Source organism: Agelaius tricolor, unplaced genomic scaffold (assembly GCF_023055355.1).
Source record: "Agelaius tricolor isolate 1412-34295 unplaced genomic scaffold, bAgeTri1.0.p SCAF_6, whole genome shotgun sequence".
Classification (NCBI taxonomy): domain Eukaryota; kingdom Metazoa; phylum Chordata; class Aves; order Passeriformes; family Icteridae; genus Agelaius; species Agelaius tricolor.
In genome coordinates, this window is record NW_027269266.1 from 2,039,996 (window position 1) to 2,143,737 (window position 103,742).

At 47.2% G+C, this 103,742-nt stretch overlaps 2 protein-coding genes across 3 annotated transcripts; one reads left to right on the forward strand and one right to left on the reverse strand.

Annotated features, from left to right (window-relative positions):
* Window positions 1–1,900: 1,900 nt before the first annotated feature.
* VILL (villin like) lies at window positions 1,901–39,393 on the forward strand. Its single transcript, XM_071428506.1, has 20 exons — window positions 1,901–2,085; window positions 13,332–13,413; window positions 15,002–15,076; window positions 17,584–17,780; window positions 20,225–20,333; window positions 21,036–21,146; window positions 22,575–22,774; window positions 22,857–22,935; window positions 24,291–24,389; window positions 25,931–26,084; window positions 27,103–27,203; window positions 27,467–27,604; window positions 28,712–28,870; window positions 31,443–31,622; window positions 32,507–32,652; window positions 33,350–33,494; window positions 33,828–34,016; window positions 35,688–35,756; window positions 36,641–36,922; window positions 38,181–39,393. The coding sequence occupies exons 2-20, from the start codon at window positions 13,345–13,347 to the stop codon at window positions 38,292–38,294; spliced, it is 2,616 nt and encodes an 871-aa protein (XP_071284607.1). The 5' UTR covers window positions 1,901–2,085; window positions 13,332–13,344; the 3' UTR covers window positions 38,295–39,393.
* A 2,440-nt stretch (window positions 39,394–41,833) lies between these two features.
* Window positions 41,834–97,777, reverse strand: PLCD1 (phospholipase C delta 1). 2 transcript variants are annotated; one of them, XM_071428508.1, is made up of 15 exons: window positions 97,483–97,777; window positions 85,221–85,385; window positions 71,777–72,005; window positions 66,881–67,010; window positions 62,911–63,139; window positions 61,528–61,729; window positions 59,552–59,696; window positions 58,375–58,524; window positions 49,973–50,134; window positions 48,499–48,655; window positions 48,081–48,197; window positions 46,207–46,385; window positions 45,182–45,314; window positions 43,311–43,460; window positions 41,834–42,996 (listed from the first exon to the last, which is right to left on the reverse strand). In XM_071428508.1, the coding sequence occupies exons 1-15, from the start codon at window positions 97,514–97,516 to the stop codon at window positions 42,905–42,907; spliced, it is 2,274 nt and encodes a 757-aa protein (XP_071284609.1). In that variant the 5' UTR covers window positions 97,517–97,777; the 3' UTR covers window positions 41,834–42,904. The 2 variants fall into 2 exon arrangements, with proteins under 2 accessions (XP_071284609.1, XP_071284608.1); XM_071428507.1 differs by lacking the exon at window positions 97,483–97,777 and adding an exon at window positions 89,503–90,062.
* Window positions 97,778–103,742: the final 5,965 nt, after the last annotated feature.

Here is a 103,742-nt window from a genome sequence, read left to right on the forward strand (position 1 = left end):
GCTGGAGTGTGACCCTCACTGCTGGGACAGCATTGGGTGGACTCCAAGGATAAAAGCAGACCTTGATGCAGGTCCCCATCCTCTGTTCTCCCAAATGTAATTTTGGAAAACATGCTGCTGTACATCCCTCTGCAAAACTCCAGCCAGAGCTCACAGGGACAGACCAAGGGACAGGATACAGCCATTCCACCAGATCTGCTGGAGTGTGACCCTCACTGCTGGGACATCATTGGGTGGACTCCAAAGATAAAAGCAGACCCTGCTTCAGGTCCCCATCCTCTGTGGACTGGAGGAAACACAAAGCATTGTTCCTCTGTCCCCTGCAACAGATGAACGCTCTCAGCATGGTGGAATGAAAAGAATGACATGAAAACAATGAAAAATGAAAGGTGAAGGCTGTTACAGGTTTATGAGCTATAGCCTGCAGACATAAAGGGAGAAATCACTTGCTAGGAGGTGGTTTTGCATCTTAAACCGTGAAACTGAGACCTCTGCAGTGATCCTCTCAGAAATGGGCACACCCAGGCTGAATAAGCAGGTCCAGCCACACCCTGGTTTGCAGCTCTCTGTGGTCAGTGGCACACCAGGCTGCAGGCAGTGGCACTGGTATTTTGGGCACTCCTCCCAATACAGCTCCCTGAGGTCTAACAGTGGCCAGTGGATGGGACCTGTGGGAACTGTGGTTTAAACCTCTTCAGCCACCTGGTTTAGCTGGTGAGCTGATTCATATTTATTTTCAGATTGTGGGGGCTAATCTAGAAAATTCAGGAAGTGACAAGGGAAAAATGTATCTGAAGGGAAGGCCTTGGACAGCTGCCAGTCCTGAGAGGTTGTGTGTAGTTTCCATGCTCAGAGATGTGCAGAGCACAGCTGGACACAGCCCTGGATCCCCCAAAGGTCTCCATCCTCAGAGATGTGCAGAGCACAGCTGGACACAGCCCTGGGTCCCCCAAAGGTCTCCATGCTCAGAGATGTGCAGAGCACAGCTGGACACAGCCCTGGGTCCCCCAAAGGTCTCCATGCTCAGAGATGTGCAGAGCACAGCTGGACACAGCCCTGGGTCCCCCAAAATCTCCATCCTCAGAGATGTGCAGAGCACAGCTGGACACAGCCCTGGATACCCAAAATCAGTGCTGGTGGCTGCTGACAAGGTACCACATGGTTCCTTCTCCAGACAGGGATGTTCCTCTATCAGCAGCACCAAGCACATGGCAGGCAGGAGCAGCTGGGAATGCCAGGAGATGATTTTTCCTCAGGTCATCCCCAGCCAGTGACTCAGCCAGCCTTCAGTGGCTGTGATTTTACATCCACCCTTCACAGGTAATTTTTTTCTCAGCAATGAGCTGTAAGTGTCCTCACACAGAGCTTTGTGCTGCTGAAGGTGGCTCAGCAAACCCTGCTGGGGCTGCCTGGTTTATCATTACTGCTCTCCCGGGAGGGCAGCCCAGTTAAACACTCCAGTGCTCTGTTACATCCCTAAACCTGGGGGCAATCCTCACCCGGGGCTCCTTGGGGGCACAGGGACTCCCAGCTCGGCCTTGCAGGGAGAAGAAGAGCAGGGATCTTCCCCGAGCCCTTTTGGAACAGCTTTGCCAAAATTCGGGACGGAATTTTGGGGACAGTCAGAGCCAGCGAGCGGAGCTGGAATTCCTTGTCCCCAAGGGTTAACGCTGAGCAGCACCGCACCTTGCTTTGTCCCGCAGAGACCGAGAAAAGGGGGGGAAAAATCCCTCCTGTGCCCTCCTAACCTGGACAGAACAGGTTTTTAATGAAAGCAGCACTTAATCACCATTCAGGGAATTCAGAGCGGGGGACACTGGATGCAAACAGAGTTGGCTGAAACTCTCCCGGACCGGCTCCCTCTTTGTCCCTCTCAGAGCCTGGGAATGGGTGTGATCTCCGGGTAGGAGTGTCTCTGCGGTTAAGTAGAGGATTGAATTTCCGAACAGGGCTGTTCCCCGGCTGACAAGGTAGCAGAACAGGGAACAAAAGTGCCCTGAAGCTCGGCGGGGAGGAGAAGGAGGCGCTGGGCTCGGTGCAGAAGGAAGGGGACACCTGCGAGGACAGCGCGCACTTTGCAGCAAGGTAAGCGAGGTCCTGCACCCCGCCGGCTTTAAATACGGCCAGAACTGTTTGATTACTTTTTAATGTGAGATGGTAACAACGACAACAACAAAAAAAAATTAATATGCTTCATACTTTAAAAAAAAAAAAAAAAGAAAGATCCTGCCCTGTTACAAAGCAGGATGTGTCTGCTGGAAGGAGCCCACCCTGATTTACATCGTTTGGGGCTGGAACGAGCAGCTCCGAGCTTGCCAAGAACCCGTCCGGGCTCCCTGTCAGCTCCGAGGACACAACTTTTCCTTCAGCTCTCTGCACAGCCTGGCTTTGATTTCGTGCGTAACCTTTGTCTGGGCCTGGATTGTTTTGTGTTTTGCTGCCGTGGGGATTTCCAAAAGCTCTCCCGCCTTTGGGGCGCAGTTATGGGTCCAGGCAGCCACGGAAAGTCTTTGGAAGTTCCCATCCATGGGTTTTATTGTCATCCGATCGACAGATTGCTAATGGCCAGGCTGCTGTGCTCTGCAAATAGAATGTTTTCTCATCCTGCTCGTTCCAGATGCGAGCTGCGCTGAGATAAAATTGAGTTGTAATGGAGTTAAGCTGCAGGCTCGCCTGCCAGTATTTTTCTTAGGCGTGCCTATTAGGAACATAAATATTTAACACAAAGGAGAGCTGATATGAATTAGCATCTGTGGGAGGTTCACGGTTATTCAAGGCTGCCCTAACGCAGATGTAAACAAGTGTTAGAGCAGCTGAAGCAAACTGGCCCCGCCAGAGCAGCGCTTGGTGCTGAATCATCCAGGTGCGTTTTACTCACCGCAGCGAAAGGGGCTGATAAGAGCCTGCAAAGTGCAGATTAGACAATCAGAGGGGTTTCACCGCTCTCCCGGGATGCCAGGTGGAAGGCAATGCAAGGACAGGCAGATCAGAAAAAAGCCATAACCATCCCGCCTCACCTTCCTCCTGGCACAGCCAGGTGAGCCTCCCCTCCTCCTCCTCCTCCCTGCACAAACAGGATGCCTTTATCCTCCTCCAGCTCCCTTCTCACCAGCAGACACAGAGGTCTCATGATGGTTTTTTCCCAGGCACGACTTTGAGGCAGCGCTTGCCAAAGGCTCCCAGCTGGGAGCAAAGGTTTTGTGCCGTGGCTGTGAGCAGTGCCACCCTGATCTCCTGCCTCCTCTTGATCTTCTGCTTAGGCTGGCTCAATAAATCCCTGCTCTTGCAGGGCCAGGGATGCTGAGGATGTTCACAGTGTCTTCCTGGCCTTTTCCACAGAGCGTGCAAGGAAATTCAGCATGGAAATTGTTCTCTTTTCTGTTATGGAGCCCCCATCCTAATTATTGCTGGTGATCCATCCCCAGCTGAGAGGAGGCTGGCTTGGACACCTGCCCCATGCTTGGGGCTCAGCTGTGTGCTGGGCCCATCCTGCTGGACCAAAAGCCTTCCCTCACTTTCCACAGAGTTAAATATGTGGTGACCTTCACTGAGCTCAGGGCACAGCCAAAACTTTGGTGTTACCTGCCCCAGCTGTGCTTTTGTCACCCCTGGGGAACACTTGTGCCACCACTGAGCCTGCTCAAGGTTCCTCCTTCAGGACATTTTTGTGTCAGCCTTGTGAGGTTGTCACTGGGCTGACACAAGGCACAGGTTGGGCTTTCCATGGGTGAAATGTCCATCTGCCCAAGGAAGGACCCCAGGGTAGCCACACTACACCCAAAATATCTCTTTGTTTCTTCACATATATTCTTCATCCTCTGCTGTCCCCTCAGAGGAGCAGATCCTTCAGTCACAAAGGGAGACACTCTCCCACAACTCAGTAAAACCTCTCCTCTCATGAGCTCTCTCTCCATACAAGACAGCCCTGGAAAGGGGCCTAATTATGGTTTATCCTGAATGACTAAACATTTCTACTGTATTTCCACCCATTCTGGGTGCGAAAGGGATGCAGAAAAGGGAGAATATTATCATTTAAATTCTTTGGCATCTTTCACCCTGAAAAGTCCAGGCATCAGGGGATGTGCATCCAATTCAGTTGCCTTGATTTCCAAGGATCTCTGCTTGTAACAGAAACTCTCTCATTTGTTATCTGCCTTTATCTGAGCCTCCTCAGGCTTATCTGAGGCAGAGCTGGGTACAGTGACAGTGGAGCTTGTTATTACCTTATATCCACGTCAGGGATGTGACACTGACCTTAAATTGCATGGTTGGGCCCCATCCTGGGCAGCTCCTGTGGAAGGAGCTATTCACAGCACTTGACCTCTTCTACCTAAAAATGTCCTCTTGCCATGCCCTGGGATGAAAGGAGAGGTTTGTGCCTGGCCCTTTATTTAAAACTGCTCTTACAGAAACAGCTGCACGGCGTAGGAAACAGGCAGGGCTGGAAACTGTGTTCTTTTTTGGGGTTGGAGAGAGTGTCTGGGTACCCATCTTTCCTTTGGGAGTGTGCAGAGCCTGAATTACAGTCCTTTGTTGCCATCCCACCCATCCCAGTCTGTCAGATGCCTGCTTCCCTTCCTGGTGCTCACACCAAACTGCCCTTGGCAGCTCCAGGTGAGAAAGATTGTCCAGGCTGAGTGACTCTGCCTGAAGCTGTTTCTGCAGCATTTTCAGGGCTGTTTTACTCACCTGCTGCTCTCTCTGCTTTCATCTCTGCCCAGAGGAGCTGAGTGGCCCCTCCAGGGTCCCAGGAGAGCCGGGAGCAGCCTCAGAGCCCCGCTGGGGCTGGAAGGGCTGGGTGACACCGTGACAAACACACCTCAGGGGCGGGGTGAGCACCAGCCTGGAGGTGACACTGCTGCCACAAAGGTGTGTGGAGCTGGAGTTGCACTGAGAGCAGATCCTGGGAGGGCTGGCTCTGCTTCTGAGGCCTTAAAGCTCAGCAAGGGCAGCTCACAGCCTGGCTCAGCAGCCGTCCCAGTGCAATTTTGGGCTGGGTTACTTGGTCCTCTTTTGTTCTGACACAGATCAGCTGTCCTTAGTTAGAGTTGTGTGTGCCAACACTCACAAGGGATGAGCTTCCCTTTGCTGCTTGAGAAACAAAACTTCCCCCTGAATAAACCTTTTATACCTCACTGGGCCAGAGATGGAAGTGCAGAGTCACCCACAGAGCACCTGCTGAGGTCCAGGGCTTTTCACTTGCAATCCAAAATGGAAACCTGCTTGGGGTTTTTTCAGGGTTGTTTTTTTTGTTTGTTTGTGGGGTTTTTTTTTTGGGGGGGGGTTTTTTTGTGGTTTGGTTTGGGTTTTTTGGGGGTTTTTTTGGGGCGGGGGGCTTTTCTGTTTTGTTTTGTTTTTGTTTTTTTTTTGTTTTGCTTTGTTTTGTTTTTTGGGGTTTTCTGTTTGTTTGTTTGTTTTTTTAATGGAAGTCCTGGGTTTCTCTTCCCAAGCTTGATGTCATGCTTGCAGGTCTGAACTGGGACAACACTGAAACAGTCCCTGCTTTTTGGCAGTTAATATTAATGTTGCCTCTTCCCACTGGGAAGCCAATGCTCTGGAACCAGTTCTCCAGCTGGTCTGAGTGGAGGCAGAGCATCTCCCCTGCTCCATCACCACCAAAAGCAGGTCCTGTGGGCAAGGGCTTATCCGACTGCACTCATTAAACTGTGCACCAGGGAAAAGCTGCTCCTTGTCTTGCTCCCATAGGCATGTGAATTCTTACAGTAATTACAAAACTGTTACGTGCAGCAACAAAAATCCTGACTCAGCCTTGTTTTTTGAGAAGGAGGGGCCTGTTGGGCACTGGCAGCTGGGTTTAAAGGAGGTTTTATTTATGGCATTTGTCTCAGTTCATGCTGGCAGAATGTTGGGGCACAGTGGATGGGCCTGAGCCCCAAACTCTGGAGGAGCAGGAGGGCAGTGTGGCAAGCTGGGCTCTCCACCCAGGGGTTTTCCTCTTAGGCCAAGGGAACAGCAAGTCCCTCCTGTCCAGGATTCACTGGATCTGCCCCAGAACAAACACCAGGATGAGGGGAAGCACCCAGGGGAAGCCTGGCTTGTGCAGCTGACACCCAGGAGAAGGTGGATAAATCCCAGCCTCCAACCCCCTCTCCTCCCCTTCCCCCAGGCTCTGCATGGAAGCTGTGGCCTTTTCCTCAGTTTCAGCTGGGAAAAATGTAAATTTTTTTGAGGTTTTCTTCTTCCTGTGAGCTTTTGAAGAGCAGGTGCTCCTCTGTGAGCAAACGCACTTTCTCTCCTCCCTGATGTCTCAGCTCTGGTTTTATTTAACCTGCAGCTATGGGGTTAAATAATGCTCTGTTAAAATGCTGATGTGGGAGAGGGTGGTAACTGTTTTTGTGGAGGTGGTGAGTAATTAGGAGTTAGTTGGAACCTGAACCCCTTCCCTGGAAACCAGGAAGAGGAGTTAAAATGGCTTTGCTTTCCATCTGTGTGCACCTCCTGCATGAAGCCCTGCCTTTGGATGCAGGGCTGGTCCTGAGCCAGCAATCTCTCCCTTTCAGGAGGAGAAAGAGCTAAAAGAAAGGGGAGGTTTGTTCTGATGAATTGGCAAGCTGCCTGCTCACCTTTCCCTTGGGATGGCTCCGTGCTGCTGCTGACTCACAAACCCACGGAGAGGGGAATGCTGGAGGTGCAATGGATACCTCTGAAGGAGGTGTGCACCAAGCTGAAATTTATTATTTGGCAAAAATGCACCTGGCACCACACCAGCACAATGCAGGAAGTTTTTAACAGCTTCTTGTGCCTGTTTTTTTTTTTTTTTTTGGGTTTTTTTTGTTTTTTTTTCTCATGGATCTTCAGAGAGGTGGGTTTGCACAGCAGTGACTTTGTTATCAGTCACAGGGGCTGGTCTCAGGGAGAGCTTCCTGCAGCTCAGCCTCTGCTGCTGCTGCCTGGGGAAGCTTTGAGTCTTTTAGGGCTGCCCTCAGCCTGCAGAGATCCTGCCTGGAGGAGCCTCCTGCTTTCCAGGGCATCCTGGGGAAGAAGGATTGGCTGGGAAAGAACTGAGCCAGGAGCTGCGTGGGTGCTCTGACCTTCTGTAGGACACCAAGGGGACCCTGCCAGCCCCACCTTGGCCAGAGCTGAGCTCTGGGCTCCACATCCAGCCTGATGAATGTGGAAACTCAGACCACATGACTTGGGAGCTGGGGCTGAAGGCAAAGTTCTGGTTTAATTGTCAGTGCATTGTTCCCTCATTGTGAGAAGTTTGCTGGGACAATGCAGCTCCCTCGTTCCCAGGACAAGCACTCAGCTGGTAAAATTTTAGAGGGAAGACTCAGAAATAGCAGCAGTTTGAGGGAAAAAAACCAATCTGCTCTTACCAATCAGTTTCTCCAGACCATCTGCTTAAAGATCAGTTCCTCCTGGAACTGTACCAGCAGCGAGATAAACAGAGGGGGACAAGGGGGATCATGAAGAGAAGTGTGGAGAGATGAGCAACATTCCCTGGATGGAGTAAGGTGTTGAGCTAGAATTTATGGCAGGTGCAAACACAGCTGCAGTCAAAGTCAGAGGAGATAAATCATGAGATGCCTTCCCTTCTAAATCACCAGGAATTTGAAGAGGGAGATGAGATACAAACTGAGGGCTAGTGCAGCTGGGAAGGTGGCTGTTTCCCAGCAGTCTGGGATTTCCTTGTGCTCTTTGCTTTTATGTTAGGAACAATGGAGGGACTGGAGGATTAGTGCAAAGTCCATCCTCAGAGGAGCTGAAAGGTGAAGCTCACAGCCTCAGTGGTTTTCTGGGAATGACCAAGGGTCAGCTGCTAAGTCTGAGATGCCAGAAGTGGCCAGGAGGTGAAGGCACAGGTTGTAAGAAGTCACACTAAACCAGAGGTTTGTTTCTTGTAGGGCCTGGGTTGGAGATGGGGTAAATTTCCAGGGTTCAAGGGCCAGAGCAGCTGGGTCCCAGAAACACTGGTCAGCTTTATTTCAGACAGGCCAAAATGGTTATTGCTCCTTCACAGCCTGAGGGATTCCTGGGCTAGATGAATCCAGGTTTCTGCATCCTTTGAATTCACTGAATAGGGAATTGAAACCTCTCCTGGGCTGTAGAGCACTTACAGCTTGAGAGGCCATCATTAACATGAAACCATCTCTTCATCCCATGCTCTTATATCCTCACTCACATTCACCTCAGCATCCCAGCCCACGAGCAGAGAACAGAAAACACCAGTCTGCTGTGCTGTGGGGATCCCTGGCAGCCATTCATGGAAAAAGGGGAAATCCTGCCCCACATCTCCAGCCCTGAGGAGAGGAGCCCAATCTCAGCTCACCCCATCCAATGCCCCATCTCAGGTTTTGATCCAGCACTACTGAAGTCTAAAATAAACCCTCCAAACCATTTCAGGATCCATCCTGACGATCCTGTAGCATGGACAGGGGATCTTTTCTGACCAGTGGAGGTGGCTGAAGCACAAGGGCCAGTCCAAGTGTTTGTTTTATTGCCAAAGCCATGGGAAGGAGCAGCTTTCTGGAAATGCAGCACCTGAGCAGCAGCTCCTGGCCACAGCCACTCACCCATCTCATTTCAAAGACATTAAGTAGAGCCCAGCCTGCCAGCTTCCCTAATAAGCTGTTCCAATGTTTAATTGCCCACCATGATCAGAAATAGCATCTTATTTCAAGGCCTGCTTTACGTAATTTTAGCTGCCAGGCAACAGCTCTTTCCAAGAAGGCTGAAGTGCTTTCTGTGGTCACCCAGGCGTGTCTGGGCAGAGCCCTGGCCTTGGCTTGGGGGCCACACTGAGCTCCTGAGCCTGGACCTCACAGCACTTGGAGCAGGAGGAGGAGCTGAGCTGTGCTTTTTCCTCTTTTCCCATCCCCACCATGCATATCCCGTTCCTTGCCCTCCCCACCAGGCTCCAGCACATCCAGTATGGCTTGGAGGAAGGTCTTAGAGCTCTAAGTGTGACAACATGAGAGAGCAGACAAGCCCCATAGCTGGCCCTCCCTAGCCATGATTTTCCTGGGGTATAAAAGCTGCCTTTTCTCCTTTTGGAACAGAGAAACAAAAGACAGCTTACCCAGGCTGAGTGTGAGCCTCTGGACAGTCAGTGTTCCTCAGCTGCAGCTGATGAGCCTCAGGAGGGAACTCCAGTGTTGAGTTTCACTCCTCTGGGCAAAACAGGAGTTCAGCACTGTCCTCTCTGCAAACGAAAAATGGCACCTACTGGGCCCAGATGCCCAACTCTAGTGGAGACAATGAGGGCAATTCAACAGCCCCTGCTTTACCTCATCTAATGCCAGTCCAAGCATTCCCAGTAATTAGGCCTTTCAGCCTGGAAAGGCTGGAGCCACAGCTGCTTCCTATTTTCCCAAAGCTGTACAGAGCATTAGTCATTTCACTGGGGCTGTTTTATTGCTGTGACTACAGCCAGGGCCCAGGCCAGCCAAAGCAGCCTGAATTCACAATGTGCTTCAGGAGCTGGAAATGCTCCCCTGTCCCCTTGCTGAGTCCTGCTCTTTCCTCCCCACCCAAACAGCCCAAGGCTGCCTGGAGCAATGTCCTGCAGGGTCTGGGTTCCATCGTGGACCGAGCTGACCCAGGGCTGGCTGGCACTGCCACCCCAGCCATTAATCATTAACCAGCCCTGGCAGTGACCTTGACACTCAATTAGTCATGTAGTCCTTCCTGAAGGTGAAGCTTTTCCTGGTGCTGTGCTGGTTGGAGAGGGGATGAGGGGTGGATTTAGCAAGCAGGAGTGCTGCTGTGGCTTTGTGTCTCCCTGATTTCTTAAGATTTTCTGAGCCTTCTGATGTTTCCATTCTTGTAGCAAACTTTCTCACACACTTTATATAAATAACTTACTGTTTTACATTCTTTTATAGAGGAAGAAAAGTTTGAGGGACTGTTGGTTTGTCCAGTGTCATTGGAGAGGTGGCACTGTCACCCTCCAATCCTCTGTCACTTTTGGAAAACTATAAATGTTGGAGTAAAACAATAAACTTCCCTTTTTCTTCACCTTGAGAGCAGCGGTGTGTGCACTTGTGTAGTAACAATTTTGGCAGTGCACAAAGGGCAGTGGGTGTGAGGGGGACCCATCTGCCTTCACCCACCAGCTTTGCTGCCTGGGTTGTGCCAGGAAAAGCTTTGATTTTAGCTCTGGAGGCTCCAGGTGCCCCTGGCTGTAACATCCAGTCAAGGGCCAGGCACTGATGTTCGGTTTCCAGGTTCTCTGCCCTCAGTCAAGAGCAGCATTTGATCTTTGCAATTTCATTTATAGCACCTTAACAAGTGGGGATGACCCAGAGAGCAGCCCCAAGCCAGAAGCTGCCTTGGCTGTTCAGTGGCCACCTCCCAGCCCACGTTCAAGGGATGAACTTTTCTCCTCTTCCCTTGCAGAGAGGAAGATCTCCCTGGAAATGGTGGCAATGGGAGAGGCTGGCCCTGGAGGTGGAAATTGAGTGGTTCTATGTTATTAATGTGGGGGCAGAGAAATGAGCTACAGCTGCTTCTCCTCTCCTCCCCTCACAGGTAAAGCTGGGTCTGCCCAAGGAGGCAAATCCACCTCCTAACCAGTGACTTTCCCTGTTGAATTCCTGCCCCTGAGGTGGTTGACTCACACCTTGCCAATTTGCATTTCACCTAATGCTGAGCAAAACTGGTTTGACTGAGATAAGGGCTGCCCCAGACACTGCTGTTGAAACCCCACAGTGAATGCCCCAAGACCCTCAACATCCCTTTTTTCCTTTTTAAATTCTAAAAGTTTCTGCCCTTCATAGTTTCAGCACAGATGGGAAGATTTCACTCCATAAATACCAGATTTCATGTCTGGACAGGAGTTGAATTATGGGATCATCTGATTAAAACCTCACATTTAATCATTAATGAAATGAGCTGCTTCATTATGTAAGTCATATTCCTATTATTTCTAACTTGGCCACTGGCTGAAAGGAGCTGGAAAGTCCAAAGAAACAGCCAGCCTTGTCTGTGATTCACACTCCCCCAGCTAAAGGAGGAAGGGAGGGGCACCATTTCTCAGAGCAGTGGGGAGCCAGCACTGATTGTGAGCTTTCAGATGGAGAAAGGATCCCCAGGAGTGAAGGAGATCCAAGCTCCTCATTTCCAGTCAGACAGGTTTGGTTGGGGATCTGTGGGGCACTGCTGGCTCTCAGAGGAACCTCAGCATCCTTTGGGTTAATTTTTCCAGGAGAGGTTGGGATGCTAAGAGGAGCAGGGATCCAGCTGTGTCTCACAGCTGGCCAGCTGCTGTCTTCCACAGGGAGACAGGAAGGTGCCTGCTGCCTTCCACAGGGAGAAGGGTCAGCATTGCTAAAAAACTCCACTGCCCTCAAATATAAGTGTCTTTACTGGCTTTCTTTTCAGGTTCTTCCTGTTTTGATGCTGGAAGGAAAAACCCCTAAATAAATTAAAAAGATAGCTGAGGGAAGGAGGCTTCACTTGGGTTTTTCTTTGATAAGGAACTTTTAAATGTGATATTAAAAGAAAGGAGAGTTCTTTGGCTAAAGATCTGAGCTAAGACCATGTTTTTTATTTAGTTCCTGATAGCCCTCCCCTCCAGGGCTGTAGGTGAGTCAGGACACCATTTAGAACAGTGTCTGCCTCCTCTGTGGACACTGAAATATCCTCCTGGATCTGGCTTTTAACCTGCGTGGGTGTCAATCACCTTTCTGGGAATTGAAGTGAAAAATGTCTTATTTTGTGCTTGCTGTTTGTTTTCCTGCCTGGAAGCTCTCTGGAGGACCAGAGAGGGAGCTGAAAGTTGCTGAATGTGTTCCTGAGGCCTCATGGGCTCAGTCTCCAGCAGTCCTTCTGTGTTCAGGAAGGAGTGAGCCCTTCTGACTCCTCCTGCTGAGCCCTGCCCAGCTGTGCCTGCTCAGGGAGCAGAGAGGTGCTGGGGCTGTGCTCAAAACACCCCAGGAAACACCTGAGCAAGGAGCCAGGGAGGTCTGGATGGACCAATGTTGGCAGCATTTTTTGTGCTCTTACTTGGTGTTCACCTCTTCAGGGTGACCGGCACTTGTTGCTCGTAACGCGAGCAATAAAAACCTTCAGGCAGGGATCACAGCTCTGCTCTCCCCCTCCCTCAGAAGAACACTGAGCTGTGTTTTCTCTGAGCCTGGATTTGTGAGCAGGACTGGCTCACAGGAAGGCTGGTGTGGGTTGTGTCCCTGCACAAGCACAGCCTGTCCCGTGGCTGCTGCAGTGGAGCCAGCTCCAATAGGATCCAACTCCACGTTTTTATGGACATTGCTTTGGGATTCCATTTGTTTCTGGGAGTTGCCCTGTAAACAAGCTGGGTTCTGAAGTTGTTTCTTGGGCAAAAACCTCAGCAGTAGGAACAGGGAGCATAGCTCAGAATTTTTCCCCCACGACTGGTGGGTGTGGTAGAGGATGGATGGGAGACCTCCACCCATCAGAGGGGCAGCTGAAGACACAACAACCACCTCAGATATTCTCAGACACCTTTGTGTGGGCAACCTGAAACCTGCTTGTTCCCCAAGGAGGCTGCAGAGCTTGGAGAGATGCTGGGATTTGTGTAAAATAGACATTCTGGGTATTGGTTGGCTCCCTCTGTGTGCTGCTGTGCCTGCATGGAGCTGGGAGCCTGGTGCCCTGCCCTGAGATACCCGGTTGAATTTACACCTGAATGTTGGCCTGAAGTTGAAGAGCTTCATTCCTTGGGCTCCCCCAAGGCCAGGAGACCTGACCTGACCTGCAGTGACTGCCCCAGGGGGGCACAGGACTCCTGGAGGCCCTCTTGTGTCTCCTCCACCCCTCGTGCCATGGTGGGAACAAACCAGTACTGGTGTCAGGTCCAACAGCCCAGTGAGGATCCTTCCCACCTCTTCAAATCCAGGGAAAATGATCCCAATGGATCCTTTCCACCTCTTCAAATCCAGGGAAAATGATCCCCAATGGATCCTTTCCACCTCTTCAAATCCAGGGAAAATGATCCCAATGGATCCTTTCCACCTCTTCAAATCCAGGGAAAATAATCCCCAATGGATCCTTTCCACTTCTTCAAATCCAGGGAAAATGATCCCCAATGGATCCTTTCCACCTCTTCAAATCCAGGGAAACTGATCCCCCACCCAAACAGCAGTGTCCTATCCAGTGTTTGCTGGGCTGGGATCCTGCACTTTGCTTGGCCCTTCTTGAGCATGGATGGCCTGGGAATGGGGGTTCATCCCACCTAACTGTTAACAGCAGAGACAGAGACTCTTCAAAATGTGGATTTTCTGTGTTAAACCTGCTCTGATGGCAAGAGGAACCCAGCTGACCAGCACACTCACTGTTACATCTTATTATATCATTATTTTGAGTTTTGCTCTTCCTTTGCCTTCTAGCTCAGCCTGCAGGATGACAGAAGGTGACACAAACCTCCCAAGCATCGAGAGGAAGCTGGGACTGCAGATATGGGGCATAGAGGTAGGACAAGAGGGATGGCACATGTCCTCTGTCACAGTCATGGCACGTGTCCCCTGCACATCTGTGTGTTTGTGTTTCAGGGAAGATTAATTCTTGCAGCAATCTGTGTGGGAAAAGAGGGTCCTAAAGATAAGATAGAGTGGGAAACAGACTGAGTATTTCCCCATGAAATGTTCAACATGTTATTGTTTTGGTTTCCTGCTCTGTAAAATGGAGATGATAATGTTTACAAAGGAAACAGGAATGTGGTGGGACTGAAGTAATTCTTCCAGCACTGGAAGCTTTTCTCACTCCTTTTTGGAATCAATGCAAGGCTGTTTTAACACACCAGAAATCCCCTGTTTCACCAAGATGGGTTATTCATAGGTAGTCTTAGTCTACACCAGCAGCTGGCATGGGGAAAACACCAATTTTTGCAGCAAAGGCATTCCATGGAGTCTATTTGTACTTCTTCCTTGCCTTTCCTACTCTGTGTCACTGCAAGGAGAGATCCTGCAGCTTGTGTGGTTGCCTTTTTGCTGCTGGTGGTATCTGGTTTTGGATTGCACCCGAGCTGTGCTCAACTCTGCTTTTTCTGCCCCAATTCACCAAGAACATTCCCCTGCAACGAGAGTGGGTTTAGACTGAGGTGCAGAATCCCTCAGGGCAGCAGAAGGAAGAGGCTCCAACATCTCCAGGTGATATTCAGCAGGTCACAACCATGTTCCAGATATCCCAGGGCCTTCCCCTTTCCATTTCTCTGCAAAGCACTGAGCGGAGCTGCTTCCAGAGGATCTGTAATTAGAGCTGTGTGGGTTCACAGGGGTCATGCTGGTATGCTGGGAGACAAGTCAGGCCAGCAGAAGAATGCAAGGCTCTAATTTCAGGGAACCTCAGAGCCAGCTCCAGCCCAGGAGCTGCGTGAGGACTGGTGGGTGGCACAGCCAGGCACCTGTGCTGGGCAGGCATGGCTAATTATGCATGGTTAATTATGCACTCGTGCCAGAGGAAATCTGCAATTAGGGTCTGGAGGGGTGAGGGACCATCAGTGTTCTCAGCTCTGTTTTTTCTCAGCTGGTTGCCCTGAGCCCCTAGCAGAGGGGTTATCCTCACAAAGTGCTGAAAATTATCCTCGAACTCATGGGTACAAAGAACTGTGCCCAAAACTAAACCTAGGATGAGATGTCCTCACTCTCCTGAGATCATTTATTTTAATTTCCCTACAAATAAAAAATTTGTAGGGAAATCAAAGCAAATAAAATTTGTAAATTAAAAAAAAGTAGGGAAATTCCCTACAAATGCAAGCTCTGGAGCACTTCAGCCTGGGTCCCAGGTGTAGATCTACAGGATTGCACAAGGGCAAGGACACTAAAACATACTTGTCAGTCTGGCCAAGCAAAATCTTCATTTTCCATGCTCACTTCTTAGTACTTTGAATATTTCCTCCAGAAGTGCCTTTTCCCAGCTCACAAACTCAGCCCTGATTCTTCCTTCTCCAGCCCCTGATTGTCACCTCAGTGCTTTGTGCAGCCCAGCCTGTCCTGTTTCATACACACCAACTCCTGGCTCTTCACTTTTAGCAATGACCCCAACTCTGATTTCCTTTCAGAACATGAAGATGGTTCCTGTGCCTGAAAAAGCTTATGGGACTTTTTTTGAAGGAGACTGTTACATCATTTTGCACGTAAGTAAGACAGCAAACACTGCTCTCTGTTGGGCAACTGGTTCAACCCTTTTAATTTAGATTTGCCTTGGCTCCTAGCTACCTGTCCTGTGGAAAAAGCACCGCTGCAGTGGTTTTGCATGTGTGCTCACCATCTAATCATGGATCTGAATTTCACGTGGCTGTTGTGACAACACTGCCTGTTTAGTAAATCAGAAGTTCAGAGGAGCCATTAACTTAGTAATTCATTAAAAGTGTTTATCTTCCAATCAGCAAAGATTCTATCTTTCTTTCCTCCTGCAAACATCTCTGAGTCATACCCAGGCATGGCAAAATGACCAGTACATTCCTGGAAAACTCAATCAAGGACCACATTTAAATGAATAATGGGAGTCCGTGGGGGATGTGGGATGTGACCAGCTGGAGGGTCTCATTTTTGGCAGGTGATGTGTGCCATGAAGATGCTCCATGCCGTGTGTCACGTAAGCAGCAGAGGCCCTGCAGCCCATCCCATGTCCCCATAAGGACACTTCAGCCCCACCCAAATTTGGTCCAGACCTATCTGAGCTGGCTGTGAAGGGCTGCTGAGAGCCAGCTCTGCTCTGTGCAAACTGCCTCGTGGTCTCAGATTTTGGCAGGAGGATGATGTGTTACACTCACCTCCTAAAATCCCTTCCAGATCTCTTCATCTGCATAGAGCAGCCCAGGTCCCACTGAACCCAAACCCATCACAGGGTGGAGACCAGAAGCATTTCCCACTTCCTGGGCCTGAGTGTGCCTCCTGCACACATCTCTGTCAGTGGAGAGGCAGCAACACCTCCAGTGCCCCACAATACCCAACTGCACATCATCCCCCCGGTGCCAGGATGGGAAGGCAGGCTAGGACAGCAGCACAGGATGTGTCTCCTGCTCAAATGCCCACACAGATGCCTCTAGGGTACTTTCTGAGTGCTGGAAGCCTGAGTTACAGGCCCACAAACACATGCTTAGAGCAGAATGCTGGAGTTCTTGCAGGGAGCTGGCAGTGTAAATATGGATTTTGATGCTCACAGGCTCAGCTTCTGTTGCAACAACTTCCCCAGGCAGAAGAGCCCTTCATCAGCCCACTATTCTCCTTTTCCCTGGAAGACAGGAGGGTAAAAACACTCATCTCTGCATTCTGCTTCTTTACTGGAGCCTTTCCAAATAATGATTGTCCGTGGGACAATGGGACTTTGATCATCTTCAATAGCAATGTATTAAATTGAGTGATTTTTCCACAAATTAATTATCTGTGCCTCAGGAGCAGAGCTGGATTTTATTCAACTCCTTCTGCTGTGTTTCGCTGTGGTATCACTGCACAAAGCAAATAAACAGAATTTAGTGTCAAATCCAGCTTATAAAATGAGCTTTTATTACCTTTCCCAGGTGTCCACAATGGGATTTAACACAGTGGGTGCAGAAAAATAACTGGCACAACTCAAATAACACTGAGCACACCTTCTTCTCAGCCTGCTTGCCTCCTTTTTCTAGGCTGCTGGGGTTTTCTGTAATAAGATGAATCCCAGCATGCACACACTGGCTCAGCTTCATTTGGAGTTATGTCTGTTTTGCAAGTCAGCAGGAATTCCAAGGCAGTTTGTGCTGCTCTGTCATGTGCTGTGAGAACGACAACAAGAAAGAAGGGGTAGCATCTCCAGGCAAATAAATAGCAATGTGCATTGCATTTCAAAAGGTATCCTATGAGAAGAACCTGCTATAAGTCATAATATCAAAATGTACAATAGTAGAACAAGCTGAACACATTAATTGCACGGGCGCTCAGTTTTCCTTGATAATGGGAGTTATAAAAGAATATAAAACAGAAACATCCTTCAGTTCAGTCTATAAAACCCAGAAACTGCTCTGCTGAATGAGGAGAGCTCCAGGCTGAGCTCCCAGGGAGCACCTGAAGCTCTGTCCTCTCTCCCCTTGCCCAGGAGAAAGGCAGAACTGGGAAAGGTCTCCATGGTCACTTGGTTTTCCGACATAAAAATGTTTTCAGACACGGACACTCACTTGATAATAGGAGTTATAAAAGAGTATAAAACAGAAACATCCTTCAGTTCAGTTTATAAAACCCATAAACTGCTCTGCTGAATGAGGAGAGCTCCAGGTTGAGCCTCCAGGGAGTACCTGAGGCTCTGTCCTCTCTCCCCTTCCCCAGGAGAAAGGCAGAACTGGGAAAGGGCTCTGTGGTCACTTGGTTTTCCGAAACAAAAATGTTTTCAGACACAAAAATGTTTTCAGACATGGGTGTTCCGTTTTCCTTGATAATGGGAGTTAGAATATTAAACAGAAACATCCTTCAGTTCAGTTTATAAAACCCATAAATTGCTCTGCTGAATGAGGAGAGCTCCAGGCTGAGCTCCCAGGGAGTACCTGAGGCTCTGCCCTCTCTCCCCTTGCCCAGGAGAAAGGCAGAACGGGGGAACTCCGTGGTCACTCTGTTTTCTGACACAAAAACGGGCTGTGCCTTCACCTGGATTTGTCCTTCCCGCCTCTTCCAGACCAAAAGGAGCTCCCGTGGCTCGGCTGTGGATCTGCACTACTGGATTGGCAAGGACTCCTCCCAGGACGAGCAGGGCGCCGCGGCCGTGTACGTGACACAGCTGGACACGGCGCTCGGGGGCAGCCCCGTGCAGCACCGCGAGGTGCAGGGACACGAGTCCGAGACCTTCCAGAGCTACTTCCGACACGGCATCATGTGAGTGGCACCAAATGACCCTCACCGAGGGGGGCTGTGGCCCCTGAGGTTCCCTCTGCTTCTCTCTAAGTCTCAAAAATGTGAAAAATACAGAAATCACAGAATGACCGGGTTGGAAGAGACCTTCAAGATCATGGAGTCCAACCCAGCCCCAACAGCTCAACCAAACCCTGGCCCCCAGTGCCACATCCAGGCTTTGTTAAACACACCCAGGCATGGGGACTCCACCGCCTCCCTGGGCAGCCATTCCAGAACTTTCTCACCCTTTCTGTGAAAAACTTTTTCCTGCTATCCAACCTGTATTTCCCCTGGTGCAGCTTGAGGCTGTGTGCTCTGGTTGTGTCAGTGCTGCTGGAGAAAGAGCCCAGGGCCAGCTGAGCACAGGCCCCTTTCAGGAGCTGCAGAGAGTGATGGGGGCAGCCCTGAGTCTCCTTTGCTCCAGGCTGAGCACCCCCAGCTCCCTCAGGGCTTCCTCACAGGGTTTGTGTTCCCAGCCCCTCTCCAGCCTCCTTGTCCCCTCTGGACACTCCCCAGGTCCTCAAGGTCCTTCCCAAGCTGAGGGGCCAGAGCTGGGCACAGCACTCCAGGTGTGACCCCAGCAGTGCCAAGTAGAGGGACAGAATGACCTCCCTGGTCAGCACTGATGCTGGTTAAAATTCAGAGCAAAGAATTCCTATATTGAAGGAATTATTTATTCAGTCTGGAGCCATGGCATTCTGTTCCACTGGTCATTTTCCCAGATTTTTGCAGTAAATGAATCTTAACCTCCCTTTTGTTCACCTCAGGGTCTTTGTTCCTCTCCTCCACAGACTTTGAAGTGTCCATTCCGAGCACTTCAGACTAATATCCACCTTGCAGTGAAGTGCTAATTTGGCTCATACTGGGTGTAATACTCCTGAAGTGGAAGGAAAAAGTGACTGAACCTTTGTCATCTAAAAGATACTGTTGAATATATGATATGTTGATATATTGAATCCAATCCCAGGGATATTTTTTTTTTTTTGCTCACTCTTGGGTTTTTGGAAGCACTCCAGTTACTGTCCTCCAAGGAAGATCTTCATTGGCAATAAACAGCCTGAGTGCTTTGGTTTCAAACATCTGAAGGAAACTCAGATAATCCTGGGTCAATATCCTCCATCCCAGTCTGTCTGGATATCTCTGTCTTGTGCATCTCAACAACCTCTCATGAATCTCCTCAGAACTTTTCTGAGAGAGAAAAGCGCTTTTAGCCTCATCTTGAAGATGAGTAGGGGACAATGAAGGACTGAAAATGAAAATCAGACCCTCAAAACCAGTCTGTCTGGAAAGCTGCCTCTGAAATCAACATTAGAATTCATCTGGGTCTAAACCACATCCCTGTGGTCAGTGAAGAAGTCTGAGGCAGAATGAGAAATTAAAGGAAGCTCTTTCCACATCTTGGCAGGTGGACTAATCACCACAGCATCCTCCTGTGGATATCTTAAGCTGGGCCAAACAAGTCTAGGGTGCTGTGAGTCACATTTCTGACCACATTAGCCAGTACTTTTCCACCTACAATAAAATACATCTAGTACCCACATGGCAAAAATTAAAATAAACAATTGTCCCTTTTTTCACCTAAATGGCAATTGCATTGTGTCAGTTATTACTGTAGTGTGAACAATGGATCTGTTTCTAAAATGCTCTAGGATATGTAAGAGTGGATTAGAATCACCCCAAAAAACCCACTAGAAGGGCTGTGGGACTTCTGTGGGGGGTTGTGCCCTCTCATGATTGTGAAAAGTTGCCACAAGAGAGGGGATGGCATTGTGGCATGAGGTGATAACAGTGCTGAGAGTGGCTGCTGCAAAGTGTGTGTTCAAGGATGGAAGAAAAAAAATTGGGAGGTAAAATCTGAGAGAAACACAGTGTCCTGTAAGTGTTTACAGTTTTGTTCTGCTTCTGGCCACAGTTTCCTGTCTAGGCTGCTTTTAATAAAATAGCTATTTTGAAAAAAACAAAATTTTAGCAGGAAGTTTGTTTTCTGCCAAGTCTGTTTCATATTTTAATTGAATGCTTATGGAATATTTCAATTTTGGGATGCCACTGCCATGGTCAATGGGATTTTCAGTTTGGTTGGGATACAATTCCATTTCCATCCCTGACCTGCCTGTTCATCTTCTCCCAGGATGTTTAATGCTTGGAATCAATGATCTTGAAAGTCTTGTCCAACCTAAATGATTTTATGATTCTATAATTGTGTGCACAGCAGAAACACAACACCCATAAGAGGCAGACAGACACCTTGAACAGGACCATGAACAGCAGTGAGGAACACAGCATTTGCCGCTGCAATTTTAGGACTTTGAGATTATTTTTCCTCTAGGTTTTTTTAGTTGCCACCAAAATCTTGGGATGTTCTCAGAGGGTAGAGGGGAAGGTATTTTCTAACCAGCTCTCACTCTTTATTCTCTGCTGCACAACAGCTACAAGAAGGGAGGAGTGGCTTCAGGATTTAAGCACGTGGAGACCAACATGTACAACATCAAGCGTCTCCTTCACGTCAAGGGCAAGAAGCACGTGTCAGCCACAGAGGTAAGAAGAAGACCTTGCTCTTCTTATAGATCATTTCTCCTTCCCTCTCCTCCTACACTCATTTTTGAGCAGATTTACAGGTGGGTATCTCATTTCTGCTCAATAACTTCTGTGACTGTGGTCACAAGGGTTTTCAGGATGAAGAAGAGACGAGAATGTTGACTCTATGATCAGAAGGCTTGATTTATTATTTTATGATATTTGTTACATTAAGACTATACTAAAAAGAAATAGAAAGGAAAAGGTTTCTTCAGAAGCTAGCTAAGCTAAGAATAGACAAGAATGAATAACAAAGATCTGTGTCTCAGACAGAGAGCAAGAGCCAGCTCTGCCATGAGTGGTCAGTAAATCCCAACATCCACAGGAGACCAATCACGGGTCTACCTGTTGCATTCCACAGCAGCAGATAACCATTGTTTACTTTTAGTTTCTGAAACTGCAGCTTCTCACAAGGAAAAATCCTAAGAAAGGATTTTTCATGAAAGATGTCTGTGACAAACTTCTATTTCAGTGTTCAAGTCCTCACTCGAGGGTTTGGTGTTAGCACTGTGCTCAGTGAGGAGCTGAGTGCCAGCAGAATGAGCAGTCACTGCAAACCTGCTCTTGCATCCCCAGGGACAGGTTTGCCATGGCTGGGACTTGTCACCTGCAGCTCTCCTCGTCCTCCCCGCTTTGCCAAACTCTCTAATTTCCCTGTGACAGGTAGCGCTCTCCTGGGACAGTTTCAACAAGGGAGATGTGTTCTTGCTGGACCTTGGTAAAGTGCTGATCCAGTGGAATGGACCCAGCTGCAGCATTGCTGAGAAATCCAGGGTGAGTACAGGCAAAAAACACTTGGCTTAAGGTGGCATTTTTTGATGCCTAGGGAAAAAAAATAAAGGAAAAAACTCACAATGTTTTCACAGTGAAAATCTTATGACCAACAACATAGATATGACCAAATAATCATAAATTTTCTACTTGCCCGTCTGCTGGTTTTAGAGGCCCATGGAATTGCTTTGCTCCAGTTCAGACATGGCCTCAGGTTGCATTCCACAGGCAGCCAAGGGCACATCACTAGTTCCAGCCCTAGAAAGTCATCCAGCTCCCTCTGGAGCTCATCTCCATCCCTCTGTGCCCTGTTGTTTGCATGGCAAGGATTAGAAAGTCAGCAGCTCCAGTAGGTTTAGCTGCTATAACCACCCCAGGGTAGATTAATTTTAATTTTTTGTTTACAGCATCAACAGGGAGTTCTGGCTTGGTCAGTATGAGACAAGCAGGAATACATAACCCAGGTGCTGATAGGTCAGATCTATAGCTCCTAAAGCACTTTGCAAAGGGATCATTACCCTTATTTTACTGATACAGGAGCCAAGATACAGAGATCTAATAAAGCAAGATACAGCAACAGGTCATCAGCAAAGCTGGTGGCCAAGCTTGTGGTCATTATAATATTAAAAGGCAGATGGGTCTGCTCTGTGTGTGGTGTCCCCTGATGAACTGGGAGAGGGGGCATCTTCCCAGGGAATCTGCCCATTTTTGGGGCACAGTGGAGATCCTGTGGGTGCTGAAGAAGACACAAAGCAATCCTCAACACAGGAAGGGGAGCAGGTTTGTGGCTGCTGGGTTCCCCTCAAGCAGGTCATCCCCTATGTCTGATAAAGAGACAAATAGGAGATAAAGAAAGGAGTCTTTCAAAGCTATTGCAGTAAGAGTCATGGGAACAAAAAAAAAAAAATCAATTGAAGATGGAGATTTCAGCCTAATTAGCTGCTTGACATTTCATGCTGCTTTTTTCACAAAGACATCCACGTTTTTTGAACACTTGAAACATTTAAATGTAAAATGTCACCGTGGGGCGGCCGGGGTCCTGCAGCTCTGCAGCATCCTGCCTCGTTGGCCTCAGCATGTGTTCATCTGTCCCCCAGACCATCCCAGGGGACCACTGGAGCTGCTGGTGCACAGTCACACACAGGGAGTGCCTATTGTGGCTCCCACATGCCTGTGGCTCCCACATGCCTCCTCCCGTGTGCCCTGCGGGAGCAGCATCAACAGCGACACAATTAGCAGTATTTCCCTTTGAGTTAGTTAATAATCAGGCATTACAGACATATCTGCTTCTTTAACAGCTAAATTTGGAAGGCACTAGGAGCTTCAGGGAGCTGTGGTAACCTGGCTGGGGCTGTTGGTTCTCAGTCACTGCTTGGGGCTGGCTGGCTTTGGGGTGTGTGTCAGGACTTACCCCTGTGGCTCCTTGTGCAGGGTCTTGCTCTGGCTCGGAGCATCAGGGACAGCGAGAGGGGCGGCCGTGCTCAGATTGGCATCATTGACAACGAGAGGGACTCCCCAGACCTGATGCAGATCATGAGGATGGTGCTGGGCGAGAGGCGCGGGGAGCTCCGCGACGCCGTCCCCGACACCAAAGCAGACGAGCTGCAGAAAGCCAACGTCAGGCTCTACCAGTGAGTCCTGTGCTCCAAACCCTGTCCCTTGTCCCAGGGGGCTCTGTGGGGTCTAACTCAGCTGGGTGGCTCTGTCTTGCAGTGTCTATGAGAAGGACAATGACCTGGTGGTGCAGGAGATCGCCACCCGGCCCCTGACGCAGGATCTGCTCCAGCACGAGGTGAGACAAAGCCAGAGTGGCCTTTGCAGCCAGAAAAGGAGGCTGTGGCTCACTTTGTTTTCAGCTGAGCACCTGTTTCCTGAAAATTATCAGGCCTTCCATCACTAGGAGAGCTTAGCCCTGCTGTTAGGTTAGGACAGCTTAGCCCTGCTACAATCTCAGCAGCCGGAGGTAGGTGGTGTGCTGAAGCTGTTCCAAGAAGAGATGGCAAATTGATGCTCTCAGCCAAGGATTATATTAGCTTGGCAATCACAGTGAGGGAGAGCTGCATACCAGGAATAAATTCCAGATGGAATGAAGGCTTCTTAATACCTGATGTTCAAGGATAGCCTTCCCTCTGCTGACTCCAGAGCAAATAAATACTCTGCTCACGAAACCGGGGAGATTTGTTTTCCTGTCATAGCAAGTGGCTGGTCTCAGTGATCCACCCTGGAAGGAGATTTCCTGACAGACCCTCTGTGCAGAGTTTTTCAGAAAACAGAGGCTTTTCCTCTGACTGAAATTTGGCAGAGAATTGCTCATCCTTAATTCTCTGCAGTGCAGACCAGCCTATTCCAACGCAGCACTGTGCCGCAAGGCTCCCGCTCCCCTTTTCATCCTGATGTCAGCCTTGTTAAAATCTCAGCCTCCCTTTGCAGACACATTAAGCCCTTTTTTTTCTTTCATAGTTCAGTTTGAAAAAGGAGCAGCCTTTGGTCCCACAGTGTGTTTGGAGCACGAGCTGTCTGCAGTGGGGATGGGCTCAGCACACCCCTCATCCCTTTTGGGTTCGGGATCCTGCTGTGTTCACAGCAATGCAACACTGAGCTCCAGATCAGGGATCTCAGTGAGGACAAAATATTCATGCAGAAGATGTCTAACTTGGACCTTTCCTGCTCCTTTAGAAGCAGATTTGGGCATAAATACAGGCAGCAGTAGGGTAGAGTAGGTATTTCAGCATACACTTCTCCTGGCCCCTTTTAGAGCTGGTGATGTTTTTGCTTTGAGAACACCTCCTGTGAGGGGGTAATAGACAGTTTTGGGCAATGCCTAAGGAAAATACATACTTTAGCTAGTTAAAATTATAAATCAGCAGCCTGGGCCAGGTGTGCCCACACCTGTGAACCCCTGCCCAGTGGGGTTGGTGGTAGTTGTACTCCATTTATAAACCATAGGAAATTCATTCTCTGTCACCTCTGATAATAGCTGCACCAGGGTTAGAGCTCTGCAAGGCTCAGAAATGAGCTGAATATGCATCTAACTTAAATCTACAACAAGGATCCACCTGATTGGGCTACAAATAATGAGCTTTTCCTGCACAGAGTTTTTCACATTTGTTTTTTTCTGTTTCCTGGTTTTTTTTGGTTTAACCTCAGGACTGCTACATTTTAGACCAAGGTGGCTTCAAAATTTATGTCTGGAGAGGAAAAGCCTCCAGCCCAGAAGAGAAAAAAGCAGCATTCACTCGAGCTGTGGTGAGTTGGAATAGAGTGCAAACGATGTCGTGGGCGGTTGATACGTGCTGATCTGCATCTGACCACTAATTACAATTAAGTGTAGCTCTTGGGGAGCTGGCCTGTGTAATAACAGAGAGAGAAGTTGAGTGTCTAGGGGAAGCATGATGACATAAATACACAATTGTTAGTCATCAAATTGTGCTAGGACCAAGACCTGCCACTAAAACTAAGAAAAAAATAGTAAAAGAAAATCAAGTATAAAAGAAAATACCTTTCTACATGGTAAATAGTGACCTTCTGGGAACTGTTGGTTCAAGGGATGGTGGAGTCAGAAAGGATCAGCAGAGTCAAGAATTTGACCAGAAAAGGTGCATAAACAGATAATAAAGGGGCTCTGACATCCATGTCTCATTTTCTGTCAGAGCATTCATCAGCTCTTCCTCTCAGAAAAAATTAGCCTCAAGGGAGCCTGAGCATGTAAGGAATTTGGTATTTTTTTACAAGTTAGCATGTTGAAGTGAAGACTATGAGGGAACATGGCTTTTAATTAGACATTTACTTCTGGGAAGACCATAAATGGCTTCATCTTCCATGAGATCTAACTAGGAGATACTGAACTTCAGTGAGTCCACCTTCAGCAAGGTCCTACCTGGAGACCCCCAGCTTCAATAGGATTGCACCTATTGGCTCAGAGAAGAAAAGCTTAAAAATGCCTTAAAACTTATCTCACTGTCCTCTGTGCTCCTTTCAAGAGCTTGACTCAGACTCATTTCAGTAGGCAATCATCTCAGCAAATTCTGGCCCTGAGCTACACATGTAGAACAAAAGATGTGTCTGTCTTTCAGTGTGGCAGGTGGGAGGGACGGGAGAACCATCTGCTCTGCTTTTCCCTGAGGGCACTGTGTGGCTGCAGTTTTTACAGCAGAAGTTGGATGCTCAGAAAGCCACATTTAGGCTCCTTCCCACAGCTGCCAGCACTGCACCTCGGGTCATCCTGGAGCCTTCTGAGATAAACACAGGAGCAGTTCCCAAAACCGAACGAGGATTTTGGCATTGTGGCACAACACAGAACATTTTCTTCCCACTCATATTGTATCAAGCACCTCTGTTGAAATAGTCTTTTAGCTCAATGATAGCACTATTGCAAAGAAATAATATGGGTTTAGGGAAAAACTAGAAAAAAGAAGAAAAAAATATTTGTGAGAGTTTAGTCCCTTCAGAACAGACCTCATGCTCTGGGTGTGCTGAGCTGCCTCCACCCCTTCACTCCCATGCTCTCTACCAGGCTGCAGGCAGAACAGTTTTCCTGACTTAGAGAGGGACAAAAAGTTTGGAGAAAAGGGGTAAGGGTAGGATTAAGTCCCCTAAAGACAGAAGTAAACGTGGATACTACAGCAAGAGTCTTCAATTACTTCTGGTTAGTTTGAATGCAAATCTTGGATTGAATCCCACCCTGTGTTCAGTGAGGGACACTCTTCAAGCTGGTCCAGGTCCACACCCCTCTTCTCATGTCTGTAAAAAGCCAAAAGCTCACTAGTGACCTTTCTGAACCCCACCAGGGTTTTATCCAAGCCAAAGGCTATCCTTCATCCACCAACGTTGAGGTGATCAATGATGGAGCAGAGTCAGCCATGTTCAAACAGCTGTTCCAGAGGTGGACAGAAAAGAACGAAACACAAGGGCTGGGCAAGGTCTACACTACTGGCAAAATTGGTGAGCATGTTGGTCCTGGGTTTGTCTTTCCTACCTGTGCTAAGCAATAGCTGAGGGAGCATCATTCACATCAACTGTCTCCTGCCTTCAGGATCTCAAAAATCTAATTTACGCTCTCCTGGTGCCTTCTATTTTCCATCTTCTTCAGTAGATGGAAAGGATTCATGAACTGAATGACATTCAGCTCTGCTGAATTTTCTTATATGAATCAAATTGCCACTTCCTCTGAATATAAATGGTGGCAGAGAGTCACTTCTCTCTGAAGAATTGTATGCAAAATTTCCCACTTGCAGATCTCCCAAATTTCCTTTATGAAGGGCTAATGCTGAGCCTGATAAGGAGCTCTGCTTTCATTTACACTGGCATCCATCCAGTCCCCTCCTGACGTCAGTGGAATGATGCTGTATTTACACAGGGTGTAAATGGTGTATTTATCACACTGCTGAAGGGAATATTACAATGCATTAACCCCAAGACTGAGCAATTCCAAAGAGAGAGAACTTGTTGATGAATGATGGGAAGGTGACAGAGATGCTGAACATCTCCATCAATAACAGCCTGAGAGCCACAAATCTCTTTCCCTTGCAAGTTCTCTCTTTTCTCTCCATCTCTGTTTCTCTCTGTGCTGTCTGTAAATGCTCTCTTTCTTTGCCATGAGCTGGAGAAATGTAGGCATTTTATTTCTGAAATCAGCATTTTGAAAGAAGGGAAATATTTATAGATTTGGAAAAAAAATAAGAATTTTCAGTCAGGAGATGAGTAATATTTTTACCAGCTAGCCATCGCTGGAACATGCTGTGTGGCCAATTCCAGCCTGTCACAGGTCAACACTGAAGTGGGTTTGCTCTTGCATTTTCCAAAATCAGCATTGGTTTACTGGGGGCAGGAGTGGCTTTTTGCAAACCTGGACTGGGTTTTACTTGCTCTACAGTGGTTGTGGGAAGGGTTTGTGTCATGCATTCACTGGGTTCTTGTTTTTATTCTGTTTTTGTTCTTGTGTTTGTTTTGTTTGACGCAGCCAAGGTGGAGCAGGTGAAGTTTGACACCACCCAGCTCCACGCCAGGCCTGAGCTGGCGGCTGAGCAGAGGATGGTCGATGATGCCTCTGGGGAGGTTGAGGTGAGACAGCTCCTTTGGCTGGCAGAGGGTGCTGCAATCAGCCTCTTTCCAAGCATTACTTGGTTTGTTCAGCTTGGGGGAGGCTGAGGATGGACCTCATGGCACTTCACAGCTTCCTCACAAAGGGTAGGCACTGATCTCTTCCCTCCAGGCATGGGACCTGGGGGAACACCTGAAGCTTCAGTGGTGTGGTAGCCAAAGGGTTGTGCTCTGTCCTCACCTTGACTCCACAGCTGCTCACCAAGATGTTTTTTGTTCCCTAGGTGTGGAGGATTGAGGACTTGGAAATGCAGCCGGTGAATCCCAAGACGTATGGGCAGTTCTATGGAGGTGATTGCTACCTGGTTCTGTACACCTACCTGAGGTCAGGCAGACCCCACTACGTCCTCTACATGTGGCAGGTAGGTCAAAGCAGAGCAGAGGGCACTGTGCTGTGCCTGCTGCACAAGCCTAAAGCTGAAGGAAGCAATTGCACACAAAAATCCCAACCCAGGCACCCAGAAGAACTCAGATACACTTTGCTCATCAATTTCAAATTTCCCAAGCTGTACTTTGTAGGTACAAAGTGGCATCAGGCTGAGCACCAGCAAAATCAGACAGAAAGACTGAAGAATGGTGGGGCTTACAGTGCTGAGGTCAAAGTTTGGAGTCAGTTCCTGAATTATATGGGTATATGGATATCTCTGCTTTCCTTTTTAAAGTATATTTTTACACAGAGAGAAGCTTCAAAATGGCACTCTAAAGTCTGCAAAACCAGAATGCCAGTGAAATTTAAATATCTGGAAGTTTTAACTCTGATCTCATGGTATTGCACACTTTGGGACTGGCAGGGGTTGAATTGTGAAGAGGTTTGTAGGTTTGTACCCTTGCTCTCATCACGCTGTGTGGGTCACCCCCCTGTCCCCCAGGGCTGCCATGCCTCTGTGGATGAAATACCAGTTTCAAATACCCCAAGCTCTCCTTTGTAGGTAGCATGAACACTGATCCCAAACTGTCATTAGACTGAGCACCAGCAAAATCAGACAGAAAGACTGAAGAATGGTGGGGCTTATGGTGCTGAGGTCAAAGTTTGGAGTCGGATTGTCCCTTAAAGCCTCAGTTCCTAGAGTTCTGTGGGTATATGGACATCCCTGCTTTATTTTTTGAAGTATATTTTCATGCAGAGAGAAGCTTCAAAATGGCACCCTAAAGTCTGCAAAACCAGAATGCCAGTGAAATTTAAATATCTGGAAATTTTAACTCTGATCTCATGGTATTACACACTTTGGGACTGGCAGGTGTTGAATTGTGAAGAGGTTTGTACCCCTGCTCTCATCACGCTGTGTGTGTCACCCCCTGTAAAATTTAAATATCTGGAAGTTAAACATCTGGAAGTAAAATTTAAATATCTGGAAGTTTTAACTCTGATCTCATGGTATTACACACTTTGGGACTGGCAGGTGTTGAATTGTGAAGAGGTTTGTACCCCTGCTCTCATCACGCTGTGTGTGTCACCCCCTGTCCCCCAGGGCCGCCACGCCTCTGTGGATGAAATCACTGCCTGTGCCCTCAATGCCATCGAGCTGGACAGGAAATACGGGGACGAGGCCGTGCAGGTGCGGGTGACCATGGGCAAGGAGCCCAGGCACTTCCTGGCCATCTTCAAGGGCAAGCTGGTCATCTACGAGGTAACCTGCTCTTGGGTTTGGTGTTGCTGAAATGGCTCCCCAGGTATTAAAGAGTCTTTTTTCCCAGCCCCACGACCGAAGAAGAAGTTGGGATTCCTCAGCTCTGGTTTTCAAGGTTGTTTATTTTCTCTTATCTATGACATTCTTTCTCCAACCTGCTGAGATCTGTCTGGCAGATCGGGTTGAGGCCCTCTGACCACCCTTGGGGTGGTGTTGGCTTTTTATACTAAGAACTACATGTACTTTATTTACAATAATTTTCCAATACCTATCACCTATGTTAGACAGTCTGTCTCTACTCTAAACCAATCCAGAAGTGTCACCATCACAGCAGAAGATGGAGGACAAGAAGAAGGAGAAGAAGGACAGGACACACCCAGATTCCTCCATCTTGCCTCTTGAACCCCCATTCTAAAACCCCCAAAATTCTACTTTTTCACCCTGTGACAAATTCACTATCATTCTACTCAAACCCTTGTGGCTTGCAAATCCTCACACAAAGTTGGTAATTGTTTCCATGGGCTAAAATCAAAGGCACAGGTGTTTTTGACTCCGTGCCAAGGTCTCTGAGCCCCCTGCCAGGGTCTCAAGTCCTCCAGGGCAGTCAGAGGAATGTCCTGGGTTCCAACCAGAGGAATGTCCTGGCTTTGGGAGGTGGGAGCACCAACAGTGGCAGCTGCAGTGGAAATAGTCCAATCAAACTGGGCTGATATTCAGGAAATGTCCCCCCAGGCTGGCAGAGGGGACATTTCTGGTACTCCTCAAGCAGTCTGAGCACTGCTGGAGTAAACGCAGTCCTGGACTGGCCCAACTCACCTGAGCTCCACCCCTGAGCTCCAGCAGTGTGAGGTTCATTCCGACTCTGTCCCAAAATATTTTGCAGAGTTAGAATAAGGCAGTCATCCTGTGAATTACCAGTGCTGCTATCCAGAGAGGGTCCTTCAAAATATCCTACAAACATGATTTGCATTGTCCTTGCCTGAGTTACATCACATAGCCACCAACCCACTTCACTTGCTGCCTTGGCTGCTGACATACATGGTGGAGAAGTTCCACCTGTGGCTGTGGGAGAGGGGAATTGCCCTCAGCTCTCAGTGTTGGTCCCACTGTGTGGTTTCCATGGCAGATGTTCAGTTAAGATGAGCACAGCTGGAAATCAGGGTACAGATGCCCTGCCCAGTTTTCATGGCAAATCCTCTACAGACACCAAGATCTGGTCACATGGACCTTGAGGGTCTTGATGGGAGCTGGTCAGGACTCTGCAGTCAGGGAGAAATGTGGGAGTTGTGCCATGTAGGTTTCATTCTGACCTGGAATCAGAAGATACTTGGATTTCCTCGCCTGCTCAGTGCAGAACCATGGTTCATTATTGTTGAATTTGTAAGCAACCCCAACGAGGGGAGGAATGATGAATCTGATTCCATGTTCTTAGAAGGCTAATTTATTATGATATTATATTATATATTATATATTATATTAATGATATTATATGATATGATATGATATGATATGATATTATATTATATTATATTATGCTGTACTAAAACTATACTAAAGAATAGGGAAAAGATAGAGACAGAAGGCTTAACAAAGAATGAATAATGAAAACTCTCTCTGCCAAAGTCCCAACACAGCTGGCTGTGATTGGTCATTAAGTTAGAGCAATTCACATGAAACCAATTAAAGAACCACCTTTTCAATAAACAATCTCCAGACTACATTCCAAAGCAGCAAAACACAGGAGAAACAAATCTCCTAGTTATTGTTTTCATTTTTCTCTGAGCCTTCTCAGCTTCCCAGGAGAGGAAATCTGGTGGAGGGATTTTTCGGAAAATATGACCGTAACACATTATTGCAAGAGTGGGCAGGGCTGCAAGCCCAGAGCCTTCCTCAGATCAGTCACACCCTGGATCTGTGTGTCCTCCTCACCTCTCAGTGCTACCTATTAGAATAATACCAATATAACTGGATGGGACAGGCCTGAGCTTGCCTGGCCCTTGGTGCTGAACCAAACAGTGGCACTGTGGTGTTTCACCCCAGAGACACCTTTGGCTAGCTGGATATTGCAGCTGGGTGCTTGGAGACAAGTCCAGCCTTGCAGGAGCTCAGATTTACCTCTGGCAGAGAAGCTTCAAGGTGATGGTGAAGGAAAGGAGTCGATTCTCTTGGAGGGTTTTGATCCAGAGCTTTATTCTGGCCCACAGGCCTCTGAATCCAGCAACAGCTCCAACAGAACTCACAAACCACGTGGTTGCTGCTCCTTTTAACCCCAGGGACAGGGGGAGGGAAAGGGTAGGAAGCCACCAACCAGGTATGGGAGAGGAGATCTTAAGGGGCAAAGGACACCTGGATGGCCTCATGTCCCCCCAGGGGTAGAGGGCATCCTTTGAATCTGCCAATCTCTCGACTCCCTTCTGGAATTCCAGGACTGACAGTACTCGGCAGGGGACAAGAGAGATGGAAGGAGAGGTGACTGACACACCTGGCAGGGAATTATCAGGCAGGGATCCGAGGTTCTGGGGTGAACCCTGAAATCACAACGCAACAGCTGCCCTTGCCTCTCTCCTTGCAGGGCGGCACCAGCCGGGCTCAGCAGAGCAGCCCCGAGCCGGCGATCCGCCTCTTCCAGGTGAGGGGCACGGATGAGGTGAACACCAAGGCCACAGAGGTGCCAGCCCGAGCCTCCTCCCTCAACTCCAACGATGTCTTCCTGCTGAGCACCAGCCAGGTCTGCTACCTGTGGTGTGGGAAGGTGAGTCCGCAGTGAGACATGGGGACCAGCCAGGTCTGCTTGAGTCTGCTGCCTCTGCTAGGTCATGGAGATAAATCCTTGGGCAGGTGGCCCATTAATTCAGTGGAGAAATGGCTTCAAGTTGTGCCAGGGGAGGTTAATACTGCATGCTAAAAAAATTTTCTTCACAGAAAGCACTGGAACAGGCTGCCCAGGGCAATGGTGGAGTCAAAAGTATTCAAAAATGCGTGGATGTGACACTTGATGACATGATTTAGTGGTGCTGGGCTGATGGTTGGACTTCATGATCTTAAAGGTCTTTTTCAACCTTAATGATTCAATTTTTCTGTGAGGAAAGGGCTCTGAGTGTGGAGGCTCAGCAGTAAAAGCCTTCTCTACAAAAGTAACCCATGTTGGGGTTCACCTCACCTCATTGTAGGTGTTCATACAACTTTCATTCAGATCAATATATCATCCCAGATTTTCCACCTGTAAGAAATGAGCCAGGATGAGAGCAAATTAATTTATCTTGTTTCAGTCATGTGTCAGGATGAAATAGTAGATCAAACCAAAGCAGAGAAGTTGTCGATGTCCCATCCCTGGAAGTGTTCAGAGCCATGTTGAATATGGCTTGGAGCATCCTGTTTGAATGGAAGGTGTTCCTGATAATCTTTAAAGTCCCTCCTAACCCAAATCATTCTGTCATTCTGTGAGGTTTGCTGCAGGTGCCATTGGCTGCACTAAATGTCCCTTCAAGGACTAGAAATTATTCTGATTCTGAGTGATCAGCTCAAGAGCACTCAAGCAGGCCTGAAGCTCTCCAGAGGACCAAGCCAGCTTTTCCCCACGGATAATTTTTGCCAGTCTGTCCCTAACTGCACCTCCATCTTTTATCCTGAACACAGGGATGCAGTGGAGATGAGCGGGAGATGGCAAAAATGGTGGCTGACATCGTTTCCAGAAGGGACAAACACACCATTCTGGAAGGACAGGAGCCTGCAGAGTTCTGGGAAGCTCTGGGAGGCAAAGCACCTTATGCCAGTGAAAAGAGGTAATAGTGACCTGCTTGTTCCTCTGGCCAGGGGACATTAGGCAAGGGATCAAAACTTTGCAGGAAAGTGAATACTTTGATGCTGTGTCCCCAATAAAGGAAGCACGAGGCCAGAATATCACCAAGGCTTTGATCAGAAACCACACCAAGGTGTTTCTTCCCTGTCTTTTGGGCCAGGGGTTCTCCTGAAGTGGGTGCTACAGGTCCAAAGCCTGCAGACAAGGGTGTGCTACATCCTCCTTTCTCCCCAGTAAATGCATCCCATATCTTGTCCTGAGGGCTGCAGGAACCACAGGCTCCATTTCCAGCCATTGTCAGCAGCAGCCCCAGGAGAATCCTGAGACTAGATCTGCCTTTGGACAGCATGGATTTCCCCAGCCCTCTGGGCTGGTGATGGTTTCTTCTGTAAAATGTGATCTGGTGTGGCTTTCACCTGACATCAAGCTCATTGCCACAATGAGGGAAGGGTTCTGCTTTTGCCTTTTTGGATGAAGGAAAAAAATTACCTTTGAAAGTTATCAAAATGGTCTGAGAATCCCCTGATACCTGACATTGCTTCCAGCCCTTTAGATGAGTGCTGCCATGTTCCCCCTCTCCCCTCAAGGCCACAAAAAGCACCTTCAGGGCCCTGCAGTAAGCCAGGAGGGAAAGATTTCCCCATTTTTTGCTTTTCCCTCCCCTGCCATGCACGAGGCAGGTTCCAGGAGCAGGTCACACACTACCAGCCTCGCCTCTTCGAGTGCTCCAACCAGACAGGTCGCTTCATCATGACGGAGGTGGTCGGGTTCTGCCAGGAGGACCTGGATGAAGATGATGTCATGCTGCTGGACACGTGGGAAGAGGTCAGAAAAAGCCTCCCCCCCTTCTCCTCAGACATGTTTTCAAGCAGGTTTATGGCTTTAGTTGGTGGTTATTGAGCTGGATCTTGGCCCGTGACTGGGCTCAGCTACCTTGAAACGTACAAGAGCTGTCACCTGAAATATTTATGCTCCATGCCTGTCTCAAAAGCAAAATCTTCCTTGTTTGGGGGCAAATTTGGGCTCAGAATCACAGGGGACTATTGGGACAACACATTTCCAGCCTTGTCTCTGCTCCCACTGGCAGGGGAGAGCAAACAGCTCTGTCTGCACAGGTTCTAATGCCTCACTGACCTTCAACTCCTTCTCCCCTTGCAGATTTTCCTTTGGGTTGGCAAAGCCTCCAATGCACAGGAGAGGAACGAGGCCATTGCCTCGGCCAAGGAGTATCTCAAGACCCACCCAGCTGGGAGGGACCTGGCAACTCCCATCATCCTGGTGAAGCAGGGCTATGAACCCCTCAACTTCACAGGGTGGTTCAACGCCTGGGACCCCTACAAATGGAGTGTAAGTTGCTGGAAAAGCCCTGTGGCTACTCAGGGGTGCCTGGAGGGTGTTGTTGCCAATGAATATAGGATGCATGGAGTGAAACCTCACTAGGAAATGTCCTGAGCTTCACAGAATCATGGAATGGCTTGGGTTGGAAGGGGCCTTAAAGATCATCCAGTTTCCAGCCCCCTGCCATGTGCAGGGACATGAGTTCCTGGTGCTGTCTGAGCAGCTTCTGCTCCTTCACCAATAAAAAAGTACCTGTGTGGTGAAACAGAGGCTTTGGCAAATGGGCTTGAATTCACAATATTCATATTTTCATAAATATTAGGTTCCAAATCAAGTTTTTGATTTCAGCCAGAAAGAGGTGGGGACTATGAGTAGTAAAATCAAGTTCAGGGGGAAAACAGACACACCCACATCATAAAGGAAAAAAAAAACCAAACCAAAGCAACAGAAGTTCTTTGTTGAAAGTGCAGCCACAGAGGCAAACTTATGAGCCAGCTTTAAGGGCAAACTGTGGTGAAATGAAAGATGTGAGCAGACAGGTCTCATGTTCAGGTTTGTGGAAAGTCCATCAGAGCTCAGGAGCTCCTGGGCAAGGTCACCCTTGGTCCCTGCACACCAGCCTTCAAATCAGAGTTACAAATACCAGCTCCTCCCTGTGCAGAAATGGAAACCTGTTCCAAGAGATGAGTGGGAAGGAAAAATTCCTTTCTCCCCTCTTTCCCCAGGACTCCACACTGCAGGAAAACTCTTACAGAGATATTTTATTTCCTGTATCTGGGTTTGCATTGTCTTTCTTTCCAATTCATGTGGTGGTGGATCCAGTCTTGACAGCTGGATCTGGAGAGATAAGACAGCAACTCACAGTGACCCTTAAAATATGTTGATGCTTAGAACAAAGGTCAAAACTTGTGGGTTTGTTTTATTTTTTTTTCCTGAGGAACTGCTGAAAAACAAGGATACAGCTCATAAAATATGTGCCTCTAAAAATATCCCCTGTAGGCAGCTTCAGCAACTACAGACAAGCCATCCAAACTGTTGACATCCCAGAAACATCTGGTGTGTGTTCTTTGCTCAGTTTTGGGTCTAAATCTGTTTTCTCTGCAGTCCATGTGTTTATGTTGCTTGTTCTTGTTGGGAAACTTTGTTGGATGTTTCTGTTGAGAACTGACATCTCCTGGCTGCTTAGGAAAACACAGCCATGAGCTTTGCCAATTTATCTAGATTCTTCCATTTTTTTTTAAATAGAAAATAAGAGGTATCTGGTAATACATGGCATCTAATTACAAGAAGTAAGGACTTGAGGCTTTGAAAAAAATGTGTTGTTTTAGCTAAATGAAGTAGGAAAGTTGGAAAAAAGGAATACTTTCAGGCATTGCAAGATTCATCAAAAACGTAAAAGATTTAAATCCAGCAATGAATATTATTTCTCATTTGCCTTCTGCTCCAAAGTCTTTAAATTTCCTGTTTTCACCTGTTACTGTACAACTGCAAAGGCTGAAGTCCATTTTTTTTTTCTTTGTTTTGAAGTGAAAGCTCAGATTCTTCTGACTGCAGGGGCTGAGGTTTGCAGGAGCTGCCACATCAGTGGCCATCACTGGGCTTTAAAATTCAGGATCTCCTGACCCAGGAGTGTGGGCTAAAGGCAGCCCATGGCTCTCACAGCTCTCTCTTTCCCTTTAGGATGGCAAATCTTACGAGGAAATGAAGAACAGCTTGGGAGATGTGTCGGCCATATCTGAGATCAAAGTGGTGAGTTGTGTCTTGGCCATACAAGTAGGAAACACCTGGGTTCACTCACCTCCACATCCCCCAGCCTGTTTGCACCAAGGAGGGGACACCAGGATGAGGGCAGGGATGGGAACCTCAGGCTGCCAGCACTGGAGCTGTGCTCCTCTGTGGGAAGCAGAGGGAGATGTGATAAATTACCCATAAATACACCCAGACCTCCTGGGCCTTTTCCAGTCCTGCCCAGAAGCATCTGTAAGCAGGACATTGTCCAGCTGCTCTAATGCAGAACAAATTAAGGTGTGTGCAGCTCTAAGAGGGTGTAGTGAAGTGTTTTGTGAATAGTTTACAGTGGTGGAGCCCCTGAGACCCCAAACAAGGGTCCCCTGGTCAAGAAGGGCACGGCCCAGTGGGGGATCCTCCAAAGCAAATGATGTCCCAACATTCCCAAATGCCATTGTCACAGGGTCAGTTCTGCCCTGGGCAGGGTCAGGATGAAGGCTGGAAGGAAGTGGCAGGTTTGGATGAGGAGAGATGGCTGATCAGGGAGGGGTGTGCAGGCAATTTAGATGTTTTAGACATGGTAGACATCTAACCTCACCTTCTGTCATCCCACATGTGCCTTCCCCTGATGTTATCTTGAGAAGAATGAGACTGCTGTAAGTATCCTCAGTTCTTTATAAGAGCTCTCGCTAGTGTGTGCTTTTAGCAGTCCTAACACCAAGGTGTAGCATTTATGGAGGCACTGCACTAACACTTCAGGTGGGACTTTCCCCTCGCTGCTTTGGAGCTACAGATAGTCTGTGCCAGAAATAGTCCCCCACAACCCCAGCAGAAAGATCCTGGCATCTTCCCCACCTTGCTCTGCCAGAGCATCTCATCATGAGGTGTTTTCCTCCGTTTGGCAGGACCTGAACAACCTCAGCCTGAACAAGAGAACCCTCAGCACCACCAGCCTGGCTGGTTCAGCTGCAGCCAATGCCTCCTCGGAGTACAAATCTCACTTCAGCCACAGTGACAGCAACAGCAACAGCTACAGCAACAACAGCAACAGCAACAACTACAGCAGCAGCAACAGCCACAGCAGCCCTGCCATGGTGCCCAACGGGGAGGGGATTTACTCCCGAGAGGTGCTGATGCACAGGACCGTGGATGAGCTTCCCGAAGGCGTGGATCCCACTAAAAAAGAGGTGATGGCATTGCTGCTTTGATCCCTTTCTAACTTAACCTGCAGCTGGCTGAGTGTGCTTTAGACCACCAAGTCCTGCTCAGACTCAAGGGGACACTGGCAGGACACACAGGGGTCACCAAAAGCAGGAGCTTTGTGTGAGGAAGTTCATAGGACCATAGAATGGTTGGGTTGTAAGGGAGCTTAAAGGTTGTCTAGTTCCAACCCCCTGCTGTAGAAAGGAACACCTTGTGGTGGTTTTAGCCTAGTAGAAGTAATTATGGGGTTTCTATGGCAGAAAAAAAAAACCAAACAATTTTAAGTAGTAATTTTTAAAAAATGTTTTCTTCTGGTAGAATTGTTTTGCTCTGCCACCCAACTTCTGTCCTCAGAGGGACAGGGGGACAAGGTGACACAGCTGGGAGCTAAGACAGAATTTGCATTTTACTTGAGCTGTAGGTGAATATTTTAATTTGCAACTTCTCCCAGAAGGGATGGTTTGTTTGGTTTTTTATTAATTGCAGAAAGCTTGCATTCAGCAGTTTTCAATTTCAGAAGAAATTACACATCCCAGATTTCCAGTCAGCCCAAGGATTTCGGCAGTGTCTGCAGCTGAATCCAAGCAAGCTGATGGGGGGCACAGAAGATTGATTCCATCTATTCCCTGTAATCCTTGTTTGACCAATGTCTTACCCAACAGATCTGGCAAAGGCCAGCACCCACAGCCAGAGCCATGATCCACAGCTGGGCTCTACATGGGTTCTTCTACCCAAAATACCAGGAAAAAGCTCAACCTCCCATTCCCACAGGGCCTTTGTCAGCATCCCTGATGAGCCTGATTTCTGCAAACCCTCAGTTTCCAGCAATGGGAGTGAACATTTCCAGTGAATATTTTAGGAGAGGGGACTGAGCAGGGGGAGATGCTTTCACTGTGAATCACTGCCTAAAACTCTGGCCAGCAGAGCTTCCCTGGTGGGCCATAAATTGTCCTGGCCACAGTATGATCAGCAGGGGCTAAATTCCAGCCAGAGCATGCTAACTCCTCAGAACTGGAACATCTCTTTGGGCTGGTGGGCTTTTATTCCCCTGGGGCTTTGGGGAGTGGGATGAGGAACAGTCGGCTGGGATGTTGCATTTCCCAGCTCGAGGACAGGGAGCTGAGCAGGAGCTGTTGGTCTGGAGTCAGAGGTCAGCACTGGCACATGGGGAGGGGATGCAGCCATGGGGGTGTCCAGGCTCTGCAGAAGCCAAAGCTGACCTGTCCTCTCTCCTCACGGCAGTGCTATCTCTCCGATGCCGATTTCCATGATATCTTTGGGAAGTCCAAGGACGAGTTCTACCAGATGCCCAAATGGAAGCAGCAGAATGAGAAGAAGCAATTTGGACTCTTCTGAGACTGCAGGGGGCATCTGATGACTCTGGGACCAGCCCCTGCTCCCTTAGGAGCTGCAGAAAAGAAGTGCAGGCATTTCCTCAGTGATCCCAACCCAGCAGCCCAATCCAACGCAGTTATTCCAGCAGCCACTGTTCAGGGGATTGCTCCTTTCTCCCTGCAAACCCAGAACCCCAGGAGGAAAAACCTTTTTCAGGAACAGCTTCTTGACAAGATGTTTTTGCCTCTTCCTGACACTTTATTGCTGATAGCCATGAAGACAAGTGTGTGCCACACAACTGCATTAGCCTCATCTTTCCTCTCCCTTTTGCAAATTGCCACATGCACCAGGCCATGATCTTCCTTCATTTGTAGAAGTTTAAAGTTAGTCGAGACAAAGGCCATTTGCAGCTGCTGTGTGAATTCTGGGTGGGGAGAGGAGGGGGAAGCCCTCAGAGGATGGAGGGGGAGCCTTGAGGTCAGGGAAAAGCCAGATGCCTGATGAGGTACTCTGTGGAGTGACACCAGACACTTCTGCCCCTTCTCACCAAAAAACAGCAAGAATCAGGTCCAGATAAACATGCATAGCCCAGGGCAGGTAAAACACATGAGAACCTGGTTTGGGGTGAAAAAAACACTTATTATGAGCATATTTATTAGCTGATGTTTCCAGAGGATGATGACACTGAAGGCTAGACACAAATATTGATTTTTGACTGCCAGACAAGACTCTGTCTATTTTTTTTTCTTATTCAGACAGCATCTGCAATCTCACCTGGCCTCCCTGACCATGGCCAGGTGAATGTCAGAGTCCACCAGGCCACAGACCAGAGGCTTGAGGAAGCCAGGAAGGTGTTGGGTATGACCTGAGGCAGAGGGTGTCCTACTGAAGTTTTTATCAGGGCTCCATCCCTGTGATGTCCATGAGAGTGCTGGTTCCACACCGTGGGATCAGTCTGACTGGGGAGGGCAGTGGGAAATGTGGGCAGTCAGTGATTACAGGATAAAAATGTAAACTAAAGGAAAAAACACCGCCTTTAAAAACTCAGACAATGTGGGTTTGCAGCTTTACTCCATTTCCAACCTGATCAGTGATTCCAAATAAACATCCAGCAGCAGCACTCTAAGTGTCCTTGATCAGCATGGAGGGTAGGATGGCAGCAGATAAAAGCTCTGCAGGGCCACAGATCCTTCAAACACCTGGTCATCAATGGAATTTTGGATTTTTTTTGAAAAGAAAAGAACAAACTGAGGAGGTGGGGCCCCTTCAGTTCCCAAACTCCACGTAGCTGGGGCCATTTGTCCCCCACACCCGTGTACCCTGCTCCTGGAGCCCCCACTGGCAGTGGGCAGCAGTACCTGGCAGTTCAGCAGCTGGCCTGACTGCAGGGATGTGGGCAGGGAGCTGGGGAGCTCCAGGCTGTGGATTGAGGGGCAAAGAGCTCTCACTCAACATCCAGGACCACATCATGGTGCAGAAGTGTCACAATCCGGCTGGGCTGGAGAACTTTGTGTTTAAGAATTGGTAGTTAACTCAAATAAACCCCAGCCCCATTGTTTTGTCCCTGTTCCTACCACCACTTCATCCCATTTCTGCTTCAGGGTCCAGCCCAAAACCCACTGGAATACCCTGTGCAGAGTAAAGCATCAAGCAGAGACACAAATCAGCTGAATTACCTGTGTGATTGCTCCTGTTGTGTTCACAAGAGATGCAATCAGTGCACATTACCCACGTTTCAACCTCTGTTGGCCCTGCTGGAATCAGCAATATTTGCCTTGCCTTGCTGAGGAGTGCTGCTGCCAGCTCCCAAATTAAAGAATTGCATGTGCTCCTCAGTAAGATGCAGGAATGCCACCTACCTGTGGGCCTAACCAGCTCCACACAATCAGATGAAGATCAGCCAAAATACAGTCAGATTATAGAGATTAGGCCAGTTTGCTGCCAATTGCTTTAATTCCTGTGGCCAGCACACTCACCAACACGAGTGCAGTGCTCCTGGCAGCACTCAGGGACCAGCCTGGGATTTCACAGCTCACAGAGCCTTCTGATACCTGGGCCTGATGGAAACTGCTGCTGCACTCCTCTCCTCATGGGGGAGTTGCTTTTACTCCCCACCTCTGATTTCCAAAAGAAAAACCCTCTCCCACTTCCTCCCTTTGGTGCCTTTTGCTGTGATGTCAGTGGCCATGTCCTGTTTCTGCTGCTCTTTTCCCCAGAGCTCTTCCCTCCAGTGGGGCTGCAGCACTTCTGATCTGTTCAGAGATGAGCTCAGGTGGTAACAATGTGGACATGTCCCTTCCTTTGGGACCCTGCAGCATTGTCATCACGCTCTGCCCACCCCATCTCCATCTCAGCTCCTTTCCTACCTGGCTATAGTAGCTTTCCCCAGCTGTTTCTATTTGATAAAGGATGTTTTTTCATCCCATAGATCTTGCCTACCTTTAAGTGCAAAACAAGCAGAGGAAACCCCAGCTTCTCTGTGCAATCCATCCAAGCCCACCCTGACCCTGGCCACCTGGTCCCCCACTTCTCTGGTGCTGGCCACAGCAGGCAGGTGAGGGCTTTAGCTCAATATCCCACCTGAAATATAACCCTGCCATCCAAAAAATCCAAGTAATAAGTCCACAGCCAACCCAGCAGGCTGATCTGGCCTCACAGAGGAGCAGAATCACAGAATGGTTTGCATTGGGAGGGGCCTTAAAGATCATCCAGTTCCAATTTCCTGCCATGGACAGGGACACCCTCCACTGTCCCAGGTTTCTCGGAGCCCCAAAAGTGGCCTTGAACATTCCCAGTGATGGGGCATCCCCAGCTTCTCTGGGAAGCCTCTTCCAGTGCCTCGCTGCTCTCACAGGGGAAGAATTTCTTTCTAACTTGCCCCACAAGAGCTGGTGTTGGTACAAGTGAGGGGGCAGGAGTATTTCTTACCACCTTCACCTCTGCTTTTCATCCCATGGCTCCCTAAATCAAAGTGCCGAGAGCATGGACCAAACTCAGGCTGTCCCTGGGTGGGAGTCAAGGGTGTTCCATCCTTGGCCTTCAAATGTGTCCCCAGCAATGTGCCCCATCCCAGAGGTGACCTGGGAGAGCCTGTGTCACTGCAGGGCCCCCTGTTCTGCCTCACTGGCCACTCCTGAGCTCTTCCAGCTGGCTGGTGGTTAATGCAATATCAGCCCTTGAGGTGTGGGTTTAATTCACATTTAATCTGGCAATGGTTTACAACATCACACAGTATTGTAGTCAAGAGGAAAAATCAATGTGCCTAATGTTTACTGCAGCATAACAAACTCCAGGGAGGACTAAAAGAATCCCAGCTTTGCAGAGGGCCTAAAAATCACTAAATCCAGGCTATTTTGGACTAAAAAATAAGATGACCAGAGTATGTTTAAAAGGACATTAACATCTTTGGTATCAGCCCCTCATCTTCACCACCAGGGATCAGAATCCCCAGGAATCCTGATAATTTAAGAAATCAAGCAGGTCTAGCTCCAAATTCATGCATGTTGCATTCGAGTAGGACAAAGAGGCAAATAGTGACAAGTAATTGAACGCTTCCAGAATTTGTTTTAAACTTTTAATAGTCTAACATACTGTTAGCAACACAGTCGGCACTTCAAAATATATATTATTTTATTTCAACAATATTCCCTTAACTCTGTAGCTCTGCTTGAGGACAAATCACTCGTTGCCATAAATACTGTGTTGTTCTCAAAACATTCTCGTGCTGGGTTACCTCTACAGTGCAGCTGGGACCTGCTAGAACTTAAAACATCTACTTCCTGTCTGTTAAAAAATGACATTTTTCTGTAAAAACACCAAGTTTTACTGTATTTAAAAAAAAAAAACCAACCCCAAAAAAAAGCCCTGCTGGCAGTTGAGCCTGCTCCCTCTGTCTTTGGCACAAGACCTTCTCTGAGGTCCCTTTGAGTGGGTTTCACTTTGGGTCAGAGGGAAATCTGCTGTTCGGCAGCTTCTTTCTCCTTCACAGGATGAGAGCTGAGCTTTGAATGCAAAGTGGCCTGGCTGAGAGCCAGGCACACAGGCAGAGTAGTGCTCGTGTATTTTTTATTACAACACAAAAGGAAACTCGGGTTACATAACACGGGGCTTTGTAGTGCAGCTTTCTTTTTTAATCTGTAACAGAAAGGAGGGGAATGGTGTCCCCGTTTAGGGCTTCATATGGTGAAAGATGGATGACACCTGCAGTTGCAAGGAGCCACCTGGCACCTGGCCACTGATTGCAGTGCTGAGGGAGACTTTTCCTTGCACAGATGTTGGGTGCTTTGCCCAGATGCCCGACTGAGCCCAACCCAGGAGCTGTACTTCACTAAAAAAAGGAGTCCCCGTCCTCGCGCTAAAAGCAACATTAAAAAAAATGGAAATAAAGTGAACTAAAACCACAGCTGGATTGGTTGAACAGGTACAAAAGGATTAATCTCATCAGCAGCATTAGGATGTTTCCAGCAGCAGGGAGAAGGTCGATGGCTGTCTCACACCGGGGTCCTACAGAGCACCGAGTGCTGCTCCAGGGAAGGTGCTGGGGACTGACCCTGGCACTGGCAGGGCTCACACACACTGAATTCCTTCCAGGTCTGTAGGGAGGCTCTCTGTGGCCTGGAGGAGCCAGGCTGCTACTCACAGTCCTGGATGTTGACGTAGACAAAGAGGGTGGAGGAGGAGTAGGGGTCTCCGTTCTTGGTCAGGAGATGGATGTGGCGATAACCTGGAAGCAGAGACAGATGGAAAATGGCCTTTAGTCCATCTGGAAAAGTGTTTGCTCACGTTTGCCAAGACCCTGCACAGACATCTCCCTGTCTCAGAGCGTTCTGTCCCCATTTCCCACAGGGTGATGAACAGGCAGGTCCCAGAAGCACAGCTCTGAGCATGGGTAACACAACGTGCCCAAGGTCTCTGGTGACAACAGGTGCCAAAAAATCCACTCTGACCCCAGCTGTGATGGATCTGGACCACTCATCCAGGACACTGGAGCTTCCCAGAGGGCTCAGAGGCTGGGAGGAGCAGGCAGCAGGGCCTTACCTTGCTTCAGACTCGTGAAGGGAAGGGTGTATTGCCCGATGAAATCATTCTTGGTCGACATGTCAAAGTCCTCCACCACAAACCGGACCAGGGCAAGTGCAGGGATCTCTATGTCAAATGTAAACTCTTCATTCCAGTTCGGGTTAAAGCCTGGGCAACACAGACAAGGATGGAGGTCAGAGATGTCAGCAGTAATGGTGGTCTGAGGTGTTTGCACATGGATGGAGACTCTTCCTGCCTGTCAATCTAATCTGACCTAGACCAAGGCTCTGAGGAGGTGCCAAGAGCCTTGTTCCCAGCTTTGATACTGTGATTTGCTGCCTGGAATTAATAAATCCTTCAGCCTGGGCTGTTCACTGCAGACCTTGGTCCTACTAAGGAGTGAGGAGCAGGAACTGAAATGTTCCCTACACAACTCAGCTCTGCTCCACAGGCTCTTGCTGGGTGGTACATGGATGTCTTTGGTTGCCATTGGACCAGATGCAAACTTTTATAGCCCTAAACCAGGGGAGGGAAGAGAGGAAAGCTGTGCTTTTGTGTTGAGACAGCCTTCTGGGGCCTTAAGCCTCTCCAACTGCTTGAGATAATCCATCTAAGCACCACTCTGTGCCCCAATTTCCCTATCTGCAAGAAAAGTTAATGAGGAGTGTCTGATTACAAAAAGCATAATCAAGTCTGGGTAAGGGTCACGTGGTCCAGAATCACAAAGCAAACAAAGCTGAGACCAACACACATGAAATGCAGAGCAAGCTCAGTGCCCTCTCTCCAGGCCATGGCAGTGCAGTGTCAATAAACCACTCCCCAGGAGCAAACAGGAGAGGACATCCTGTTAAAAACCCCACTGCCTGTGCAGAGCAGAGACCAAGGGCAGCAAAATGTCACCTGGAGCCTGCTGGTCCTGCAGGGTTTGTGAGTGATTCAGCAGGACACGGGGATCTTTCATCTGGCCCTGAAGGTGCTGAGATGGGCCTGGGGTGTCTTTATTGTTTGATCTGCTTTCCACAAGGCAGCACTTAGCATTCCAGCATCATTCCAGTATTGTTCCAGCTGGAGAAGGGCTGGCCATGGGGCTGGGAGTGCTCAGCAGCTCTGAGGAACAGGCCTGGCAGGGCTGAAATGTTCCCTAAACAACTTTCACTTGACAGGCTGTAAAAATTATTGTAGGTGACGGAAATGGCCACGAGCTTTAGGAGCCAGGCCAGATTTATTCAAACAGGAAAGAGGAAAAGGAAAACATTGTTAGCAGGCAGGAAAATATGCACCAGCTTTCCAGTGCTTGGCTCTTACTCCACACAGAAAAGCAGAGTATGTGTGTTTGTGCAGAAGGCCATAATATCAAACCCTCAGTGCACAGAGGGAGGTCACAGCCATGTCTGACTGGTAAGAAATGGTCCTTCAACTTCTGAGATACTCAAAATTCATCTGGGCAATACCCTGAGCAGCTTGAGTAAACTTTGTCTGGCCCTACCTTAGGCAGAGGCTGGAACAGACACCTCTGAACTTCCTTCCATCAATCTTTTGTGAGTTTGTGACACTTCTGGGGTACACTCAGCCCCACAAGAAGCTTCCTCTGGGAAGATCCTGGTGAGAATCCCTGCACACCAGGTCAAACCCAACTGCATGGAGGCAAAGAGCACTTCCAAAGCTCTAGCTCTGCAAATCTGGCAGCCAGCCCCAAACAACCCACATGGCTGATGTTGTTTTACAGGGAATTTCTGTCTCCAAACAGAAGAAGAACAACACCTCAAGTATCTGCTTAGAGTGGGCAGGATTGGGTGCCCTGGGTGGGTCTGCCCACAGGGCAGCAGCCTTGCCAAGGAACAGAAAAGGTTTCTGCTCCTGGGAGCAGAGCTGGGAGGAAACCCCCTCACCGTTGTTCTCGATGACTTTGGTCTGCTTCTTGTTGTTGTCCTGCTGGACACCGTGGATCTCTATCGTCACCTTGGGATCCACAATGGAGTTTTTGCTTTTGTTCACCTTTGGCAGCTGCTGGCCAGAGATTATCTGTGGAGGAAACAGGGGAAGATGTCAGGACATCATTAGGAGAGGGGGCTCCCTGGAGGATTCCCTTTCCTTTGCCAGGATGCAGGATCTGCTGTGAGAGGCTGGTGCTGCCCTTTCAGAGCTGCTGCTGTGACATCCTTCAGAAGAAGCTGTCATGAGCTAAAGCCCCTAAGGAACCTTGCTCCAGCCCAGCCAGCTGGCTTTGGGACAGACAACTTTTCTGAGAGTCCCCACAGTGCTCAGCTGGTGCTTGGGAACACCACAGGTGGCTGCATGTCTGCCTGCAGTTATGGAACAACAGCAAATATTGTCATTAACCTGTTGCCCAACTGTCACAGACATGTTTTATGAAAAATCCTTTCCTTAGGATTTTTCCTCCTGAGAAGCTGAGAGGCCTCAGGAACAAAATGTAAACAATGATTGTCTGCTGCTGTGGAATGCAACAGGTGTATCTGTGATTGGTCTCATAGAGTTGTTTGTAATTAATGGCCATTCACAGTCAGCTGGCTCAGACAGATTCTGAGCGACAAGCCTTTGTTATTCATTCTTTATTTTCTATTCTTAGCCAGCCTTCTGATGAAATCCTTTTTTCTATTCTTTTAGTATAGTTTTAATATAATATATATCATAAAATAATAAATCAAGCCTTCTGAAACATGGAGTCAGATCCTCGTCTCTTCCCTCATCCTGGGACCCCTGTGAACACGGTCACACCCAACATTAAACAAGTGAGTAGATCCCTGGAGGGTCCAAGTCCATGAGAGCCTCCAGATGTGGGAAATCAGTAGGGTTAGACAACATTCAAGGTAGGACCAGAAGAAGGAGAAGGTACAACCTACACACCCCCCCAAAAGCAGATGTTACTGAGATGTTTTCCAACTTCTATTCTTACTTTAAGCAGCAGCTTCTTCTTTGTCCCCCATGTTCCTTCTGTGATGGATTTTGGATTGAATTTGGTTTGTTCGTCCCGGAGGAATTCTGGCTTTAGGACATACCCAGAAAACCCATTGTCCTGGAAGCGGCCCTGGTACACATCCATTTCTGTGCCTGCTGTCTGGAAATTCAGGGCAACTGCAACATAAATAAATAACTTCAGTCACTCAGAGAAATCAATTAGGAATCTTTTCATGCTAATTCTGTTCACATGAAACTGCACTTCATGGACATAAACATTGGCTTTTCCACGCTTCAAAGAGCAGTGGTAAACTCTGACCCTCACAGCCTGCTAGCCCTGAGGATCTCTTGCATTCAGAGATGGCAGAGACAGGAGGAGCCATTACAGCCATCCTGCTTTCCCCAGGATCAAAAATTGTCCTGCAAGGAATTTATGCTACCTAGAACAAATGCATCTTTTAGATAAACCTCTTCATTTCTATGCTGAAGGAGTTCTCTCCTGCAGTGAAGCCAGCAAATCCATCTCAGATCATTTCTGTGGCTACTTAGCCTCATTATAAAATCTCCTTTCTAGCCCAGAGCTGCCTGTTTTCATTTGCCATCCTGAGGGGCATTGATGCCTCTGCTGCTTGGACTGGAGAGCTCCTCATTGTCTGAACTCCTCAGGTGGCAGCACAGAAGCTGTGATCAAATCACCTCTTTACTGTCTACTGCCCAAAACAGATTAAGCCTCACTGCTGTCCTAACACCAGGCACATTCCTTGTATTTTTCCCAATTTGTTGATACCTTTTTTAAAGGCATTGATGTAAAACCTGGAACAGCCTCACTGATACCACACAAGGAGTGCACATGGACCCCAGCAGCTCCTCAGTGCTCCCTTCATTTCCTCAAGGATGATTTTAAACTCTTTAGCAACACCTAAGACATCTCTTAAGACACAGAAATTTATCCTGGTTGCATGTCTTTCATACTTGGTCATACTTGAAGGCTGAGAGCATTTTAAGGCCCTCCCTTATTTTTCCACCTGCAGCAAGACTGATCACTGCAGCACACTGGTTTTCCTGGGAGCTGAAAGTACTCAGGGCTTGTAAAAAATCTTATTTTGCATGCCCAAATACTGGATTCAGGTCTGGCCTTCCTGTACCCCTAGGGAACTGGTGGTGCCTCCCAAGGACTGTCCTGAGGCCAGACAGGGCAAGGGGTGCTACCTGTGCCCCCATGGGGCTGCAGGACCCAATGACCTCATGCTCCTTTGTTACATGGCAATAACTCTGCTGACAGTGAAACTGCAGGGATTTGCACATTAATGTGCAGAAAAGCCTCTCCTGATGGATTTGTGAGACAGAAGATGGTCCATGGGAAGTCACTGTGTCACCGTGATATTTTATGAATCATCCCTTCACCAGGATTTCTTCTCCTGGGAAGCTGGGAAGCTTCAGCTTCTCCCCATTTTGCTGCTTTGGAATGTGAGCTGGAGAATTGTTTACCCAGCATGTGAATTGTTTTAATTTAATGACCAATCACAGCCAGCTGTGTCAGACTCTCTGAGTCTATCACGGGTTTTCATTATCATTCTTTTCTAGCCTTCTGTCTGTATCCTTTCTCTACAGTTTAGTATAGTTTTACTATACAATTTTCTTTTAATATAATATCATAAAATAATAAATCAGCCCTCTGAGAAACGTGGAGTCAAATTCTCATCTCTCACCTCATCCTGGGGACCTCACAACACCACATCCCTGGGCATTATTTGGAAAACTGGTCTCTCCCAGTGGCTGCTGAGCCTCTGGCTGCAAAGGGCTTGAGATTCTGCCTCAGCTGCAGCCCCTCCCCAGCCAGGTGACCCCCTCCAGCCTCCCAGAGACACCCACCAATCTGGCAGCCAACATTCCACAGGTCCACGGGGCTGTAGTTGGAAGAATCCGTCCTCCAGCCTGCGGGGTAGATACGGCTCAGGTGCCTGATGTTGTGATGGATAAAACTGGTTCCTACAGAGACAGGAAAAAAAAAACAGATTTTTTTTTTTTCCCCCCATCCCTTTCAGTGGTGGGGCTACTTTCATCTCTTCTTGCTGTGCCTGTGTGTTCTCCTCTGCCTGGCAAGTCTGGCTGAATGGGAACCACCTGCAAAAACCCCCTTCTTGGTAACATCCTCAAGGCTATTTCTTCCCACTTTTCTCAGTGACATGCTTGATCAAAGAGATCATAACCCATGTCTTTGGGCTGCCTTTTCCACCAGCAGCTGTCCCTTTCTGGGGGGCAGGGACAGAGGAGGCCAGAACAGACTTACCAGACTCCTGGGCCAGTTTCAGAGCCTTGCTCTCCGAGAACGACGACATCTCGTAGAAAGCCCGAGGATGGCTGGGGTCATCAAAGCCCTCAAAGTGGACACTCTTGCAGTAGACAACTGTGTCTGACAGCTCCTTGGCCAGCTTCAAGGTGTCACTCTAAAAACAGGACAGCAAGAGGTTTGTGGGGAGGTTTTACTCTCGTGCTCGAAATGGCAATTGTGTTTTCTCTATAGGATCCGTGGGGCTTCTCTTTTCCACCACTTCCACCAGGAAAAGATGCACACTCTCAGCAGCTGCTGGTGTGCCCTCTGTGTCACCTGTGCAGGAAAGGCTGGAAAAGGACTCTCCCTTTGTTGGTGGGATACCCTTCCTTGCTGCTCCCTGCAGAATCATTTCTATTTCAGCACCCACATCTGTCTCCAGCTGCTAAACTTTACAGCAGAGCCTTAGCAATGACTTTTCCATACTGTCCTGGTCCCAGGCATGCAAACCTGGAAATAAAGGGAATAAAAGGGTGTTTTGGCCTCCACAGAGCTTGGGCTTTTTTTCCTCCTTGAATTAGGAAGTTGTCACAATGCTTTGATGACTCCAACTCCAGAGCCACATTCACTGGTGCAAGTGGGAGTCCCCAGCTGCCATCAGGGGCAAGAAAAGAAAGTCAGAAGATGTCAGAATGTCAAAATAATGTACACATTACTGACTAGAGATCAGAGAAGTAAATAAGACCTGCAAAGAGTGAGCAGCTCATCAAAGGGAAATGTAGATCAGTCCTGATACAGAGGTAACACCAAACATCTTTGCCTTCAGTGGGGCTGAATGTGTCTGTGTCACCTATGAAGCCACCCCGTGACAGATATGGTCTTCACAAGGACTTGCATGCTGGAAACATCCATTTCCTCACAAGATGGGGCAGAACACTTGTGCAAAGGCCATCCTTTTCCTTCCAGCAATCATCATACAAATTGCTTTAGTAGCTGGCCACCCCTTCCCCATAGATCTTCCCTCCCTCCTCCAGGTCAGAAACAAACAGCCAGTGAGGGTGCAGGCATATCCTAAAATGTGACTGGAAAAGCCAAAGCCATGACTGTCCCATGACAAACAGATTTCTGGAAATAAGACAGAGATTGAACATGTGCCCTTCCACTGCTTCTACAGTCTGTCCTTGCTGCAAGCTCCTCCAGTCTCATTTTAGAGAAAGAAGCCAACCTTTGTGCTTGGCTGGCTCTGCAAGATCTCTGTTTGTGCTTGGGACAGAGATCATTAAGCTGGGTAAGCACCAGGATCCTCAGCCCCAGCAATTTCAACAATTCACCCTTTCAACCCAGCTGAGTAGCTGAAACCACACTGAGACCTGTTTTGGCTGGGAACACATGAAAAATTGTATTTCAATTGCTTTCCTGTCTTTATTTCTTTAGGTGTGGTACAAAACCCACCTAAAAAAGTGATTTCTCAGTGATTTCTTCTTTCACTCACCTTTCCCTTCTGCTCTACCTTGGTCTTCACAGATTCATCTTCAATTTCAGCTGCTTCATCTTCATCAGAGACATCCTCAGCCTCCAGGTTGTTGTTCCCATTGATGGGGTCCTCCTGCCTGCTCAGCTTCTTGCCTTTCACCAGGATCTTCCCTTTCAGTTGCTGCACAAGGAAAAGTGGACAAAATACCTGGTGGTTAGAGGAGGTTCTGGCCCACCCTGAAAAAGCCCCTCAGTAACCAGTGCTTTGACAGTTGCATCAGTGACTGGTTATTACCCAGAGACACAGGTAAAAATAAGTGTGTTTTTACACTGGGGCCCTGCCCAGCCTCTGAGACCACAAGCCATGAGTCTGAAAACCCCAGAGAGCCCAGTGATTCCCCTCTGCTATAGAGCTGACCATCTCCTCAACCAGACAACTTAAACAGTTGTGCTGCTAAAGACAATTAAAATACACTTTTTTTTCCCCCCAAGACTGAAATGTTCAGCAAACAAGGCCGAGCCTGGAGATCTGGGCTGCTGGAAGAAATTTGTGGCACCATTTCTGCCCCTCTGTTTGGCCTGTTATTTAATAAATTTATCAATTATAATTTATTTAATAAATTAATTATTAATTATTAATTAATTAATACTATTATTAATAATACATTATTAATAACTTATAATAAAAATTATAATAGAATAATAGAATAAAATAATATAAGAATAATAAAAGAATAGAATAGTAAATTTATTAAATAATAAATGATAAATTTATTAATAATAAAATTTAGAAATAATAAATTTAATAATATTTAAATATATTATTATATATAATATATAATAATATATATTTTCATATATTATAAAATATATACAATATATAATATATAATATTATATATATTTTATAATAATATATATTTATTATTATAAAATTTATAAATAATGAATTTGTTAATAATAATCTTATATTTATTAATAGTATTATTATTAATAAATTATTATTAATTAATAAATGTATTAACCACCCCTCACTCTGCAGTGTGTGGTTATAAACCTGTGCACAACTCTGGAAACTGTTTGAGATCCAAGCAGGGACTGAGGCAGTGCAGCCTCTGCTCCACAGACATTTCAATGGAGAGGGACTCCAGTGAGTTCTGGACAGGTGCCCCATACAGTGCAGACATGGAATTTTATTGCATTTGGCATTTTGCAGGTGAAGCCTTAGGGTGCTGACAGCCTCAGGAGGATTTCCAGACCCTTTCCAAAGCTACCTCCTCCTCAGGGAACAGCTTCTCCTGCCACTGCTCTGCTGGTACAACACTGAGCACAACCAGCATGTGCCAGTGCACCACAGCTGGGTGCAGAGGGAGTCCAGGGATCACACTCCCTGTGCTGAATTAATTCTCTCCAGCCTCTTTCAAAGTTCACATGAAAGCCCTTGTTGGAACCCTGGCTGCTGAGAATTTCAGATTTCTGTGCTGCCAGGCACTGACCCCCAAGAGAACACTGCACTGACCCAAGGCTGTGGAGAAGCTTCCAAAATGGAATGATAGAACTGGGATTGTGGGTGTGGAGTTTGAATAGGAGTGTGTGGTATCACAGGGTGGGAAACTTAGGGTTTAAGGGTTTAGAATACAGTAATAGATATAAAGCAGGATGGAGGTTTTAGGGCAGAGGCTTGTCCTTCTTCTCCACCTTCTTCTTCACCTTCCTCTCCATGGGTTTGGGTGGTTTTGTGTAATTGGATAAAAAAGTCCCCATTGCAGCCACGGGTGGTTGGTTATTCGGTGAAAAGTAAAAATAATTGAGGTGTCATTTCCTAACTGGACATTTCCTAAGTTGATCCCTAAAAGGCCTTGTAGAGAGAGAGATGGGGCTCCATTTTTAGTTTGTTAGAGTGAAGTGCTGCAGAACTCAGGGTCTGTGAGACTGCGACATAGATAAGAACTGATAAACATCTGGGTCCCAACAAGAAATACAGTCTCATGAATTTAATCCTGACCCTGGAATAAAAGAAGCAAAGAATCCACAACCCCTCACCACTGATGCATCCTTTGCACAAGCCCTGGCTGCTGGAGCCTGGGCAGGGATGACTTAGAGCCCAAACAAGGCAGCAAGCAATGTTTGGAGCAGGGAGAATTGTTGGGAAAGGTGACTGGGGGTGATCTCCAGGTGTGTGGGTTATGCCTTAAAATCAAGAGCACCACTAGGCCTGGCAGCTTCCAGGAACAGGAGATTTGCTGCCACCTGGATGTGTTTGGTACTCCTGGCTTTGGAGGGTACAAGTTATATTCCAGAAAAATGCTGTCTTGGAATTAGGCAGTACAGCCCCTCAGTCTGTGTAGCACGTTCCCCTTTCCTCAGCAACACCCTATATTTACCTTTTCTGCAACAGTAAAAGCAACAAAACCCCACCACATTCAAATGACAGGACTGTGAAAAACCAAGAATGAAACAACACAGGCATTTTTAAAGGACACCATTCCCTCTTTGCACCCTTTGTGGGTTCAAGCAAATTGCATCCCATCTTTACAGAGACCAGCCCCACTCCTCACCACCTGGCAAAGCTGTGGATGAAGCTGGGCTTGAGCAGAAATCCAACACTGGCCCCTGAGGCAGCAGCTGAGAGCATTTTTATTCAGCTATAAATGAGCTGTTTACAGTGGGGCACTTTCCCTGTCACTCAAAAGCTGCACTCAGAGCACAGCAATATCCTCCTCCCATCCCCACCCCATCCTCCCAGGCAGGGCTGTGCTCTGCTTCTCCACATCCATGGCTGGGAGATGAGCTGGCTCAGCTTCAGAGCCTGACTTCAGCCTGCTGCTCTCATGTCCCTTCCCACCCTCCTGCCTCCACACCCAGCTCTACTCTGTTCGTCCACCACAAAATCCAGTTCTGGGTGAGCTTTTAGGCTCTGCTCAGCACTTGGGATGGACAAGCCTGGAAGGATTGCACTGGGGACAGTAAGGATTGATGCCTCAGGTTTTAGCTTTTCTATTTTTCAGATTCTGTACTGCTTCAGTGTGTGGGTCTGGGCTTCACATCAGGGGATGCTGAGCTCTGTGCACAGAGCAGGGAGACAAAACAATTCCTGCTCCAGCTGGGCACCAAGGACAAATGATCCAAATCTCAGCCCCAGAGCACAAACCCCGTGGGCTGGAGAGAGAAAAACAAGCAGGGTGGGACTGCAGGGGCTAAAGCTGGAATGGGACAATGAACTGCAAGATGCAAATGGAGCAGAACTGATCCCAGGGAGAGACCCCGGGAGCGCTGGTGCATTTTGGGGCCATTTTGGTTCATCTTGGGTGCAGCCCTGGCTGGGCTCTTGTGCTGCCCAAGGTGCATCCATGGAGGCCTTTTAATAAATCCCTGCTTTATTCTTTAGCTCTGTCCAGCCTCTGTTCTAGGGCAGCCTGCACAAGGCCTGAGGAGAGGCTGAGAGCAGCCCCTCTTGTCCCCTGCAGGCTGCAGATACCATCCTGGTATTTAATGTTTTATCTGTCTCTGCTTTCTAATGTCCCACAAGAAATGTTACTGCCTCCCCTCACAGCTCAGCAGTGGAGAACTAAGGATAAGGTATTTGGGTCAGCCCACTTGATTCTTAATTACCAGCAGGTAATTAAGTTTTTTAAATCTTGCCTAAGCCTCTGAAGGGGGGAAATGATGCCTCAAGTTTTAGCTTTCATATTTTTCAGATTCTGTGTTGCTTTAGTGTGTAGTTCTGAGCTTTGTCTTAGGGGATGGTGAGCTCTCTGCACAAAGTAGGGAGACAAAACAATTCCTTCTCTAGCTGGAGACCAAGGACAACCAATACAAGTTTCAGGCCCAAGAGCAGAAACAATGTGAACTGAAGAGAGAAAACAAGAAAGATGGGACTTATAATCTGAAGCTATAATTGGACAATTAACTCCAATATGCAAATGGACCAGAACCTATAAAAGTGTGAGACCTTGTGACCAGTCATCCATTTTGTGACCATTTTGGTTCACTTTGGTCTGGGCTCTTGTGCTGCCCAAGGTGGATCCATTGAGGCCTTTTAATAAATACCTCATTTACTCTTTAGCTCTGTGTAGCCTCTGTTCTAGGTCAGCCTTCTCATTCAGCCTGCACAGCAAATGGGAGGTGCAATTCCTGGCACAGACCAACCCTACATGGCTGAAGAGCATCACGAGGGAAGGGACAGCAACACAGCCTCCACTGTGTCTCCTCACCACAAGCCATTCCAGGGCTGCCAGCAGCAGGTCCTCAGTGCTGCTGTTTATCCTATCTAGCCTCTGGTTCCTCTGGGAAACCTTGGATAGGGTGCAGATGCTCCCCATGGGCACAGGACACTGCTCCTAAGCTTACAAGGGAGAGCAGGCCATGTGCCACCTAACTCAGAGGAGATCCATTTACTTATTTGTCAGAAGAAAGGGTGAGACTCACCCCAAAGAGAGGCATTTTCACCCCCATCTCCTGCAAAAGGTGCTATCCTGTAGTAGCATTGCAGTGACTCCCCTTGCAAGTCCTAAATCTGAGAGTTTATCTTCTTTCCTGAGGTTTTAAATAAGCTGATATAGACAGTCACAAACACACACCTGCCCTTGCTCCATCTCTCCTGGTTCCCCTTCATGTGATATTAAGTATTTCTAGCCCGAGGCAAAACACACTCAGCTCATCAGTTCAGCTCTGCTGAGCAGATCCCTTGTCTTAGGAGGAAGCAATAGCTGAAATACTCAATAAATGTTCTCCAAGTAGACCATAAAGCCATTCCAGCTGTCTGTGGGAAGCCCAAGGTGGAGTACAACCTCAGGAAGGGCTACAAGGACATTGGACTCCACTGAGAACACACAGTGGAGTGGCTGCTGGAACAGATGCAGCTCTTGCCCTATAAATGGCATTCCTCAGTCCTCCTGAAGTGGAGCTCATCTGCTCTCCCACTTCTTCCACTGCACACTGAACAAGCTCAGCTCTGCAGGTGAAATGGTTCTGACAACACTGGCATATGGAAACCATCTTAAAGGAAAGCACTGATTTTACCAGAAACAGCAGAGCTGTAATGAGCAGAGGATTTTAAAAGATCTGCATGCACAGGTTTATCCCACCTGAAATCTTCCTGCCCCTAGGAGCACCCTGAGAGCCACAGCAAGGTCTGAGCTCCAGTTTTCATCTCAGTGGGAATAGAGGATTTGTAAAGTGATCCATCTCAACAAACTTTCTGTGGCTTCAACACCTCCTTTAGAGTCAACAGAGAAAACCAAACACTCCCAGGGTGTGATTTCTCCTCTGTTTGGACAAACACTGAGGAGGAGGAGGTGGACCACACCTCCAACTCCTGGGACTGTTTCTCCAAAGGAGCCCAGAGTGAAGTGCTCAGGTACATGGATACACAGGGTCAGCACTGCCTCCTGACATCCCACCCTGAGGATGAGGATGAGAGGAATAGTGGATTTGTCTTTACAAAAAGCTGTGGGTCTGCTGGTAGATAAAACCAGCACTGGGAGTTTAAAAAAACAATGGGAAGGATTCCACTGATTGATGAATGGAAAAAGATATTTGCTTTTACAAATAAACTTTAGGTTTGCTGAAAAATGAAATTAGACATTGAAAGATGAAAGAAACAATGGAAAAGAAAAAAACCCTAAATTCCATAAGAATTAAAAATTAAAAGGGAGGGTTGTACATTAGAGGGGAATCTCTGGTATCAGGTGTATTTGGATGGACCTCTCAAGTACCTCAGCCAATGGGGAAAGAGAAGGGAAATGTGGCTGAGAAATTGGGATAAAAAGGAGGCTGCATCCTCCAAAAATTTGAGAGATCCCAGAGGAATGCCCCATGGGCTCTCCCTTTATTAAATAAAGTAAAAGGACTCCTCTGTCTCCTTTTTGGACATAAACCTCTGGTGTTTGTGGATTAATTTTCCTAACAAGGATATCCACCTCTGCAGACTTCTGGAAGCTGTGAGGAATAACATATTCCCATTCCTGAGGAGAATCAGATGCACTAACTGGTGTGACATCTCCATCTGTGCATGTCCTTCAGCTGCAAACTGAAGTGAGTGGCACCAGAGGATGAAGAGAGTCTCCAGGAAAAGGGGAAGAAACACGTTACTGAAGGAGGGTTTGGAATATTGAAGGGAACTCAGCTGAAGAACTTCAGGCAAGAAGATGCACTGCAGACAAGACTGACACAAGCTGGGCTTCAGGTCCATCTGTATATCTCTGGAGAAACAGAGATGTGCAGATGGACCTGAAGCCACACTGGCACAAAATGTGTGGGTAATGCCCAAATCCACTGTCCTCATGAACAAGGAATTCCAGGAACAAAGAACTGTAGGGGTTTCAGACCCCTGGATACACTGAATAGTTCCAACAGTGGGAGAAGTATTCAGCCTCATTTTAAGACTGTGACTGCAGCATTTCTAGCTGGGATGTAGGGACAGGGCCAAGGGGCCCTGGCACACTCCTGGCAGGGTTGGGACAGAAGGGCAAGAGCCCACCAGCATCTCCTCCCTCCAGCCCTGGTGCTGCCTGGAGCCTTTATATGTGTTTTTACACATAATTCACTATTGGGGCCTGAAGACAGCAGCTTGGGGGAGGTATTCAGCCAATCTGTGTAGCCCAACACTGGTCCTGGATGGAGCCGAATAAATCAGATTCCTGCCCCGGGCTGTGGTGTGAATCGTTAGCACCAATCCAAACCGTGTCAATCTTCCTTTAATTACTAACCTTGCCCTGCTGACACAATCGGCAGCAATCCTTCGACTGTTTGTGTTTACAGCCTCCAGCCCTCAGCCCAGTGGAAGATCCCACCCTTTTCCTGATAAAAAAAACCTTGTTGTGCCTGGTTTCCTCCTGTCAACAAGGGAGGGAAAAGCCAAGAGCTTCCTGGTTTGTTGGTTTGTTTGCTTTTCCCTCATGTTTCAGTTTCAATGTATTTTACACCAAAAAAAATCAGCATTTCAGCCCTTTGCACTGTCCTACTTCACACAGCAGGAAGGCAGAGGAAAAGTACCAGAAGGAAAAGGATAGGTGTTGCAACATTGGCAATTTTTCTGTGTTTAAACTAAATGGATCAATCCCTGCAATGGAGCAGATCAGCCCAAATCCATCCCCTAGGGTAGATCTGGGCATTGTGTCCAGCTGGGGCCAAGTGTCTTTTTGGCAATCAAAATCAGGTTAGATGAGCACAGGCACGGAAAAAGCATCTTTGGGAAGTTGGGGTCATCCCCTTCCACTCACAAATCACACATTGCTTTGCTTGGTGTTTCTCCTTTCTCTCCTCCTACCATTACCATCAGCTGAAAAGCCATCAGCACTTTTCCTGATCCTGCACCAGGATAAATAACAAGGCAGGAGGGGACACTGAGGATGTATTTTTCCAACTGCAAAGATTGATCTCTGTGCTGGGAGTGTCCTCACCCTGGGAGAGTCACTTCTCCCAGTGGAGGCACCTTGTCTGTGCCAGAGCCAAGGTCCTGCTGAAGCAGCAGCAGTAAAAATTACAATTCATCCTAATTTATTGCCCTGGTGCTTAGGGACCAGCCCAGAGCAGCTTCTCTCTGTGCCAGGAATTGTATCAAACAAGGCATGACACTCCTAAACAAAAGGGGAAAGTCAGAAAGAGAAAGGAGATAAAGGAAGAGGGAGAACTAATATAGAAGATATTCTGAGTGGATTGTTTTCCTCTCCTTTCTCCCCTGCTGACTGCCAGCTTTATCTCACCCACAAACTCCTTCCAGCTCTGACTAGGCATGTTCATCCAAGTTTTGGAGAATGAGCAAAGAAATGCAATTTAAAGGGAGCTGCAGCTAACCCTGCAGGAGTCTGTTTCTGCAAAGTGCTAAGAAAAACAGAAAGAAAGGCAGGAAGGAAGGCAGGAAGGAAGAGAAAGACAAGAAAGAAAGACAGAAAGAAAGAAAAAGAAAGAAAGAAAGAAAGAAAGAAAGAAAGAAAGAAAGAAAGAAAGAAAGAAAGAAAGAAAGAAAGCACAAACCACATGGGTGGAAATAGATTAATGTTTCCTTTTGGCTCCTGTTTTGGAGACATATTTTCCATATCAAGATTCCATTTCCATTTTTTTTCTGTCAGCCAATGATTTATAGTGGTGAACCACTGCTGAGTGCTGTGTATCTCTTTCCTCTTGCAAGGCCAGGGCTCAGCTCCCAGCCTGTCAGCTGCAGGGAATATTTTATTCCTGGGAATAAAAGGGGAATCTCTAGGCAGACTCCTGCTTCCCTTTTTCCTCCCTGGACATCTCCATCCCCACCAACCCAGGCCATTCCCAGGGGCTCCCCCAGGACACTTTGTTTTTAATACACTTCAGGCTCCTTGCAGTGGTTTTCCCCTTGAGTTTTGAGCTTTGCACTCAGCAAGAAGAAAAAACTTCCCCTCTTGTCCAACCCTGAGAAGGCAGAAAGTGCTGGAGTGGCCTTGCTTACCTCAGGGGAGGGGAACTGGGATTTGTTTCCATCGACTGGGGCGACCAGGAGCATGTCCTGCAGGATGGTGGTCATGTGCTGGGCCATGACCTTCTGCTGCTCCACGCTGCAGTGGTTCTCCAGGGAGATGATGACAGGGTATGGTGAGGTCTGGAACAGCAACACAGCAACACTCACCATCAGTGAACTCTGTGCTGTCACCAGTCTGCAGGAGTTGGTATGAACCCCAGTGCTGCTGTCTCTGGGAGGGAGTGTGTCAACAGGAGGGCCTGATATTCTCCTAAAGCAAGGATTCGTTTAAAATGGAATTTGTTAAAGTAGTTACTCAGATCTGCGCTGATGCCTTCCAGAGATGATGGTCCAATGGAGAAGGCACCAGGATGGCTCAGGATTACCTCTCACAGACTTTCTGGGACACTCCCTGTGCCTCCATTCTCCACTTGCACTGTGGGCCAGAGCACCTTCCCATCCACCTTCAGAGGAGGAACTGGGAAGGGGGTTTGAAATCACAGGGTTTGCTCAAACCCTTAAGTGATATCAATCCTTGCTTCATTCCTGCATAGGCCTGACCTGGTTCCCTGTGCCCCCCAGGTGATTTTGTGTGCTGAAGGCATTGTCATTATTGTCACTGTCCCTCCTTTATGGCCCCAAACAAAATTGGGCACCAGCTCCCCAGTGCACTGAAGGAAAACAACAGAGTCCAGTGAGTCTGGACAGACCTAAGATTTCTGAAGCCTGCTGCCATACAAGAATCCAGCCCTGTTCACCCATTTTAATGCAGAATAAAACCAGTCCTTCACATCCAAAACATGCACATGGGTTCCTCTAAACAAGAAACAGACCCTGAGACATCAAAGCCACACAAATCATGGGCTTGGTGGCATTTCCCACCAGGTATGCACAAGATTATAAGCATCATTTTCATTGTAGAGGGGTCCAGGATGCAGCTGTGCTGGCACAGGTTCAAACTCATCCTCAGATGGTGCTCTCCCTGTCCAGCAACCCCCAGGGATGGATCTCTGCAGGAAGCAGAGCATGGATGCTCAGACAGAAGGAGCAGGAATTTCTCTCGTCCCCATGAGGTGAAGCTGTCATTGCTTCTGCTCTTTGCTGGGGGGGAAGAGCTCTACTGCCAGTCCTAGGTTGTACAACAGGAGAAAAAGTCCCTCATCCTTACTTGGAATGCATAGTTCTTGATGGCCTTAATGACATCACTGAAGAGGATCTTGGAGGTGAGGGTGTAGCCGTGATAAATGACGGGCTCTGAGTTGGGGCCGTCCCAGCAATCCAGCTCCACACAGCGACAGCCTTTGGTCAGGGCTCTGGAAACAAAGAAGGGACTGGTTGGGTTCTACACCTTCTGCTCCATCTCCAAGTGAGGCTACATCAGGCACAGCCACTGCCTGGGAAGACTGGAAGGAAGTTCAGGAGGAAGGGAGAAGAAAGGAGCTTGGAAAAGCAGGAAAGCAGATAAAGGATGGGATCAGGTGGAGTCGGTGTCAGCAAGGAGAGCACAGAAGGATCTGAGAAATAAGGTAGTGAAAGCCCAAGGTAGAATTATCCAAAGAATAAGACATAGTGAGTGTCAGATGAGAAAGGACACTGATTACTGTGCCCCAAGCCTTTCCCCAAAGATGGTGAAGAGAAGAGAAAATCAAGAGAGGCTGCAGTGGAAGAATGACAGTCAGCCTTAGAAGCCAGGTCACAAAGTTTAGATGATGTGATTTCTTCATCTAGATTGGATATGACATGAGGGATGAATCCTCAGAGCTGGGAGAAAGCAGGGAGGTAGCTATGGGACCTCCACCACAGCAGAGGAGACTGCTGAGGGACAGTGTCCTAAACCAAGCCTACAGACTGAATTTCCATGTGAAATTCCTACCTCTACATATCCATACTTTCATTTCAATTTATTTTCAAATGTAGATTCCTCCCCCATCTATCTAGGAGGTGATCTCGTCTCTTTTACAGTAATTCCCTAAACATTTCAGATCACACAATTCCTCTAACTCATTGCAATAGAATCACAGAATGGTTTGGGTTGGAAGGGACCTTAAAGATCATCCAGTTCCAATCCCCTGCCATGGGAAGGGACAGAGCCCTGTCCAACCTGGCCTTGAACACTTCCAGGGATGGAGCATCCACAGCATCTCTGGGAAACCTGTTCCAGAATAATGGGATTTTTTTTTTTTTTTGACAACCCAAACATACATCTATAATTTTAAGACTGTGTAAGATGAATTCAAAGAGCTACTGAGAAGTAACCTGTGCCAGATTTCACTCTCAACACTTTTGACCTTGTGACTTTGGTCAGGTTGCTCCTGAGAATGAGATAAGTCATAAACAAAGGCAGAATTGCAGCCATTGACTGGCTCATATGGAAACACTGTCTCACCTGATAAAAACAAGCAGTGATGTCTTGTGGGTGTGCAAATTACTAAAGGTCACTGCACCCATCTGGCCATGAGACATCAGATGCTGTTAAAGGCAGACATAGGCAACACCTAAAGCTCAGTGCAGGGGTGCTGTGGGAATATCTGAGATGATAAAAAAGCACCAGGTGTAAGTTCTGCTGATCACTTCCCCTGCTCATATCCCACCTCTTTTTTTTTTTTTTTTTTTTGATTGCTCCAACGAGGACTCTCCAAAATACACCCCAGCATGGTTGTGGGGACAGTTCCTGCCATGGACCTGTCCCAAAAGGCAGCACAGAACATAAGCACCATGACACTATGCATCATTTTGGCTTCTCCCAGACCTGCAGCCCTATCCCAGGAGGAATCTTTCCATCTTGTAAGCTCCTTGCACTCTCTTGTGCCATATTTTGGGGAATGCAACACCCCCTCATCATCATGCTTAGAGAACACCAGGCCAGAGGGCTGTAATCCAGCCTCCAGTGACTGCAGATATTTTATACTGCTTCCAAATGTAGTAATTATACATCTACACCCAGGTGGACACCAGATGAGACTCAGGTCAAAGAGCTGTGACAAGGAGCTGGTTTGGAAACAGCTCACCCTGGAAACATGGGCCAGCCCCTATTACCTGGTCTGGTGGGAGACTGCTTCTTGATCCCTTGCATCCATCAGCATCATGTCTTCTGAAAGAAAGAGGGAAACCTCCCCAACACACACAAACACACACTCTCTTTACCTGATATAGGCCTCTGTGCTGCTTGGCCCTGTGATCTGGTCTTCCATGAGATAGGTGTTGTGTGAGGATGACACCAAGTAGTGGCTGAGAGGTTGGGTCATGTCCTGGTAAACTTTCCTGTGGGAGGGGTTGAATATGTTCCCCTCATCTGACAGCAGGTACATCAGGAAACCATCCTTGGTCATGGCATTGCCCCTCTTGGCTGTCAGACAAACAGACAGAAAACCCCACAGTGAAAATGAGACACCACCAGGTAACACTGCCACCTTCACCACGGTGCCTCTGCCCTCCACGAGACCCCAGAGGCAACATGTGCTCCCCAGGCATCCAGTGAAAGCAAAGACATGGATGTTCTCCAGGCAAGGATGGCACCTTCAGCTGCCTGAAAATGCCTTTAAAGCCCTTCCCAAGCACAGCTTTTTATGACACTTACGTGGCTTTTTATGACACTTTACTTGTCCTTGATAACATCTTAAAAGTGTCAAAGACAGACCTTACCTCATCTGTCTCCAGAGATTTACAGCACGAAAATCTCTGTTTGAGCATTTCAAGGTTTCTTTGCACCAACCCAGAGAAGCTGTCAGATGTCTAAACACAGCCAGATAAATCCTGTCTAGATTATCCAATGAAATACATGATTTGCAAAGAGGAAATACAAAATTACTCCCCATTTTGAGGGACTGCACTAGATCTCAGCCTAATCCTAAGCCTTGTCCCTCTCCTGAAGGAAGATCAGGACAGTGGAAAACCAGCCCATGATTGTGAGTTGGCTCTTGGAACCCATCCTCCAAGGTGCTCCAGAGTGATGATTCACCCACAATCTGAGCAGACAGACAGTTCAGTGTCTGCCTCCTAGACAGCTGTCACCTCCTTGGCCTCTACTCAGAGATCCCATCTGCAGATGGCTTTACAGGTGCCCACCATCAAGGACATCTGCCTCCACTCCAGCTTCTGGAGAACACAGATATTGCTCCATTCTCAGCCTTGAAAAGGCACATGAGGTCTTGGCACCTGAATAACCCATCTGAGTCTTTCCCTCAGGATTTTCATCATCCTCTAGTCAAACCTGCATCAATCCCTCTCCTGCTGTTCAGTGCACCCAAAATAAAATTGAAGAGAGAGATTTCCCAGCCTCTCCTCTGCCCTCCCCTCCTAGAGATGCTAGGAGAGGAGAGCAGAGGAGAGGCTGGGAAATCTCTCTCTTCAATTTTATTTTAATAAATAAATATGTTAATGCTCCCCTAGGAGAGAGTGGTTTTTTAGAAGCAGCTGTGGGGAGAAAATAATGCAATGACTGCAGGGGAAAAAAGCAACAGCAATGCAACTCATAATTCATCAAAAAAGCAAGATTTTGAAGCAAACCAGACAGGGTTTTCAACCTACCTCTTTCGTTGGGCTCATATCTCTGAATTAAGGCAGGGGCAGCAATAACAGCATCTTCTTCCTGCTGCACCTCATAGAGAAACCTCACCAGGTTCTGGCAGGACATGAACCCCTCAGGGTCCGAGTACATTTGGAAGATGCTGTCTATTTCCTTCCTCTCTGTCAGTATCTTGTAAAATTCCTCTATCTCATCATCCTCCAGAGCCTCTGTTTTGGACTTGTCACAGTGCTGTAAACGTAGAGGGGAGAAGGAGTGAAAACCTTCTTTCCTTCTGGCATAGGCCAGCCGTAATCTGCACCAGGGCTACACAACGCAGAACACAAAATAATTGCAAAGAGTTACTGGCCAGCCAGTGAGGAGCACGTGGTCAATGACAATGGTTCTCATTGACAAGGCCAAGAGTCATGAAAATTACAGTTATTAGTATTTATACATTGTCAGTGAGCTCAAAGGCACCAGCCTCGAGTTCCAGCACTTGGTGGGCTTCAGTCAGGACAGCTCAAAATAATCCAAGCACAAATCAAGGGTCAAAAGAATCTTAATCTAAGGGGGAACAAAGGGAAACAATTAACTCTGTTCATTAATGATAGAGAGTATAGCCAAAAGTCCAGGAAGTGAAAAGAACCTTTCCTTTGACCTCAGTGGCTCAGACCTCAAGAGGCTGTCAAGACTCACAGCAGGGCTGTTTGCAAAGATGGCATCAAAAACAACTAAAAACCCTCACAACTGCTAAACGTGTGCATGTTTAGGTATGAAAAAAATCCACCTCTCCATGGAAATTTTCCATTCTCATCCAAAACCTGCCACGTAACAAAATCCCCACGGATTTCAAATCAGATATAATCTCCTCACAAGGAACTGTAATTCAGATTTTCCATCTTCCTCTGGGGTTTGAACTTTTCCAGTAGATACCATCTGTGACAGAGCACCACAGCCAAGGACTTGATTGACCATGAAAGGTGGGGAGCTTGAGATATACATGTCAATGTCTCCATCAAGGACACAGCTTTCCCAATAACAAGTTGTTCTAGTTTATTTTAAATACTCCCAAGTTCAATTTTTTATCAGAAACAACTTTTTTTTTTTTTCCTGTGGCAAATCCTGATATTAATTTTGTTGTTTGTTCCTAGCAGAATTCTTCAGCTTGTCAAACCAGAGGAATTAAATTGCTTTCCATCTTTGATCCCCTGTGACAGAGCTATTTTCCTGGTTTTTATGATGAAAATGCCTGTCTTAGTTTAACCAGTAATCACACTAATCTCAGCCTAGCCCTGCCAGTGATCTCAGCAATGGCCACAGTGGCTTTGGCAGTGTCCCAAGATGATAAGGAGGGACTTTCATCCCCTGCAAATCTTTCACTATCTGTTTAAGGAGCGCATATAAAACCAAAGAACATTCTCATGATGCCTAGCATTTCCCAAACTGAAGTGACAGAAAAAAAGAGTTCAACTTGTCCTGACTTCAGAACCTGCTGGGTAGAAGCTACGGGCTCATCGCAGGGATGGGACAACCTGTGACACGTTCAGTACTACAAACACCTCCAAAATAGGTTTGAGAGTCCAAGAACTGCCTTTTCCTCACTGCTTTCCACGTCTATGATCCTGCTCTGTGGCTCTGGCAGATCCCTCAAGCTAAGCTGAGCATGATGCTTAGCAACTGCAAAAGGAATATAAAGAGGGAAAGCAGCTGGTGGAGACAGCAGGGATGTTGTGAATTACAAATGTTCTTTTCTTTAAGACATGACAGGGAAAATGACAAGATATTCCTCCTAGAAAACTGGCATTTTAAGTGGTGTGCCTGGGGAAGTTTATTCATTAGTTGCCATTAAAGGCAACTAATGAAATGATGAAACCAGGACATTAGCACTGGCACCAGAGTCAAACTCCAGGACAGATCAGATGCTCAGTATGAAAGTGGGTTCCTTCTGCTTTGGCTACAAGAGGTCCAAATTAGAGAATCTCAACCCAAAATACTGTGTTTTACCTCCCATGTATGAATGACAAGCCATGAGTCCTGAATGACCCTTGGCCTGCCAGCAAAAACACCTTTCTGATGCATCAGAATGAATATTCAGGTTGAAATGAAATGAGCAATGACAGCAGCTTGGCATCATTTCTGGTTCATTGCAATATGTTCTACTCCAGTGTCTCAAACCTGGATGTGTACACAGAGTCATGTGAGGAAAGGCAAAACTAATGGGAGAACATGCCCTGCAGCCCTCACCTGAGCCCCTGATCACCCTTCCTTCCTGTGACTAAATGAAGAAAAACTCTCTGAGACAGAAAAGATCACCCTTTAATAGGCTGTAATGCCCTAGCCCATCCAGGATGAGGCAGGATGCAAACTGAAAATGTAATTGCTTTAAGAGCAAGACAGACCCTTCCTGGAGGCCAATCAGCCCTCAGGAGATCTGAATTAACCTTCAAAGTGCCTCTCTTCCCAGGGGCTATACAGGAAACTTTAAAATTACTTGCTTAATGATGGTACTTCAACTAACTCCCTGCATTTCCATGGGTTGAATCAAAGTTTAGCAATTACTTGGAATCCTTAAGCAAAAAGGATTAATTTCATCAAGATTCCTCTCCTAGAGCTCCCTTGTAACTATTGGGACAGCAGAAGAGGTTCATTAAATAAGAGGAGACTGTGCCTCTAAAATAAAAAAAAAAAAAAAAAGGAAAATTAAAAAAAAAAAGGTGATTTTTTCAGATTGTTGATGTGTGAAGATGTGGAAATGATTCTTCTCCCATATGTGAGATGAATCCTTTGGGATGAGGAGATTCACACCCTGCTCCCTACTGGCTTCACCTGCACAGACTGCAAAGGAAGTTTTGGCAACTCCTTCCAGTGGAGACATGCAGCTCAACCAGGGGATTCCCAGCCTTATTTCCACTCTTCCAGGACCTTCCTGGGAATGGGAATGAGAATGGGATCCACCAGCCAGAGCAGGCAACAACTGGAATATTTTGTGAGCTGAAATTCTTTAAGATGTGCTGATGACCTTCCCCCTAATTCCTGAGGAGTTACCAGAGAGATGTGTAAAAAGCAAAGACAGGGAAACTTTGACCTCCTTTGGGGGAAGGCTGCCTGCTCACATGGAGGAGCAGGAGAACTCCTGCCTGGTGCCCAAAACCACCCACATGTTTACCACTGATCAGAAAAAAAAACCATTTCTGAAACTGCACACACATTAATTCAAATCCTGCTTCAGACAGGATGGAAGTTTGGAAATTATCCAGATGTTTTATCTCACCTCAGCAGAATGGATTCTCTAGAGAGAAACCCAAAGCTTAGCAACTGAGAAATTCTCATCCCTTTCTTATCTTCTGATGGGCTCAGCCAGCAAGCTGAATCTTGAGAATTTACAAGTGTACATCCCTGACCAGATTAAATATGCCTTGGGAGTATTAAATCAATCAGACTAGTCCAGGCTTGGGTGCAATGTTGTGTATCTATCATGAATCTGGAAAGGTCTTTTTCTTAATTTGCACTTCATTCTTTTTGTTTGTTTGTTTGTTTGTTTATACCTGTCACTTTGCACCCCCCTCCTCTGAGAATGTGAGGATCTGGGTACACAATTGTAACCAAACAAAATTCAGCCAGACTTAGGCACTGACATGCAGCTGTGGCACACAAAACTCCTGAGACCCCTGGGACCTCAACTTTGTTTCCCTTTTTCTTGCATTATCCATGTTTGCATCTCATTTTCTGCTTCGTGGCAAAATTAGGCATTGATTATGAATAAAGATCTTAACACACCCTTATCAAAAGCATTGTGCTGGCCTAACTCAGTGGGAATCAATTAATCTGGGCAACAAATTACTGAGCATCAAAACCTGAGAGTCCTTCCTTGGTACAAGAAAAGAAACCAGGAGTTCACTTTAGGTGAGGTCTCCAACCCGTTAAGCTGAAAGCTGTGGGACACCCTGACCTCAGCCAAGAGCAAACCCTTTTTCTGCTTGCTGCCATTACCTGGAAAATCTTCTTGGCATGGTAGTCATCCACTTCAATGTTCACTTCTTTCAGGAAGTCTTTGAGCTCTTTCAGGCTCATCTTGTTGTCTTTGTTTTTGTCAGCTTTGCGCAGGCAGGTGTGAATCCAGCTGCAGGGGGATGTAAGGAAACCTTTCCAGGTCAGTGCCTAGCCTGAGCACCTAAATACCTTCTGCTGCACATGGCAGGGGGGAAGTCCTCTTCTAAAGGCTCTGAGCCACCTCTCCAGCTGCTGTAAAATCAGTGTGGGCCCCTGAGCAGCTGCCACCACCTCACCTCCTGCTCCCACAGAGCACAAAGGGGCCTTGGCAGGAGAAAAACGTGCTGTGATACAACTGATGGGGACCTGGGAGAAGCTTTTCACCATCTGGCCAAGGCTGGAGCAGCTCTCTTTACCCTGTAGGAGTTCCTGGCCACAGCCAGAAACAGTTTGATTTCTCTTTTATGACAGAAAGTACATTCTGCTCCAGATGGTTAAAAGGGGATAAAGGAAAGAATGAAAAGAGCTCCCAAGAGAAGCTTGGTAAACTCATTGCCATGGATCTGCTCAATATTCAGTGTGGCATGGTGAACACTGAACTCCAAAAGAATGATCAATAATAATTTTTGAACTCACCTTCAGCATATTTTAGGGATTTCTACCAATATCTCCTAAGAATTTGTTGTGAGTGGAATCAACGCAAACTTCGTGGGTCTTGCCTTCTTCCCCTGATGAAATGCACGGGGTCTGTTACTGTGCTGTACTATGATAATATTTCATAACAGCTTGGGTTTTAACCACTTTAGTGTATCTGTGCATCAGGAGTAACTGCTATAAGAATGATCTTCTTAATGTGATGTCAGATATTTTGAACTGAGACTTCCATTTTCTTTCAGTCTCTAAAATCATGTTAGACAGTTGAGACACACTGCAGTTTTAAACACCAAAAAAATCCCTCCTTTTTGCATCATGGAACTGTCTGTCTAATTTGTTTTACTGTCAAATAAGAAAGGTCATCCAGAAAAAGATCTACTTTTCAACAGGAAAAAAAATGATCAAAGTAAGAATTTGATCTCCAATAATAATCTTCCATGTCTCACATAGGAAACAATGCTTCCAAATTCCAGAAAAACTTTCAAAAAATGCCCAATCTGAATGTTAATCAGAGTAAAGCTCAGGATCAGCAAAACCAGCTGAGGCATATAGTGCTGTAACATTTAAACTGGGCCTTTCAAAATGACCCCAGAAAAGGGCATTAACAGCCTTAGGGGCTGTAAACATAACCCTGAAACAGTGTTTGCCAGAGCTACCCCTGCACTGAAGTATTTCCTAGTGATGGAGATATGTGTAAACTGTTAGTGAGTATTGTTTGTCTCATGGAAAGCTGAACTTTCTGACTTTAAAAATCTTGGCAGGTGCTAAGCAATGACCTCACCCCACATCCATCTCAGCCTGGTAATATTAATATTCCTCTTCTTTAGACATGGAAACCAAAATAAAGAGAGGCTGCATTTCCCAAGGACACTCCAGAGCCCTGAACCAGGCTCTGATTCTTCCCAGAAAGCCCAGTTTGAGTCATGAAGCTCCCATGAGCAGAGGATGCTGTGCTGGGAGCACCTCACAGCCACCCCGGGGTGCAGAACACCCCCTCCACCAGCTCTGCTCCAGACAGGGTCTGTCAGACTGCCACCAGACTGTCACACTGCCACCCCAGTGCCACCCACTCACACCTGACCCTGCTCCTCAGGTCCCCTTCCCAGCCTTCCCTAAAAACAACAGGCAGGAGGAAAACCCAGCTGTGGTGAGCCAAGAGGAAATCCAGCCTGCCACAGCCAGAGGTGAGCAGTAGGGGTGGATAGAAACTACTCTTTTGTGCATAGAAACTACTGGTTTTGTGCTGACCACTGCAAAAAACCCACATTTCTTTAAGAGTCTGCATCATTTCCTCTGATAATGGGCACCCAGAGGTCATGCACATACCCAAAGTCCTCTCTGGAAGGCAAAATGTGGGCAGTAAATGCATCTGCAAAAGAATATGCCCAGGTCCTACCTGTTAATGGAGGATGTTTTTCTCTTAGATGCCTTCCCAGGAGGCTGAGAAATGCAGGAGGGAAATGAGAGAGCCCAGGAAAAGCCCAGGCACACACAGTGGGTCCTCTTGCTGCAAGGGCAAGCAGCAAAGAGAGAAAAAGGAGAGTACAGACAACTGAGATCTCAGTGAATAGCAGCATTCTGAGCCCAAAATACCCAAACTCCCCATCCATCTGCATCCCCTCAGCTTTGGGAGAGCTTGGAGGAGCTGGATGAACAAAACACTCCAACTGGAAGTCCTCTCATCTGGTACAAACACCATTTTTCAGCCCTGGCTGTGGGTCTTCCTTTCACCTTGTGCCCCTCTGTGGGTCTGAGTGCACTGGGCAGCAGCTGCTCCATTTCTGTGGGAAAGCTTCTCCCATTTTTGTGTGCATCCAGGGAGAGCCTCTGATTTTTAAAGGCTGTGCCGGCTCCAGGGCTACCAGCTTTCTCTCAGTTTCAGTCATCTCTCTTTGGTTTCTATCTGGCAGATATCCCATGAGTGTGCTCAGAACAGAAATGCTGCAGAACTTCTGGTGATTGCTTTCAAACCAGAAGAAAAGCTCACACATAAACCCCAGAACCAAACCAGACAGTGCCACCCTGCTCAAATGAAAAGTCCTCTGTATTTGCTGGTCTAAAGTCTTCCCTGCACACATACCTGCAATATTTGCTAAACTACCCATGCCAGCCTGCTGCAAGGTTGAATCTGAGGCTTATTAAAACAGAACTCTGTATATAAGAACATCAGACATGCTCATCAAGCGTGTGGGAGTTTTATCTGTGTAGGAATACAGGACTGGAAAAATGCATAAGGCACTGATTCCAGTCCCTTCTAGCACAGGCAACTCCACTGAATTCCAAACTGAACCAGCCCCATCTCAAACTAGCAGAGTTTTTGCTTTCAATCCTTGTTTTCAAAAACTTGCACATTCCTTACTTGTTTTGCAAGGGGTTTGAGAGGCTGACAACGATACCCTGCAAGGCAATTCTCCAGTCATGGGGGACAGGCAGGGGACACAACACTTCTCATGCCCTGACTCTTCCCCTTCTGTGCTCACAGATGCTGAGAACACTCCTGAGGTTTAAGGAAGATCTGAGCAAGCCCACGCTGCCAAGCAAACCCAGTGAAGGCAGACTAAATTTAAAATCCCAGGCTTTAATTAAACATCATCAAATTTCAAATGAGAAATCATGCTGTTCTGTAATTCCAGGTTACGTTAAATGGCCTGAGACAAGCCCAGATTGGAAGCCAGCACTGCACAGTAATTACTCTTCCAGAAATATGGTTTGCCTACCCACCCTATTTAGCTTCAATTCTGCTTTCCAAAGAGAGAAAGGCACTTTTCCATGCTGGAAATTTACAGCTTTCTTCCTTTGCAAATGTCATTGTTATTTTTCCCCCCTTAAAAAAATCTTTTCTCTTCTTACAGGCAAATTTTTCAGCAATATATTTAACTTGATATGCTCCAGGGACAACTTTCTGTAGCCCAGATTTTCCCCTGAACACTGTGGGGTGGCTGAGGAGTGACCTTACAGCCCAGAGCTTGCAAAACCATCCAAAAAAAGACACTCACAATGCAGGAGATAAACAGGACATCCCAGGCACAACAGAATTAATGGAGTCTGATTCCTTTAAGTGAACAGCACTGTGGCTGTGAAAATGCTCCTCAGACTTCAGAGAATCCACAGAAGAGTAATGCCTGATGAAAGCTCAGCATTTATGCACCATCTCCTTCTCCATCAGTGCATTATTACCCAGCAGAGAACTCACATGGAGTGAAGACTTAACTGAGGGCAGCATTCCTGGTGCCTTCTCAGATTTGAGCTCCAGCTTTGTGATTTTTCCCAGCTGAGGATTTTGCATCTCCCCTCCTCTCTGATGTTTGCTGTCAAACAGGCCATGAAGCCCACCCAGCCTTCTCTGCCCAAGAGTGGTATCTCTTTTCCTCTCTGATTGCTGAGTATCTACCTTGGGAAGCTTAAAGGAACCTACTATTTTACCATTACTGTGGCTCTGTCAAATCAGGGTGAAATCAGCCAACAGCTTCAGATGTCAGGGTCAGAGTCTCAGACACACAGGGACTGAAGAAAATCCATCCAAAAAACTGCACCCACAGACATCCTCTCCTTATACATGAGACCTCTGTTTGCAAAGCAGCTTATTGAGTGAAATGCAGCCTCAGGGAGAATTCCCTGTGAATTCAGCAGAGCCAGGATTTCACCCAATACCAACCCTCTCTCCATTTCATAATGAATTCACTCTCCTTTCCTGCTCTGTGCCTTTTCCTTTCTGCTCTCTGCATTGTCACCAGAGCAACTGCAGACTTTTCAGGGCAAAACTTCCTCCCGTGCTGAGGCTAATAAGGAGTAATTTCACTCAAGTCAGTGGAGCTACCCTGGAGTAAATTTGGCAGTGAGAAGAAGAGAATCAGTTCCCTCTCCTTGTATTACTGAAAAACACGGTAAACAGTGAGGGCTTTTCATGCCTTGCCAAGAAGTGCCTGTCCTGGAGTTTACTGCATTGCAAGTGAAACAGACCCCTGAAGAACACAAAAAAATAATGATTGTTTTATCTGGAGCTTCATGAAAGAGGGAATTCTTTGCTTAAGGAGCCACATTAAGCCTGACTCCACTCTTGCTGGTATCATTGTAATACAGGGGGGAAAAGCACTGGAAACCAGGGAGCTTGCCTGGGTGCAAAATCAATGCAAGAGAAAACCCAGAATAGGGAAAAAAGGAGGTTAGTCTACTATCCCCACCCACATGGAAAGACAAGTGCATCTTTGTCCATGATTAATCACTTTATAAGGCAAAGGATACTGTTGGAGTTTCTGTTTCTGGTTCATGGAGTTGCTGTGGGCTATGATTTTCCCAAGGCCAGCAATCCAGTGGTTGGCATCATCCTCTGAGCTCGCAATGAGGTCCAGGTTTTTCCTCTGGTCTTTGAAGATGATGGAAAAGCAGCGATACTCTGGGACATCCTTGGCGTATTTTTCCATCCCTTCTGTTTTATGGCCTGACCTCACATCCCGGATATCTTCAATGGAGACTGTGGAAAGAAAGCAGAGCCTGCTGTCAGCAGGGGTTCAAACAGCCTTATCTCTACTTGGTGAGGGATATTAAAAAATTACTCTTTCTCCTTTTCCTGAAGCCTCTGGAGGTTCCTTTCCTCTCCCCCACTTCCCCAAGCTTTGGTACTAAAGAAAACTCAACTCAAAAGGGCTAGAAAGAGCAAGAAATATCAAAAAGAAAACCTCTTTCTTCATGTTCTTTATTTAATAAAGAAACAGAATATGCCATAGGTGCCATGCTGTGATGTCCTCTTTACGAGACACAAATCATGGCCAAGAGTTTGGTTCCAAGTCCTTGGAGCATCCCTTGACTCATTGCCCCTGAGAATGGGGAGAGTGGAGCTGTGCCTCCCTGTGAACACCACCCCACAGGAAAATCCTAAAAGCACTGAATGGTTGGGGTTGGAAGGGACCTTAAAGACCATCCAGTTCCAAACCCCTGAAATGGACAGAAATGCCTTCCATGAGATCAGGTTGCTCCAAGCCCCATCCAGCTGGCCCTGAACAATTCCAGGGATGAGAAGTCCACAGTCTCTCTGGGCAAAATAAGAAATTACTTCAATAAGAGGAGGGTAAGGAACAAAACTGTCCTTCTTTAGGTGGCAAAAATAGTGAGAAGGTAAAAGTGAAGATCCCATCTGTTCCTCTCAGTCACAGTAGTGCAAATTAAGGAGGCAAAGACCAAAGCTTCAGAGCAGTCTGGTGTCACCCATACTCCATCCTAACCCCTGTCAAGGGTAGAATTTATCCTCCTTGCTGTAAGAAATCAAAACACTGTTTTCAAGATCATCCTTCCCCACTTCCATCTCTGCTCTTCAGCTGGTGGAAATGAGCCCTGAAGTTGCTCCAAGTTTGCAAAATGCACACACAAGGCAATCCAGAAGGAGCAGTGCATGAAGAGACTTTTATTAAACAAATACAAGTAACAGAGACGGCCCTAAAATGCTGTTGAGAGCAATCAGAGCCCTCAAACTGGGCTGAAACTGAGCTCCCAGCAGCACCCACAGCCTCTTTTTGTCTTTCATGGGTCACTTCATACATCCACACAACACTGGCACAGGCTTCCCTGAGTTGTGGATGCCCCATCCCTGGAAGTGTTCAAAGCCTTGTTAGATGGGGCTTGGAGCAACCTGGTGTGGAGCTTTGCTAAAAAGCAGTGCATGAGTATGAAATACCCCCAGAGTTTGGCTGAATAGGAGAAACTTGTCTTTAAGCATCCATTTCACCATTAAAATGCCCAGTTTATTCAAAGTCAACACTGTAGAAAGACCCAACTCAGTATCCACCTGCACATTTTTGGGATTATTCAAAATTCATCAGATGCTCATTAGAGGTTTGAAAACTTTCCTTGTTTTCCCAGAGCAGTCATGATAATGCTCAGCTGCTGGGGGAAAAAAAAACTGCAAAAAACCATCCAAAATTCCAGTCCTCAAAAATCAGTGACTTTCCAAAAGCAACACTTAACATTTGCTTCAAGTTCTCACCAGATGTTGGGGTGGTCAGACACCCTCCACAGCACTTTGCTGGTTTGGTTCCTATACAAGAACACACCAGGAGCTCCCTGGAGCTGGCAAAGCTCTTCCCTGACAATTATGAGCTGTTATCTCTGTGTGGTCTTTGATTATCACTTTGTAAAGGTCAAGAGTTGATCAGCTGAGGGGAGGAAAAGGTTGGGTTGGGATGGGCTGCTGTGGAATTATGTTATCTGGCCAATTTACCCCTGAGTGAAAGTTTATGGGTTTGAGTACTAAAACAAGCTTAAAAAGAAAAAAAGGCTGCAATTCCCCCACAGCTGAGCCTTCCTGGTGATCTTGCCCTTTAACCAGGACATTAATCAAATTATAGTGGTTGTGCCTAAGGTGGAACTTCATCTTTAATGTAAAGCATCTTATTATGTTTGGCCAGATTCAGTTCCATCAAAAAGTCTAAAGTTTAGTAAGGTTTCTTTTGTAGCCAGTGGGAAATAAAGCAGCTTTTGGAACAAAGCTGTTCTGTCCTATTCAAGCAAAAATTTCAGGGTAAGATAAGTTATACCCTTAACCCATGGCTACAGTGGACCCTTGACCAGAAAGGAAGTGCAAGCTGGGCATCTCATATGCAAACTGTCCTTAAATGTGGGATTCTCCTCCGCTCCAGATCTCCTCTGCTTGTGGCAGTGAAGTGGAAGGATCATCCTGTTATTCCTCCCCACCTGCCAGCTGCTCACCACTGCTTGGCTCACAAGAGTTGCTGTCCTGCAGAATGGCTCCTCAGCCTGCTTGTGCAATCAGTCCCTAAACTTCGGGTTGGCAACAGCCTCCTGTTTCCAAGACCAGAAAATCTGATGTTAAATATTGGAAATTTAGAATGGATTCTTTGGAAACCATTACGTGGCTGCATGAATCCACTGGAAAAGAGAGCTGTGTGGGAGGAAAAAAAGATTGAAAACCTGTGTCTGGAAGGGCTGCCTTGATCTTTTCAGAGGATGATGGAGATAAAAGACCTCCTCAGTACAGAAAGGGTACAAGGAAGGCTGAAGAGCACGACTGGCGTCTATTGTAGTCACACAAGAGAGAAGGAGAGAAACTATCACCACAGGAACTGTTAAAAAGCAGGGTAAGGAAGGACACTTTTTATAGCTTTCCATAGCTTGGTTGTGTGTACTGTTTTCATCTATCAATAAAAAAGCTGAAGCCAAAGGACTCAGCCCAAGCCATCTGCTAAAGTTATCTCTTTTCTGGAAAATCTTAACCCAGCATGAGTACTTTATCAGCTGCTCCCAGGCAGTGACTGTACTCTATTAGGAGTCCCAAACTGTGTGTTCAGCTGAGCTATCTGCAAGGAGAAATCAAAAATAACTGGGGCACAGAGATGTTTCACAGCAGAGGAACACTCCCAGCAAACAGCCATCAATCACAGCTCCCTGCAGCCTCCCTGCTCCTTCCCCATCACGCCACAGTGGGGAGATAACCACAAGCAGAAGAGAATTTGGAAAGTTTGCATCTACTTCGGAGTGTTTGCGTCTGCTGAAGAGGTGGTTTGTAGAGAGCCCAAAACACGAGGCACAGCACAAGGAAGCCTGTGTTCCTCCTGACCTCCAGACACCAACTCACACAGGTTACATCCTGGTCAGCCCTCCTGGCTGCTCTGGATGCTGCTCAGACAGACAGAGGCTCCCCACTGACACAGACGTACAGCAGCCTTCCCTGGAGCCAGTGGAATTCCTCCTGTCTGATCTACTCTCAGGGAGATGTTGAGAAATTTCTTTCTAGCCCTCTTTTCAGTTTTCATCACTGGCTCCTGCTCTTGTGCTTCTCCCTTGCTGATTTTCAGCCCAGCACCCTTCTCCTCTTTCACCCCTGGCATCAGCAGTCAGGGATGACTCAAGCCCTCAGGATTCTTTTGACAGCCCATGGTATTTTCAAGCAACCAATATGTAAATTTTGGGTATCTCACTTGATTTGGATTTCTCTCTTCATGGCTTTCAAGGAGCTGGGTGTTACATTTGCAAACTCATCTCTTCCTGCAGAAGGAACACCTCTTAAAGGAAATCAGTTGGATTATCTTTAAGGTCCCTTTCAACCCAAGAAACTCTGTGATTCTGGTGTAGAAGAGCCAGAAGGATGAGCCTGACGACTTTCCTAATGATGAAAGCACTTGTCAGAGAGGAGCCCTGGCCTCTCCATCTCTTCTCTCATCACTGCTCCACAATTGAAATGTCCAGACCGTGCTGGGAGCATGAACAGTAAACTCTTTGCTAATCCTGAGGAATAGAGGGAAAGGAGGCACAAAGGCAGACAACAATCCCTTTGTTTTCTTCCTGCTTGATAGGCCTTTGAGATGAGACATTTTGTCAATAGTATTTGTCAAGAGAGAAAGTAAGAAACTGAACCTGCACCTCCTGCAAACTACTGAGCATGTGAAGGACAAGGACTGGCAGGTGCTTCTCCTTTCTTGTGCCTTTGCTGATGAAGTGGGAGAGGAGGGTCACTGTATGGGCACTGCCAAAACAGCCTCCCTTGAGTTAGTCCAAGAAGAGCTCCTCAGATCCCTTCCTTACCCCACCCCTGTCAGTAGCAGGCTATTTGTGCCATGTGGCACTCTGTCACACTGAATTACTCCATCCCACTCTAACTGGCTCAGTAAGTCACTTCTGTTTACTGTCAAGAAATGCAGATGAGCAACGTGCTCAGCCCTACAGAGCCTGCACACCATCCTGCACGTCTGCAGAGAGGCCAGGCCCTCACCAGCTGCACCTCAGCTCAGCACCTTGTGAGGAGCAGATGAAAGCTGACCCCAGGACCATCCTGCAGAGACACCCCATGGATTTCACACCACCTGAGTGTGTCCCGTGTGCTGCTCCTTGCTCTGGTTTCACCCCAGGAGGAGCCTCTCAGGATCTCTGCTGCTCAGGGTGACTCTGAGACACGTACAAGCTTCTTTTTCCCCGCCAGCCAGTCGAAGAAGGAGTCAGGACTTTTCTGTTCTCGTTCTCAAGGTTGTTTATTTGCTGTTATCTATACCATTCTTTCTCCAACTCACCACAGGTCTGTCCAGCAGGCTGGGTTGAGGCACACTGCCCGTCCTTGGGGCGGTGTTATCTTTTTATTCTAAAAACTACCTGTACATTATTTACCATAACTTCCCAATACCTATCACCTATGTTAGACAGTCTGTCTCTACTCTAAACCAACCTAAAGTGCCAACATCACCCAGAAGATGGAGGCTAGGAAGAAGAAGGACTGGACACGCCCAAATTCCTCCATCTTGGGACCCTGAGCCCCCATTCTAAAAACCCCAAAAACCTATTTATCACCCCGTGATAAATTCACTATCATTCTACTTAAACTTTCTTGACTTGTAATTCTTCATATAAAGGTTGGGAATGGTTTTTTCCAAGGGCTAAAATCGAAGGCACAGGGGTCTTGGGCTCTGTGCCAAGGTCCCTGAGCCCCCTGGGCAGGGGCTGGAGCCCTCCAGGGAAGCCAGAGGAATTTCCTGGGTTCTGACAAGAGCTGTTCAGCTGATTTTGGTGTCACCAGAGGTGGCTGATGCTAATGGCCACACACAGCTGGGACCAGGACCTGCAGCTGGGATCAGGACCTTTGTAACCAGCAGGAGCTGGAGCACTGTCAGCCCCCTGGGCTGGGAATACCAAAGGCTATCCATCACCCCCATCCCTGAGGGACACTTTAACACCATGGCTCAGGGTGGGTTCAGCATGAGACCTGCTGTGCCGTGCCCTGTGGCAATGTTCCTCACTCAGGGCTCACCAAACGTGGGGGTGTTCACAGGGGTCCCAGGACGAGGGAAGAGATGAGAATCTTGGCTCCATGTTTCAGAAGGCTGATTTATTATTTTATGATATATATTATATTAAAATAAAATGATATATTAAAATTATACTGAAAGAATAGAAGAAAGGAATTCATCAGAAGGCTAGTAAGGAATAGAAAGAATGGAATGATAATAAATTCCTGTGACTGCTCACAGCCTCGACACAGGTGGCTGTCATCGGTCACCAAGTAAAAACAATTCCACATGCTGGGTAAACAATTCTCCAGATCACATTCCAAAGCAGCAAAACATGGAGAAGCTGAAGCTTCTCAGCTTCTCAGAAGAAAAGATCCTAATGAAAGGATTTTTCATAAAATATGGCTGTGACAGTGCCCTCCCAGCCGTGCCTGCATTGCTCTTTCATCTCCCTGTGTGTGAATTATGGCAGGTCCCAGCTGCTGATTCCTCATCCCTTCCCTTCTCCCCTCCACAGACATGCTCAGCAGGTTGTTCTGACTCGAGATCTGCTGCACAGCAGTCTGCCCTCACTGCTGGTGTGTGTTTACCAGCTGGCAACCAGTGATGCAATGCACATGCAATTTTACAGGTTGTTTGGAAGTACCCTTTCATATAAGGTCTTCACCCAGCCTTTCAGTCTGCCCATCATGACTTGGAGCACTGAAGCAAAGAGAGTGATCTCTATTTACATTCCTTCCACACAACCAGGGCCCTGCAAACTGTTTTGGTGACTGGTTCCTACTTGCCCTGCCATCACAGCACCGCTAAATTTGGATCTGAGGCTCTCAACACTTCTGCCTTTGCATTTAACATATGCTAGGGAGAATAAGGTCAATATTTGCCAGCCTGTGATGAAAACTGTCCCAGCGATGCCCGCGGTGGCCTGATTGAAAACTCAATCGAAGAAACAGCAGCTCAGCATCTGAAATGATGTGGCTGATGGCTTGAGTGATTCTGATAAAAACTGATGAGACCCACAGACAGTTTTGTTTTCACAGCTGACAGCTGCCTTGCATAACGCATTGGCATCAGCAAATATTTTTCCAGGGATAAATACCTGTCTGACCACGAAAGCAATGATTCCTCAAGATACTGCAGAAGGAAGCTGCTGGTGCAGCCAGCTACCTGCTGAGTGCACACAGGTTGCTGAGAGTTTCTGTTGACTTTAGACACTTACCAGGAACAATTTCAAGCTTTTGCTTCGTGACTCCAGCAAACACAAAGCAATATTACATCCTTCCTGTTCTTCTGCAAGCGAGTTCAGGACATTAATTCAATGGAGACAATAATTTATTCTTCTACAAAAGTGGCATGATATGTTCACTGCATGGTATTTTAAGGATATTCATAAATTTCCCAGCAAGCCAAAGCAAAGGAAGTTTTCTGCTGAACACTGGTACTAGGCTATAAACATAAAACTTTTGTACTATGTTTAAACCAAGCAAAAAATATCCTATAACTGTGCCAGAAACCAGAGGAACAGAAGCAAATGCTGTGCATTTTTACTAGGGAGACTAACTAATCATCAGACCAAAAGATCTATTTAATGAGTTTAAGTAATAATACAGTCATCACTTGCAACACTCAGCAGTCCAACCGAGTTTAGCTCACCTCCCAAAACCGATTCTTTTAATCAAAAAAACAGAAAAAGAAATAATCCAACAACAGAAGTTCTTACGTAAAGCTTTTGGCCAGAAAGGGAAACATTTCATCTCCGACTCCTGACGTTCTCCCCTGACTTCACTGCTCGTGACTCAACAACACAGCCCCAGTGAATCATCCCTGCTCCAGTGTGTGAAGCTTTTCAGGGCTGTCATGGAAAACATCCCCTCCCTGAGCCTCCAGGAGAGACTCAGTGCAGGAGGTACCAAAGCACCACCTCTGGGGCCCTGCTGCAGCACCCCCAAACTCAACAGACTCATTCAGCCTTTTGCTTCTGCCTTTGAACACTCTGTTTCTCCACCAGCTGCTCAAAAGGATGATTCACTGGAAAGTTTTCAACCATTCCCACAAATCCCCAAGTTGAGAGAGTTTTTAAAGGGATTGAGTCTGGCTTAAGTGAGCTCACACTAGGGATTACAGCTGGTTTAAGAAAATACTTTCAAAAATCAATTTCACTGAAAGCAGCAAATGCCTTTTTACTCCTTTTCTTTTTTTTTTTTCACCTACATGAGATCTGGTATTTGACCACAGCTAAATTAGACAGTGCTAGTGACAGGTTGCTGCTCTGCCTCCTTTGGCTCTCCTCCCTCACACCACAGTGGTACTCAGCACTGAACTGCTCAGAATGAACTGTTTTCCAGCTCCCTCACATAAATCTTTTCTTTGCCCCCAAACTGTTAATCCAGCCACTTTAACTCTGTTTCTGGAGGCCAGGGAGAAAGCCCTGTGAAAGCCTCATGGGCCAAAGAAGCATCCACCCTCCCATGGCCCTACACATCAGCTGGGATAAGGAGAGTAGCAGGCTGTTTGTGGGTCTGGTTGTAGCTCAGCCACAGGAAGGAGCAACCTTCCTGGTGAAAAATGGATTTTTAAAGGTGCTTTTGAGCAGCCCTTGGTGCCCAGCACTCCTGTGTTTCTGCTGGAGGCAACCAGAGAGTACACACAGGGCAGGACATGCTTGCTGGAAAACTGGCTTAAGATTCTTCAAGGGCTTTTAGGGGGGAAAAAATAATTGCCCTGGGGCCTAAATGGAACATACTGAAAAATAAGGAATTATTGACAATAAGGAAAAAATTGATTATTCTACCAGATCAGAAACCATTTTGGAAGGACAGCTTATCCCCAAAGCCCTGTTTGGGGGGGTGCAGCTATGAAGACAGCATCTAATTTAAATCCCCAGTGGTTTAGAATAAGGACAACAGAGGAAGGTACTGCTTATACCCCATGTATCTGATCCAGGCAACATCTGTTCCTGTCACAACCCTGATAAGTGGGGTTTTTTGAACTTCAAACATCTGAGATTCTCCTGTCTAACCCTGGCAGTCCCCAGTTTTATCTACTGGACTCCATCACACAATGGTTTACAAACAGCTTTTCCACATGGTCATAAGAATAACAACAGGAACAACAAGAAATTATCCAAACAAAAAAAACCCATAACCCTTAGATTACCCAGACTTCCCTTCTCTGAGGAGCATCTGTTGCTGTCAGCAATGCTGCAGATAAGATTAAACCTGCTGCTAAACCTCCCAGTTTCCACTCTGCTCATCCTTTTTTCCATCCTGAAAAGGGAATTTATCTGCAGCTTTGGAAAGGCTTCGTCCTGGAGAGCAAAGTCAGTGTTTGTAAGCAAGGACGGGTGACCCTCTGCAGAGGCTCACCCTGATTTTGGGTCTCAAATCACGACCCTGCACTCCTCCTCTGCTGTGACAGCCATCACTGGACCAAGGGAGAAGGCAGAGGGGGTGACAGAGCCTGTCAGAGGCCACAACAGGAGCCAGGGGTAACCCACTCTGCACCTGGACCCAGAGCAGCCTGCTGAAGTCAAAAGCTCTAGAATGAAACTCAAACACAGCAATCACTCTGAAAACTCATAATGGAAGGTCTCAGAGGATCAGCAAAAGAGAAAGGCAAGGAGAAACATGAGCAGAAGTTTGAGGGAAGTGATTCTGTCCCTCTCCTCTGCTCTCATGATACACCACCTGCAGTACTGCAGCTCCAGGGCCTCCAAGGATGTGAATCTGCTGGAGCAAGCCCAGAGGAAGCCACAAAGCTGCTCCAAGGGCTGGAGCCCTCTGCTCTGGGGACAGGCTGGGAGAGCTGGGGAAGCTCCAGGGAGACATCAGAGCTCCTCCCAGTACCTACAGGGGCTTCAAGAGATCTGGGGAAGGACTTCTGTCAAAGGCCTGGAGTGATGGGACACAGGGGAATGGCTCCACACTGCCAGAAGGCAGGTTTAGATTAGCTACAAAGCACTGATTCCTCACAGTCAGGGTGCTGAGGCCCTGGCACAGGCTGCCCACAGAAACCATGGCTGTCCCATCCCTGGAAACGGTCAGGTCCCTTCCAACCCAAACCATTCTATGATTTTATGGGAATGAACCTCTGATGTTATGGGTTGGGACTTGGCAGGAGTCAGCACTCATCTCTCTCACTGACTTCCAGGCTCAGGTGTGTGCAGAGCACTTGCAGGTGTCCCTCCAGCCCTGCCAAGAGCTTGGCACCACAAGTGCAGGCACAGGCTCACACCCTCCCAGGAGTGTGCAGGGGCTCACACCCTCCCAGGAGTGTGCAGGGGCTCACATCCTCCCAGGAGTGTGCAGGGGCTCACACCCTCCCAGGAGTGTGCAGGGGCTCACACCCTCCCAGGAGTGTGCAGGGGCTCACACCCTCCCAGGAGTGTGCAGGGGCTCACATCCTCCCAGGAACATGTGGGACACTGCCTGGGCAGCTCCCACAGCCACATGGGTGCAAACCCAAAGCCAGTCTGGCCAGAGCCTGGCCTAGCTTGCCTTCCCAGAGCTGCAAGGACAAGCTCTGCCTCTACTGACTTGACTCCATTGCTGTTATCCTCATGACAAATAAAAAAAAAAAAAACAAGAAGAAACCTTTCTCTGGGAAAGGTGTGCCTGCTGCACGGGGTGTCAAGGAGCAGGCAGGTGCTGTGAGCCATCAGGTGACATTTCTCCATCTCCAGGTGTCACTGAGGACACCCCCAGGGCACAGCAGGTTCTCCTGCCCACCGTGGCACTGCCTGTCTCCAGCAGTGGGGCAGTGCTGGCTGTGCCCAGCTACCAAAGTGTACCAGGAGTGCTGCAAATCCACACCCACACAGACACAGCCCCAGCCTGTGCTCAGAGCCTGTGGGAACCCAGGAAATTCCTCTGGCTGCCCTGGAGGACACGAGACCCTGGCAGGGGGCTCAGGGACCTTGGTACAGAGCCCAAGACCCCTTTGCCATTGATTTAGCCCTTGGAAAAAACAATTACCAACCTTGTATGAAGGATTACAAGCCATGACAGTTTAAGTAGAATGATAGTGAATTTATCATGGGGTGAAAAAATAGATTTTTGGGGTTTTTACAATGGGGGTTCAGGAGGCAAAATGGAGGAATCTGGGCATGTCCAGCCTTTCTCCTTCTTCTTCTTGGGCTCCATCTTCTGGGTGATGTTGGCACTTTTAGATTGGTTTAGAGTAGAAGCTCACTGTCTAACACAGGTGATAGGTATTGGGAAGTGATTGTAAATATTGTACTGGTAGTTTTTAGTATAAAAAGATAACACTGCCTGGGGCAGTCAGAATGGCTCTGTCTGTCCTGCTGAGCAGACCTCAGCAGGTCAGGAGAAAGAGTTTTATAGATAAGAAACAATAAACAGCCTTGAGACTGAGAACTGAAGAGCTCTGACTCCTTCTTCGAGCGCTGGGCTGGAAAAAGAGACTTTCTAACACATCTTAAATCACTGTGACCAGAGACAGATCCTGAGAAGAGCCCAGCTCAAAGGATTTATCTCACACTTCTTTATAAAACAGTCCCAGCTGCAGCCCTTCTCCATGCCAGCTCCACAGCCATGGATCCACCAGGGCTCCTGCAGGCAAACATCAGGGTACCTGGAGCCACAGCCCAAGGATCCTTCCCATTCACTTCCAAGGACTGGGTGGGGTCAGGACTGTTGCTGTAGGGGCTCTCAGACCCCATAATTTGGAAACTGCTGGCTCAGAGCACAGGAAAGGGAGCTCTGAAAGTCATTCTTCTCAACTCACACCTTTATTTGATTTAGAGAGAGATATATTAGCAAGATAAATTATATAGAGAAATATAGATATTATGTGGGAAAGGACTTTGGCTCTATATAGGACAGAGCTCAGCAGAGCAGGGAGCAAACATTCACTGAGGACTTTGTGTTTGTTGTTGTTATGATGGGTGATTGCCCTGGCAGACCTGAAGAGCCCAGCTGAGCTCAGGACCCCACCAGGCTGAGACCCAAACACCCAGGAGGGGACAGCCCAAAGCCTCAGGAGAGATCTCACTGCAGCCTTCCCCTTTTATTAAAAAGGAGCCACAGGGACCTTTTACAAGGGCAGATAGTGATGGACAAGGGGGAGCTGTCTTAAACTAAAAAGGAGAGATTTAGATGAGATGTTAGAATGAAATTCTTTACTCAGAGCGTGACCAGACATGGAACAAGTTGCTCAAGGAAGCTGTGGATGCCCCATTCCTGGAAGTGTCCATGGCCAGGCTGGATGGGGCTTGGAGCAACGTGGTCCAGGTTTTCCTGCCCATGGCAGGGAGTTGGAACTCCCTGATCCACAATCTTTAATGTCCCTTTATGGTTCTATGATTCAAAGCCTTTTACAGTTAGAGGGAAGAGAAAGAAAATGTGTAGAGAAGGATGGACAAAGAGATTAAACGAGGTGCCCAAGGTCATGTGAGAAAACTTTGGTTACAAACCAAACATATTTTACCCTGCTACTTTACTCCTCCTACTGCAAATCTTATCACTGCTTGTGGGAGGAAGGGAGGTACTTTGAAAGACCCACCCTTCATTTAGTTAATTGTGATCATTACCAAAAAAAGCTGTGTAATTAACACATTTCAACATGCCATAAAACACCTTCCATGTTACTAATTTATCTCCTGGATTTACAACACCACAATGATTAGTGAAATAAGAGAGGAAAAAAAAGTCAGAAAATATGGAGAAATGTGTCAGAAAAATATGGAACAAGAAGAAAAAAAAAAAGATATAAACAGACACACCCTGTCTGATTCCATTTTGACTGCACAATTGGGTTCAACTAGGGTCCTAATTATGGTGCCAAGCTGGGTGCTGCTGGAACAGAATGGTTCTTCCTGTGCCATATAATGGTGATTGTAGTATCTGGACTTTTTATAATAGGGCAGATCCTGGGTTTCCAAGATAAGGATGAGAATAGGCTGTCCTTCCCAGAGACATCTCCTGTCAGCCCTTGGATTTCCACATCTCTGCAGTTCCCTTGTGAGGCTGAAATACCAATTTTTCCCTGGGGCTGCAGGCAGGAAAGGAGCAGCAGCCACACACCACACCACAAGTGCTCACACTGAGCATTAGGGCTCAGACACCTGAGTGACCTGAACAATGTGGGGAGGAAACAAGGCAGGCAGGGCTGCTGAGACCAGCAGAGCCCACCCCACAACCATCTGAGGCAGCAGCTCCTGAGCTTGGGCAATGTGACCATTCCTGACATGGCAGATTCCTCCTGGCTGTCCCAGAGGTGACAGCATCACTCAGTGTGTGTGTGTGTCACAGGAGGAATGAAGGACCTGCTCTCATTGCTCCTGTGGCTGTTCCAGTTGTGGGTTTCTCTGGGTCTGGATTGAAGGCACTTGAGACAGTAGTTCATGTTTGGAGATGTTTATTATTTCTTATCAGTAGAACAGTCTCACAACCATGAGTTTGGCAGCTTTTCATTAGAAGGCACAAAATGGCCAACAATCTCTTGTTCCAAGGTCCTTTAAGACCAAACTATCCAATTAAGAACTGACACCTGGATTATTTTCCCTTTGAACCCAATCACTGATCCCAAAGAGCTGCAATGGGGACTTTTCTGCCCAATTACAAAATGCCACCCAAACCCATGGAGAAGGAAGCAGCATGAAGAAGAAGCCCAGGATGACACCCTGTGCCCTCCATCTTGCTTCCATCCACAACACACTAAAAATCCCAAAACCTCAATTTCTTACCCAGTGACACACCTGCACTGCTCTCTAGAATCTATTTCACACTTTTGTGGATTCCAGTCTATCTTGAAGTCTGGGGAACTTTCTCTCCATGAATGAGGGTCAAAGTCAGTGCTGCCCTGGGGGTCAGGGGACCCCAGAGCAGACAGAGAAACATTCCCAGTGCCCTGGGTTTCCACATGCTCCAAACCCTCCCTCCACATCACAAAATGGTCCTGGGTTCACCCCAGGCACCTCTGAGAAAGCAAACTTTACTCACAGATCTGTGACTCTGGGGATCTCAGCATCTTCTTTGACTCCTGCCATATGGTTTTGCAGTCCTCCTGGAGCTTATAGAACCGCTCCTTTCTCCAGGAGCTTGACTTCACTTTTAGCAGCTGGCTGCCTTTCAGGAGGAACTTCAGGTCCTTGTCATCTTTGAGGCCTGTGGAGAAACAGAAGTGGGAATGTTTTAAGAGACAGCTCAAGAAATTATGCTCAAAAGAGTTTTCCCTTCCACAGGGGCAGCCAGGTCTGGGGAGGAGAGCAGAGCAGAGAGACTCAGAAATCCTCCATGGGTTCATGGTCACTTCATGATCACAAAAGAGGCTGAAGCCTTGTGTGCTTCTCAGATTGAGTCTGAATACTTTGTAATTCTCAGGTGTTTTACAAAGGTAAAACACTTCCAGCAAATACTGTTAGGATGCAAAAAACTACAACAAAACCAACAACAGAGAAGTAAAAGCAGAAAAAGGAAAATTGCATAACTTGTAACTGGAATGCTGTCAGGAACTTTCAAGTGATTTCAAATCTCTTCTGCAACAAAATTTCCTTTGTGGAAACAGGAATACACAAAGATATCTCTCATCCTCTGGCAAGCAGTGCCTTCCTATCCATGTGGGAATTCTGCAGATCAGATGAAGCTTAGGAGAAGGAAGTTTGGTGACAAGCAGCAACAGATCAGTAAGACAGCAGGAAGGAGCAGCCAGGATCTCCTCATTGCTCAACCATCCAAAGGGTCTTTGTCTTTCTTACACTACAAGCCCAATGTAATGTCAAGTAATAACAGCCAAACCTTCTGGTTGTGGGAACTTCAGATTTCACAACTTAGCCTAGATTTAGGAAGGCACTTAAGACATCTAGAGAGGAAACAGGCACCTACTGAGAACAGATTTGGCATTCTACACGGTTTTGAGTGTCCCAGCAGTGCATGACTTCCACATAGCTAAATACCTTGGAGAATCTGTCCCTCAAACCAACCATTAATTACAAATCTGAAGCACGCAGACTGAGAAGGGAGAGAGCATGAAACACCAGAAACACATCCTGGGCTTTCAGTAATAGGCACCTTGCAGCTCTGTGGCACTGCATGAAAGGCTGGCTCAGAGCTGCTGAAGCAGCATTTCACTCTGCAGAGCTGACCATGCACATCCCAACTCAGAGGAAACTTCTCTTACCTTACCCTGACAGTGCAGGGAGCCACTTGGCCACCTGCAGCCACCTGCCACTCAATTCCAGGGACATTCCTCAGTGCTACACAAACACAATGTGGAGTCTCACAAATAACATTTTTTCAGTGCAGTGTTCCCTGTGACATTGGGCTGGTTCTTTGGGAGACACAACTGCTTTGATCACTGGTTTTTAAACAAGGCAAGACAAGGAACTACCAGGCATCACTTCAGGCCTGCTTGGAAAACAAAACCCTGAGATTCAAGTGGCCAAATTCCCAGTCTCTTGACATTCCATACAGGAAACTGAAGTGCCAGGTGCTGCAAAGCACCAGTGTGGGTCATGGTGGCAGCAGCAAAAAACACAGCACTGTGAGTTTGTAACTGGGATACACTGGCCTAAAGAGAGCATTTTAGGCTGCCAAAGCCTGAGATTTACATCAGAGATAAATATATGGGGTATCCAGTGTCCACTGTTTGAGCAGCTCACAGCATTTATTGGTTTTGCAGAGCTCAAGGAATATGCCCAGGGCTAAGCCAGGCTGAAACATCCAGACTTGAAAGCATCAGAGTAGAAGCTTGAGAACCTGCAAAGGTGGCTTTGGCCTCTCTCTTTCCTCAAAGTTAAAACAGACATCTCATTAATTGTCTTTCCTGCTACAGCACTGCTTGGCTCCCCAGCTCATGAGTGGTCTGGAGGTTCCTAAGAGGGGAACTTGAATACTTCCCCCTCCAAAAACCTCAGAAAAAAAAAATTAATGGAAAAAAAGTAATGTCTCCTGCAAAGCACAGAAGGGTGACAAGGTGAGGCCAGCTATGGGACCTGGGACAGCATTCCCAGGGGTTGATGAGAGGCCAGATCATCTGGAGGAAGGACACACACACAACAGCTTCAAAGGTTCCTGGTATCCAGAGCTGGCTTCTGCTCTAAGGCAAAGGTGCACAGACTGCAGCCTCACTTACATCCCTGGGCTCCCCTCAAGGTTCCTGGAGAGGAAACCAACTTCTCCCTTCTCCCTATTCACCCACCTTTCTATTCTGGCTCCCAGCTCAATTTTTTTCTTTTTCTTCAGATCCCAACCACTCTCAGTCATTACAGGACTAGGAGGAGGACAAGTCATCCTGGGGTGGCATGACAAGGAGGGCAGGAAACCCATCAAATCCTTTGGATGCTGATGTTTGTAAGTGTGGAATGAGGAATCCATTTAACTAGGGCATGTTTTGCTCCTGTGTGCAGCATCTGTAACGTGTCCTGCTACCAGGACATCCCAAACAGCTGCACCAATGTAATAAAGACAAATCTGGATGGGCACAGGTGGTGGCCAAGGGCAGATTCCTCTCCTCCAGGCTTGAACCACAGAGTTCAGACACAAGCCGGAGCTCAGAGCCCTTCATCCTGTTCAGCAGAACAGCCCAGGCAGTGTAACAGTGTCAAAACTCCCCTTCTTCTTCTTCTTCCCCAGTGCTTCAGGCTCTGCCTCCTATGCCCAAGCAAGCACTGGCACTGACTCTTTCCTTGGGTGAGTCACTTAACTTCTGTGTTCCTACCTGCTTTTTGTTAGTCCATAGTGCAGCATAAGACACTCTGATCTGCTGATACCACAAACACACCCTGATGTGTCAGTGGGACATTACTCTCAGCTGGTTATTTGAACTGCTTTCCAGCAAAAAAAAAAAAACAACAAACCCCACCTTTTCCCACCAGAAACCTGAAGATTTCTTCCTAGCAACCCCGTGGGGAATCGTGGAATGGTTTGGGTTGGAATGAAGCTTACAGGTCATCCCATTCCACCCCCCTGCCATGGGCAGGGACACTTCCCCTAGACCAGACTGCTCAAAGCCTGAAGCTGAGGAGGTTTGTGATCCAAAGCTCCATCTCACAGCAATGAAAATCAGACTCATACACATTGTACACATATATCATGTAAAAGTTAAAAACCACTGCGCAGCAGGACAAGGATATCGACTCCCAACTATATAACAACACTAATTAGCATGAGAAGCACAATCACTGTACTGAAATAGACATGCAAATCCTGCCTGAAGCATGTGGCAAGACTGTGTCTTGCTTAGCATCCTCTGTAAAATACCAAATACACACTTAGCATGCAAAATTACAGAGTGCCTTTCAAGGGTCAGGACCCCCCTACTTGCAAAACATCAATCACACACTTTCTGAACAGAATATTTTCAGCACACAGTGATGTTCAGAGCGAAAATCATGTTTGGCCAAGGTAGGAGTGCCTTGAGCACACACAGCACCACAATAACCATCGTGTTGATACACTGCACTAGGAAGCTCCAGCCACTGAGATATCAGAAATGTTAACCTTTGGCTTATCTATCTCAGGTTTACAGCAAGCAGGAAGCCCAATAAAACAATAGCTGTCATGGTAGGAGCCAGGCTTTGAGCTCACTGAGGAGCTCCTTAGGATGGCAGTGACAATCTGTATTGTTGCACTGTTCTCACAAATCTGCTGATCTGATAGAAATTAATTACAGTCGCTATAAAACAAGTCTCCTCCTGCCTGCTCCCCCCCTGCCACCTGCTTACAGACCAGGTTTAACTCAGGTTTGCTGGTTTAAAAGGCCAGAAAGCCCTTCTTACAAAATCTAAGGAACTCGGGTGAGTAAATGGGTATTTCCCACTTCCAACCACCCTGTGTATCCCACTTGCATCCACCCGGGCTGTGCCTCCAGAGAGCAGGAACCAGCAATGAGTTCACAGCCAGGCACACAAGTTATGAAACTCCCCGGGTTTCCTCTTTCATCGGCAGCCTCTGCGTGCTTCCCTGGGCTCTTACAGCAACAGGCAGCACCACCGGGCAGGGCTAAAGCCGGGCAGGAGAATGGCACTGCCCTCCCAAACACCCTCAACCAGAGGCAGTGCAGAAACCCGGCAAGAGATTTGGGAACGGAGCCTCTGCCCGCGTTCTTTGATGCCTCCAACGAAGCTGTTCGCACATCTGGCGTGTGATTACAAGCGAACGAAAGGAAACCTTGGGAATTGAAAAAGAACGCTGGAGTTTAGGGCGGAGCACTGAACTGCGCAGGGAAAAGAGAAGGGAAGCGGCTGCCGGGTGTGCCCACGCTGTCCCTGTCCCTGTCCCTTACCCAGCCTGATGCCGTTCAGCGCGGCCACTCTGCGGCTCTGCTCCAGCAGGATGTTCTCCTGGGACGCGGTGCGCTTGGGCTGCCTCCGGATGCACTGCATGATCCAGCCTGGGGCTCGGCGGCCGTCGGGAGGGCTGGGGGGCCGTGCCACCCCTGCGGGGGTCGCTGCTCATCCAGGAGCTCCGGCGGTGTCACACGGGGCTCCAAGGAGCGGCCAGCGGGACAGCGGCAGCGCAGGCAGGCAGGGGAGGGCAGAGTCCGGCTGGGGGTGGGACCGTGCTGAGTCTCTCCTCCTGCTTCACACGCTGGATGCAAACTCAAGCCGAGGAGCCTGCCGGCAGCTGCCCAGGTAGAAGGAACGAGTTTTCCACCAGTGGGATTTTACGCATCTTTTCCAGAGGCTGGCGGAGTCGCGGGTATTGTTTGTGGCTCCTAATCAGTGCCTTGGGCTTGTCAGCGTGTGCTGCCCGCAGCGAGCCTGGCTCCACCTTTCTCTTCTGAGCAGAGCTGCTCCCGCTGACCGGCACTGAACACGGCGCCCAAAACACCTCCTAGCCAAGGCAGATGGGACCCAAACGATGCTCGGAAACTGAGTTTGAATCCTCTTCCTTTTCCACTAACTGAAGAGTGTTTTCCTAAGAGCGCGGAGAGCGCCTTCTCTGCCACCGATTTCCTGTGTGTGACTTGGGTGAGTCACTGACCCCACATTTCTGCATAGCTTTGGGTTTATTCTTGCAATTCAGATTTACCCTGCACTCCGGTGCACGAATAAGACTCCTCGGGGATTTAACAAGTCACTGATTGCACAGAATCACGGAATAATTCAGGTTGGAATGAACCTCTGGGGCTCTCTTGTTCAACCACCCATTCAAAGTGAAGAGTCACCTTCAAAGGTAGATCTGGTTGCTTGCAGCCTTGTCCAGGTGAGTTTGGATATCTCGAGGGACAGGGACTCCAAAACCAATTCAGATATCTATACAAGAGCTCAGACGTTCTCAGAAGAATTTGTGTGCTATGATCAGTATCAATTTCCTTTGCTGAAACTTACAGCCATTCCCCATTGTCCTGGCAATGGCTGGGACTAAAATCCATCTTTTCCCTAGCCATGACCTTTTCTGAAGGGAAAAACAGCAGCTATACACACACACCTTGTCACAGACTATTTTTTTTTTCTTTTTGGTCTTTTTTTTTCCTTTTTTTTTGTCATTGCCTTTGCAAGCTGCTGCTGTAAGGGTGAAGGTACTGCAGGGACATGGGTCAAACAGGGCTGAATGTCTCTTACTGCAGAATCAGCACATACGCAATAAACTTGATATCAAACCACAGATCACTATTTTAGCCACTGTTTTCAACATAAATGAAGGCTCTCCATCACCAGCCCCTCATCATAGTCAATACTAGTTTTATACACATTATCTCTGTTTCTGGTGTCTGTCAATGCAGACAATCTTCCCTTTCTTTCTCAGCAGTTTGAAGGAAGCCCTACCAGCCCTCACAGGGAAGCACAGAGCCCTGGGTTGTTTGACCAGCACAAGGACAGGGTCAGAGCCATTCATCACTGCCATACACCACAGGTGAGAGACTCTCTGGGGACAAGACACAGCCACTGCAGGGGCTTGAGCAGCAGTGCATCTAATAACTCTTTATTTACACCCAGCCATTGCAGATCACAGACAGCAAAGGAGAATAAAGGCAATTTCTGGATGGGACATTGCTGAACATGTTAGCCAGATTGTCAGTGGGTGTTTGGGAAACACTTCCAGCCTTTCTGGGCCCCTGCACAGACAGGGGCTGGATGTCAGAGCTGTAATCTTCATAGCACTCCCCTGGGAGCTGGAAGCTTTGTTTTTGCCCTGGCAAGGAGGTGAGCACCATGATGTAATGGCTAGATGATATTTATTAGCTATCAGTCTCTAAGCACTTCCCATATTTCACATTGTGCACTTTGGAGAGGACTGATCTAATTAAAGGAGCAGGGAAGTCTCCTGTAATTGCCTTAGCAAAACAATTTGCTTCTATGCACCAGCTCTCCTGTCCAGCAGCAACCAGCATCCCATAGGGATTGATCTGGGAACACACAGAGCCCCTGTGCTTCACTTTCTCATTAATTCCTAATTGCAGTGCCAGTGACAGCTCTGCTCAGAGCTTTCCATGCCCTAGGAGAGCATTTTGCTGTACTTAGCCCTGAAGTTTGCTGACACACTAAGCACAGGATCAGCATGCAATGAGTTCAGGTACCTCTCCAGAACAGCAATGTGCAAGTTTTGCTGTTGTGAGGGCTTCAGAGATGTAAAGCAGTTCAAATCAGTTTGTTTTTAAAATGAAGATGAGATTATCCAAACAGAAATTCCCTGCTTTGGGAAATGGCTAAGCTGGATTTATTGTGGTCTTGAGGTCATTTAAAGACAATGTCACAACTCACAGAAGAAGCCTGATGGGTAAGGATGACATGGGTATTGGTGTGACACAATGCTGCTGTCACACTCTGGCATGGGAGGAAGTGATTCCTGCAAATGGCTTGTGGAAAAATCCTTCAAGCCTTATTCACTGCAGGTAACTGCACCTCAGTGGGTCGTGCAATTTTACCTATGTGACCAATCCCAATTAAATAAATGGCCCTGGTCACATGAGTGGAGTTATCCACATCCCTGTGCCCAGGATTTGCTGTGCTCATCACCCTATAGATTCCAGCTGGATTACTCACAGAGCAAATGGAAACCAGTGGGAACAAGGATGGCAGAACATGGTCCCAAAGTTAGCAAAGTGCTTGAGTGATGTGAATATCCAGGAAAGTGAATATCCAGGAAACAGGCACTTGCAGATGGAGTGGCTGCAGTGTCTGGTAGGAAATGGGTTATGTGAGAACACAACAATCCCCAGGCTGCTCTTCAGATGATTTTCCAAAATTAATTAATCTCCATCACATCCTTTCACATGGGAGCTAAGGAAGCACTATTACCACTTCACACTGGGAGAAACAGGTTGGCTTTTGTCTTCTTTATTAGGGCTGCACTTGTTCTCTCACCACCATCATATTTAGGCAACACCAAAAGTGATGCAACCCTAATTCTGACCACGGTCTCTTTAGAGCACATTTACAAAAATGGCATGACAAAACTCAGCTGCTGATTTGCCCAGACTTGTGATAATTTAGGAGCAGAATAAAAATACCTGTGCTGGCGATGACTTCACCACTTCCCCATCACATCATGCACATGATGCAAATTAGAACTAGTAATGCCTCTGGGAACTACATATCAAATAATGTCATGTTCAGGGGAGATTTTCCCCCTAAAGAGGCCAAAGGTTGTGTCTTGCCCTGTATTTGTTACCAAGAAAAAAAAAAAACAGGTCTATTTTACATGATGCCATTCTTCTTACTAAAGAATGTGACAGAAAAAGTGCCTTCCACATCTGCAGGGTCCCTCCTGCCCTGTCCTTCCCCCTGGAGTCCATTCCTCACTTCATCCATGCCCACCATATTCCACCTGCAGAAACCCTCTTTCCTCCTTCTCTGCTACCTCCAGGACACCACTCACTGCTCCCAGCTTATTCTCCCCAGTGACCCCTCACATCCTCTGAGAACCAAGCCTTGCTGTTGGCACAGCTTCCCACCTCCAGCAAAAAAATGCCTGCGGATCCTCTACACCAGCACTTTCCCTCTTTCCTCCTGTGGGGAAGAGGGGATCAGGGAGTGGGTGCTGAGTCCAGATGCATCCCTGGCCAAGGATGCTGCTCTCGTTCCCACTGGGTGCCTCTGCAGAGCATGTGGTATGTACCAAGTTCCACCTTGTGGTCACACTGAGAACGGGATTCTCCAGCAGCAAACCTTACACTGGCTTTTCTGGCCCTCTCCCTTTGAGTGCTGAGAGGTCCTGCAGGGCTGGGGCAGAAACCATATACATTAAACCTTACATTTCATACAGGAGGAGCTCTCCCAAGTCTCCTCGTCCTCCAGATCATGCCTAAAGCCTCCCCCTGCCTGCACTCTGGCCAGGAGCTGTGGGATGGGATCAGCACTGCCCAGCATTTCTCAGCCCACTTTGTACCCTTTGGCTGTTTCACCTTGTCTGAACGGTCTCTGGGAGGAGAATGGTCCCTCCTCCAGCTCTGGCAAGTCCATGCAGCCCATCCTTCCCCAAAACAGGGTTCCCAGTCCAGAAACAAACCAACTTCCCAAGGCAAGAGAAAGGGTATTACTGTGGTTATATCCACAGTGCCCACTGGCAAGGGCTGCAATCCCATCACCCAGGCCATGCCATCTGCCAGCTTGCTGTGGATCAAAACCAGGCTGGGGAATGTGCTGGAAATTAAACAGTGCAGAGCCCTGGCCCTGCTTGGTGAAAACAAAGCCAGGCTGCCTGCTCAGACATTTCACAGACAGACAAATCAGGACCTTTATTTGTGAAAACCTTCATACATCTTCCTGCCAGTCCAGGTCCCTCCCAGGGAGCTTGGATCAGTGCAGGGAACAGCCTGTGACCCATCAAAAGCTGCTGCCCTGAGCTCTTGATGAAATCCAGGTAAAACAAAACACCCAGCTAAAACTGGAAACCCAAAACCAGACTGAGGGTTTGGTTTGCTGCTTCCACTGGTCCCTTCATCACAGTGCACAGAGAGATTTGGCTGTAAAGGAAGTGTAACAAAAAATACTGGCTTGCAATAAATTACAGCTTTTCCAGTAGCTGGTGTGGAAATAAAGTAATTGAAAAGAAGGATATCAACTTGATGGATAGGAGCAGGATCAGCAGCCAGCAGCACTTGAGCAGCTCAGCTGCCCAACTCCCAGGTCATGTTTCTGGGAACATGCAGAGGAAGATGTTCTCTTCATAAACCCAAAGTCAGTTGTAGGTGGGTCCCAGCCTCATTTTTTAAAGGTCACTTAACAGCTTTTCCTCCACATTTTCTTCAGGAGCTGAAATTTCTTCCATAGACAAAACACAGGTCATTCTCAACATTCTGCAGCAGGGCAAAATTTGTGCAGTAATTAAATTGCACAACTGAATTATGCAAAACTAGGGATTTTTTTTTCCCTAAGAGATTTATCTGGAATGTCTGTAACTCTAGCCAAAACCAGCCATTGAGACTTGTTGTGTGGGCTTTAAAAGGTACCATGGTACAGGGCTTTAAAAGGTTCCATGTGAGGGAAAGCCCGAGGTGTGAGAATTTCCCCACACACAGTGTTTAGGCTGGCTCATTTAAGGTGTGGAAGTATTTCAGTTTAGAAGAAACTGTGTCAAAATCTTCTCTGCCTGCACAAAGGAAAAAAGAAACCTCTGTGTGTGACCAAGGTCTGCAGCCTTCTGGCCTGGTGGCTTGGCTGGTGAGGACTGAGCCCTTCCACCCATGGGAAGGACCTCAGAGAGACATGGCTGAGGTCAGCCTGCAGGATTTCATTATATACAGGAGATACAGGATACAATCCTCCTGCCTAGATCCCTATAAACCTAAAATTTCTTAGGGATCCTGGTGCTGACCCAGCTGAATCCCACCCTGCATGATCAAACCACCAAGTGTGTTGATCTGCAGCTTTCCTTCCAAAATACCTTTTTTTAATTGATGTCCCTGTACAGGAATCTCTACTTTGCTCCCAAATTATTGATAACTTTGGCTCCCAGTGCCTGTCCAGGCAGCTGAGTTTCCATTCCTACACAAACAATCTCTTCCCCACACACCTCTCCCTCTTGCTTTTCCCTGTAGTTGGCTGAATCCTTTCATCTCTGCTACCTGCAGCACTTCTCCAAGTGACTGCATTTCCCTTTTCTTTCTTTCTCATTTCCTCATTAAAATCTATTTTTCCTCAAGCATCCTCTGGCCCTGTCTTAGCTACTTTGGGGCCTGATGGGGCTTTACACACTGGCAACAATCTCAGAACCAACTGTGGGCTTTAGTTTTACTAAAAGACATTGCTCAGATGGAAAATTTAGCAGTTTTTATGTCAAAATAAAAATGATCCAGAGTGAATTTTACTTGTCCTGTCTGAGAAAGGGACATGTTGCCTGTTCAATGTAATGGGATGTGTCAGTATCCCAAACTCCCCTGGAATATGGGAAACTGTGGCTCACAAAACTCCCACATGGTGGATCAAGCACAACCTGCATCAAAGGTGTGTGCTGGGAGCATTTTGGTGCCAGGAAAGGAGATGAAAGTCACCAACTGCTCCAGAGCAGATCCCAGCTGATCCCAAGCTGCATTACCTCCTAGCTCGAAGTGCAGAAGGAGCCTCCTCAGTGCTCACAAGGGCAGGTGGAGAGGATTCATTTGGAAATTTCAATATAGATGTTAATCCTGAGGACTTTCTGGCAGAGCAAACAAGGAAATGGTCTGTCCTGCAGGGTTTTACAAGCTGATTCTCCCCTTGGACCGTGGCAGAGAGCATTCCTCTCACAATGCACACAGTGTCTTGGGTGAAAAGTCAGTGTATAAGAATAAGGCATAGTACAAATCAGCTATCCCACAATCTATGAGCACAAGGGCTCCCAGTTCAGAAACAAACCAACTTCATGAGGCAAGAGAAAGAGTATTAATAGCCCACATTAATTCTGACATGGAAAATACAGCTGTTGTTTTATGTGGGTTTTTGTGTTTTTTTTTTTTTTGGGGGGGGGGGGGGGGAAGAGAGAACCTGAAAGAAAGGCTTCAACCTCAAGAAAGCTGAGTTTCAACACAGAGCCAGGGCAAAGCAGATCCACAACTCACAGTATCAGAAATTTCTGACAAACTACATAGCAAAGTCTGATCCTGCTAAGAAGTCCACATGTGAACAACCCCTCTTATCTAAGTAGTCTGGCATTTGCAGTGACCCTGGCATTTGTGTGTGTGTGTTATATGTCAAGGAATTTCAGTAAATACTTTTTATAATTCTTGGCTCATTCAACATTTGTGTCTTTTTCTGCTTCAGACAAAATAATAGATTACCAGCCACTGAATTCTTCTCTTGGTTCCTAAACCCAGAGGACTAAATAATATTCACTGAAAAATAACCCACAGGCCAAAATGGGAAATGTTTTAACAGTTCCAGATGTGTTTCTTAGCTTTCTTTTCCCAGTGGCTGTATAATGAATGAGATACCTACAAAAAGTATAACATTAACCTCTAGTTCACCCTCCTGTCAGATTTCTACCATCTGGGAAAATCAGAGTGAAGATTTCATCAGCCTGGGGAAATCTTTGCACATTTCTGCTGGTAACACTAAAATGATTATGTTCATGGGTAATCACTTATTGCTCTATCAGTTTATTTTTGTTTACAGCTTATCTGTAGTAAGAAAGCACCCCATCTCATGAAATAAAAGAAATACTGGAGGCTTTTCCCATTTCTTGGGGATCAAAATATTCCATTTCAACCTGTAGCTGTCACAGCCCTGAGTTGTTTCTGCTCCTCAGAGTAAGTAAATTACAGTGAAGTGGTAAAAAAGTAATACATAAAGTCAGGTGAGGGAATAAGGGAATATCAGACAAGCCTCCTAGGCCTGGCACCAACAGAACCTTCCTAAATCTCACTTGCTGCAAGGGCAGAGAGAACTTATGTTTTTAGAAACGTTACTTATTTTGTACTTAATAATAATTTTGTAATTTTTTTTTTTTTTTAGAAAACATACTTATTTTGTACTTATTTTGTACTTATTTTGTACTTTTGTACTCGGGGACAGCCCCTGAGCCCAGGTGTTTATCCAGGCTCTGCTGGCTCCACCAGAACCCACTGAGTTTCTCCAGCAGAGCACCCATCCCACTCTCAGTTTCCCATAAAGGGGAGGAGATCTGGATCCACTTTTCTGAACTTGCAGATGCTTCCCCAGCCAAGACACCGCAGATTACCAGAGAAAAATCCATCACCTCTCTCTGCAGCAGCGCTGAAATGCCCCATTACATCCAAACGAGAGAATGGGGAAGTGGAGAAGGGACGAGAAGAGAGGAGGAAAAATAAAGCTCTAGGACAAGATAAGAGCGCTGAAACACAAGACGACTTGCCCAGACTTACTGTTGCAGGCGAGGAATGTGCCATTGGATGCCATGGCTGCAGCAGGAGCCGGCAGCAGCAGCAGCAGCAGCAGCAGCAGCGGGGCTGGGGCAGCAGCAGCCGTGCCCTGAACTCAGCGCGGCTGCGGGGCCGGGGCCGCCAGGCTCCCCCCGCTCCTCGCTGCAGCCAGGGGAGGCGGCTCCGTGCCCTCCTTGGCTGGAACCGCGTCCCGCCTGTGCCTCCTCATTTATCGCAGCCGCAGCCGCTGCCAGCCCCGCACCCCGAGCGCGGCCAGCGCCGCTCCGGCTCTGGCTCCTCCCTGCTCGGATTTGGCGTCTTCGCCGCTGGCCCGGCCTCCTCCTGCCCCTGGAGCTTCCCGGCGATGCTTCTTTTCCTGTGGCCGCCGCATTTTTCTGCTCTGAGTCCATCCTCGGTGGTCCGCAGATCAAGGAAAGGGTCTTAAGGAGATGCCACAGGTCGGAGTTTAGGGTTAATAAGCTTTTAGGTAATAATTATTTTCATAATTCTTTTCACAAGTTAAAAAAAAATAAAACAAACTAAAAAAAAACCCAGTCAGAACTTGCCAGTGTAGAAATAGAAACTGTAACCACAAACGCTCACAAAGGCATGAGTTTAGGGCAGAAAAAAAAGTTGAGCTTTGCATTTGAGACAGAGAGACAGAAAAGAACTGCACTGTCCTGAGGCTTTTAGTGAGTGGAATTGATTTCTTCCACTCTGTTCCCTCCTCCTGAATTAGGTCTCTTTGAAGGATAGAAAGGTGGTGATGGCAAACGGGGAGAGGAAAAGGAAAGGAAGGAAGTGTGGGGAAATAGTTTCCCTCTACTTGAATGTTTTTAGTCATTGGTTTGTTATTGTTTATGTATGTTTCTGGTTATTTAGGTTATCTTGATGTAACAATTTGATGGAGTTATTGGCAGATTCAAAGCCTTCTCTCCTCAGCAGCTCCACTGACAGAGAAGTCTCTTCCTGATGGTGTCAGATCTAGAAAACATGTGTTGAAAAATACTTTGGGACAGTTTGTCCCTCCCTGCCAAGAACTGGGCTGCTCCTCTGAGAGACCAGACCTTGCTCTCAGAGAGTTTTACAGTCCACAAATACAAGGCTGCTGCCACCACCCAAGGAAAACAGCCCTAATATAGCAAAACTCTTCATGCCAGGACAAAACTAACAAAGCCAAACAAGTGGAGCAATAAAAGAGCAGAGATTTCACCCCATGACTCCTCCCAAGTCTGCTCTTCTACCTCACAGTCACCAGCTTGGCATGGGGAGGGCTCATCTCCTGCTAGACACTTTCCAGAGGACCCAGGAAGGAACATTCCTGTTTCAAACCCACAGACATTGATGCAGATGGGGCAAACTGGCAGCTGCTGGCAGGCAGGACCAGAAAATTCCTGGTACAGCCCTAAAAGCTTCAAGGTAGAAGGATTTTGGGAGGACACTTCACAGCCTGTCACCCTTTCAGCTGATGGGCAAGAGTTCTGGAGGGAGTGTACAGGAAGGCTGCTGGAGGAGCCAGCCAGACTGGAAACTCCAGTAAGGCTGAGGTGGTGAGGACATGATGGTTTTCACAAGAGAGGAAAAGGAGAGAAGGGCAGTTTGAAAGTGGTGACACAAAATGGCACTGTAGTAACTCCTCCCTGTTCTCTGTGTCACAGCCCATTGTGCCCTCACACTGCCTGGCACAAGTCCTCCCTTAGAGATGGACTGGTCAGTGTCCCTGTGCCCCTGTGGCCAAGGGGGCAGGGTCAGAGAGCTCCATCACTCCCAGAAATGACATGGACCATCTTGTGGTCAGAACCTCTTCACAGCAGCATGGGGTACAATGGCACCATCACTCTGCTGTGAACACAGCCATCCTTACCTCAGCCTGGACAGGGATTCACCAAGAAAACACAATTGAGCTTCCCTGCCATCATCCCTTGAGACTTGGAGATCATCCCCTGCATTTACCCTTCATGAGAGCCCACATGTATCTCTACCTTCTTGCCATGCTGCCTTTTCCATGACCACAGCTGAAGTAGAAGCTGGAACCATAGAATCACTAAGGGTGGAAAAGACCTCCCAAGATCATCAAGTTAACCATTAACCCAGTACCTCCATGTTCACCACCAAACCATATCCCCAGGTGCCACATCCAAATGGTGCCTATCAGGAGGTCTCACAAGAACTTGCTGTACTTTCACTTTTTGCAATTCCATTTACTCTCCCTGCTTCTGTGCACATGTAGAAGCATCACCACTTATGCTGCTGGGAGCACCTGGGGACCTTTCTGCCACCCTAAGCTAAGTCATCACCATTTCTAAATCCTTGATGGGCTTGACATGAGTGTGTGCTCAGAGCAAGCCAGGCAGTAACAGACAGTCCTGCACTTCTTGCATTCATCAGAAAGTCCAGCAGTCACCATGAGAGTGCTGATATGCTGCAGCAAACACCCAGATCCCACAGCACAGGGCTCATCCCAGCTTTGTTTCAGAAGGCTGCAGTCCTTTGAGTTGTATTTCTGCACGTGCATTACTGAAAACAATATACATCCACAATAACAACGAAACCAAAGGGATGTGAGCTTCTGTGAGCTGCAGAAATCCTACTAATAAAAAGTATTCTAAGAATAATATAGCAATTTAAGAATGTCATGTGAATATGTGAATAGCAATTTAAGAATGTCATGTGAATATGCATTTTTTCTTGTCCACACCATCCCTACTGTGCTCATAGAGAAGCAAAGTCAAGGCATTTCTAGGCCTGGAGATGGGCTGGGGGTTGGCACTGCCTTCCCAAAGCAAAGCTGCCACCTTTACAGCTTTGCTTTAAAGGTCAGAGCTGTGATGTTTCACTGAGGGACAAGGCCTAAAGCCAGGACACATCCTGACTATCCCCTTTGCCCTCCAGAGGTGAGGCTGGAAGGAGTTAAATGTCAGGCAGGCTGGGTGAGGAGCCTCTGTAACACACCCTCCAACACAGATGTCCATATGCAAAGGTGCCAAGATCATCAGCTGAACTGGAGCCCTGAAAGTCAAGGAGCTCTCCCATTTCTCTCACTCCAACACCCCTTTGCATTCTCTGTTTTGCACACACAGCCCAGCCCAGGCAGCAAAGAGCAGTCACAGAGCTCAGAGGCAAAAATGTTTGCAGGGTTCTATTCCTCAGTGAACCACAAATCACAGCAAAACTACAGCAAAGCAGTTTACCTGTCTCCACTCTGAAAGCATGACTCAAGTGTTGACTTAATTGCACACAGTGGAAGGAGCAGCTTTTCATGTCAGAGGAATGCTACACCGCCCCAACACCGAGTGTTTCCAATGGAGAGGATTCCTCCTGGCTCCCTCTGCCCTTCAGAATCTCACACACACCCTCCTCACCCCACTGAAATGTTCCCAACCACCTCTCCAAAGGATAACAGCAGAGGTCTTTGTTTGCTTTGCAGAAAGGATTCAGGATTCCTGCCATGGTTACACAGTGTAAGAAGCAATTTTGGGGGGTTATATGGCCAGCAGGGAGCTTTGGCAGCCACGTGGGGCTGTTTTTGTCAGCAGGAGAATTACAAAAACCAACACAAAAGAAAATGTCATATTAAATAGAGTTCATGTCAATGCAGAAGTGGGACAGGAATTCTCAAACACTTTACTTATGGTCTGGCTGTTCACTGAAATGAGGTTTTTTATGTCTTTTCCCAGTCAGTTTACTGGTTTAGATGGAGTGTGCTACTATCCTCAGATTGTGAGGTCTCTCTAAATCCTACTCTCATATAAATAGATTAACAGAATCACAGAGTAGTTTGGGTTGGAAGAGACCTTAAAGTTCATTTTGTTCCAGCCTCTGGTCAACCTTCCACTAGGCTGAATAAATAAGTCTATAGATGATAGACAGCAAAATATCAAATTGTCAATTGCCTTTTACATTTTGGGAACTGCCAGAACTCTCACCAAGGAGTCTGAACACTCCTGTGGGAGGCAGCTCCAGCACCCTGGTGACTCACCTGCCACAAAGGCAATCATTACTCTTTGGTTATCAGTGCTGCCTTTCATTAGGTGGACACAGCTCTTGTTGCTAACACTTCCCTGCCCATGCAAGACCTGGGATTCCTAGGACTGATCCTGCCCCCGAGTCTGCTCCACCCAATATTAACCTATCTGTAAATTTTCCCAGCACTCCCAGTTTGCAGCAGCTGCAGGTCTCTCACTTGCAGGGAACACATAGAACTGTGGGGAAGAGCAGAGATCTGCAGGAGCTGGTGGAGATCAGCACCTCTGGAAATCAGGTTCCCTTAGGAGATAAATTGAAAAAAAGCTCATGAATGGGAGTTATGACTGTAAGAACAGTGAGATTATTGGGTTTATGGACAAGTCACTGGACAGATTAATTCACTGTAGTTTATAAACTAAGCTGGAATGGAATTAACAGCAGTATCATGCAGCTGAGGGAATGGGAAGGGCAGGCAGATGCCTTGTTTATCACCATGGACTGCTGTGCCAAAGTACCTTCAGAGTAAATGATATTGATGTATACATCTGCATTTAAACCATTTATTGCAGCAGTTACTCCCATTTAGGAGAGCTGTACATGGCCACAGGAAAAGGAAGCAACAGATGCTGGCATGTGCAAAGCTAAACCTGCTGCTGGCAGAATCCTGTACGAGCCCCATTAAAATTAATGAGGTATTTCTGCTTGAGCAGAAGATAAATTTGACTTGCTAAGCCAGAAATACACCTACCTGACTTACTGTATCTCAAGTATCTAGAAGGGCTTTCCCTCCACTTAGACTAAGTAATCAAGAGCAGTTCTAACCACCAAATAAAGCAATAAAACAATCAAAGGAGTCATTTATTACTGTATGGTCACAATTAAAGACTTAGACAGTTTGCAGTTCAACAAGTCTCACATTGATTTCAGGTTAAAAAATTATAGGAAAACAGAATTAAAAGCAAGATTATGCATAAGATTTACAAATTAAAGCCCTAGGTTCCTCTGCTTGTTCCAAGGAGTTCATTATAACTCTTGGAATTTCAGTAGAAAGGAGATAGTTAAATAATTTTACATCAGTTTGCCAGTGCTTGGTATTTGGATATCTCCCCAATTTTGTCTTCAGACTAATTTTGTGCTGAAAGTTTTATTTCACATTTGTTTACCTCATTTCTCCCACTACAGAACAGATTTTATGAGTCTCTGAGAGTAATTGTTATGCATTTCCATGCTTTAACAAATGTAGGTTTAAGTAGACTCTCTTATGTTAAATTCCCTGGCTTTAAATATTTTGATTCTGTGAGAATGAAAATGTCTTTACCAGAGAGTTGTACAGAAAAGTACATTTAGTCTAAAACACTTACAGGAAGACTTTTTGGGGGAAGGGGACCCTAGAGACTTCTTTTAAAGCTCTGAAAAGCTCATCTATGAACAGTGAATGAGAAGCTCAAAGCAAACATGGTGCATTCACTTCATCAGCCTCTCAGTTCAGTGCATCAGTAAACACCAGGGATCAGCCCCACAATGCTATCATTTATAACTGTGAGAATGAGCTTGTGAATCTGACCATTAACATGAAGTTATTGTTGCATGAACGAGAAACAATAGCCTAATTGGGGAAACTAATGATGTACTAGACTTGCTGCAATGAAAACATGACATGGAGTGATTATCTCTTGTTTGGAAAGAACAGCAGGAGATTGGTTCCAGGGTCCTGCCACTTTTATCCATTAATACCTGATTCTGATATTTGACAGGATGGGAGGAAATGGTCTCAAGTTCCATCAGGGGAGGTTCAGATTAGATATAAGGAAAAAATCCTTCACTTAAAGGGTGGTCAGGCCCTGGAGCAGACTCCCCAGGGAAGCTGTGGAATCAGCATTCCTGGAAGTGTTCAAAAGCCACGTGGATGTGGCAGCAGGGGGCAGGGACAGGGTTTAGCGGTGGACACAGTGTTGGGCTCAAGGATCTTGGAGGCTTTTCCACCCTTAGTGATTCTTTGATTCTCTGATCCCAGATCACAGCTGAGCACAGACCCCAAGCTTCACAGACACTGATATCCAGGTCAGCAAACTGATTTCTAACTTTAAAAGATCACAGTCCTTAAGCCAAACATCTGCTGTCAGGAATGCTTGACATGTGTCTCTTCTTTCTTGTACCATGGCCTCTTTCCAGCCCACAGCACTGGGGTATACAGGTTAAGTATAGGGGAGGGTTGATGATTAATGTCATAATGTCTCCTTTTAATATCCTTCATCTGTCAGCTTAATTCCCTGCAACTGGGATAATCACAATAATTA

Coding starts and splice junctions, on each gene's coding strand:
- PLCD1 (XM_071428507.1), bottom strand. CDS start 89,602: ATGCAGTGCATCCGGAGGCAGCCCAAGCGCACCGCGTCCCAGGAGAAC. Junction 48,656..49,972: donor AGGTAGAGCAGAAGGGAAAG/GTGAGTGAAAGA, acceptor TCCTGTTTTTAG/AGTGACACCTTGAAGCTGGC. Junction 46,386..48,080: donor GAATGTTGGCTGCCAGATTG/GTGGGTGTCTCT, acceptor TTTATGTTGCAG/TTGCCCTGAATTTCCAGACA.
- VILL (XM_071428506.1), top strand. CDS start 13,345: ATGACAGAAGGTGACACAAACCTCCCAAGCATCGAGAGGAAGCTGGGA. Junction 22,936..24,290: donor AGGATCTGCTCCAGCACGAG/GTGAGACAAAGC, acceptor GTTTAACCTCAG/GACTGCTACATTTTAGACCA. Junction 24,390..25,930: donor CAGCATTCACTCGAGCTGTG/GTGAGTTGGAAT, acceptor GAACCCCACCAG/GGTTTTATCCAAGCCAAAGG.